This window comes from Choloepus didactylus, chromosome 16 (genome assembly GCF_015220235.1).
Source record: "Choloepus didactylus isolate mChoDid1 chromosome 16, mChoDid1.pri, whole genome shotgun sequence".
NCBI classification, from domain to species: domain Eukaryota; kingdom Metazoa; phylum Chordata; class Mammalia; order Pilosa; family Megalonychidae; genus Choloepus; species Choloepus didactylus.
The window spans coordinates 78995210-79139388 of record NC_051322.1 but is presented as its reverse complement, the minus strand read 5'-3'; the positions used below and the strand labels follow the sequence as shown (position 1 = coordinate 79139388).

Below are 144179 nucleotides of genomic sequence, written 5' to 3'. Positions count from 1 at the left end.
AGTCAAAGCGACCCTCCGGCTCTCCCAGGTTAGTCATCACCCAAAGCCTCTGTCTGTTTTTTGAGGATGCGTACCTGTAGTGAGCAGTTCACACTAGCTACTTAAAACCCCAGTTGGAGCTCAGCTGAGCTATATTCGCTTGCTGGGAGAGAGCTTCTCTCTGGCACCACGTGGCTCAGCAGCTCAGGCTATGGGGGAGGGGGTCTCCCGACCTGGTTCCGCAGGTTTTACTTACAGATTTTATGCTGTGTTCTCGGGCATTCCTCCCAATTCAGGTTGGTGTATGATGAGTGTATGGTCTTGTTTGTCCCCCCGCAGTTATTCTGGATTATTTACTAGTTGTTTCTGGTTTTTTGTAGTTGTTCCAGGGGGACTACTTAGCTTCCACTCCTCTCTATGCCGCCATCATGCCCCTCTAAAAAACTCACTACTATATATTAAAGTGCATTTGGGGTGGGGACAGATGACTTTTATTTTTATTTCATAGGTTGCCAGACCCGAGAACTACATCCAATTTTTTGGAGAAGACTGGGCAGCACTGCCCAGGATCTGGATGGGACTCTGGGCTATCATCCATGTGAGGAAAGTGATTGTTTTCTAAATGTGGAGAGAAGACATATTTGGTGACCAGAAGGGTGGGGTACAGTTGCAGTGACTGCCAAGATGTCAACCTGCTTCCTTGTTTTAACACACAAGAAGACTTGATTATCAGCTACCCTTCCAGTTAATTTGGGACCATATGACTGGTTTCCAGTGAACAGAATGTGGGCATAAATGATACACGACTTTCCAGATATGGTTAGAACACATACTAGTTTATTCACATACTAGTTGATCCTTAGTGTTCTCTCTCTGTCACATTTCCCCATGTTGTCTATTGTTGCAGGGTGCATAAAGCCAAGGTGAACTTAAAGATACATGATGGAAATAGTCTGTGTTTTTCTTTTTTAAATTTATGTAATTTGTACACACTCCATATCCACCAAATACTCTCACTTCCTTCAGTAAAATCTAATCTACTTTCTGTCTCTGTGGATTTGCTTTTTCTAAACATCTCTTAATAAGTGATATCTTGTGATATTTGTCCTTACGCACCTTGCTAATTGCGCTGAGCACAATGTTTTTCAGTTTCTTCCATATTACAGCATGTCTCAAAACTTCATTCTTTCTTATGGCTGAATCATATTCCATTTTGTATATGTATCACATTTTATTTTTCCACTCATTTGTTAGTTGACACTAGCTGTTTCTGTCTTTTGACTATTGTGAGTAATGCAGCTATAAACATTGGTGTACAAGTATTGTATGAGACCCTGTTTCCATTTTCTTTGGGGATATTCTTAGGAGTGGAATTGCTGGGTCACATGATAATTCTACATTTAACTTTTAGAGGAATCATTATATTGTTTTCAACAGTGGCTGTACCATTTTACATTCCTACCAAAAATGCATGTATCCTTTCCAATACTTGTCATTTTCCTTTTTTTTTTTTAAATAATAGCCATCCTTATGGTGTGAAGTGATAACCTCATTCTGGCTTAGATTTGCATTTCTAATGGCTGATGATTTTGAGAATATTTTCATAGGTTTATAGGCCTTCTCTATATCTTCTCTGGAAAAATGTCTTTTCAGGTCCTTTGCCCATTTTTAGTTGGGTTGCCTTTTTATTGTTGTATTATAAAAGTTATTTATATATTCTAGATATTAAACCCTTATAGCCTAAGTTTCTGAGTTACTACTTTGTGGGAGAACATCTCAACCTGCATCCAACTGATGTTTGATATATTTCTCTTGCATTATGCCCCTAAGATTTTGGAGTTTGTTAATGCAGCATAGCTTAGCTATTCAATTTGAAAACTTTCCTTGTGAAAAGAAACATAAAGTTATGGTGCATTATCCCTTTATGATACTATTGTATCCAATGTGAAAAGTAGTTTTTGCTTAAATCAGTGAAATTTTGACAGTTGTTTCACATGACACTTGATTTGCAGATGAGGGCAATTTTAACTGAGGCTCAATCTGGTCAGTCACTGTAATAGCCACTTTAAAACCCCTGTGTTGGTTTGTATATTTATGTCAGGCAGAAAAAGCCATATTCTTTAATGCATTCTTGTGGGGGCAGATGAATTAGTGTGGGTTGGGTTGGAACCTATTAGTTCACTCTCCATGGAGATGTGACCAACACAACTGTAGGTGATAACTCAGATTGGATAATTTCCATAGAGGCTTGACCCCACCCATTCAGCATGGGCCTTGTTTAGTTTACTGGAACACTATATAAGCTCAGACAGAAGGAGCTCATAGCAAGCTGGAGCTGAGAGAGATATTTTGAAGATGGCCATTGAAAGGTTTTGCAGACATTTGGAGAATGCCATTTTGAAATACAACCTGGGAGTGAGCAGATTGCAGCCACATGCCTTCACAGCTAACAGATTTTCCAGATGCAGTGGTCTTTCTCCATTGAAGGCAATATTTGTTGATGGACACTTTATGGCCTTAAGATTGTAACTTTGTAACCAAATAAACACCCTTTTATAAAAGCCAATCCATTTCTGTGTTTTGCATTCTGCCAGCATTAACAAACTAGAACAACCCCTTTGAGTTTCATTATTCAGGTTTTAAGGATGAGAAACATAAAGCACAGAGCAGCTATATAATTTTCTATTTGGCTGGATATTTCTATTTTGCTTCCAACCCCCCTCTTAAGGCTCTAGCCTGAATTTTCCCTTAGGCATATGTCTATCTCACATTCTCAGTCCAGTTGTCTGAGTAGGGCTTTATTTTAAACCTAGACCTAGACCTATAACAATCAATTTCTTCCCACAGGGCCATCAGTGCTAGCTCAAAGGGTAGGCATATGACTTAAGCCAGTCCAATCACAATGAGGCGGTTACAAAAAAGTTCACTCTTTATTCTGAACCTATCCAGGAATGCTGCATTCCCAAGAAACCATCTTTCAACTGCATAGGGAGAGTTCATCTGCATATGAGAAAAGTCAGGACAATAAATGGAATTACACTGGTTAACTATGACAGCATTTGAGCCTTTGTACATTTGGTGGCTTGAAACTAAATATACCCCTACTATCTTCTCCTATTAGGGAGAAACATTTAATCTCCTCTCCACCTTTTCTTAAATCATACTTGAATTGTTTTACACTCACCTCTAATATCATCTATCCTAAAATTTATTTAAACCCAGTTTAGGGAACAGCCAAGCCAACTTGTACACTCTGGAGCACGATTTTTATTTTGTCATTTCATGATGTCTTGTATGTTTCACTTGATAAAAATATGTTTTATATTAAAAAAGCTATCTATGAATATACAGGCATTTTTAGGGCAACAGCTATGTATTCAGTATGAGTCTAGGGAGGAAACATAAAATAAGTAGTAGCAGGACTTTACAATATTGCTGAGATATAAACAATGCCCATGAAATTTTGAGAGAACTGCACAAGGTGAAAGTAATTAAGTGGTAAATTATGAATCTTTTATAGAACCAATTCAAGGGACATTGAAACTTCAGGACTAATTGGCTCAAATGATTTTTATGGAAAATTATTTTAAGGAAACTAATTTGAACTAGACTAGAAAGAATCTAGGAAGATTGAAAACTTGTGCCTTCATTTTATGAAGCTAACAACACAGAAAATATAACATGGCAGAGATAGCAAGTGACATCCAAGACTAGGACAGAACAAACTATATAGCTTCCAGCTCATCTCCCTCTCTCAAACCCTTGCCTTTGGGGCTCTGAGCCACCATGTAGGAAATCCAGATACAGATACTTTGAAAAACTACAATAAGAGAACACATGAGAGACTCTGAGACTACATGAATAGTGGAAGATGCCCAGCCTGCCACAGATGCTACATTCCCTCATGATTTCAGCTCCAGCCACTGTCTGAAGGCAACCAGATAAAGGGAGTCAGGATACAGACAAAAGCTGTACTGAAATTACTAATCCCCAGAAACCAAGAAATGTGATAAATGATTGGTGTTTTTTATGCCAATAAGTATTGGAGCAATTTATTTTGCAGTCAACATTTTTTTAAAAGAGGAAAAGAATAAAGAGAAGCATTTTAAAATTAATTTAGTAAAACTATCTTAAGCTAAAGAAATCTGACAGATAACCCACATATACACACAAACACACAAAATGACAGACCATTCCTAGTTTGAATATGGATGATAAATTCACAAAATTCTAAAAAATGAAACCAAAAGGATATAAAAATAAAAAGTCAATCATTCATATTGAATTCATTTCGAGAATAGGTATGAATCATTCAAGCATGCAAGGATAGCTTGACATTATAACATTACTAATTTATCACACCATGTCAAGGGAAAATGTAATCATCCTGATAACTGCTAGTAAGGCAAATGATAAATTTTAATGCTCATCATAAATTAAAATCAACTCTAAATTAATAAGAATAAAAGGTTCCTTTATTATTGGGGTAAAGAACCATGTGTAACCTAAAGTTCCAAGCAGCTCTGCTCCATGCAATAATTAGGGGACTTGTGCCTTCGTGTAGCACCAATATCCCATAGGGAATGATTATCACTTCATCTTCTAGTGAAAGGAGAAAACCTAATTAAAAGCCTTGGATCAGAAGTGGCTCACATCACTTTAAACACATTCCCTTGGTGAGGCCTAATCATATCACCATACCCAATTACAAGGAAAAGTTACCTTTTTTCTATCATTTTCAAAGATACTCCCCTTCAGTAGTTATATTTATCAAAGTTACTAGGATACATTAAGGAGAGAATAACTTATCTTCCCTCCAGAAATTCAGGAGATGGTGGTCACCCTTACGAAATGAACAGAAAATTCACTGGAATAAATCTATCTAAAAATGATTTGTTTTGTCCAATATGTATTAAAGTATATTAGTTATCCATAAAGTCCTTTGTAAAATGTTAATTTTGAGTAGTTTACTTGTTCAAACATATATAAACAATTTCTGAAATAAGATAGAGATGAATTTTCTCAAAAACTTAAAAATATTACTAATGATTCATTTGTTCTAATTCCTTTCATTTAATGTGGAATAATTCCTAATGGATACTGAATGGTTTCAAGTCACTAGATTTGTTTTCCTTTGAGGAAATGTTAAACCTGAAATTTATTTAATGAAGCCTCATTTTCTGAGTGTTCTTAATGTGTATTGTTTTATTTGTCTAGTTTGGTTTGGCCAGGAAGTCCTATGACAGATTATTGAACCCTTCCTCTAATAATGTTTTAAAATGCATAGAATAAGAAACAGTATTTAAAAGAGATTATATTGTAATGGTATTATAAAATATATTTTTAAATTTCTGATATAGTAGCATATATACTTCTTTGATGATGCAGGAAAAAACAACCTACCTTTGAGTCTAATAGCAATCTGACTTCCAAACTGTGGATATGTAAATGATATTTTGAGATAACTGCAACATCAAGACATTGAAAATACCTGTGATTTTTTTTATCACAATTGAGGGATATTTTTCTATCCAATTCTATCCATAAATTCACAGAATTTAACCTCTAATGATCTTCATATTAAGAGAATAAATGTGATCACAATCAGTATTCAAATTCAACCACAGAATATGTCCAGGACCCTTCAACTCATGTCTACTTGAACCCATTATGATAGTGGACATGTTAAAGTGAATGTCCCCCCAAGTAGAAATGCTGAATTTTCAATAAATTTCCTTGGTATTATTTTGCAAATTTTTTATATTTTAATTATAATAAATTAGTTAAAGATAACATTTCACAAGAATTTAAGTTCATTCATTCAAAGGTTTTTAAACACTAAAGATACATTGGAATTTTGAAACAGTAATTCAGAATAGTGCATAATTCAGAATATTGTCTACCAGGATTTAAACTGAACATGAAGTTATTTTAAACAGGTGAATGCAATATCACAAAGAAACTATTTGTCACTGCAGAAAAGCTATTGGCAAATGGAATATGTGACCCAGGTAAAATCATTGATGCCATAGAATAAGGTGGCTTTAAGCAAAGACTCTAAGCATCAACTAATAAAGTTTCACAAAGCCATCCCAACCACATTCTTGTGTCTTGTCATCACAATGCTCAGCTTCAAGGAAATGAAGTATTTGGAGACACATATTGAAACAAGGGATTTGTGTTAGGTTAATGATGAGATAAAACAAAGGGGTTCATAACAGATCTTAACATAATGTTACATATGAGATTTTACTTGCAAAGTAAATATAATAAAATAATTTCTACATATTTCTAAGAACATCTCCAAAATAGATTTCCAATGAAACTCTTAAGCCAAAAGTTACGGTTGTACAGACAGTATGACTATTTATTGACTATTGATAGGAAGGTAAAATAACAAAAATGTAAACTAAAGCACAGCCAAAAAGACATTATGAAACAATTTCTTCCAAATTAAAATATGGCAAATCAGAAAAATAATAAAGTATGTGTGCTAAATTGAATAATATAAAAGTTGGACATGTTCTTAATCTTAAACTACATCCATGTGGGCGTGAATCCATTGTAAATAGGACCTCTGGAAGTTGTTATTTTTAGTAAAGTTGTTGCCCAAATGAGTGAGAGTGGCTCTAAATCTATTTTGCTGGAGGCCTTATAAAGAGAACAAATCAGAAGCCAGAAATTGGAGAAGGAAACTTAAGAAGCTGGAAGTTAGCAGAAACAAGAAGAGCTGACAAAAGGAGATGGCATTGCCATGTGAGGGGAGGCAAAGATAAATGGTAGTAAAAATATGGAGCAATAAGAATTTTCATACATTATTGGTGGGAGTGCACATTGTCAAATCACTTTAAAAATTGCTTAACAATATCTATTAAAACAATTATGTGGAATGTCCTATGGCCCAACAATTATACTCTTTTGATATATAACAACAGAAATGTTTTCAAAGAGACATATATGAGGTCATTTATAGCAGCTCTTTTCACAATTGCCCAAGCTAGAAGCTGCAACCATACCAATAAATATTAGAACGGATAAATTGTAGAACCCTTACACAATGGAATTCTATAGCAATGAGGGTGAACGAAGTCCCATTACATGTAAATGTGGATGCATTTCACATGAATAATGCTGAGGGAAGTGTGCCAGGTACTAAAGAATGAACACTTTTTGTGTCCACTTACACAAAAACAAAACTAATCTGTGTGGTTAGAAGTCAGGAGAGTGGTACTTTTGGGATGGATATCAGAAGGACTTCTTAAGGATTTTAAACAATCTGGATGTTGTTTATATGGATGCATTCACATTCTGAAACACATCAAGCTCTAATATGTATGATTTATACCCTTTTCTGTGTATATATTTGACTTTAATAATATTATTTTTTAAAAAAAAATGGGGCAAAATAGAAGAAAAAAATTAAATTATCTTTGGTGACAGAAAAAGTTAGGGCCAAAGTAAAAACTCTATCAAATTCTGCTATGTTACATACCTGAAAATAATAGTAATGGAATTCAGATACTTCTTCAGAAACTGTTTTAAAAGTTAAGACTTAACCTTTGTCAATAGAGGAGTATGATGTAGTGAAAAATAGTCTTTCAAACCATACTGACCTGGATTCAGAATCTGTTTCTGATCTTATATCTGTGTGACAAGTCACTTAAATTCTCATAGATTTGGTATCCATACCAAAGTGGAATAAGAATATTTGTCACACAAAATTGATATGGAAATTATTATACAATTTATAGCACAAAATCTGGTGGCCAATAAATATAATTATCATAATCTATATTGCTATAAATATACTAAATAAAGGAGATACAGAGTTAGATAATTTTAGGAAGACATCTTTGTTAAACAAGAGCTCTACTCTAAGCTCCAAGAGAGTGAAATCACTGTATCTTCAGAGGGCAGAACAGTTCCTGGAACATGATGGATGTTCACTATATCACTAAATTATGGTACACATTACTATGCCCTTGCTATGTTCTGTAGTTCATAAATGTTACTTTATAAATTTCATCACTCAAAACTGATTGAAAGAAGATGGCAGCGTAGAGAGGAGTGGAAGCTAGTTTGTCCCCCTGGAACAACTAATAAACAACCAGGAACAACTAGTAAATAATCTGGAATAACTGCAGGGGGGACAAACATGACTGTCCAATCATCATACACCAACCTGAATTGGGATTAATGCTCAAGATTGCAGCATAAAATCTGTAAGTAAAAACTGTGGATGCAAGCTGGGAGTCCCCTCCACCCACGGCCAAAACTGCAAAGCCTCATGATGCTAGAAAGCAGCACTCTCCAAGCAAGTGAATATAGCTCAGCTGAGCTCCAACTGGGGTTTTAATTAATAAATGTGGACTGCTCAATACAAGATATGAATCCCCAACAAGCAGAGGCTTTTGGTGATGACTGACCTTGGAGAGCTGGAGGGTGGCTGTGGACTCACCCTGAAGGGGGGTCTTGTCCATTTTTTGGCTCAGTAGAGACAGCCTCAGACCTTTTCAGTTCCCAGCACTCTGACCCAGACAAGGGTGGACATGGGACAGGCATGGAGACTATTCAAATGTAAATGACCTATCCCTAGGGGATGTATCTTCCCTAAGAGGAAAAAGGTGGTGACAAGCTCTACTACCTGCCTTCCCTTAAGAACAAGAACCCAGAGCCTGGGGGGAAAATAGCCACATGCCACACCTCCTTACACCAGTCTGGAGCTACAGGCTGACAGGGACCACCTGCTGGGCAGAAAAACAGTAACTTGAGGCCTCACAGTGTGTAACTATCTCCTAAGACACATCCTCAGGGAGACATGATACTATTGCCTCCTTCCAAGACCTGAGCCTGTTCTGGTCTCAGAAAACCTGATTGGGGTAACCAAGGAAACAAGATGCCTAGGCAACAGAAAACTACAACCTGCACTAAGAAAAACAAAGTTATGATGGAGTCAAAGGAACAAACTTACACTTAAACTGAGATACAGGAACTTAAACAACTAATGATAAATCAATTAAAAAAGTTTAGGGAAGATATGGCAAAAGAGATGAAGCATATAATGAAAACACTGGACTTACATAAGGTAGAAATTGAAAGTACAAAAAAACAGCTGGCTGAATCTATGGAAATGAAAGGCACAATACAAGAGATGAAAGACACAATGGAAATGAAAAACAGCAGATCTCAAGAGGCAGAAGAATACACTCAGGAACTAGAAAACAGGGCACCTGAAAGCCTACACACAAAGAACAGATAGAGAAAAGAATGGAAAATATGAGCAATGCCTCTGGGAACTTAAGGACAAAATGAAATACAGTAATGTACATGTCATTGGTGTCCCAGAAGGAGAAGAGGAGGGAAAAGGGGCAGAAGCAATAATAGAGGAAATAATCAATGAAAATTTCACATCTTTTGTGAAGGCCAAAAAATTATGGGTCCAAGAAGCACAGCATACCCCAAATGGAATAGATCTGAATAGGTCTATGCCAAGACACTTAATCAGATTATCAAATGTCAAAGATAAAGAGAGAATCCTAAAAGCAGCAAGAGAAAAGTGATCCATCATATACAAAGGAAGCTTGATAGGACTATGTGTGGATTTCTCAATAGAAACCATGGAGACAAGAAGGAAGTGGGGTGATATATTTAAGACACTGAAAGAATCCTTTATCTGGCAAAACTGTCCATCAAATATGAGGGAGAACTTAAAATATTCTCTGACAAACAGTCAATGAGAGAGTTTGTGTACAAGGTTCCTGCTATACAGGAAACACTAAAGGAAGCACTGCAGACAGAAAGGAAAAGACAGGAGTGAGAGGTTTGAAAACAATTTTGGGAGATAGTAGCACAGCAATGTAAGTCCACTGAACAAAGTTGCTGTGAGTATGGTTGAAAGAGGAAGGTTAGGACCACGTGGGTACCAGAATGAAAGATGAAATATAAGGATTGGGATGGTAAAATTCAGTGAAACCTAGGGTGCTCAATGATTGTAATAAAAGTTGCAAATATGATTTTACATGAGGTAGAAAAATGAATATCAACATTGCAATGTGTTAAAAATAGGGTAGGACTGGGGGAGAAATACAATCAATGCAAATTAGAGACTATAATTAACAAAACATTGTATTATGCTTCCCTTAATATAACAAAGACAATATAATTAAGCTAAAAGCATATGTGAGGTCATAGGGGAAGGGTATGGGACTCCTGGCATTGGTGATGCTCTCTGTTTATTCTACTTTAGTTTAATGCTCTCTTTCCCTTTGTTGCTTTCTTGCTGCCATTATTTTCTCTCTATCTCTTTCTTTTTTCTTTTTCTTTTGTCTCTCTGCCTTCTTTGACTCTTCCTCCTTTTTTGTGGAAGAAATGGAGGTATCCTTATATAGATAGTGGCAGTGGTGCTGAATACATAAATATGTGACTATACAGGGAACCATCAATTGTTAGGATGGAATGTATGGTGTGTGAACTAAACCATCTTAAAAATGGGTTGATGAAGAAATCTTGAGGGGACTATTTTGAGTGAAATAAGAGACACATAAGGGTAAATATCACAGGGTCTCACTGATATGAACTAATTATAATATGTAAACTCATAGACATGAAATATAAGTTACCAGTATATAGAATGAGGCTAAATAATGGGGAGCAGTTGCTTATAATGAGCAGAATGTTCAAATAAGATTAACTTAAATGTTTGGAAATGGACAGAGGAGATGATAGCACATTAGAATAAATAACAGTGCTGAAAGGTGTGTGAAGGTGGTGGAAAGGGTAAGCTCAGAGTCATGTATTTCACCTGAAGGAAAGCTGGATGTTAAAATATGGGAATATATAAAACAGTGAATCTTGTGGTGGACAATGTCCATGATTAACTGCACAAATATTAGAAATCTCTCTCATGAACTATAACAAATGTATCAAACTATAACTAGAAGTTAATAATGGAGGGGGCATATAGGGAAACATATATACCTATTGCAAACTAAATACTACAGTTAGTAGTATTTTAACATTCTTTCATCAACAGTGACAAATGTACTATACTAGAACTATGAATCAATAATAAGGGAGGTGCTTAGTGGTATGGGAAGATTTTAGTTTCCTTTTTTTGTCTTTATTTCCTTTCTGGAATAGTTAAAATGTTCTAAAAATTGGAAAAAATAATTGTGATGGATGCACAGTTGTATGATGGTACCATGGGCAATTGATTGTACATTTTGGATTTTTGGATAAAATGATTGAAATATTGCATGGTATCACAATGGTAGAATCTCTTTTCTACTATCTAGAGAAAGGCATGGCCTTGTTTGAAGATTTTTGGTAGTTAAAGTTCTGTATTTCTAAAACTACAACTTTATTTTGTTTCATTACTCTTCTCCCTATTGGTCCAGAAGGCTTTCTGAATCCCATGATGCTGGGTCCAGGTTCACCCCTTTCAGTAATGTCCCATGTTGCCAGGGAGATTTATTTCCCTGGAAGTCATGTCCTACATAGGGGGAAGGGCAGTGCATTTACCTGCAAAATTGGTTTAGAGAGAGAGGCGACATCTGAGCAACCAAAGAGTTTCTTTGGGGGGTGATGTTCAGGTACAATTATAAGTAAGCTTAGCTTCTCCTTTGCATTAACAAGCTTCATAAAGGCAAGCCCCAAGACTGAGGGCTCAGCCTTCTAAATTGGTAGTCACCAATGCTTGTGAGACTATCAGTAATTCCCCCCGGTGGGGAAGTCCAACATTTCTGCATTGTCCTCTATCACCTCAGGGGACTTTGCAAATATATTTTTATTCTCTGCCCAAATTACTTTGAGATGTATTGGAGTTTCACACTAACATGTACAAACCAGCAAGACCCCACTCCCTATTCAAAGTTCCATGTAATCATGGCTGTGAGTACCCTGAACATACAGGTTAAATTATCTGGTGTGCTACAGATGCACCAAGTAAACATATTTTCCTTTGGAATCCCACAGAATTTGAAGTTTTAAAACACAGTTAAGCAGGGCAAGAAGGTGGAGTGGTGAGGTGTAGGTTTCAGTTACTCCTCCAGGGCAGTAGGTAGAAAGCCAGGAATTGTGTGGACAAGACACTGGAGAGCAATTTGACATTGGGCATACCTCATACAACACTCATGAACATGTGGAACAGCTGAGAACAGAAAAATCTGTAAGTTCTCTCAGCCAGGGGACTCATGCCCTCACTGCCAGGGTCAGCCCCACGGAAGAAGGTGCCATCAGTGCTAGGAATAAGGAGAGAAAACTGCAGTTGCAGCTCTTATTGAAAACTCAGACTGCTGATCCAAACTCCAAATACAGACAGACTGAGACCAGACACCAGAGAATCTGGGAGCAGTCAGCCCAGCAGAGAGGAGATAGGGCTAGAAAAAAACAGCAAAAAAAAAAAAAAAAAAAACAAAAACAAAAAAAAAAAAAACCACCACACACACACACACACACACACACACACACACACAAAATAAAAACAGGCTTTTTGGAGTTCTAGTGAATATAGAATTGAGAATGGCAGGGCTCAGAGTCAGGCTCATATGCAGATTCAGAGTGCAAGTATCCTTTTCTGAAGAGCCAGTTTTTCTGCTTTCTTGATTGTTCCTTAATGGCCCTAATCTTGGCTGCTAGCATTTCAATAGAACATTAGATCTGCAAGGACGCCCCCCCCTTTTTATTAAAATCTTTTTCTATTTTTCTAAAGAATTACTTTAAGAAGTCTATTACAGAAATCATCAAAGACTTGCAATTTGGGCCCAGACAAGAGCAGAGCTAAGATAGCTCTGAGACACAAAGCAATAAGTCCAGTGCCTGAAAAAATTCACTAAACACCACAACTTCCCAAGAAAAGGAGGCCATCCCCCTACAGCCATCTTCCCAGTGGGCTGGGATCACTCCTGGCTGGTGCCAGTGCCACAGCCCAGAGCTGCCCAAAACGACCCAGTGTGACTGGAAGTGTTTGCAACAACATGCACAAACACCACAATATTGGGCATGGACAATAGCTTTTCCCACACCCTCAGCTAATTGCCCTGGAGCTGGGAAGGTGGAGCTGTGTTAAAAGGGGAAAATTAATGCCACGTTCAGCAATCCTTTCAGCAGATTGGGAATGCCCCAACAGAACCCTGCAGTCCAGAACCTCCCTTGGGGGATGACACTCACATGTGATGTAACACAGTTGTCCCTCAGCAGAGGCCCTAGGAGTGCATGGCTTAGAAGAGGGAAACACTCACAAGTCCCAAGGACAATATTCCAATACCAAGGACTTGTGGGTCAGCAGCAGAGAAAAACTGTGTCAAGACAGAATGGAAGGATTAGACTATTGCAACAGATTTAAATTTCCAGGAACACCTGGGAGATTTTATTATTAAAGCCACCCCCTCCCTAACCACTCAGACACACACCCCATATGCAGGGAAGGCAACACCAATTACACATGTAAGCTTGGTGCACCAATTGGACCCCACAAGACTCAGAATCCCACTCACCACAAACACAAAGTAGGGGAGAACTGCCTTGAGTGCAATAGGTGGCTTGTGGATGCCATCTGCTGGTTAAAGTATATGTCACTTAGCTGTAGATCTGACAAATTAGAGAGAAGGGTTTGAATCAGTCTACATATCCTAAAAGAATACTATCAAGTTAAGCAAATGCTGAGGCCAAAAACAACAAAAAATTTTAAAGCATATGAAAAAACCTGATGATATGGATAACCCATGCACAAACACCCAAATCAAAAGATCAGATGAGACACAGTACTCAGAGCAATTAATCAAAGAACTAAAGTCAAACAATGAGAACATGGCACAGTATATAAAGGACATGGAGAAGAGCATGGCACAGGATATAAAGGACATGAAGAAGACCCTAGAAAAGCATAAAGAAGAAATTGCAATACTAAATAAAAAAATAGATGATCTTATGGAAATAAAAGAAACTGTTGACCAAAATAAAAAGATTCTGGATACTCATAGTACAAGAATAGAGGAAGCTGAACAGTGAATCAGTGACCTAGAGGATGCCAGATCAGAAAATGAAAGAACAAAAGAAAGAATGGGGAAAAAAATTGGAACAGACCTCAGGGATATGATTGATAATATAAAATGTGCAAATATAAGACTCATTGGTGTTCCAGAAGGGGAAGAGGAGGTTAAAGCTCTAGGAAAAGTATTCAAAGAAACTGTTGAGGAAAAGTTCCCGAATCTTCTAAACACAATAAATACACAAAACCATAAATGCTGAGTGAACTCAAAATTGAATAAACACAAAGAAACACACACAGAGACATATTCTGATCAGACTGCCAAGTACAGAAGAGAAGGAGCAAGTTCTGAAAGCAGCAAGAGGAAAGCACTTCACCACATACAAAGGAAACAGCATAAGTCCAAGTAGTGACTACTCAGCAGCCACCATGGAGTTGAGAAGGCAGTGGCATGACATATTTAAATTTCTGAGAGAGAAAAATTGCCAACCAAGAATACTTTATCCAGCAAAGCTCTCCTTTAAATTTGAGGGAGAGCTTAAATTTTTCACAGATAAACAAATGCTCACAGAATTTGCTAACAAGAGACCTGTCACACTTGAGATACTAAACTGAGCACTACTGACAGAGAAACAAAGAAAGGAGAGAGAGATATGGAGAAAGGTTCAGTACTAAAGAGGTTCAGTATAGGTACAGTAAAGGACATTAAGAGAGAGGGGGAAAAATATATCTGAAAAACATAAACCAAAGGATAAGATGGCTGATTCAAGAAATACCTTCACAGTAATAACATTGAATGTAAATGGATGAATTACATTGAATGTAATTCTATATCTAAGATATAGATTGGGAGAATGGATCAAAAAAATGAACCATCAATATATTGCATACAAGAGACTCATCTTAGACACAGGGACACAAAGAAATAGAAAGTGAAAGGATGGAAAAAATATTTCATTCATCTACAGCCAGAAGAAAGCAGGAGTAGCAATATTAATCTCAGATAAAATAGACTTTACATGCAAGGATTATGACAGACAAAGAAGGCCACTACGTACTAACAAAAAAGGCAATTCAACAAGAATAATAACAATCATAAATGTTTATGCACCTAATCAAGGTGCCACAAAATACATTAGAAAAACACTGGCAAAACTAAAGGAAGCAATTGATGTTTCCACAATAATTGTGAGAGACTTCACATCACTCTCTCCTCTAGATAGATCAACCAGACAGAAGACCAATAAGGAAATTTAAAGCCTAAACAATCTGATAAATAAATTGGATTTAAGAGACATATATGGAACATTACATCCCAAATCACCAGGATACACATTCTTCTCTAGTGCTCATGTAACTTTCTCTAGAATAAATCATATGCTGGGACATAAAACAAGCCTCAATAAATTTAAAGAAATTGAAATTATTCAAAGCACATTCTCTGACCACAATGGAATACAATTAGAAGTCAATAACCAGAGGTGAGGCAAGATGGTGGAGTGGTGAGATGTAGGTTTTAGTTACTCCTCCAGGGCAGTAGGTAGAAAGACAAGAACTGTATGGACCAGAAACTGCAGAGCAATGTGACTTTGGGCATACATCATGCAATACACATGAATGCAGGGAATAACTGAGATCAGTGAAATCTGTAAGTTTTCACAGACAGGGAACCCATGTCCCTCCATGCCAGGCTTAGTCCTGTGGGAGGAGGGGCTGTCAGTGCTGGGAATGAGGAGGGAGAACTGCAGTTGTGGTTCTTATCAGAAACTCATTCTACTGATCCATACTCCAAACAGATAGACTGAGACCAGACATTAGAGAATCCAGGAACAGTCAGCCCAGTGGAGAGGAGATAGAGATAGCAAAAACAGCAAGGAAAACCCAAAAATAAAAGCAGTGAACATAGAACAGGGAAGGGCAGGACTCAGGCAGAGTCAGGCTCATATGCAAAACCAGAAGGTGAATTTCTTTGTCTGAAGAGCTGGTTTCTCTGCTCCGTTGATTTTTCCTTAATGGATTTAATCTCCTTGTCTCTTAGCATTTCAATAGACCATTAGATCTGCAAGGAGGGCCCATCCTTTTTTTTTTTTTATCTTTTTCACTTTTTCTAAAAGAATTACTCTACTAAGCCCATTACAGAAAGTCTCAAAGACTTGCAATTTGGGCCCAGAGAAGAGCAGAACTAAGAGAGTTCTGAGACACAAAGCAATAAGTCCAGTGGCTGAGAAAATTCTGAACACCACAATTTCCCAAGAAAAGGGGGTATCCCCTTACAACCATCTTCCCAGTGGGCTGGGAATGCTCCTGTGCAGTGCCAGCCCCACAGCCCAGAACTGCCCCAAAAAACCCAGTGTGACTGGAAGTGTTTCCAACAACACAGGAGCAAACCACAAAATTGGGTGTGGACATTAGCCTTTCCCACACCCTCAGCTAATTGTCCCAGAGTTGGGAAGGCAGAGCTGTGTGAAAAGGGGGGAATTAATTTGCCCCACTCAGCCATCCTTTCAGCAGACTGGGAATGCCCCTACACAGCACTGCAGCCCAGAACCACCCTGGGGGATGGTGCTCACCTGTGACATAGAAAGTCATTGTTCAACAGAGGATCTAGAAGTGCACAGCTTGGAAGAGGGACCCACTCTCAAGTCCCAGGGATCATACACAAATACCAAGGACCTGTGGGTCAGTGGGAGAGACAAACTGTGGCAAGACTGAACTGAAGGATTAGACTACTATGACAAGTTTAAATCCCCAGGAACACCAGGGAGATTTGATTAATAAAGCTGAACCCCTCCCTAAGCACTCAGACACATGCACTCTATACAGGACAGGCAAAACCAAACATGCAAACTTGGTGCACCAATTGGACACCACAAGACTCACACCCCCACTCACCACAAAGACAAAGTGAGGGAGAACTGGTTTGAAGGGAATAGGTAGCTCAGAGTCACCACCTGCTGGTTAGTTAAAGTGTACTTCATGAAGCCGTAGATTTGACAAATTAGAAATACGGGTTTTCAGAACTTTGGAGCAGATGCCAGCCATGTGCGTTCCCAGCTGACAGAGGTTTTCCGGACACCATTGGCCATCTTCCAGTGAAGGTACCTGATTGCTGATGTGTTACTTTGGACACTTTATGGCCTTAAGACTGCAACTGTGTAACCAAATAAACCCCCTTTTATAAAAAAAAAAAAAAAAAAAAAAGAAATACGGGTTTTAATCAGTCTATAAATCCTAAAAGGACTCTATCAAGTTAAACAAATGCCAAGAGGCCAAAAGCAACAGAAAACTTTAAAGAATATGTAAGAAACAGACTATATGGGTAATCCAGCCCAAGCACACAAATCAGAAGATCAGAGAGACACAGTACTTGGAGCAATTAAACAAAGAACTAAAGATGAACAATGAGACAATGACGCAGTATATAAAGGACATGAAGAAAAGCATGGCACAGGATATAAAGGACACAAAGAAGACCCTATAAGAGCATAAAGAAGAAATTGCAAGAGTAAATAAAAAAAATAGATGATCTTATGGAAATAAAAGAAACTGTTGACCAAATTAAAAAGATTCTGGATAGTCATAGTATAACACTAGAGGAGGCTGAACAGCAAATCAGTGATGTAGAGGACAACAGAATGGAAAAATGAGAGAACAAAAGAAAGAATGGGGAAAATAATTGAAAAAATCAAAATGGATCTCAAGGATATGATAGATAATATAAAATGTCCAAATATAAGACTCATTGGTGTTCCAGATGGGGAAAAGAAGGGTAAAGATCTAGGAAGAGTATTCAAAGAAATTGTTGGGGAAAACTACTCAAATCTTCTAAACACCATAAATACACAAAAAATAAATGCCCAACCAACTCCAAATAGAATAAATCCAAATAAACCCATTCTGAGATATATTCTGATCACACTGTCAAATACATAAGAGAAGGAGAAAGTTCTGAAAGCAAGAAGAGAAAAGCAATTCACCACATACAAAGGAAACAGCATAAGCCAAGGTGGTGACTACTCAGCAGCCACCATGGAGTTGAGAAGGCAGTGGCATGGCATATTTAAAATTCTGAGAGAGAAAAATTGCCAACCAAGAATACTTTATCCAGCAAACCTCTCCTTCAAATTTGAGGGAGAGCTTAAAATTTTCACATACAAACAAATGATGAGAGAATCTGCTAACAAGAGACCTGCCATACTTGAGATACTAAAGGGAAACCTACCAACAGAGAAACAAAGAAAGGAGAGAGAGAGATCAAGAAAGATTCAGCACTAAAGAGATTCAGTATGGGTACATTGAAGGACATTAAAAGAGAGAGGGAAAAATATACATGACAAACATAAACCAAAGAATAAGATGGCTGATTCAAGAAATGCCTATACAGTAATAATACTGAATGTAAATGGATTAAACTTCCCAATTAAAAGATAAAGATTGCCAAGATGGATCAAAAAAAAAAAAAACAAAAAACCGTCAATATGTTGTATACAAGAGACTCATCTTAAACACAGGGACACAAAGAAATTGAAAGCGAAAGGATGGAAAAAAATATTTCATGCAAGCTACAGCCAAAAGAAAGCAGGAGTAGCAATATTAATCTCAGATAAAATAGACTTTACATGCAAGGATGTTATGACAGACAAAGAAGGCCACTATGTACCAATAAAAGGGCCAATTCAACAAGAAGAATAACAATCATAAATGTTTATGCACCTAATCAAGGTGCCACAAAATACATGAGAAAAACACTGGCAGAACCAAAGGAAGCAATTGATGTTTCCACAATAATTGTGGGAGACTTCAACACATCACTCTCTCCTCTAGATAGATCAACCAGACAGAAGACCAGTAAGGAATCTGAAAACTTAAACAGTCTGTTAAATGAATTGGATTTAACAGACATATGTAGAACTTTACATCCCAAATCACCAGGATACACATTCTTCTCTGTTGCTCATGGAACTTTCTCCACAATAGATTATATGCTGGGACATAAAACAAGCCCCAATAAACTTAAAGAAATTGAAATTTTTCCAAGCACATTCTCTGACCAAAATGGAATACAGTTAGAATTCAATAAACATCAGACACTTAGAAAATACACAAGTATCTGGAGGTTAAACAACATGCACCTAAACAATTGGTAGGTTAAAGAATAAATAGCAAGAGAAATTGCTAAATATATAGACAAATGAAAATGAAAACACAACATACCAAAACCTATGGGATTCAGCAAAAGTGGTACTGAGTGGGAAATTTATAGCACTAAATGCATATATGAAAAAGGAAGAAAGAGCCAAAATGAAAGAAATAATGAATCAACTGAAGAAGCTAGAAAATGAACAGCAAAACAATACTAAGCCAAGTAGAAGAAAAGAAATAACAAGGATTAAAGCAGAAACAAAGGACATAGAGAACAACAACAACAACAAAAATAGGTTAAATAACACCAAAAGTTGTTTCTTTGAGAAGATGAACAAGATTGACGATCCCCTAGGTAGTCTGACAAAATCAAAAAGAGAGAAGACCCATATAAACAAAATAATGAATGAGAAAGGTGACATTAATGAGGATCCTAAAGAAATTTAAAAAGTTATAAGAGGATACTATGAACAACTGTATGCCAATAAACTGGATAATGTAGAGGAAATGGATAATTTCCTGGAACAAAATGAACAAACTACACTGACCAGAGAATAAGTAGAAGACCTCAATCAACCAATCACAAGCAAAGAGATCCAATCACTCATTCAAAAGCTTCCCACTAATAAATGCTCAGGGCCAGATGGCTTCACAGGGGTAATTCTACCAAACTTTCCACAAAGAACTGACACCAATCTTACTTAAACTCTTTCAAAACATTGAAGAAAATGGAAAACTACTTAACTCATTTTATGAAGCTAACATAAATCTAATATCAAAACCAGGCAAAAATGCTACTAAAAAGAAAAACTAAAGGCCTATCTCCCTAATGGATATAGATGCAAAAATTCTCAACAAAATACTTGCAAATTGAACCGAAAGACATTAAAAAAATCATACATCATGACCAAGTGGGGTTCATTCCAGTCATGCAAGGATGGTTCAACATAAGAATATCAATCAATATATTACAACACATTAACAAATCAAAAAAGAAAAATCAAATAATCATAATAGATGGTGAAAAAGCTTTCAACAAAATCCAACATCCCTTTTTAATAAAAACACTTCAAAAGGTAGGAATTGAAGGAAAATTCCTCAATATGATAAAGAGCTTATATGAAAAACCCAGAACCAGTATAGTACTCAATGATGAGAGACTAAAAGCCTTCACTGTAACATCAGGAACAAGACAAGGATGCCCACTGTCACCACTGTTACTCAATATTCTGCTGGAAGTGCTAGCCAGGGCAATTCAGCAAGACAAAGAAATAAAAGGCATCTAAATTGGAAAGGAAGAAGTAAAACTGTCATTGTTTGCAGATGATACGATCTTATATCTGGAAAACCTTAAGAAATGGATGATACAGATACTAGAGCTAATGAACAAATTTAGAAAAGTAGTGGGATACATAAGTCAGTAATGTTTCTATATGCTACAAATAAACACATTGAAGAGACACTCAAGAAAATATACCATTTTCAATAGCAACTAAAAAAAAATCAAATATCTAAGAATAAACTTAACCAAAGATGTAAAGGACCTATACAAAGAAAACTATATGACTCTACTAAAAGAAATAGAAGAGGACTTTAAAAGATGGAAATATTCCATGTTCGTGGATAGGAAGGCTAAATGTCATTAACATGTCAATTCTACCCAAACTCATCTACAGATTCAATGCAATCCCAATCAGAATTCCAGCAACCTACATTGCAGACTTAGAAAAGCTCATAGTCAAATTTATTTGGAAGGAGAACATGCCTTGAATTGCTAAAGACTCTCTAAAAAAGAAAAATGAAGTGGGAGGACTTACACTTCCCAAATTTGAAGCTTATTATAAAGCCACAGTTGTCAAAACAGCATGGTACTGGCATAAAGATAGACATATTGATCAATGAAATTGAATTGAGAATGTGGGGATAGACCCCCAGATCTATGGCTGACTGATCTTTGATAAAACTCCCAAAGCCACTGAACTGGAACGTAACTGTCTTTTCAACAAATGGGGCTGGGATTGTTGGATATCCATATCCAAAAGAATGAAAGAGGGCCCCTATCTCATACCCTAAACAAAAATTAACTCAAACTGGATGAAAGATCTCAATACTAAACACAGTACCATAAAACTCCTAGAAGATAATGTAGGAAAACATCTTCAAGACCTTGTATTAGGTGGCCACTTCCTAGACTTTATACCCAAAGCACAAGCAACAAAAGAAAAAATAGATAAATGGGAACCTCTGAGGCTTAGAAGTTTCTTTACCTCAAAGGAATTTGTTAAAAATGTGAAGAGGCAGCCAACTCAATGGGAAAAAAATTTTGGAAACCATGTTTCTGACAAAAAACTGATATATTTCATATATAAAGAAATCCTACAACTCAATGACAATAGTACGGACAGCCCAATTATAAAGTGGGCAAAAGATATGAAAAGACAGTTCTCTGAAGAGGAAATACAAATGGCCAAGAAAAACATGAAAAATTGTTCAGCTTCACTAGCTATTAGGAGATGCAAATTAAGACCACCATGAGATACCATCTCATACCAATTAGAATGGCTGCCATTAAACAAACAGGAAACTACAAATGCTGGAGAGGATGTGGAGATATTGCAACTCTTATTCATTGTTGATGGGACTGTATAATGGTTTGGCCAATCTGGAAGTCAGTCTGGCATTTCTTTAGAAAACTAGATATAGAGTTACTCTTCGATCCAGTGATTGCACTTCTTTGTATATACCTGGAAGATCTGAAAGCAGTGACATGAACAGATATCTGCAAGCCAATGTTCATGACAGCATTATTTGCAATTGCCAAGAGATGGAAACAACACAATTGTCTTTCAACAGATGAGTGGATAAATAAAATGTGGTATATACAGACAATAGAATACTACCCGGCTCTAAGAAGGAATAATGTGGTGAAACATATGGCAACATGGATGAACCTTGAAGACACAACGCTGAGCAAAATAAGCCAGGCACAAAAAGAGAAATATTATATGCTACCACTAATGTAAACATTGAAAAAGGTAAAAGAAATGGTTTGTAATGTAGAATGTAGGGGAACTAGTGAAAGAGAGCATTTAAGGAAAGGGGAGTGATAAGCCAATAAGAACAGATAAGCTATCATGGGGAAATTTAATGTTCTGTGAATGCTCAGGAATGACTATGGTCTCTTAATTTCTGACAGGTTTACTAGGAACAAGTTCACAGAAATTTTGCGATATTAGGTTATTTTCTTGGAGTAGAGTAGGAACATGTTGGAAGTCAAGTAGTTATCTAAGTTTAGTGGTCTTTTTCCTACTCCCTTGCTATGGTTTGTTTGAAATGTTTTTATTGCATGTTTTTTTTAAAATTTTTTTGTGTGAAATAGTTGATTTTTAAAAAAAGTTAATTAGAAAATATAAAAAATAAAAAATATGCATAGCCCCCTTGAGGAGCTTGTGGGGAATGCAGGGGTATTGGGCTTCTCCACGTTGATGGTTGCTGATGTGCTCACAGACATAGGGGACTGGTGGTTTGATGGCCTGAGCCCTCTACCACAGGACTTGCCCTTGGGAAAACTGGTGCTGCAAAGGAGACACTAGGCCTCCTTATAATTTTGCCTAAGAGCTTCCTCCTGAATGCGTCTCTGTTGCTCACATGCAGCTCTCTTTCTCTAGCTAAGCCAATTTGGCAGGTGAAATCACTGCCCTCCCCCGTAAGTGGGATCAGACACCCATGGGAGTGAATCTCTCTGGAAACATGGAATATGACTTCTGGGGAGGAATCTAGACCCAGTACTGTGGGATGGAGAACATCTTCTTGACCAAAAGGGGGATGGGAAAGGAAATGAAATAAGCTTCAGAGGCAGAGAGATTCCAAAAGGAGCCAAGAGGTCACTCTGGTGGGCACTCTTATGCATAATATAGACAAACCCTTTTAGGTTCTAGTGAATTGGAGTATATAGCAGTAAACACCTGAAATTATCAAACTACAACCCAGAATCCATGAATCTTGAAAATGATTGTATAAAAATGTAGCTTATCAGAGGTGACAATGTGATTGGGAAAGCCATATGGATCACATTCCACTTTGTTGTTTATGGATGGATGAGTAGAAAAATGGGGGAAGTGAAACAAACAAACAAAATAAAAAGGGACTCAGTGTTCTTTTTAATTTAATTGCTCTTTTTCACTTTAATTTTTATTCTTATTTTTGTTTGTGTGGTAATGAAGGTGTCAGGGTTTGATTTTGCTGATGAATGCACAAGTATGCTGTGGTACTTTGAACAATTGAATGCATACTTTGTTTTGTATGACTGCATGGTATGTGAATATATCTCAATAAAATGAATAAAAAATTAAAAAAGAATAACCATCAGAGACTTGGAAAATTCACAAACACCTGGAGGTTAAACAACATGCTCTTAAAAAATCAGTGGGTTAAAGAAGAAATAGCAAGAGAAATTTCTAAATATATAGAGAGGAATGAAAATGAGAACACAACATACCAAAACCTATTGGATGCAGCAAAAGTGGTACTGAGTGGGAAATTTATAGCACTAAATGCATACATCAAAAAGGAAGAAAGGGCCAAAATGAAAGAACTAATGGATCAACTGAAGAAACTAGAAAATGAACAGCAAAACAATTCTAAACCAAGTAGAAGAAAAGAAATAATAAGGATTAAAGCATAAATAAATGACATGGAGAACAAAAAAAAATAGAATAAATAACAAAAGTTGGTTCTTTGATAAGATCAACAAGATTGACAAGTCCCTAGCTAGACTGACAAAATAAAAACAGAGAGAAGGCACATAAAAACAAAAATGAATGAGGAAGGTGACACTACTGTGGATCCTGAAGAAATTAAAAAAAATTAAAAGAGGATACTATGAACAACTGTATGCCAACAAACTGGATAATGTAGAGGAAATGGACAATTTCCTGGAAACATATGAACAACCTAAACTGACCAGAGAAGAAACAGAAGACCACAACTCTCCAATCACAAGCAAAGAGATCTAATCAGTCATCAAAAACTTCCCACAAATAAATGCCCAGGGCCAGATGGCTTCACAGAGGAATTCTACCAAACTTTCCCAAAAAAACTGACACCAATCTTATTTAACCTCTTTCAAAACATCGAAGAAAATGGAACACTACCTCATTTTATGAAGCTAACATCAATCTAATACCAAAGGTACCATGGGTAAATTTAACATTATGGGAATGCCCAGGAATGACCATGGTCTGTTAATTTCTGATGGGTATGATAGGAACAAGTTCACAGAAATGTTGCTATATTAGGTTATTTTTTGGGGGTAGAGTAGGAACATGTTGGTAGTATAGTAGCTATCTTAGGTTAGTTGTCTTTTTCTTATTCCCTTGTTATGGTTTGTTTGAAATGTTTTTTTATTGTGTGCATTTTTTTTAATTTCTTATATAGCTGATTTTTAAAAAAAATAGTTAATTAAAAAATGAAAAATATATGCAGAATCCCCTTTAGGAGCTGGTGGAGAATGCAGGGGTTTTGGGTTTCCCCACCTCAATTGTTGCTAATGTGCTCACAGATGTAGTGGACTGGTGGTTTCATGGCCTGAGCCCTCTACCACAGGACTTGCCCTTGGGAAGACTGTTGCTACAAAGGAGAGGTTAAACCTCTCTTTAATTGTGCCTAGGAGCCTCCTCCTGAGTACCTCTTCGTTGCTCAGATGTGGCCCTCTCTCTCTAGCTAAGTCAACTTGGCAGGTGAAATCACTGACCCCCCCCTCCTCCCCGCAAGCGATCTGATGCCCAGGGTGTGTGAATCTCCCTGGCAATGTAGAATGTGGCTCCCTGGGAGGAGTCCGGACCCCATGTAGTGGGATGGAAGGCATCTTCTTGACCAGGAGGGAGATGTGGAAGGAAGTGAAATAAGCTTCAGTGGCAGGGGGATTCTGGGGGGAGTCAAGGGGTCACTCTGGTGGGCACTCTTGCACAAATGTAGACAACACTTTCTAGGTTCTAATGAATTGGAATAGCTAGCAGTAAATGTCTGGAGCTGTCAGGCTACAACCCAGGGCCCATGAATCTTGAAGACAACTGTATAAAAATGTAGCTCATGAGGGGTGGCAATGTGATTGGGAAGGCCATGTTGACCACACTCTCATTTGTCTAGCTTGTGGATGGATGGGTAGAAAAATGGAATTAAAAAAAAAAGCACCCAGTGTTCTTTTGTACTTTAATTGTTCTTTTTCACTTTAATTTTTATTCTTATTTTGTGTGTGTGCCTCACAACTTCATTCCTTCTATCAGCCACTCAATATTCTATTGTATGCATACTCCACTGTTCACCATTCTGTTCATCAGTTGATATACTCTTAGGCCACCTACATCCATTGCAAATCATGTATACACCATAAAAACAAGTGTTCAATTGTCCATTTGTATACCTACTCTCAGTTCTTTCAAGTATATACCCAAAAATGAGGTTGTAAAATCTTATGGCAATCCATATTTAGATTCTTGTGGAACCACTACAGCACCCTCCAGATGGGCTGCACCATTCCACATGGCCAAAAACAGTGAATAGGTGCATCCCTCTTTCCAAGTCTTCTACAGCACCTGTATCTCTCTGTTTTCCCTGCAATTTTATAGAGATATTTTTCACATACCAATCAACAATCAATTGTTCACAGTGTCATCATATGGTTGTGCATTCATAACCACAATCAGCCCTTGAACACATTCATTAATCCAAAAAAGAGAGAATATAAGAACAATAAAAAGGATAAAAGAAAAAAATAAAATAAAATATAAAGGTCAGAAAACACCACCACCTCCAAGAATCACATACCCCTTCCTTATATATGTAACATAACCATTATGTTACATAGCTTCCAATACTGTGTGAAATGCCAGTTCCACTCACTTCTATGGTGTTTTCCTTAGCTGAAAACTCACTTTCAGCAGAACACTCACCTAGAATTTTTGTTAATATTATGCTACCTGCTTTTGAAGACTGGGTGAAATATTACTACCATTCACATCTATTGTGTTTTCCTGGTCTGAACTCAACTTTCATCAAAACACACACATAGAACTCAGTGTAACACTTATGGCACTTAGGTTTTTTTTTTAATTAAATATAGTTTTATTGAGATATATTCACATACCATACAATCATCCATGGTGCACAATCAACTGTTCGTAGTACCATTATATAGTTATGCATTCATTATCGCAGTCTATTTTTTAACATTTTCCTTACAGCAGAAAGAATAAGAAAAAAAATAAAAATAAAAAAATACCCAAACCATCCCACATCCCACCCTATTTTTCATTTAGTTTTTGTCCCCATTTTTCCACTTCTTCCTCCATACAATGGACAAAGGGACTGTGATCCACCAAGTTTTCACAGTCACACTGTCACCCCTTGTAAGAAACAAGGTTTTACAACCACCTTCAAGAGTCAAGGCTACTGAGTTGGAATTTGATAGTTTCAGGTATTTACTTCTAGGTATTCCAATACATTAAAACCTAAAAATATTTATCTATATAGTAAGAATGTCCAGCAGAGTGACTTCTTGACTCCATTTGAGACCTTCATTTCAAATCTCCATTTGAAACTTCATTTTGTTTCATTTCACATCCCCATTTGGGTCAAGAAGATGTCCTCAATCTCACAATTCTGGGCCCAGATTCATCCCTGGGAGTCATATCCTGCCTTGCCAGGGTGATTTACACCCCTGGGAGTCAAACCCCACATAGAGGGTGGAGCAATAAGATCACTTGTCAAGTTGGCTTAACTAGAGTGAGAGAGCCACATCTGAGCAACAAAGAGATACTCAGGGGGAGACCCTTAGGCAAAATTATAAGCAGGTTTAGCCTCTACTTTGTAGTAAGGAGCTTCATAAGGGAAAGCCCCAAGAGAGAGGGCTTGGCATACCAAGCCATCAGTCCTCAATATTTGTGAGCATATCAGCAACAAATCAGGAGAGGAAATCCAACACTTCCACATTTTCCCCCAGCTCCTCAGGGGTCCCTGCATATGTATTTTTATTCTTTGCCCAAATTATTTTGAGATATTTCACTTTTACACTAACCTACACAAATCTACCAGATCTCACTTCCTATTCAAAGTTCCATGTACTTATGGTGTTCAAACTGATAGAAGTTATACTGTTTAGAAAATATAGATCATACACCACATAAATATCTCTTCCCTTGGTCTCACATGGAAGTTGAAGTTTTAAAACACAGTCAGTTTTGACCTTTACCCTTTGGCCTGATTTGCCCTAGTCTTAACCAGATCTGCTCCATTTATCTTTAATTGAAGTCTGGACTCTTTTTCAGTTTTGATTACTGGGTGAAAACAAGTTCTTCTCACTTCCATGGTATTACCCTGAGCTGAAAACTCTTTATTCAGAACACTCACTTCATATCTGGGTAAAAATTGTGTTACTTAGTTTTGAATACTGGTAGGATACCAGTTCCATTAATTTCTATGATGTATTGTTGATCTGAAAACTCACGTTCCAAAGAACGCTCATCTAGAATTCTTTGTAAACATTATGGCAATTTGAAAACTTTGTAGAATACCAGTTCCATTCATTTCTATGGTGTTTTCCTGATCTGAAAAATCACTATCAGAAGAACAACCACCTAGAATTCTGTGTAAAAAATATATTACTTAATTTTGAATACTGAGTGAAATACCATTTCCATTTGCTTCTATGCTTTTTTCCTATGCTGAAAACTCACTTTCAGAACACCCATCTACAATTTTGTGTAAACATTATCTTACCTACTTTTGAATACTGGGTGAAATACTTCTTTCATTCACTTCTATTGTGTTTTCCTAATCTGGAAACTCACTTTCAAAAGAACACACACAGAATTCTGTGTAACCCTTGTGGTACTTAGTTTTGTATACTGTGATAAGTACCAGTTCCTTTCACCTCCATGGTGTTTCCCAGACCTGAAAACTTATTTTATTCAGAACAGTCACTTAAAAATCCTAGTTTTGGATTCTGGTAGAAATGTAAGTTCATTCACTTCTATAGTGTGTTACAGAGCTGGAAACTTACATTCATCTCAACACACATGTAGAATTCTGTGTAAACATTTTGTTACCTAGTTTTTAATACTGTTCCATTCACTCATATTGTATTTTCCTGAATTGAAAACTCACTTTCAGCAGAATACTCACCTAGAATCTCTGTAGCCATTATGTTACATAATTTTGAATACTTGGTGAAATACCTGTTCTATCCTATTATATGGTATTTTCACGAGCTGAAAACTCACTCAGAAAAAAACTCACCTAGAATTCTGTGTAACTGTTATGTTACATTATTTTGAATACTGGGTGAAATACTAGTTCTTTTCTAATCTATGGTGTTTTCCTATGCTGAAAATTTCACTTTAAGAACACCCACTTAGAATTCTGTGTAAACAATGTTACTTAGCTTTGAGTACTGGGTTAAAACAATATGTTATTTAGCTTTGAGTACTGGGTTAAATACCATTTCCATTCACTTCTTTGATGTTTCACTGTGCTGAAAACTCATTTTCAGAGGAACACTCACCTAGCCTTCTTTGTAAATATTGTTACCCAGTTTTGAAAACAGGCTGAAATACCACATCCATTCACTTCTGTTGTATTTTCTTGATCTGAAAACTCACTTTTATCAGAACATGCACATAGAATTGCGTGTAATCATTAGGTTATATAGTTTTGAATATGGGTGAAATACCAGTTTGATTCAATTCTATTGCTTTTTCCTGATCTCACTTTCAGCACTACAGTCACATAGAATTCTGTGTAATTGTGTTATAGTTTTGAATATGGTGAAATAGCAGTTCCATTCTCCTCTATGGTGTTCTCCTGTGCTGAAAACTCAGTTTCAGGACACTCACATAGAATTCCATGTAACAATTAGGATATTTAGTTTTGAATATGGGTGAAATAGCAGTTCAATTCAGTTCTTTGTTGTTTCTCTGAGCTGAAAACACACTCCACAAGAACATGCACCTTGGATTCTGTGTAAGCATTATGAGACTTAGTTTTGAATACTGGTGGAATATGAGTTTCATTCTCTTCTGTGGTGTTTTCCTTAGCGGAAAATTTACTTTCAGATGAACTCTTAGGTGGAATACTGTGCAACCATTATGTTACTTAGTTATGAATAATGGGTGAAATACCAGTTCTATTTTCCTCTAAGCTGTTTCTCTGAAGTGAAAACTCACTTTCAGAAAAACACTCACCTGGAATTCTTCAAAAATATTATGTTTTTAGTTTTGAATCCTCATGGAATTCCAGTTCTATTCTCTTCTATGTTGTTTTCATGAGCTGAAAACTCACTTTAAGTGTAACACTGACTAAGAATTATCTGTAAAAACTTTGTTACTTAGTATTGAATATTGGTGCAATACCAGGTCCATTCACTTCCATGGTATTTTCCTTATCTGAAAACTCACATTCAGAACATTCATGTAGGATCCTCCATAACAATTATGTTACTTAGTTTGAAATCTTTGTGGGATTACCAGTTCTATTCTTATCTAAGGTGTTTTCCTGAGCAGAAAACTCACTTTCAGCAGAACATTCACTGGAATTACGTGCAAAAATTATGTTACTTAATTATGAATACTAGTTGTCATACCAGTTCTATTCCCTTCTATATTGTTTTTCTCAGCTGAAAACTTACTATCAGCAAAAAACTCATCTAGAACTCTGTGTAACCATTATGTAACTTAGTTTTGAGTACTGGGTGAAATACATGTTCCATTCACTTCTCTGCTGTTTTCTTGTTCTCAAAACTCTCTTTCAGAACACTCTCCTAGAACTGTGTAACCACTTGTGTCAGTTTGAATGTATTATGTCCCCCAGAAAAAGCCATGTTATTTGATGCAATCTTGTGGGGCAGATGTATTAGCATGGATTAAGTTGGAACATTGGATTGGGTTGCTTCCATGGAGATGCACCCCACCCAACTGTCAGTGATAACTCTGGATAATTTACATGGAGGTGTGGCCCTGCCCATTCAACATGGGCCTTGATTAGTTTACTGGAGTATTAGAAGCTCAGACAGGAGTGAGTTTGCTACAGCCAAGAGAGATACTTTGAAGAATGCACACAGGAGCTGAGAAGAGAACTGCAGATGAGACAGTTTGAAGTTGGCTGTTGAAAGAAGAGCTTTGCTCTGGAGAAGCTAAGAGAGGAAAAATGCCCCAAAGAGCACCTAAGAGTGACATTTTTGAGGAACTGCAGCCTAGAGAGGAATATCCTGGGAGAAAGCCATTTTGAAACCAGAACTCTGGAGCAGACACCAGCCACATGCCTTCCCAGCTAACAGAGGTTTTCCAGACACCATTGTCCACCCTCCAGTAAAGGTACCTGATTGTTGATGCATTACCTTGGGCACTTTATGGCCTTAAGACTGTAACTGTGTAACCAAATAAACCCCCTTTATAAAAGCCAGTCCATTTCTGGTGTTTTGCATCCCATCAGCATTAGCAAACTAGAATATCAGTTACTTAGTTTTGAATACTGGGTGAAATACCAGTTCTATTCTCTTCTATGGTGTTTTCCTGTTAAAATAACTTTAATCAGAACACTTGCCAAGAATTCTGTAACCATTATTTTACCTAGTTCTCAATACTTGGATAAATACCAGTTCCATTCATAACTACTGTGTTTTTCTGAGTTGAAAAATAACTCAAAGCAGAACACTCACCTAGAATTCTGTGTGTTATGGTACTTAGTTTTCAGTACTGTTTAAAATACGAGTTCTGTTTACTTCTGTGGTGTTATTCTGAGCAAAAAACTCACAGCAGAAAACTCAGTTAGCATTCTGTGTAATTATGTTACTTTGTTTTGAATACTGGGTAAAATACCAGTTATATTCACTTCTGTGATATGTTCCTAAGTTCAAATCTCCCTTTCTGAAGAACACTCACCTAGAATTCTGTGTAAACATTATGTTAAATAGTTTTGAATACTGGGTGAAATACAAGATCGATTCATTTTTGTTGCATTTTCCTGATCTGAAAACTCACTTTCAGCCATATACTGACTTAGAATTCTGTGCAATGTTACTTAGTTATGACTGTGTGAAATAGCAGTTAAGTTCTCTTCTACAGTGTTTTCCTATGCTGAAAACTCATTTTCAGAACACTCACCTAGAATTCTGTATAAAAATTATGCTAGTTTTGAACACTGGGTGAAATACCAGTTCCATTTACTTCTATGTTGTTTCTCTGAGCTGAAAACATACTTTAAGAACATTCACTTTGAATTCTTTGAAAGCATTATGTAATTTAGTTTTGAATACCAGTGGAATACCAGTTTCATTCTCTTCTATCATGCATTCCTTAGTGGAAAACTCAATTTCAGATGGACAGTCACCTAGAATACTGTTACCATTATGTTACTTAGTTGTGAATAATGTGTAAAAATACCAGTTCTTTTCTCTTCTATGGTATTTTCTTGAGCTGAAAACTCAGTTTAAATAGAACACTAAGATTTCTTTGAAATTATTATTTTAGTTTTGAATACTGGTGGAATACTGGTTCCATTCACTTCTACAGTCTTCCCTGATCTGAAGTCTCACATCCAGAAAACTCAGAATTCTGTGTAATGATTACGTTAGTTTGAGAATTGTGTGAATTACCAGGTCCATTCACTTCTATGGTGCTTTCCTGAGCCAAATACTTTCAGCAGAACACTCACCTAAAATTCTGCGCTACCATTATGCTATATAGTTTTGAATACTGGTAGAATTCCACTTCTTTTCAGTTATATGGTGTTTTCCTGATGCAAAAATTCACTTTGAGGAGACCATTCACCTAGAATTCTGTGAAAATATTATGTTGCATGTTTTTGAATATTGGGTGTATGACAAGTGGCATTCACTTCTGTGTTTTGTTTTGTTTTGTTTTTTTTCCATATTTGAAAACTCACTTTCAGTTGTAAAATCCCCTTGAATTCTATGTAACTCTGTTACTTAGTTTTGAATACTTGGTGAAATACCAGCTCTATTCTTTTCTTGGTGTTTTCCTGAACTGAAGTCTCATTAAGAAGAATGCTCACCTAGAATTCTGTGTAACCAATATTTTAATTATTTTGAATACTGCTTGATATACCAGTTCTATTATCTTCGATGGTGTTTTCCCAAGCTGAAAACTCACTTTCAGCAGAACATTCACCTAGAATTCTGGGTAACCAATATGCTACTAAGTTCCAAATAATGGTTGCAAACCAGTTCCATTCACTTCCTTGTGTTTTCCTAAGCAGATGTCTCACTTTCAGAGAAACACTCACCTAGAATTCTGCATAAAAACTGTTACATTGTTTTGAATACTGGGTGAATTACCAGTTCTATTCTCCTTTATGGTGTTTCCTGAGCAGAAAACCCACCTTCAATAAAACAGACACCTAGAATTCTGTGTTCCTGTAATGTTACTTAGTTTTCTGTTCTAAGTGAAATAACAGTTCAAATTCTGTTCCTTTCATTTCTATGGTGCTTTGTCTTGTTTTGTGCAGAAAACTCACTTTCAAAACTACTTACACCTAGAATTCCCTGTAACCACAATGTTACTTAGTTTTGAATACTGGTGGAGTACCAGATCCATTCACTCCCATTGCATTTTCATGAGTGGAACACTTACTTAATTTTCAGTACTTTCTTAATTTTCAATACTGGGTGAAATACAAGATCTATTTTCTTCTATGGTGTTTTCTTGAGTGGGTAACTCATCTTCAGATGATCATTCACCTAGAATGTTAATTTTATTACTGGGTAAAACACCAGTTCCATTCACTTCTTCTGTGTTTACATTAGCTGAATATTCACATGGAGCAGAACCATCAACAAGGATTCTGTGTAGCTATTATTTACTTAGCCTTGAATACTGGAGGAATACTACACAAATTAACTTCTATTGTGTTTTCCTGAGGGTAAATATCACTTTCAGAAAAAAAAAAAAAAATCTCACCTAGTACACTGTTAAACATTATGTTACTTAGTTTTAGATACTAGGTAAAATAACAGATTCATTCTCTTCTATGGTGTTTTCCTGAGGGAAAAACTCACTTTCATAAGAACACTCACCTAGAATTCTGTGTAACCATTGTTATATAGTTTTGAATACTGGGTGAATAACCAATTCCATACAGTTCTATGTTTTTTTCTTGATGTGAAAACTCACTTTCAGAGGTACACTCACCTAGAATTCTATGTAATCCTTATTTAAATTATGGATATGAGGTGAAATACCTGTTCTATTCTCTTCTTGGTTTTTCCTGAACTGAAAAGTCATTTTAAGAACACTCACCTAGAATTCTGTGTAATCATTGTTACATAGTTTTGAATACTGATTGAATATTTCTCCACTCTCTTCTATTGTATTTTCCTGAGCTGAAAACTCTCTTTCTGAAGAACACCCACTTACATTTCTCTTTAAGCATTATGGTCCTTAGTTTTGAATACTGTATGAAATACAGTTCCATTCCTTTTCATGGTGTATTCCTTGAAATACACATTCAAGTGAATTTCAAGACTTTCACTTGAAAGTCACATTCAAGTGAACACTCACCTAGAATTCTGTGTAACCATTTTGTTATATTTTTGAATACTGGGTGAAATACCAGTTCCAATCATTTCAAGGTGTTTTTCTGAGCCAAAAAAAAAAAAAAAAACACTTTAATCAGAACACTCACCCAGAATTTTTAATGTTATGATACCAAGTTTTGAATACTGGTTTTATTGATTAGGTTTTTCTAAAGAAACAGAATAAGAGATGTCTATAAATATAACATTTTATAATAGTCTCATGCAACTGTGTAGAGGCATGAGTTCAAATTATGTAAGGCAGGATGCATGATTCCATATTCCATAGGGCATGCAGTGAACCCTGATGAAGGTGTTCAATGAACTCCTCAGGAAACTGCTGGCTAGCTAAAGAAGTGAAGGTCCTCTTTCTCTCCCTTAAAAGTAATCAACTGATTGGATTAAATCCAGCTGATTGAAATCTCTCAAAGTAGAAGACATGCCCTTTGTTGATACAGTCACAGGTGTAATCAATTGACTAATGATTAAATAAACCAGCCTTCTGATTTATTGCCCAGCAACAAATGCCCTGGCAGTAATGGTTAGAACAGTTCTTCCTTGACCAGATACCTGGACATCATCACCTGATCACGCTGACACATGAACATAACCATCACAGGTGACCCCTTGTCTTCCCTTGATCCTGACTCTCAAGGGGAAATAGCACTGTAACTACACAATGGAGGTGAAAAAGTTTTCCTGGAATACAGGAGATCCCCTAAGGCTTCTCTTAATACTACCATGCCCTGTGATTTTTTACCAACTTGGCCAGGTGATAATTTCCAGGCATTTGCTCAAGAAAGCACTGGCGTGTTAACTTCAAGGACATTTGTGGCTGGTTAATAAACCAGAAAGCTGGTTTATTAAATCATCAATCAACTGCACCTGTGATTACATAACAAAGGGTGTGTCTTCCACAATGAGATAATTCAAGTAGCCAGATTTAATCCAATCAGTTGAAGACTTTTAAGGGAGAAAGAGATCCTCACTTCCTCTTCAGCTAGGCAGGGAAGCATTTCCAGAGGAGTTCATCAGACACCTTCATCAGAGATGCCAGTTTGTTCCCTGCCCTATGGAATCTGGATTCATGTATCCTGTTCTATAGAATTTGGACTCATGCATCCCTACAGTTGAGTGAGACACTTGTATAAAATCTTATAGTTACAGATATCTCCTCTCTGCTTCCCTAGAGAACCCTAATACACTCCCATTGGGTGATACTGGCCTTTCATCCTTCCTGTGTCCTCCAAGCAAATGAGACAATAGAACATTGGAATGAATCACTCAACAGCTATACAAAGGCAGTAAGGAAGAACTTATTGAGAGGTACCCCTGTGTAGCAAAGCTAATGAGACACTGAAAATTGCATTCCAGTAGAAGGGAAACATACCATCAGGTTATATGGAAGGAGAGCCACATGACTTCAGGACATAAACTCCTAGATGAAGCCCAGCACTTATTCTTATGAAAGACAACTTCTGATGTGCTATTGGAGCTTAATGGAATTGGAAAGGATTACCATCAAGAGCACTCCCATTTTCCTAAGGAATCCCCCTCATATTCTGAGTTCAGGGAAATCAGAACCCTTACTCAGGCAGTGTCCAATGACAAAGTATCATCAAATGGAAGTAGTAAACTCAAGATTGTGCTCACTCAGATCCCCAGGAAGAGGCATGCCCATAAAATGCAAGCCTGTTGCAATACAGGGAACTTCCCTCAATGCATTGAAACCCAGAGGACCCTGACATATGGACATCCCACCAGATGCTCAGTGCCGGTTCACTGATGGGTAAGTCAAACTGAAGCCATTGGGCAGCAGTCATTGTTTCACTTGCCTTGGGTAGATGATATACCACCCCTCCTAGCACTGATAAATGGGACCAATGAGCTGAACTCTGACTGGTACTAATAATCCTGGAACACTTGGATATAAGCACCCCATGCATGTTTACTACCTCATGGTGGAAGCCATCATCAAGGCTTAGCATTCTGGTCAGATTCATGGACAGTATGCAGTTAGAGAATCAAATATTCCCTAGTTAGTGAAGGGACCTCTGGAAACAAGTGGTGAGGTGGAAAGGCACCAAATGCATTACTCATATTTATGGATATGGCAAGGGTCCTATTATGATATCTTTGGAATGAAATTGCTGATGAGGAATACACTAAACTGCTTTTTACAACCAATGAGGCTTGAGAACCTGGTGGTAGAGAGGCTGATGATCTCTTCCTGGAAAATAAGCATAATGTACTTAACCTCAGTGACATCAATGAAATAGCTGAATTTCCCATGAGAGCACCTGCTGTAGGTGAATCCACCATGGAACTGGACATGCAACTTCTGATGGCATGAAGTTTGGGGTGTGGGAACAATTAATTTCTCAATAAATTTCTAACATATAGAAATTGAATTTTATTTTTCTTCAGACACTGTGATAGTCCTAAAATTAATAATGGCCTCCAATTTTCTTTTGCAAATTTAATAGCAGAATCTATATATTGAAATGTCACCTCCAGACAGTATATTTTCATTTTTTCCCAAGTTTTCTTTTTCTGTCACTCTGACTTATTACACTACATAAGTCCACCACTATGCCTACACATAATGGAAGTTATGAGAAAAGGCAACCTTTTCTTGGTATCTATTTAGGGTAAAGCAATGAGTCTTTCAACATTGCATAAAATATAAGGTGTACTAATGAGAACAGAAATACTTCCAGTATCCTCAATTTTAGTAGGAGAGAATTCAGCAGTCTTCTAAAATTATGAACTTAACTGAAAAGTTTCATACATGCATGTTCTGGATAATAATTTTTCCAAAATTAATGTCAAGGATTGGATTCCCACATCTGGACCATCATAATAGCATTGCCTATGGGTCCTGTATATTTTGGGATTACATCTTTGATTATAAAGTTTATTTCAGTGGGTTCTGATACTCCCTAATGGGCCATTAGTGAGGGGAAATGGGAATTATCTGGACATCTACTTCACTCAGTGTACTGTGGGTAAGACCATACCCTACTCATATAAATCTTGTTACAGAGATTAAGTAATGTTCCCTCTAATAGCAAAACCAAGGTAAACATATCTGTTCCTACCCTTCAGATACTTAATCATTGGCCTGAAAAATGTTTATCATTGATCAATTAGAGGCAATCACAGCAGTCACTTACCCTAGAATACAAAATAAGAGTTCACATTCTATCCCCATGCCAATAGCATTTCCACAACTGATCTCCCTAACTCAGTCACCAAATATCCAATAAGTTGCCCAATCCCCTCAAATGCTATCCATCACAAAGACACAATAATTCATGATCACAGCCTCCCAAATTTCTGAATAAATGATTTCCTGAGTTTATATTAAATATAGTCTCCATCATGAAGTTTCTGGATCTCCTCCAATAGGTATCATCCTCCTAATAAAGTCTTTTCCCTCTTTCTTCATGTTTTTATGACTTTACCATCTTATTTCATGTTTTCATGGTTATTCCTAAATTTAGCTTTTAGTACACTAAGGCTTCATTTTCACTGAATGATATGGCAAAGTAATCACAGACCCAGTGTTTAATTCCTACTGATTCCACTTATTTTACTTAAAGGTTAAATTACAAATTAAGGCACTCTTACATTGAGAACATAGCATTCCTCATGTAATTTCTCTGGCTTGCTTATTGGAGCAGTAGATGACATTCCACTACCATTAGATTTATATTATGTATTGTACCATATATCAGACCATTCTCTAAGAGCTTTGCTACATAGATGACATTTGTACAGATTCTCTCTCATATGAATTTCCTTAAATTAACTGAAATAGCACAGATGGCAAATGACATATGTATATTACAAAGTGTATTTCTTAAGTGTGTGACTTCTCTAGTTTGTTTAAAGATTAAAGCTATGTCTGAATTCTCTTCCATACTCAAAATATGTGTAGTGTGATTTCTCTCATTTGATCTAAGGTCAGAATATTGACTGAAAACTTTCCCACATTGATGACACTCAAGTTTGAATAATTCCATGTTGTCTTAAGTTAGAAAAATTAAGGCTTTCCCATATAGATTACATTCTTATGGCTTCTGTACACTGTGTTCTGTCATGTTGTCTGAGAACTGAGTGAAAACTTTCCCAAATAGATGACATTCATAGGGTTTCTCTGCAGTGTGAGTTCTCTCATGTTGTCTCAGACCAGAATATTCATTGACTGAAGGCTCTCTCACATGACATTTATAGGGTTTCTCTCCAGAGTGAGTTCTCTCATGCCGTCTTAAGGTATAACGATGAAGGATTTACCACAGGTATGGCATTCATAGGGTTTCTCCCCAGTGTGTATTCTCTTATGTACTCTAAGGTAATACTGACTGAAGGTATTTACACATACTATGACATTTATGGGGTTTTTCTCCACTGTGAGTTCTCTCATGTTCTTTTAGGGTATTACAATGAATGAGGCTTTACCACACATATGGCATTCATATAGTTTCTCTCCAGTGTGTATTCTCATGTTGTCTTAACAGAAGAATTCTGACTGAAGGCTTTCTCACATACATGACACTGATGGGGTTTCTGTCCAGTGTGAACTCTCTCATGTGTTCTTAGGTTAGAACAACGAATGAAGGCTTTCCCATGGTTATAGCATTTATAGGGTTACTCTCCAGTATGTTTTCTTTCATGTACTCTAAGATAACAATACTGACTGAAGGTTTTCCCACAGGTATGGCATTCATAGGGTTTCTCTCCAGGGTGTGTTCTCACATGTTGTCTAAGGTGAGAATTTTGACTGAAGGTTTTCCCACAGATATGGCATTCATACATTTTCTCTTCCGTGTGGGTTCTCTCATGTCGTATGAGATGGCAACATTGACTGAAGGTTTTTTCCCACAGGTATGGCATTGATAGGGTTTTGCTCCAGTGTGTGTTCTCTCATGTCATTTAAGATCAAAATATCTACTGAAGGCTTTCTCACATACATGGCATTTATGGGGTTTCTGTCCAGTGTGAACTCTCTCATGTGTTCTTAGGTTAGAACAACGAATGAAAGCTTTCCCACAGGTGGCATTCATAGGGTTTTGCTCCAGTGTGAGTTCTCTCATGTGCTCTAAGATAACAATATTGACTGAAGGTTTTCCCACAGGTATGACATTCATAGGTTTTCTCTTCAGTGTGGGTTCTCTCATGTCTGATGAGATGACAATATTGACTGAAGGTTTTCCCACAGGTATGGCATTGATAGGGTTTCTCCCCAGTGTGTGTTCTCTCATGTACTCTAAGGTAATAATATTTACTGAAGGTTTTCCCACAGGTAGGGCACTCATAGGGTTTCCCTTCTGTGTGGGTTCTCTCATGTTGTATGAGATGATAATTTTTATGAAAGGCTTTCTCACATAAATGGCATTTATGGGGTTTCTCTCCAGTGTGAGTCTCCTCATGTTGTCCAAGTTGGAAAAAACTAATGAAAGTTTTCCCACATAGAAGGCATTCATATGGTTGATTTCCAGTTTGACTTCTCTTGTGTTGTCAGTGGTCAGTGCTTTTAATAAAGGCTTTAGCACTCTGACATTCATATGATTTACTTCTAATGTGACTCTTTTTATGTTGATTAAAATACAACTGGTCACTGAGGTCTTTTCCAAGTGGTTTGCTTAAATATTGTTTCTTTCTCTTGGGAATTAATCCATGTAGAGTCACTGTGGATCTGAAAGTGGAATCCTTTTGCAAGTAATTACATTGAAAGGAATTATTTTGAGTATGAGATATCTGCTGTGGGAAATTAAATGAGAGACTGTAAAACATTTGTTCACATACATACATTTCTCCATTTCCCAACATATGATCTCTCAACTAATCCTTCAGTGATTAAAATCTTTCCCATGTCAATTTAATATACACATCATTCAATCAGGTTTTTATATGTACTAAGTTCAGTGGTTTGTGTTCAGTTTAATTTTTCCCTAAACTCAAACTATAATAGATTTTTGTTGGATTAGTGTTCAACCACATGAATTACAGTGAAACTCCTAATTTATTCAATCCCTAGGTATCTGTTTGAAAAACTAGGGTTCACACCAAAGAAGCTTACCAATGGCATGATGTTAGAATTTTCTTTTCTGCAGGTGAGTTGCATGAATGCAATTTCTGGCTGTTTACAGTCACTTTTCCTGCCTATAATTATTGGGGAATAAAACACAATAATTTGTAGGGTAGCATTATGGGAATGAAAACATTGTAATGTCCCAAATATCCCTGTATGTTCAAACACTGACACTTGGCTGGGAAAGAATATCAAATTAAGGAATACTCTAGGCAGAAGAAAACATATGACATTGAAAATAAGAGAAGATTTTCAGTATTGAAATAAGAGAAAAATAAAAAGAAGTTTTTATTTCAAAGAAGTAAAAAGGGAGAAAATCTTCCAAGAGTAAGACCAGAACAAGGCTCATTATATGTTATTAATTCCAATAGTACATGAATATCTCTTTCCCAAAGTCAGACATTTGGATAGAGCTTGACAAAATGTATAGAATGACCACATATGAATAAAATTCCCCACTTATGCCTGCCTGTGTTTCAGAAATCATCTCACTTAAAGAAACCTGAAGTTGATATTTCCAAGGACATACTAACTGATGAGGCCTGTCCACTATTGATGCACACATTCCTAGAGCTCACCTAGACTCTGGTTTTGGAGAAATCCCATTCCTTCTGTCCACATGTCCTCTTCTTGTGCCAACTGGGAAAGCACATCTGATGTGCAGACCTGATACCCTGTAGTAGGAAAAAAAAAACTGGATTTTGAGTTAAGTGTTAATAGTGCATTATCAAGTCCATGGCAGGCCAGAAGAGAAAAAGGTAAGCATTGAAAGTCAGTAAGGTGAAAGTACTTTGAACACAGAACACTGATGATATTTCATCATCAAAAGGGTAATACTTGACCTTGTTCCCATTACAGTGGGGAACTCTGGGTGTTGCTGCCCATGCACAAGTTCAAAGAGAGACTGCAGAATCACCACAAATGGAGAGACATTTTGTTTCTGCAACTGTTGAATATTTTCAAAAATAATCCAATAGGCATAAACTCCACCAAAACAATCTAAATTCTACATGGTAAATGATAAGTGTCATGTTTTTACTACTGTGCTCTGAAGCCTCAGCATATCCCTTAGAGTAGAATAATTATTTCAAAATGTCTAGTCACCTATTTATCCATTCAAAAATTATTTATTCACTTATCAGCACTGTACTGAATGTTGGAGATTCAGATTTAAGAATGACATTAAGTTTTGGTCAAGAAGATAAATACCATGGAGGTGAAGTAGATGTAAGTAAAAAACTAGAAAACATTTCATTTAAGTTGTATGTGTTTAAATGTATACACAATATAAAATGTTTGAATAATATAAAAGTTATACAACAATATAGAGAAGCTGATCTACAAACTTGAAACAAATAAATAGGATATATGAGATACAAATATATAGGTAGATAGTAGATTAGATAGATTGATAGATACATATCAATGATAGATAAATTTTGAGAGACTCACCTACTGAGATGAGATGATTGATATTCTCCAGCACCACTTCTCTGAACAGCTTTCTTTGGGATGTGTCTAGCAATGCCCACTCTTCCTGGGTGAAGTTAACAGCTACATCTTTGAATGTCATTAACTACTTAAAATATCATAGAAATTTGGGTGCCCACAAAGCCATTCTTACCAAAGTCCTGATGCTAAAAATGACAGCACAAATGAAACAAAGACTGTGTTTGCTTCTTCTTGGAGTTCAAGTAAGAGCATGCTCAATGTTGAACTGTCATATGCTTTTCAGAAACACTCATGGTCACACAGACATTCTGAATATATACAAATCCATTGTAAAGACTACCATATATGTGGTGTGATATACACCCGGAAATTTCCCTATGGATTTCCAATTATGAATTCTGATGCTGATTTTAATAGTTGTTCTACAGCATCCATAATTAAAATATTCTTTTTCACCAATTTAAAATAATTCTGCAGACATCATAAGGTAAGAAATATTCATGATTTATCACTTTAAGAAATGACTATGGTAAGATTATTCCTGGGTCAGGATGATCTCATTTTCCTCTCATTTCCAGAATTGTTCAATATTGTTATGCATTTAAACAGACCCAACACACTAATGACTGAAGCACTTTCAATCTAAATTCAATTCACTTTTCTATTATTCATTAGAATGGCAGGGGACTTTGAAGCAATATCCACAATTTTGGAGAAATGAACAGGTTTCATAAAGAACTCCAGGTCAGTAAGCACTGCCTCCCTCAATTTCACATAACTCAGGTGTTTGTGATACAGCTGGTTCAGGAAAACAAGTCAAGGGTCCTTGAGATGGTTGTACCAAAAGACAGCCCTAGTCTGACCACTCCTGTGGTAGAAGACTACCCATTCTCAATATTTTCTGGGGCTCATATCAGTTCTCACTGTCCCTCTTATATCTTCATTTCATCTATGTGTTTAAGATCTTAAAGTCTCACTGCTCCTGGTGTCTTGAAATCTTGAAAAATTTTCACAGTCGGTACCATAAATTTTATTCTACCTAATGGAACAATACTGCTAAATATTGCAACCATTGATAAAATCTGCATAAAGTTGATTTACAAAAAATTGAAGTTGGGTAATTGGGAACAGTAAATGTAAGGGAAATCATAGTTTTCCATATTTGGAATATTTCAAAATGTGCAAACATCCTCATCTAGTGGCAAAAGTGGTATAATTTCAGTTAAAGAATAATTCCCTACTCACCTGTGGCTGCATTGTCAATACCTCAGCTGATAACTGTCTTTTTCTGGATTTTTCACTCAAAATGAGACAACCAGTAGGTGAGCAAAGCTGAGAAAGGAGAGAGAATCCTTCAGACTGAAGTTTTGACCACAATTTCCAGACTCATATGTCATGAATCCCAAGCATTTCACAAGGGAGTAAACTCAGTCTAATCAACCAGAACATGAAGTGTGCTCCAGGAGAAATAGGGGAAGGTCTGCCCCAGGGTCAAGACATAGAAGTTCCTGGCTTCTCTAGCATATAATTAAGATATGAATACCTTAATTTTATAGATAAGAACATGAAAGTCACTGAATTGTGTTAATTATCTCATGGTGTTCAGAGACTTTTCATTTCCTCCCTGATTCCAAAACACAGGAACTTCTGACCCATGTCTCATTTGGAATTAGATCTCCACCATCAGAGAATGCAGTTATGCTTGGCTGATGCATTCACATTGATTCTCCAACATCCACCCCTGTTCTGTGGACTCTCCCTCCCTGCTCTAACCTGCACCTACCCTTCTGGTACACTTGTCCTAAATTATTTTGGTTCCTTCACATGTGATGTATAACTATGTAACACCATCAATACTGAGTTCTAAATCTCAGCCCTATGGATTTGGATATTGTTCCAGTTTGCTAATGCTGTCATGCAAAATAACATAAGTGGATTGGCTTTTATAAAGAGGGTTTATTTGATTACAAATTCACAGTCCTAAGGCCATAAAGGTGTCCAAACTAAGGAATGAACAAGAGGATACTTTCACTGAAGAAATACCAATGGCATCCAGAACACCTCTGTCAGTGGGGGAAGCATATGGCTTATCACTTTAAGAAATGACTATGGTAAGATTATTCCTGGGTGCTGGTCCTTTAGACTCTGCAGGGCAAACTCTGCTGTTCAACTCTTAGCTGAGCATCCCCAAGCATCCTTTTGTCTGCATCTCTGATCATCTCAGCAACAGCAAGCATCTGAGTCTGTTCCTAGCCTGTCAGCTCTCAAGTGTGTCTTAAAGTTCTCCAGTGATCTTCAACCTGGATGGGCATGGCTAGACCTTCATGGAAGTATCTAATCAAAATGTTTCACCTACTAGTTTGGTGAGACACATCTTCATGGAAACAACCAACCCAAATATCCCACAAGATTGGATTAAAAATAGCTTTAGGGGGACATAATATATCCAAACCAGCACAGATATGAACCAAGAAATGGAATATGGGATTGAACTATTCAATGTCTTCATCAATTTGGATGCCATCATGCAAATCTAATCATGAAAATCTCCTGCATCAGAAAAAGCAGAATTATATGTCATTGTCATGTCCCACAATCCTCATAGGATGAGGAGGCATAGAATGTATAGAATGAAGAGATTTGGGAGAAAATCTGTTTGTTTTGTCTATTTTTGGGAAGTGGTAGCTGAAATGTTTTCCTATATTAATCATCAGCTACAACATCCCATAGTTCATTATATATGTGAATGGAGGTGTAAAATGTAAATTCTCCTCTAAAATATCATTAATAATTACATGCATTTCATGTACAAAAACTGACAAGGTGTCACAGAGGTAGGATTAACTTACCCATTTCTGCCTGAAGTAAAGAGAAAAAATGGTTGTATTAAATATACTTGAAGAATTACGTATTTTGAAAGTTTAATACTCATGCTAATTCTGATGATAAAGGTTAATTTACATATTTCCTGAGAACAATATTTCTGATGTCCCCTGTATATACCCAATCAGTCAATAAACATCAGAGCCCTTACTTAACAGATCTGCCATGCTGGGAGGTGACTCTAATTATTGGACTTGCGCATTACTGCATCTGACACAGCACATTACTACACTATTGCTTTAGGTTGAAATGCACTCACAATTCCTAGTGCTTTCACATATACTTTGATAACTGAATCATTGTTCTACAGTCTATAATCACTTCAAGTCCTATAGGTTATTTTTGCATTTTTTTTTTGCTTCAACCCTAGTTTATTCTCCATTGCATTTTTAAAATTAAGTTTAGTATTATTAAGATATATTCATGTACTATACAATGAACTATGATGTACAATCAACTGTTAATAGTACTATCATATAGTTATGCATTCATTGCCCCAATCTATTTTTGAACATTTTCCTTACAGCAGAAAAAATCAGAATAAGAATAAAAAATAAAAGTAAAAAAGAACATCCAAATCATTCCCCCTATCCCACCCTAGTTTTCACTTAGATTTTGTGCCCATTTTTTCTACTCAACCATTCATACACTGGATAAAGGGAGTGTGATCCATAAGGTTTTCACAATTACATTTTCACCCCTTGTAAGCTACAATTGCCTTCAAGAGTCAAGGCTACTGGATTGGAGTTTGATAGTTTCAGGTATTTACTTCTACCTATTCCAATGCATTAAAACCTAAAAAGTGTTACACACACACACACACACACACACACACACACATATATAGTGTAACAATGTCCACCAGAGTGACATCTCGACTCCACTTGAAATCTCTCAGACACTGAAGCTTCAGTTTTCATTTTACATCCACCTTTTGGTCAAGATGTTCTCAATTCCATGCTGCCAGGTCCAGTTTCATCCTGGGAGTAACATCCTCTGTTTGTAGGAAGATTTACACCCCTGGGAGTCAGGTCCCATGATGGGGTGGGCAGTGAGATCACCTGCAGAGGTGGCTTAGAGAGGGCCACATCTGAGCAACAAAGAGGCTCTCAGGGGGTGACAGGCACAATTATAAGCAGGTTTAGCCTCTCCTTTGCAGCAACAAGCTTCATAAGGCAAGCCCCAAGATAGAGGGCTTGGCATACTAAGCCATCAGTCCTCAATGTGAGAATATCAGCAACAATCCAGGTGAGGAAGTCCATTTCTGCATTTTCCCCCAACTCCTCAGGGTGACCCTGCATGTAGTTTTATTTTCTGCCCAAATTACTTTGGAATGTTTTGCTATTTCCCTCTTACCTATACAAAGCTACCATATCTCACTTCCTATTCAAGGTTCCACATAATTGTGGTGTTTGAACAAATTGTGCAAGTTACATTGTTTAGAAAATATAGATCCTACACCAAATGAACAACTCTTCCCTTGGCTTCATATGGAAGTTGAAGTTTTAACACAGTTTCAACCTTTCTCTTTTGGCCTGATTTGCCCTAGTCTTAACCAGATCTGCTTCATTCATATCTCTAATTGAAGTCAGGACTCTTCAAGCTTTTTTTTTTTTTTTTAACAGTTTATGTGTTAATACTGACATTCATATCTGCTGAGCTCTAGCTCTGAGTTTCAGGTGTTGCAGATACCTAATGTTTCAGAGACCAATCAGGTCATATACAAAGGGATCAGCATAATCAGAGTTTGGAGATAGCCATTACAATTCAGGAATAGATTTGACTGCTGTAAGAGATTACAATCTAGTAACCATTACAATAACCATTTCCCTGTTAGGCTGTGCTCTAAGATTCAGTTCTGAGTTTACACATTGTAGTTAGTCCATGTTGGTGAGGCAATATAGTGTTTGCCTTTGTTTCTGGCATACTTCAATCAAAATGCTGTCTACAGGATCCATTCACCTTGCTGCGGTTCTCTCAGCTTCATTCCTTCTTGTAGTTACTCCATATTCCACTGTATGCATACACCACAGTTCATTATTCTGTTCCTCAGTTGGTATACCCTTAGGGCACCTCCACCCATTGCAAATCATGAATACTTCCTCCATAAACACCAGTATGCAAATGTTCATTCGTGTCTCTGCTCTCAGATCTTCCCAGTACATACCCCAGAATAAGGTTTCAGGACTTATGGCCCCACATACTAAACTTGTGGAACCACCACAGTGACCTCCAGGAAGGCTACAGCATTCCGCCTCATCAACAGGAAATAGGTACATCTCTCTCTCCATGTTTTCTCCAGCACTTTGACCCCCATTTATATTTTTGCCTACAATTTTATAGATATGTTCACATACCATACAATTATCCAGTGATAGTCAGTTATTCATGGTATCATCATATAGTTGTACTTTTATCACCAGAGTCAGCACTTGAATATATTGATTACTATGAAAAAGTTTTTTGGCAAATAAAAAAGATAATAAAAAGAAAAATTAAATGTTGTACAATACAATAGTAAGGACAGAAAACAACACTACCACAAATCCCATATCCCTCCCTTATATCTCCCTATCATCCATATTTAACTTTGGTATATTGCCTTTCTTACATTTAATGGAAACATATTACAATGTTACTTTTGACCACAAACTCGTTTGCTTTATGTTTTTCCAAAACAGAAGCCCTTTTCAACACTTTGCAAAGCTGAAATTCATTTGTTCCCCCACATGTAAAAACACCTTTATATTTGTACATTTAGGAGAACTCATTGGCCACTCCAGTTTTTGCCAAGTTATACAGTTCCAGTCTTTATCATCTATCTTTACCTCTGGTTTCATACTTTCCCCTTTCCCACCTGTTTCAGGTTTACTCACAGACATCTTTGTTCAGTGTACTTACAACATTGTGCTACCATCACACAGTACTATACTATCTATTTCTGGATCAATACAATCAACCCTGCCTAACATTCTGTAGTCTTTCAGCATTGAATACCCAATTGCTACCCTCTTTCTATCTCCTGATAGCCTGTGTTACCAGCTTTTAACTCTCAAAGTTTGCTTATTAATGTTAGTTCATATTGGTGAGACCATACAGTATTTGTCCTTTTGTTTTGGCTAACTTCACTCAACATAAAGTCCTCACGGTTAATCCACATTATATGTTCCATGTCTTTGTTCTGTCTTACAGCTGCATAATATTCCATTGTGTGTATGAACCACAGTTTGTTTATCCAGTCATCCATTGATGGACATTAAAGCTATTTCTATCTCTTGGCAATCATGAATAATGATACAATAAACATTGGTTTACAAATGTCCATTTGTGTCTTAACTTTCAATTCCTTTGAGTATATACCTAGCAATGAAGGTCACATGGCAAGTCTATACTTAGCTTCCTTAGGAAAACCCAGACTGTCTTCCAGAGTGGTTGCACCATTCTACTTTCCCAACAAGTGTGCTTCTTTCTCCACATCCTCTCCAGCACTTGTAATTTTCTGTTTTGTTTGTTTTTTTTTGCTAAGGGCCATTCTGGTATGTATGAGATGATATCTCATTGTGGTTATTTTTTAAAATTCAGATTGTTGACATACCACACAATTATCCAAAGATCCAAAGTGTACAATCAATTGCTCATGGTACCATCATACAGCTGTGCATCCATCACAATTAATTTTTTTCAATTTTTAGAATTTTCCTTACTCCAGAAAAGAAATAAAAGACAAAAGAAGGAAACTCAAATCCTCCAATACCCCAAACCACCTCCTCCATTATTGATTCATAATATTGGTATAGTACATTTGTTACTGTTGACAAAAGAACATTAAAATACTATTAGCTTTAGTATATAGTTTGAAATAGGTATATTTTTTCCTATATACCCCTCTATTAACTTCTAGTTATAGTGTCATACATTTGTTCTAGTTCATGAAGAGATTTCTAATATGTGTAGTTAATCATGGACACTGCCCACCACAAGATTCACTGTTTTATACATTCCCATCTTTTCACCTCCAACATTCCTTCTGGTGACACACATGACTCTGAGCTTACCCTTTCCACCACATTCACATGTCATTCACCATTGGTATTTATTCTTGCAATTTGCTACCATAACCTCTGTCCATTTCCAAATGTTTTAAGTTCACCCTAGTTGAACATTCTGCTCATAATAAGCAACCACTCCCCATTCTTTAGTATTGTTCTATAACCTGGTAACTTATATCTCTTGTCTATGAGTTTACATGTTATAATCAGTTCATGTCAGTGAGACCCTGCATTATTTGTCCTTATGTATCTGTCTTATTTCACTCAATATAGTGCCCTCAAGGTTTCTTCATGAACCCATTTTTTAAGTGAATTTTGTTCACACACTATATATTCCATCCTATGTAAACAACTTATGGTTCCCTGTATAGTCATGTATTTATGTATTCACCATCATCACCACTATCTCTATAAGGACATATCCATTTCTTCCATAAAGAAGACAGAGAGTCAAGGATGATAGAGAGACAAAAGAGAAAGAAGAGAAAAGAAAACACAACTAGGAAGCACCAAAAGGAAAGAGGGCATTAAACTAAAGTAGGATAAAGAGTCTGACAACATCACTAATGCCAAGAGCCCATAACCACCCCCATGTCCCCCCCCCATATGCATTTAATTTTGGTATACTGCCTTTGTTATATTAAAGGAAGCATAGTATGTTTCTTTTAATAATAGTCTCCCATTTGCATTGATTTTTTCCCCCAATCCCACCCTATTTTTAACACCTTGCAATGTTGGCATTCATTTGTTCTACCTCATGTAAAAACATATTTGTACCTTTTATCACAATCATTGAGCATGCTAGGTTTCACTGAGTTATACAGTCCCAGTCTCTGTATTTCTTCTTTCCTTGTGGTGTCCCACATGCTCTTAACCTTACTCCTTCATCCATAATCACAGTCATCTTTGTTCAGTGTACCCACATTGCTGTGCTACTATCTCCCAACACTGTGTTCCAAACCTCTTACTCCTGCCTTTTCTTTTTGGTCTGTAGTGCTCCATTTAGTTTTTCCTGTAGAGCAGGTATCTTGTTCACAAATTCTGTCATTGTTTGTTTGTCAGAGAATATGTTAAGCTTTCCCTCATATTTGAAGGACAGTTTTGCCAGATATAGGATTCTTGGTGATTTTTCTTTCAGTATCTTAAATACATCACACCACTTCCTTCTTGCCTGCATGGTTTATATTGGGAACTCCACACATAGCCTTATCAAGCTTCCTTTGTATGTGATGGATCACTTTTCTCTTGCTTTCAGGATTCTCTCTTTATCTTTGACATTTGATAATCTGATTATTAAGTATCTTGGCATAGGCCTATTCAGAGCTATTCTGTTTGGGGTATGCTGTGCTTCTTGGATCTTCATGTCTTTCATAAGAGATGGAAAATTTCATTAATTATTGCCACTATTATTGCTTCTGTCCCTTTTCCTTTCTCTTCTCCTTCTGGGAGACCCATGACATGTACATTCCTGCATTTCATGTAGTCATTCAGTTCCAGAAGAATTGCTCATATTTTTCCATTCTTTTCTCCTCTGTTCTTTTCTGTGTAGGCTTTCAGGTGTTTTGTTCTCCAGTTCCTGAGTGTATTCTTCTGCATCTTGAGATCTGCTGTTGTGTCTCCATTGTGTCTTTCATCTCTTGTGTTGTGCATTTCATTTACATAGATTCTGCCAGTTGCTTTTTCAAACTTTTGATTTCTACCTTGTTTACACACAGTGTTTTCATTATATGCTTCATCTCTTTTGCCATATCATCCGTAAACTTTTTAAATTGATTTAGCATTAGTTGTTTAAATTCCTATCTCAGTTGAAGTGTAAGTTTTTCCTTTGACTGGGCCATAACTTTGTTTTTCTTAGTGTACGCTGTAGTTTTCTGTTGTCTAGGCACAGCTGGTTTCCTTTGCTAACCCAAACAGGTTTTTCCAGACCAGAATGGGCTCAGGTCTACAAGAAGGCAACTGTATATGGTTTCCCTGAGGGTGTGTCTTAGAGGATTGATGTGCCTGTAAGGCCTCAAGCTGCTGTACTTTTCCTAACCTGCCCAGCATGTAGCATCTCTCAGCCTGTCACTTGCAACTGGGAGAAAGAGGTGTGGCCTGTGGCTGTTTTCCCCCAAGCTCTGGGGTCTGGTTCTGAATGGGAGGTTGGCAGTAGAGCTCAGCACCAATTCTTTCCTCTTAGGGAAGATACACCCCCTAGGGAGAGGTCATTAGCATTTGAAGAGTCTCTCTACCTGTGCTATCTCCACCCTTGTCTGGGTCAGAGTGCTGGGAACTGAAAATGGCTGAGACTTTCTCCACTAAGCCAAAAAATGTACAGAAATCCCCCTTCCAGGGCCAGTTAATGGCCACCCTCAGTTCCACCCATCAGCCAGAGATAGCACCCAGTCCTCTGGGATCCCCATCCCTTCCAGAGAGGGCCTCTGAATCTCCAAGGTCAGTTGTCACCAAAAGCCTCTGCTTTTTGGGTATTTGTAGCTTCTATCAATCAGTCCACATTTGTTAATTAAAACCCCAGGTAGAGCTCAGTTGAGCTATATTTGTTTGCTGGGAGAGTGCTGCTCTTTAGCACAGCGAGACATTGCAGTTTGGGAGTGTGCTCTTCTCTAGCACCATGAGGCTTTGTAGTTTTGGCCATGGGGGGAAAGGGTTCCCAGCATGGATCTGCAGTTTTAACTTACAGATGTTTTGCTGCAATCTCAGGCATTCCTACTGTTCTAGTTTGCTAATGCTGCAGAATGCAAAACACCAGAGATGGATAGGCTTTTATAAAACAGGGGTTTATTTCGCTACACAGTTACAGTCTTAAGGCCACAAAGCGTCCAAGGTAACACCTCAGCAATTGGGTACCTTCACTGGAGGATGGCCAATGGCGTCTGGAAAACCTCTGCTAGCTAGGAAGGCAGCTGGCATCTGCTCCAAAGCTCTGGCCTCAAAATGGCTTTCTCCCAGGACATTCCTCTCTAGCGAGCTTGCTCCTCTTCAAAACATCACTCACAGCTGCACTCAGTTCCCTCTCTTTGAGTCAGCTCATTTATATAGCTCCACTGGTCAAGGCCCACCCTGAATGGGCGGGGCCATGCCTCCATGGGAACATCTCATCAGAATCATTACCCACACCTGGGTGGGGCACATTCTAAGCAAATCTAACCAGCACCAAAACGTCTGCCCCACAAGACCACAAAGATAATGGCATTTGGGGGACACAATACATTCAAACCGGAACACCTTCCAATTCAGGTTGGTGTATGAGTGGACAGTTACATTTGTCACTGTGTGGTTATTCCAGATTATTCACTAGTTGTTCCTGGTTGTTTATTAGTTGTTTCAGGGGGACTAACTAGCTTCCACTCCTCTCTATGCCACAACCTTCTGGCCTTCATTGTGATTTTTATTTGCATTTCCCTAAAAGCCAAAGAAGTTGAGCATTATCACGTTTTTGAGACATTTGTATTTCCTCTACAGAAAAATGTCTGGCCATGTCTTTTGCCCTTTTTTAATTGGGTTGTTTGCCTTTCTGTTGTTGATTTGTAGGATCACTTTATATATTCAGGATATTAAACCCTGATCTGATATGCAGTTTCCAAATATTGTGTCCATTGTATAGGCTGCCTTTTTACTTTTCTAACAAAATCCTTTGATGAACAAAACATTGATTTTGAGGAGATCCCATTTGTCTATTTGCTCTATGGTTGCTCAAGCTTTGGGTGTAAGGTCTAGGAAACCACCTCCTATCACAAGATCTTTAAGATTATTGCCCAACATTTTCTTCTAAGAGTCTTAAGGCCATAGTGCTAATGTTTCAGCCTTGACCCATTTGGAGTTAATTTTTGTATTAGGTATGAGATAAGGATCTTCTTTCATTCTTTTGGAAATGGATATCCAGTTCTCCAAACACCATTTTTTGAAGAAGCTGCTCTGTCCAAGTTGGTTTGGCTCAACTGCCTCATCAAAGATCAATTGTGCATAGATGTGAGAGTCTATTTCTGAATGCTCAATTTGATTCCATTGGTCAGTATCTCTGTCCTTATGCCAGTACCATGCTGTTTTGAGCACTGTAGCTTTGTAACATGCTTCAAAGTCAGGTAGTGTGAGACATCCCACTTTGTTCATCTTAAGATATTTTTGTCTATTCAGGGCACATTGCCCTCCCAAATAAATTTGGTTATCATTTTTTCTATTTCTGCAAAGTAAGTTTTTGGGATTTTAATTGGGATTGCATTGAATCTATAAATCAGTTTAGGTAGAGATGCCATCTTTATTTTGTTGTTTTTAGTTATAGCACTTTATTTGTCATAACTATGAAATGAATTTTTCTTACATTTAGTTAATAGCACTTTACTATTAACTAAACTCAACATTTTTTCAGTTCCCACCAGTTTTTCCCTAATGTCCTTTTTCTATTGTAGGATCTCATCCAGGATAACACATTACATTTAATAGTCATGTCTCTCTGTGACAGTTTCTCATAGTTTCCTGTCCTTAGGATTTTGACAATTTTGAGAAACAGTGGTCAACTACTTTGAAGAATGCCCTTCAATTTGAGTTTGTTCAATGTTTTTCTCAAGGTTAGACTGCTGGAATCATGGGTTTCAGGGAGGAAGACCTCAGAGGTGAAGTGCCTTCATTTTTTTTTTTTAAGTTTCAATTATTTATTTCTAGCTATTCCAATACACTAAAACCCAAAAAGTGTTATCTATATGGTGCATAAGAATGCCCACCAGAGTGACTTCTCAACTCTATTTGAATTCTCTCAGCCACTGAAGCTTTATTTAATTTTGGATCTCCTTTTTGGTCAACATGTTCTCAATCCCATGATGCCAGGTCCAGATTCATCCTTTGGACTCATATCCTGCTTTGCCAGGGAGATTTACATCCCTGGGAGTTAGGTCACATGTAGGGGTGAGGGCAGTGAGATCATCTGCCAAGGTGGCATAGAGAGAGAGGGCCACATCTGAGCAAAAAAGAGGGATTCATGGGGAGACTCAGGCACAATTATAAGCAGGTCTACCTTCTCTACAGTAACAGGCTTCTTAAAGGCAAGTCCTGTGATAGATGATCTGGCACATCAACCTGCCAGTCTTCAATGTTTGTTAGAACATCAGCAACCATCAAGGTGAGGAAGCCCAACATCTCTGCATTTTCCCCCAGTCCTCAGGACGGCTTTGCATATTTTTTTCATTTTTCACTGCAACTGGCCATCTTAATTATATTTACTCTTCCAATCCATGAACACAGTATGTTCTTCCACTTTTTAAGCTTTACTTTACTCACTGATTTTCTAAGAAAGTGTTATTTAGTCTCCATATATTTGTGAATTTTACAATCTTCTCCTTGTTATTTTGAACTTCATTCTGTTGTGATCTGAGAAAGCGTTTTTTATAACACCAGTATTTTTAAATTTGTTAAGGCTTGCTTTGTCACCCAACATGTGGTCTATCCTAGAGAATGTTCCATGAACACTTGAGAAAAATGTGTATCTGATCAGTGTAAGGAGGAGTGTTGGCTTTGTTCTCTAACCTCTGGTGTTTTGTTCACCTTATTCTAGGCTTCTAGTGTAGTGTTCTATAAATGTCTGTCAAGCCTAGTTCATTAATCATACAATTCAACATCTCCATTTCCTTATTAATCCTCTTTCTAGATATTCTATCCATTGATGAGAGCACTGTATTGAAGCATTCAACTATTATTGTGGAGTTATCTACTTCTTCTTTCAGTGTTCTCAGGGTTTGCCTCATGAATTCTGGAGCACTCTGGATTGGTGCATAAATATTTATGATTTTTATGTTTTCTTGAACTGACCCTTTTACTAATAAAGTGTCCTTTGTCTCTTTTAATTGTTTTACTTTTGAAATCTATTTACTCTGATACTAACATAGCTACTCCCACTTTTTTTCTGGTTGCTGATCGCATGAAATGTTTTTCCAACTTTTCACTTTCAGCTGATTTTTGTCCTTATGTCTAAAGTAAGTTTCTTGTAGGCAGCATATAGATGGGTCCTGTTTTTAATCCATTCTGCTAGTCTGTGCCATTTTATTGGGGAGTTTAGTCCATAAACATTTTGGGTTATTACTTTAAGGGCAATACTTTCTTCTACCACTTTGTATTTTGGATTTTATATGTCATGTCTTATTTTTTCCTTTTTACCCTTCCTGATAATCTTCATTTCTGCACTCTTCTCCAAATCTTTCTCCTGTCTTTTCCTTTCAGATTGTAGCCCTCCCTTTAGTATTTCTTGTACTGCCCATCTCTTATTCACAACCTCTCCCGGTGTCTGGTCATCTGAAAATATTTTAATCTCTGCCTCATTTTCTGAAGGACAGTTTTGCCAGATATAGAATTCTTGGTTGGCAGTTCTTCTCTTTCAGTATCTTAAATATATCATTCCACTGTCTTCTAGCCTCCATGGTTTCTGTGGAGAAATCTGTACAGTCTTGTTGAGCTTCCCTTGTATGTGATGGATTGCTTTTCTCTTGCTGCTTTCAGAATTCTTTGTCTTTGACATTGAATATGATCAGTAAGTGTCTTGGAGTAGGTCTACTGGCTTCTATTCTGTTTGGGGTGTGCTGTACTTCTTCAATCTGTAATTTTCTGTCTTTCATAAGAGTTGGGAAATTTTCAGTGATTATTTCTTCTATTATAATTTCTACTCCCTCTCCCCTCTCTTCTCCTTCTGGGATACCCATAACATGTATATTTATGCATTTCATGTTGTCACTCAGCTCCCTAAGGCCCTGCTCATATTTTTCCACTCTTCACCATCTGTTCTTTTGTGTGTATGAATTCAAATGTCTGGTCTTCCAATTCACTGATTCTTTCTTCTGCCTGTTCATATCTACTGTTGTATCTCTCCATTGTCTTTTTCATCTCCTCCATTATGCCTTTCATTCCCATAAGTTCTGCGATTTGTTCTTTCAAGGTTATGATTTCTTCTTTATGGTCATCCAGTGTCTTCCTTACATCCTTCATCTCTTTTGTCATATCTTCCTTCAGTTCACTGCCTTGATTTTTAAGTTTATTTAGATGATTTGTTTGAACATCTTTAATTAGTTCTTCCTTCAGTTCATTGAAGTGATTTAGCATTAGTTGTCTCAAATCCTGTATCTTGGTTAAAGCTATGTTTGTTCCTTTGGTCCATATTTTCCTATTCCATAGTATGGTTTATCTTGAGCTGTGTGGGCATCTGACTTTCTTGATTGGTTTATTTTGGAGCTCATTTTCTCTCCTTTACCTAGGGTTTTCTTGTTGGTTGGCTTTGTTCTCTAACCTCTGGTGTTGAGTTCAACTTATTCTAGCCCTCTTATATTCTATTTAGTTCATCAGAGTTTTTCACCTCTTGTTTTTCTATTTCTTGCCCTGCCTCTATGTAGCCTTTATGTGTGAGGGTCTCCTCAGATATGATCAACCCATCAGGTTTTCCTGGTCCAGAGAGGCCCCAGTCTCAGGAGGAGCATATGAAGTTTCCTTGAGAAGAGACCCTCCTGTGAGGCCTTTAGACTCAGTGTTTTTCCTATGCTGTCCATCAGATGGCACTTGCCAGCCCACAGCTCCCGAACCAGTGTAAGGATGTGTGTGCATTTAGTTCTCCTGGTGACTCTGACCCTGTTGGGGTCATGGTTAACTGAAGCTGGCTTCTGCATTCCAGCCCCTGGAATCTGAATTCACCAGAGGAGGGCTGCCACTGGAGCTGGGCCACCTCCCCCTTTTCTTAGGAAGTTATGGTATTTACTGACTTTTCTCTGCCACCAGACTTATTGATTTGTCTCTCAAAGCTATCTTAGCTCTGCTATTGCCTGGGTCTAATTGAGGCCAGCATGAACTATTCGCAGTCCTTGCAGTTCTAATGAGCTACTGAAATGCTAAAAGACAAGGAGTTGATGGCAATTAAACTACAATAAAGAAGGCAGAGAAACAACTTTTCAGAGAAGGGATTTGGATTTGCATATGTGCCTGATTCTTTGAGAACAGCCCTTCTCCATATTATGTTCACCACCACTCCAAAAGTCTGTTTTTATTTCTGGGTTTACTCTGCTGTTTTTGCTAGCCCTACCTCTTTTCTGCCAGGTTGACTACTCCAAGATTCTCTGGTGTCTGATCTCATTATCTATGGTTGGAGTTTTTGTTCAGCAGTCTGAGTTTGTTAATCTGTGCTGCAACTGCAATTCTCCCTCATGGTTCACAGCATTGATGGCCCTTCCTCCCCCAGGATTGTGCCTGGCAGGGAGAGGTGCTGGCCTCCTGGCAATGAGAACTTACAGATTTCACTGATCTCATCTTTTCCATTTGTTCATGAGTACTGTATGAAGTATATCGAAACTCAAATTTCTCTGCAGTGTCTGGACCACACAGTTCCTGGCTTTCTACTAACCACCCCAGAGCAGTAGCTAAAGCCCACACCTCACCCCTCCACCATCTTGCCCCACCTCTTCCAAGTCCTACAGGTTTTGAATCTCACATATTTTCACAACTCACAATTGTTTCAGTGGATAGATTAAACTCAATAATCAAATGAATGATGTAACTTGACAAGTTTAGCACCAAAACCTCTACAATTATTCCTACATTTATATCCATTGGTCATTCTTCCTCTCTCATTGAAGGGGCAAGATACCCCTGATTAACTTGACTGTCTCCAATTGAATTCCTGTCTTTCCTATTTCTTCAGAAACCATATTAATGATTAAAATTGAAATCTTTACCAGCTTCCTCTGCTCATATATTCAATCTCCTCATGACTTCAACTCATTTCCTATTTTGAAACAAAATGTTCCTGTATGAATTTCCTCTCTTATGCCTGATACACTTTTCCTTTCAGAATCAAATCCCATGAGCACTTTTTACCCTTTTCTCACACTGCTTTGAACAATGACTTACTAGCATCACAGAAGATTCCTCTTAAATACATCATGCTATCAGCTCTTATGAGCTCCCCATGAATAAATCCAGTCTGTGGGTCTCAGTATATAACTTGCAAAGACAAGTTGGAACATAATGTCCTTTTGGTAACTTTCTTTTGTCTAGACTTCCCTTATATCTCAGTCCCTTGTGTGTATTCAAGCTATTCTAATCATACCTTCCTCTTTTATTCTACAAGATACTCTTCAAACAATATCAAAACATTTGAAGACTCAATGCTGTTCTCTCCTCTCCCATTTCTAGTTTTTAAGAAACTAAGGAAGTAAAAAAATCATGTACAGTAAGATTTAAATATTTAAAATACTATTTTGATAGAATAATATATGGAAATTGACAATGTTTATAAAATGGAAATATCATTGTTTAGAAAACTCCTCAGCATCCAAAAATAAGAGAGGACATTGAAGTCAACTCAAATCTGAGGCAAGTTCCACAGAACAGTACAACTTTGCTCTCCTCCCAAAGTTCTGAACTCTTCAGATTATTCATCTATGGAAGAATTGAACACATATTTGTATTCCTTTTATACAGGAAAAAACATTTAATAAATCTGAGTGATACATTCCAGTGAATGAATCTTGATTTCAGGTACTGAACCTAATTAGACATTCATATCATGGGATACTTCCTGTTCACCTTGATTGGATTTACAAGATAAATAAAAATTAAATCCTTAAACTATGCTGAAACACAAAGGATGATTTTAAAAACTAATTAATGACTTTGCAGCTCATTCTTTATAATAGGAAATATACAAGTCCTGGAGGTAAAACAGGGAACTAAAGATGCTTGGTCTATATGGAAAAAGAATTAGAATTCCCTGAAGGAAGGCTGGGACTAAAATTAAATGGAAGATGAAGACATATGAAAATTTGTGATGGACATAAATGTGACAAATATGAAGCAGATTACTGATCTGGAAGATGGGGTAGGGAAGTGGTGGGGCAGAGGCCATATAGTACTCACCAGGACTTGTTAAAGATGTTTACTAACTCCCTCAAGATAAAGTGGGAAGTTCATTTCATAAGACTTTTTTTTTGCAGAGGCAAAAATTAAAATTTAACTACCTAACTCACTGTACTATATACTTTGTTTTCTTACTAAGGACTTGAATTTATATTTGAGTGGAATTCAAGGGTTCATTTTTATTAATTTCCTATATTGAATAACTTTAAAAATCTGAACATGGTAGCAAATATCACTAGAAAAACACTGAGATATATAAGCCTATGCTAATGTATATAGGAAAGTACTTTTCCATTTATCAAAAAGGCAATTGCTTTCCTATGACAATTTGCATATTTAATGTAGAAGTTTCCCATACTATATTGCATATTCTAAGTAAATAGACTTCAAAAGGCGCCTGCACAATGAAAACTCCTGGGAGCTTTAACATTTTCCAATGCCTGGGTCGTATAATCAGGAATTCTGATTTAATTATTCCTGGGTGTGGCCTGAGTGTTCAGAGGTTGAAAAGTCCAGGCATGACTAAGGAACTTGAGACCCCAAACAGTGCTTTGGTAGTCATAATGTATGGTAAGTGGATCAACAGCATTAGCATGTCAGTGAGCTTGGTAGAAAAGCAGAATCAAAGGCCTAATCCCAGATCCAGGGAGTTGGGAGCTGCATTTTTACAAGAGTCCAGGAGACTCATACAAACAATGAAGAATGGCCAGCAGTGGTTCACAATTCATTTCTGTCCTAGAAATGTACAGGAATCCTGTATTTTATGAATGAATGTTCATCAAACTTATAAAACAAAATGAAATGAATTTAAAAAATTAACATGGACAAAAAATGAAGGGCAATCAAGAAATTCCTACATAAATATAAGCTCAGAGAGTTTGTCAGCAGCATATCAGCCCCACAAGAAATGCAAAGGGAAGTTTTTCAGGTCAAAAACGATAGAATATAGACAACAGATTGAACTTGCATAAAGAAATAAAGATTTCAAGTAAAAGAAATGTCATGGGAAATATAATGCCATTACTATGGTTTGGGGGGGTTATAATTCCACTTTTTACATATTACAGGAACTAAAATACAAACACATGAAAAGTAATGATTAATCAATGGTTTGGGAATTATATAAATAGGCAATTTGTAACAATAACTTCATAATGGTGAGTGGATGGTGGTAGAGGAATATATTATATGTATGAAAAGGAAGTAAAGTAGATATAAAAACAAATGAAATTGTTATAAAATGTGTTAAATTTAAGTCCATGATAACCCAAAAGAAAATATTTCAAAAATATGCACAGGAAAAAAGAAGAAGTGTTTCTAAAGTGGTCAATATATAAATGGGGAATGAATTTGAATGGATGTTTATCCAAGGAAGATGTATATATGGCTAATGAGAATACAAAATGATGTTCAAATATCATTGGCTTCTAGGCAGATGCAAATCAAAGCCACAGTGAGATATCAACTCATATCCAATAGGAAACAATTATTTAAAAAATGGAAAGTAACAGAGGTGCTGGTGAGGATACAGAGAAATGGGAATGTTACATTCACCGTGGAACTCTGAGATGATGTAGCTGCTATATGGGAATATTTTCATGGTTCCAATGGAAATTGAGTATAGAAATACTATTTGACACAGCATTCCCAACCTGAGATATATACCAAAAGAATTGAAAGCAGGGACCAACACAGGTATTTGTATTTCAAAGTTGTAAGTATTGCTTAAGTAGCCAGAGGGTGGAGGGAACCCAAAGGTTCACAGCATATGAATGTATAAACAGAATGTTGTGTATACATTCACTGGAATATTGTTCAGCCTAGAGAGGAGATTATGATGCATACTGCCATAAGGATGAAGCTCAAAGACCAGAGGGACAGATATTGTATGAATCCATTTGTATGGCACTGCTAGAATGAGCAAATTCATAGAAACAGAAGGTACAGGTTGCAGGGGTCAAGAAGGGAGAGGGGAATAAATTCATGATGGGTGTAGAGTTTTGTTTGAGGTAATGTGAAGTTTCAAGTAATGCCTGGTGGTAAGGGAAGCAAATCATTTTGGTTTTGGTACCCAGAGTGTGGTGCTGTACTGTAAATACCAAAACAGCAGAAATAATTTTGGAGTTGGGTAATATGTAGAGTCTGCAATTGTGTCTTGTTCACTAATAAAGGCTTAGATTGTTTTGAAGAGAATGTTCATAGAAATATGGACACTAAAGTTATTTCTGATGAGTCTTTAGACAGAAATGATGCATGTGTTATTGGAAACTGGAGGAAAAGTGATACTTAGTTTAAAATAGAGACCTTGGCAAAATTGAGTTCTGATGTTGGATGGTAGGCTGAACTTAAAAGTGATGAGCTGGATATTTAGCTGAGATTTCCAAGCTATGTGTGGAAAGTGCAGCCTGATTTATCCTTGCAACTTACAGTAAACTGTGACAGGAAAGGGATGAGTTGAGAACTGAAGTACTGGGAACAAAGAAATGAGAAATTGATGGTTTGAAAAATGAGTTTTTGCAATTTGAGTCCCCAGAGAATAGTGCTCAATTTGAGGATTTCACTGAATATGGATCTAGTCAGCAATTTCAGTGTAAATCAGGATTGGAAGTGCAGTTATCCAGAAAGTATCTGTGGAAAATCCTACTGTCTGATGGAGTGGACCCCTGTTTACAACACACAAAATCAACAAGTTTAAGGTGAGACCTGCATGAATGGAACCACTGGCAACCTGGAGCTGCCAGCCTGCACTAGGACAGAAAAAGATACATTGAAGGAAGAGAATTACTTCAAGGGCAGAACCATGGAAGCTGAGGCCTGCACCAAAGATATCTTTTCAAGCCAAGAGAGCCAAGACTAAAAGATGTTAATCCTGTTACTGGAGTCCTTTATAAATGGAATGAATACAGAGAGAAAGATAAAGCCCTAGAAGAAGCTGAAAGCAACGAATCCTTGAAAATAAGGCAGAGCCCAACAGACATTGCTACCTGCCTTGTCATGTGACCAAGGAGACAAGGGTCATAGGCAAGTGGTCTCCAGGTAGAAAGCACTGCCTTGATGACTTGATTTGGATATTTATAGGGCCTCAATAATGTAAGCACATAAAACAATGAATTCCCACTGTTTAGGCTGAAGTGTTTCATAGTATCTGCTTTAAAAAGCTTAGGAAGCTTAGGAAACAAAAGTAGACATCAAACATATGAATATATGCAAAGTCACAGGAGAAGAAACAGCAGAGAGAATATTCAGAAAAATATGGCTGAAAACTTCCCAAATTTAATGAAAGATTTATATATACACATAGAGATGCTCAAGGAATGCCAAATAAGATGATACCAAATAGAATCACACTGTGACATGTTACAGTCAAACTGTTGGATGCAGATAAAAAGAAAGTGTTATCAGATAAAGTTATAAAAAGGAAAAGACATAAAACTGTACAACACAGTGAGCCATAATGTAACTATTGACTACAGATATTATAATTATATATACACACACACACACACACACACACACACATCTTAGCATCTCTCCTATTGTACTGTGAGTATGGGAGAAAAGGTTTGGTAATGGATGATGCTGGGGTGGAAAGCACTTTTTTAAAGAGTCAGGTACAAACACCCATAGGGAGTTCTTAAAAAGGTGGTCTACCCATCTAAGACCCTTACAAGATGTCATGGCATACAAGTTATAGGGAGAGAAGTAAAAAAAAGAAGACGGTAATCAAGCATCCCATGCTGCCTCTTTTGGTGGTAGGGGAATGGAGATGGACTGAGAAATGATAAATGCCAAAATAAAACCAAATGACTTTACACTTCCAAACAGAATTGAATAGAGGCAGAACTGATGTGAATCTGCAAAAAACTGTGGGGACTGGACGCAAATTAAGACTCTTAACATTCATATAGGCTGCAACTGCTTTGGCTGTCAATTGTCACCTATTATTAACAATGAAGAAAACCACAAACTGACTTATAAGCAGGTCAAAATTAAACAAAGAAATAGTTATTACTGAAGCTTGTTCATCCATCACAGAATAGAAAGGTTTTTAAATGGTTAGCAGGTTGACTCAAAAGAGGTATAACTGCAAGCAGATATTTGTCCTCATGAAATTTCAAAACTTCGCATTGCAAGACGAGATTCTTGATTTTGCTCAAGTACCCAGAAAACATTCATCTTCCAAGTTGAAGTGACAAATTACCAACATTTATATTGACGAGTGGAAAACAAAAGCAGCAAAACAGAAACAGATAATGACCATATATATATACACACACATGCACACACAAACAGACATATACATAAGATTAGTCTAGAAGACCATGAACAATGGTCTAGGTCAAAAATGAGTAGGATATTTCTATTTTCTTTACAATTTAAAATATTTCCCAAATTTTCTTCAATGTTCACATATAATTTTTTTGTATAACTTAATTATATCACAATATTTTAATTTGCTTTAAAACAAAACCATTCAAGTTCTCCTTTTCCTTTTTAGCTGTTTACATATGAAGAGTAAAAAAAAAATTATAAACACCAGTGAATATTTTTCTAACAAAAGCTATTGTGTATTTAAAATTTTACAAGAAGGTAAGCATTGTGATGATCACCATCAAACTTTATTAGTACTGACTTATAATCTCCAGTTAAAGGTGCCATCTAATGATCTCCCCAACCCCAAAATAATACTGTAGATATGGCTGCAATGTTTTCAGATGTCCCAAGCCTACATGCAGTAGAATTGGCAATTTAAAATAGAAAAGTCACTGGAAAGTGATATAACAATATCACTTCATCAGTTTTAATAGGAAAACATCTGTATTAATGGGGTAACCTGCATGTGTGTGGGGGGGTGTATCAAAACTACTTTTGCATGATTTTCCTCTAAACATACAACTTCTGTATTTAAAAATGTCAACTAAATATTCTACATCTGGCAAAACTGTCTTACATTCACAGATAAATGCCGAGGGAACTGTAACACCAGACTGGTCCTATAAGAGATGCTAAAGAATAGACAATAGATACTATCTACATGAAGAAATAAAGATCTTCAGTCAGGATAACATGGATAAATACAAATGACAGTATATTGTATTTTTGGTTTGTAGATCCACTTATTCCTACCAGATCAAAAAGATAAATGCAAAAATACAATGATAAATCAGCAGTATTGGGCACATAATGTACATACACACAATTTGTGACAATAACTACACAAAAGTAGAGGGATTCAGGGGTGTAGGGAGCAGTTTGTGCATAATACTGAAGTTAGTTTAGCATAACAGAAAATTGAGATTTAGAATGTTAAATTTCAGCCTCATGGGAACTACAAAGAAAATATGAGAATGCACAAGCTCATAAAAAGAGGAAGAAGAGTATTTGCGGTCAGGGGTGGGAAGACCAGGAAGATGAGAAAGTTTTAGTAATGGAAGGTAGCAAGGGCACCACAATACTGAGAATGTGATTCATCCCATCCAATGTTAGTTATGCTTTGGGAGAGCTTGACATAGGAAAGTTTATCTTGTATATATGTTCCTATAATTAAAAAATAAAAAAAGAACACTCAAATAGATGATAATTAAATGCACTTAGATGTGATCTAGCAATAGAGGAGAAAAGGATAAAAGGGAAATTACTAGGCCATAAAAATGGACTATAGACTGTATCCTTTACTACCAAAGTTAAATTACTTGAATTTGACAACTACATTTAAGGTTATGCAAGTGAATATCTATTTCTTAGGAAATGTAAACGGCATAATTAAGTCTTCAAGGAGCATGATGTATGTAACTGTGCTAGTTTGAATATATTATGTCCCCTCAAAAGCCATATTCTTCAATGCAATCTTGTGGGGCAGATGTATTAGTGCTGACTAGGGTGGACTCTTTTGATTGTTTCCATGGAGATGTACTGCATTAAATTCTATTCATCATTTGATTTAATCTGTAAAGTAACTCTATACATTTAGAATTATTATTCTTATACAGTTGAGACTAGATTTAAACTTTCACTGACTTACTAAATGTTATATAAATAAAAAGCTGGCAGATCTAGAATCTAAACTCTGGATTTTTCAGTCCAAAGCAGCACCCCATAAGATGGTACTATATTTTTTCTCTGCAGAGTGACTTCTGAATGTGCTCTAAATAATAACATTCTCTAAAATTGAAATATGCATGGGGATTTTACGATACAATTTGAAGCATAATACCACATTTTTCCACATTGGTTGCTCTTAAAAACACATATATGTAAACCAAATGATGAACACATATTTCATGGCTTCCAATTACAATATAGATTTCCAAAACCTTATTTTTGGAAACATTAAAGATCATGGATGATCTAATTGATAATTCCTTGACAGAAATTCAAACTAATGAAAGGATGCAACTGTACTTAAGAAGAGACAGAGTAAATACCATTTAGAAAAGAAAACTGCAATTAAATATTCAGTATACTGTCATTTCATTTTCTGGAGCCCTATCTCTTCTTAAGGACTCTAAGGAAAGCATTTTTAACCTCTTTGTTCCTATAAATGAGTGGATTCAGCATAAGGATCACCATAGTACAAAAGACAGAGGCCACTTGATCCCTTCCCAAGGAATAGGACTGTTTTGGTTTTAAAGAAGTAAAAATCATGGTGACATAAAAGATGCACCCAGGAGGTGGGAGGCACAAGTAGAGAAGGCATTGCACTTTCCTGAAGTGGAATTAATTTTCAGGATAGTAGACAGTATGGACCCATAGGACACAGAGATTGTGATAAAAGACATTATGTTGAAACTAGCTAAAATCATTATCATGATTTCAGTGTTAAGAGTTTCACTGCAAGACAGGGATAAAGCTGGGGTTATAGCACAGAAAAAGTGAGAAATTACATTGGAGTTGCAGAAATGCAAACTGCTTATGTACAGAAAAATGGCTCAGGATTCAGTGCTGCCAGTCAAGTAGGACACTGTGATGAGGGTGTAGCAGAGTCTCCTGGACATAACAACTGGGTAATAAAGAGGATTGCAGATGGCTACATAGTGGTCATAGGCCACTGAAGAGAGAAAGTAAAATTCAGTGGCACAGAAGAAAAAAATACACCAGGGTGAAGCAGCACTTGAATGAAATATAACTGTTGGAAGTCAGTAAGTTATCTAAGGTTTTAGGGATGATGACCACTGAGTAACTGATGTCAAGGAATGACAAATGACTAAGGAAAAAATACAAGGGGGTGCGAAGCTGGAGATCCAGGTGACTTATCAGTATTATCCCTGCATTCCCCAGCACAGTAATCAGGTGTATCCGAAGAAACAGTATGAAGAGGACCTGCTGGAACTCTTCAGAGTCTTTCAATCTCAGAATGATGAAATCAGGCACATTTGTGTTATTCCTACTTTCCATAGCATTCAATCTTTGTAAACTGTTGAGAAATCAAACGTGATACTTAACATGAATGACTCCAAAACTGATTTATTTAAAGTAATGATCTGGCATTTAAAAATAAACATTAGTTTAGCAATTCCAGAAATTCGTAATAGTAGTTTGCAAAATATGACTGAAAAAGATCTTAGTTGGACTGCCAAATATAAATGAGGTATAAATCATCATTGGGATATTATATAGTAGAAACCCATATGTAGTGCATTATTAGAATGAACATAACACTGATATAAATACTTCCCTTCAATTACTGAAATTACAGTATTTCATCTATATTTCCAGATGAAAATATAACATATTTATTAGCATTACACATTTGTTAGATGATAAAAAGGGCACAAAAAGTTAAGTATTTATACAGAATCACAACCATTAAATATTGGTGGCTCTGTGATTCTACCAAGATTGGTTGGCTGCATAGATCATCCTAATAATGCTAAATTCCTACTTACATTTAATTTCAGAAAAAATCTAGTTATATAATAAATGATGATAGAGCATGTTAATGCATCATTCACTATTCTTTTACACCCTATATTATTTAATACAAATGACAGATCAGAAATTAAACCTTAAGTGTATTAACATTTTAGGGCAGAGATTTCTATTAATTTTCAGAGGATATATTTTTAAACAGATTTGATAATCACAATTCTTCCAAAAATTATATTTTCAATATATGTTCCTTATTTGATGATCTGATTACATCAGTTCCATATTTCCATTTCTACAAATGCTCTCAGTACCTAGGGAAGGCCCACATGATATATGTATATATATGCACTCTTCTAATAATATTCTCATTTTTTTGAGATAAACTAAAACACTTTCACTTTGAGATTAATACTTAGCAGTAGTCAAAATAGGTTGAAAACTTCTTCCAGCATTAGCTGTCAAGAGATTTGTCAAACTCAAATTTTTCTAACAAACAAAATATATAAACCATGTAAGAAGCCTGAAATTTCTTCAATATAATGTTTCCTTTCAGATGAATTATGCATATTTTTTTGTACATGTATTTTTGGGGACAAAATAAACCAACCTAAATTTTTTTCAGGTCCTGGTCAAATAGAAAGTTTACCTGGAAATTTTGTGTCACAAGTATATCAGGGAAATATTGTGAACATATAGCAGAATATCCCTTGCCTTTCTCCCTAATAATGCCATGACAGCTCTTATATTGAATATGGCTCATAATTTCACATTTGCTCATCTAAGGGACCAATTTCCAAAGCAGATTTCTTGGCATCATTCCAAGGATAAAAGTTGAAGGATTAGTGCATAACTGTTAGGTTTGTAAAGGAGAGTTGCCTTCTTCATGGAAGCCACATAATTTTGAGCATTATATTTTGGCATTCTTTCTGCTGCTCTAATTTATGACTGAAGAGAAGTTATTTTTAGAGATATTCTTAATTAACCTGTAGCTGAAAAGCTAGACCATTGTCACCAGGGATAGGATAGCATATTTTTCTCAATGAAATATTTCTTTAAAGGTGTGACCCAAACATAGAATTGAACATAGTTCTATACACAAAATTATACCACAAAATTCAAAGAAAATGAAACTCCCTTATAAACGTTATTCTTCAGATGTATTTTCTTCCAAGCTTTTCATTTGTGCATATAAAGCTTATATATATGTGTGTATATATACATATATATATGTGTATTACATGTTAATATAATTTCATCACACTGGATTTTCAGAATATCATTTATTAAATATTTATAATAAACCTTATTAAAATAGACTTTTGTAAAATCCACAGTTTCATGTATTTTGCACTGAATGGTGAAGGACACCTAACTTCTTTCTAGGAGTGTTCTCCAGTGGGTGAATGGGCTTTTTGAGGTATCACAAGGAAAACATGGTGGTGTTTCTCTATTCAGGTTTGAGAGTGTAAACTAATTCATCAACACAGCAGATATAACATTGTATTTAGCCAACATAAAGTTTGTGCAATTTGTTTTATTATTTTAATGTATTGTCTTTTATTATATTAAAATGAGAGAAGAAACTAAACATCGTTTCTGAGATGAGTAAAGCTTTTATAATAATTTTACTTCCTCTATATACAACAGGTTAAATACATTCCTGTAACTCTATCATTAAGTAATGATAGTGAAAACAATTTTCACATAGATTTTGAAGAAACTCACGCAAGAATTGCTGTTTATACTGCAGAATTTCAGGAGAAAATTTAATGGTATGGATCATGGAATTACAAAATAATACATATTTGATGAAGTCTTTAATATACATTTCTCAACTCATCAAAAATTCAGTGCTACTGAGGAAAGCTTACTTGGAGATTAAAATCCAGCATTAATTTATTTCACAGGTAACCTTGGCAGTTAAGATGTTCTATGTCAATGCCACTTCAACAGAGTCTGCTTGCTCCTTTCAAAATCACTATCTGGGAGTTTTCTTCAAGCATTAAAACCAAATTTTATAGTCATCAAATGTACTTTCATATAATACAAGTAATAGTCAAAGAAAGAATAACTCACAAAACTTCTATGACTAAACATTTTGATAAACTGTTATTGTTTGGATTACAATATAAAATCTCTAATAGCAAAATAATTCTCATAGAAGATCAGGAGTAAGAATCAGAAAGGAAACAAGACTTACTTATCCTACATTTCAAAAATTAGAACCCTATCCCTGATATTTGTTCAGTGTTTTCTTTTTAATTCCATTCCTCCTTTGAACTCCCTCAATTTTTCATGTATTTTGAAGCTTTGTTTAGGAATTTTAAACTTTCCTGAAAAACTGGCTCTATTATTATTTTATACTGTCCTCCATATCTTTGAAACATAGCTGTCTACTCTTCAGGAACATTGGGGAAGTAGACATTTGACAAAATCCAGTTTCCAGAGAATTAAGGATTCCATTAAACCTTGATTACTTGGTTACACAATATTAGTGCAAATCTTTCTATAATGCTTTCAAAATTTCCCTGCATTCTTCAACTTATCTGCACAGTTCATGCTGCTTTGGCTTCTCAAGATAGGCATAAAATATTTGCTACTTTCCTGGACTACCAGGGCCTATTGCCACATGTAGACATAGGATACAGTTTACCTTTATACTGATTCTCCATTGACCACTTCATTTTCTTCTATTTCTCACCTCTCCTTAATCCCCCTCAATTAATTTTCAAAGTATCAGCCCTTGGAAATATTTTCCGGCTATTTAATTTTTAAATTTTCTTGTACTTGTCTGTTGCCATTTCTTATTACAATGGAGAAAATCACAGTTTAAAAAGCAATCAACTTATTTTACCTGCATTTTAAATGTGACCCCATTTCTCTGATAAGAACAAATGGCAAAAATTCCCTCATCTCTTTTCCTTTTACTTGATCTAGGACATAAAAAGTTTTCTGAAGTTTACATATTCTACCTATATGGAAACTAAATATGTGGGCAGCCTATAGAATAATTAATAGACTCACTGTTGGCTGAATGTTTTGGCTGTCAAGGAATACTGACTCGCAAAGGTGTATATATATGCCATTTTATGTGTTTGGAAACCTTATAAGTATAATTAGTTAAATGAAAGCAATTAGAAATGTAAGTCCACAAATGCATTGGCACACATACATATTATCTAGCTAGCTATCATCTGCTTGCATACAAAAAAGTAAATTTATATACATAAATATGTAAATTTTTGTGTATGAGGCTTATTATGACAGAGTTCAACATTCCTCCCCCATTGAGCTTTCATCATCACCTTTCCACAGGCTTTAATTTTTTCTCATGTATAATTTTTATTGTTTTTGATTCCTTACTGTCAGTCTATATGATAACCTTTCATTCTTATTCCAACTTTATTATTCTATTTCCTCATATGTACTCCATATCAATTACTGAACATCTTAATAAAATAAGCTTTACTTTCAACATTTTTTGACAGATTAAGCAACATTTTATTAACATAAGAAGCCTTTATAGCACATTACTATCCCAAGTAAATGTATATGTATATATTAGATATAGATATATTAATAGATACTTTTATAAAAGGAAGGAATAAAGAAAAGATTGTCTATTACTATGCACTACATATCTTTTTCAAATAAGAACCTATAGTATAAATCCAGATTCAAACTGAAGATATGTAATTTCTTTCCTCTACTGAAATTTGTAATCTTCTAAAGATGCCACAAAGACTTCAGAATTCTCCCTATGTCCCCTATCAATTGATTTCAGTCCAGTATACTCTCAGTGAGTTTGAGAATATTTTGATTCAAAATAATTGGGAACAAAAGACTATCTTGATAAAGACATTTATAATTTTCAAAGTGCTTATATTAGGTGCATACATTCATATTTTACAAGTCATCATGTAAATGAAGTTTTTTCTTGCATTTTCATCACTGACAATGAAGATTGCTTTAGATTGTTCATGTTGCCTAATATAATGACAAAAGAGCTTTTGAGTATCTGCATATTGATTTTTTGAAGGGTGGGGGACCTTACTATCTCTCAAAATAATCATATACTTCAAGAACACAGCTCTCATTTGCCATCCCTTGCAAAAAAAGCTAAACTAATTCCCAACAGTTAGAGTGATTAATATTATAAAAATACTATTTTGCCCCTCATTATTATTTCTTTTCTAACAACCAATTTTTTTCCATATGAGACAGCTGGGACATTGAGAATGAGAGGACTTCTTCATTTTTCTCTCACATCATTCAACATTTAATAGCTTCAAGAGTGACCCAATTTCTTCCTGGAATATTTCCAGGAATTACTTTTCCTTAATATGTTTGTAATTAAAAGCAATTCCCAGTCTCTAAACATTTCCATTAACCCTTTTTTCAGTTTTGTAAAAGTGCATTGTCTGAGATTCTTAATGATTTTTTCCTGGATTTCTTTGCAATTGGGCAGGGTAGATAATTTCTTCTGAATTTGCCATCAGGAGGGTGAATATGTATTCTGGCTGTATTGTTCTAAGTAGAAAGTAGTAATACAATTCCCTTGCACTTGTAGTTAGGTATACCCATGTAAACGTGAGCAACTTGGACTTGCTTCATTTCTGGGAAAAAGCCTTAAAAGCAGGTACATGCTTCACCATGTTTTCTCATTACAATATTTCTTGTTCTGATTCTGATTCTTTCTGGTGATAGGAAAATGTTCAAAAATAGCTTGAGGTGATGAAAGCACAACTATAAGATGGTACTGTTAACAGTTGATTGTACACCATGGATGATTGTATTGTATGTGAATATGTCACAATAAAACTGAATTAAAAAAAGCAATACAACAAACAAACCCAAAACACCCTATTTATCCCATTTAAAAAGAATAGGACTTTAGAACCCACCTGACAGCACTATGAGAATAGAGTGAAAATGACTGACTTCCCAAAAGCTTCTACACAAAGAAGCAATGAGTACAGAAGTTTCTGGGGAAAAAAATGTCACATGGTAGAAGGGGATCTATTGATATAGGTTATCGGACAAAAAACAATGCTGTTGTATGGGGACAATTTCAGAAGTATTAAAGGAGGAGAGAATTTTAAAAAAAGGATCCGCCCTCATCCATTTGGCCCACATCTTAAATGAAAATAATGTATTTGAGTTATTTTGAGTTATTTTACAAAAGGTTTTATACCTACTGGAATGCAAATTAAGATTAAGCACATGTCTAAATTGGGTACATAATTCAACCTACTACAATTCTTCCTTGGGAACAAGAGAGGCTAGTTCTTCCCACATGTAAAACACATTTATTCCTCCCCATATCCCAAATCCTCAAGTCATTTCAGTAACAACTCTTAGTCCAAATCTCATCAAAAGCAGTTTTTGGTGAGGTCTGTCCCCAGGCAAACTTCCTTTCTTGTATGTGGATCTGTGAAACCAAGAAAACAAGTAATTTGATTCCAAAATATAATAGTGGGACAGATACAGAATAGATATACCCATTCCAGAGAAGAGAAATTGGAAGGAAAAAGAGATCAACGTTCCCAAAAAAGTTTGAAATCTAGCAGGCAAACTACATTAGATTCAATTTCTAAGAGTTATCTGTGGATCAGTGCTTTGTCCTCAGACTTGCTTGACTAGCAGACCACTCTTTGCAAGCAATTGGACAGTGGTCATGCTCTCTGAAAACATTAAGGCCTAGGCCCCATCCTCAACTTCTTGTGTCTGGGTCTTTCTGAAGGTTGGAGTATAAAACACCTTCTTGCTTTTGAGTGGAAGCTGAACAGTGCCTGAATATTCTGACAGTAGGTCCACCCCCTGCAAATCTTGGAAGACAAATCCTGCCATACTCAAATGTTTGGCAAGAAACCCTTCTCCCTTGTCCCAAGGTGATATCCCCTCTTCAGTGGAGACCCCGATGCTGTAGTTTTGCCCAGGATGTCATTTTTTTCTTCATTTTGTCCTATCTTTGTTCCATTCCTTCCAGCCTGGCAGTGTGTCTGCTCAAACAAAATTCTCAAAAACCATGTCATTTTTGCATGAAGTGAACAGGGGCCCAAGCAATCAGACAAAAAATATTTTCCAAAGATCCTTCCTTAGCAAAATACATTTTCAATCTCAACTAGAACACAGCATAATGGAACCTTCCAGAGTGATAGCAATATTCAGCTTCCTAAACTTGTCCCTGCTTACAGGATCATTTTCAGATCTGGAGAATTCATTTACATGTACAATACATGTCCCTACTTATTCACCTTGGGCAAATAACCAGGAATGAGGTGAAGGTCTCCTCACAAGTTTTTGAAGTGCAGCATATGCCTTTATAGACATAAAAAGATTATTTACTAGTTGTTTCTGGTTGTTTATTAGTTGCTCCAGGGAACTAATTTCCACTCCTCTCTTTGCTGCTATCTAACCTCCCTCCCTATATTTCCTTTATATGCTCTAAATTTTTAGAACAGTATTTCATTCCATTTATCTTTTTGCCCTTGTAATACCATGATATGGAGTTTAAATGTAGTTCTTTTATTTCCCCATGCTTAAATATGATGGGTTATTCTGACTTTAAAAATAGGTACAGATACCTGTTAGATATGGGTCAGGGTAGGCTTTTGAGTTTCTTGCTCAATGAATCACTCTTGACTTTTTAGGAAGGTCCTATTTCCATGTGTAGAGATACTTTAACCCTTATAGATAAACCTGTTCAAAGTAAGATATTCCCCATTAAAATAAGAGTTAAAGAAGTAGTTAGAGTTAGAGTTCAGCAGCTATGAATGTCAGTATTATCCCATACAGCAACTGTTAAAAAAGCTGAAAAAGACTTCAGACTTCAATTACAGATATGAATGAAGTAGACCTGGTTAGGAATAAGGTAAACCCAACTAAAGGGTAAAGGACAATACTGACTGAGTTTGTTTGTTTTGTTTTGTTTTTTGACTCTTTTAAAATACAAACTTTTTTGTGAGACCAAAGGAAGACATGTTATTTGGTGCAAAAATCTGTATTTTCTGTACCACACTAAATGAAACTCAAATGGTCAGTTTATTCAAACACCATAATTACATGGAACTTTGAATAGGGACGGACATCTGGTTTCCTTACACAAGACAGTGTGAAACCCCAATACATCCAAAAGTACTCTGGTCAGAGAATAAAAATGTATTTACTAAGTCCCACTGAGAGATTGGGGAAAAATGCACAAATATCAAACTTCACCACCTGGGGAATTACTGATATTCTCAGAAGCTTTGGGGACTACTAATTTAGAAGGCCAAACCCTTGATATTGGAGCTTGCTCTTAGAAAGCCTGTTATTGCAAAGGAGAGGCTAAGCCTACTTAGAATTGTGGTTAAGAGTCTCCCCCAGAGAACCTCTTTTGTTTTTCAGAAGGGCCCTTCCTTGCTCTAAGCCCACTCAGTAGGAAAACTCACTGTCCTCCCCCTATATGGGACATGACTACCAGTGGTATAAATCTCCCTGGCAATGTGGGACATAACTCCCAGGAATGAGCCTGAACCCAACATCTTGGGACTGAGAAGGTATTCTTGACAAAAGGAGGAAGAGAAGTGAAGCAAAATAAAGTAACAGTTGCTGAGAGATTTCAAATGGAGTTGAGAAGTCATTCTGCAGGTAATTCTTACATGTTATATAGCTATCCCTTTTTAGTTTTTAGTGTATTGGAGTAGCTAGAAGGAAACTGTTGAACTGAAACCCAGTAGTCTCGATTCTTGAAGATGACTGTATAACTATGTAGCTTATACAATGTGATTGTGTGATTGTTAAAACCTTGTGGCTCATACTCCCTTTATCCACTGTATGAAAACAGGTAAGTAGAAAAATGGGAACAAGAATGAAATGAATAGGGGGTTGGGGGATGGGATATTTTGGGTGTTCTTTACTTTTATTTTTATCCTTATTTTTAATTTTTTGTGATAATGAAAATGTTCAAAAATTTATTTTAGTGACTGCATAATTTTATGATGGTACTGTGAACAATTTATTGCATAATGCAGATGACTGTAGGCATGTGTATTTATCTCAACAACACTGAATTGAAAGAAACATCAATAGATTACCAATTCCTAGCAATAATAAAACAAAATAAAAAGCACACAAATGCATCTATAATAATAAACACACAGAATGAACTTTGGTTAAACCAAAGAATAGATATAAATTCTTCACCATATAAACGAAGAAAAATGTGAAAAAGTAATAGAACATCTAAATAAGTGGAGTAATATTCCCTTTACATGGTCAGTAGATCATTATTAAGAGGTCATTTGCTCCCAATTAGACTGCTGGAGTCAATGCAATCTCACTCAAATTCCCAGCAAGGTATTTTGTAGATATTCACTTTTTCTTATCCTAGAAGAACATACATATTATTTAAGAAGAAAGTTGAAGAACTCAAATTGCCTAATAACTATTTATTATGAAGGTACATTTAAAATGTGTGATGCTGGCACACAGAAAAAATGGAAAGCAATAGAGTTCACATGCAGATCCTTGCAAAATAGTCAACTGAGTACAATCCTTTCAATAAATAGTGATGGAACAACTGAACAGCCATATAAAAAAATATTTAAAAGACAGAAATTGTACATCTTTTGCAAAAAATCACTTAGAATAATTTAAAAGCTTTTGTGTAAGATGAAAAAATTATAAAAATTTAGAAGACAATAGAAGATAAAATCTACATGACAATAGATTTGCTAATAAGTTTTTATATGGATCATCTAAAGATAGTGTCATGAAAGGAAAAAAGATGTTAACAGGACTTTAATTTTTTTAAACTCTCTAATGTGGAAGACACTGCTAACAGAACGAAAAGATCAGCTCTGCACTGGAAGAAAGCTTTGCAAAACATATTTATCTAAAAATGAACTGTACCAAACTGTACAAAACACACACAGCTGGACAATAAGTAAACAAACCACCAAATTAAAAGATGGGTAAAGGACTGAATAGATACCTCACCAAATTAGGTATCCTGTTGAAAATAAGCAAAGATAAAGATATTCAACATCAATTGTCATTATGGAAAAACATACAACCACAATGAGAGACACTACACACCCACTGGAATGGTTAATGTCCAAAGAACAGATGGTACTGATTCCTAATGACACTGTGGAACAGGAACACTCATTCATTGCTGGGGGAAAAGGGATGCATAATAGCACAGCCACATAGGAAGACATTTTGGCATTTTGTACAAAGTAACATGTATCTTACCATGTGACTTATCAATTTCACTCCTGGGTATTTTTCCAACTATGTTTGATAGTGAATGTCCACATTAAAGAAAAGCATGCATATACTTACAGCAAGTTTTAGTTATAATGACTAGAAACTAGAAGAAACCAAGATGTCCTCCACTAGTTGAATGGATAGCCAAACTGTGGTTAATCCATGCCCTGTGATTCAAGACAGGAATAAAAACAAAAGAACTAACTTGCCACATATACATGGATGCATCTCAAATTCATATTACTAACAGAAAGAAACCAGTTGGACAGGCTACATAGTACATGATTAGATAACATCTATTACATTATGAAGCAGGAAAAAAAATTACAGAGATGGTAAACAAAATGGATTTTGCCAAGGATTCATGGTGGTAGGGTAGTGGACTGAAAAGGTGAAGCATTCTGTAGGATATTTAATGGGAGATTCCTGTCACTATGAATTTCACAAATCCATAGAATTTTACAGAACAAATTCTTAATGTGTGCAAATTTTAAAAATTCAGTTTAGAAGATGAAATTCACATGTGAGTTAAGAATCAAACTGAATTATAAATTTATGAAGCAAATTCACTGTAAGTGGGGAAAAATGTGCTAACCAACGTAACTTTGAAATAAGTGAAATCTGTAAGACTCTGGATAAAAGGAACTGCATATAAGCATTGGACTCTGATACAAAGTCATTGCCACTAGGGTACTTGTTAACAAAAACAAAACTACTGTACATGTATATCAAAAATGAAAATCAATTCAATAGATGGCAGATGGTGGGAGACCATCTTACTGTTGGAGTGGGAGGTTACTGAAGAGTCATGGGGGAAAGCTAGAACGACCCACTTAGTGATGGATTAGAGTTTGAAACATGGATATGAGCTCATTATTAACTTAATACAGATTGTTCCATGTAGAAATATTTATAGTAGTTAGGTGTATATATACAGCTTAGTACAGCCAGTAAGTTTCCTGACACTGTCAGCTGAGAGGGTGATCAATGATAGACACATTAAGCTCCTAGACCTAGGTTTCTAAATGCTATTCTCCAATAAAAGGAGCCTGTTCTCCCTTGAGAAAAGGCTGATTCTAATTCTGGGGAGTCCTGGAGAAACCTCTAGTGCCCAAAAGTAAGGAATTAAGAAGCAATAATGACAAAACACAAACACACACACTTACAAATATGTGTGAACAGGAGCCAACTGAAGGAGCTCCCAGTGGCCAAAACAGAAATAATTTGAGCAACAAAATAAATCACTTGGAAGTGCATTATAACCTGAAGTACAAGATGAATATGCAAAGGCCAGGATGATATAAATGACTAAATTGATGAATAAATGGGGAATACCAGAATTATCCCAACCAAAAAATTCCAATTTATTGATATAGACACTTATCCATCAAGGACTTTGAACTAAATTCCTCTCTCCTTAAGGGTGGACTGTGTATGGTGACTTCATTCCAAAAACTACATTGTTTGGGCAGGGGGAAAAGAGTAACTTTACAGAAAAGAATTCTGAAAAAAACCCACCTCAAATGAGTGTTGAAGGTGGCAAACATCAACAATAAAATATCAGTACAAGAGTTTGTACCTGTGATATACAGTAATGAGGATGGCACTTTACAACTGTGGTTTTTCCAAGAAAACACTGCAGCTTAATCATGAGGAAAAACATCAGGTAAATCTCAATTGGAGCACATTCCACAAAATTGCTCACATGTACTTCTGAATATTTTCAAAGACATTATAAAGAAAGAAAGTCTGACAAAATCTCACAGCCAAGGGGAACCTAAGTAGACATGGGGACTAAATGCAATGTGGTATCCTGGAATGGGATGTGGAAAAGAAAAAGATAAAACTAAGGAAATCTGGAAGAACAATGGACTGTGGTTAATAATAATGTATGCATACTGACTTACTAATTATCATAAATGTACCATGCTGATAAAGAGTGAAAAGAGAGTAAATGAACTTGTTTACATAAGTCTCTGCACTATTTTTTACTGTAACTGAAAATATTCTATGATAAAAATATATTATAAAACAGTTATATTTGTCCTAATATGTACCTTTTTTAATCATTCCTACTTTAAATTATTATTCTTTCTGTTAACTAGTCCTATTTTCACTAGTATTTATGACAAAAAATAATCTGATAATATATAATATCAAATAAAATCTATACTACATTTTTTACATTTGAGTATCAATGCATATGCATATAATTATTTTATATTACACTATGATTGGGGCTTGTTGGTGTTGTTCAGGTTTACCTGGGTTCTGTGGTGATTCTCGAAACATAAGGGCAAGGAGAGATGAGGGCAATAAGGAGCTATGCATTCAGGAGCCTGTCATGTGCCTGGGTAGCCAAGGTGAAAGAAGGGAGAGGTAGGATGTAGTGTGGGGGAGAGTTTGATATTTAGAATACTTAGTATCTGAAGTGTCTTTTTTCCTTTTTCTTTCTTTCTCAGCTGTCTGGGTTGCTTTTCACTTCAGTCCCACATAGGCAAAACTGACTAATTTCAAGGTAGTCAGGAATGGGGATGGAGCAGGTAGTGGCAGGAAAGGAGTAAGGCTGGCAGCTTAGGCAAGAGAAAGAAAAAGTCTTTGTCAAGATCATTACTTCTTTGCTAATCAATATATACCCAACATTAGGCACAATGCCTACACTATGGCACATACTCAATAATTTGTGCTGAATGAATGGATAAATGAAATGCATGTAACAGACTGTGGAACTCATTGGGGAAACAAAACTATATAGTGGGAATATTTTGAAACTACATTGAGAAGAAATAAGGAGACGAGTTACTAGAAACAATTGTGAACTTGGTGACTGTGCTGGTTATGTACCATAAGAGACTATGTTCTTTTAAAACACTCCTGGGGGGCAGACCTATTGTGGGTGGCATCCTTTGATCAGGTTTTTTTGATGGAGAAGTGGCCCCAACCATTCAGTGTGCATCTTGATTAGTCTACTGCAGTACTCAAGAGAGCTCAGAGCTGACACAGACCAGGAACTTGCAAATGCAAACAAGGGTGTTTGGAGATGCTAAGCTAAGAGACAAAGCCCAGCATTTGCCCCAGATAAGCTAAGATAGGAACTCCAGATGCATAGAGAGAAACACCCTAGGAGAAACAAGCAAGGACTCATAGTTGCTGCAAGAGATGAGCTAAGACAGAAGCTGAGAAATATTTTGGGGAAAGCCACTGGAATCAGAAGCTGAATGCAATGCAATCCAGGAGCAAAGGACCCAGCAGATGCCAGCCACATGCCTTCCCAGCTGACAGAAGAGTTCTGGATGTCATCAGCCTTTCTTCAGTGTAGGTATCCTCTTGTTGATGCCTTAGTTTGGACAGTTTTATGGACTTAGAACTGTAAATTTTACACCACTCAAACTGCCTTTATGAAGGCCAATTCATTTCTGGTATATTGCATTTCCAGCGGTGTTAGCAAACTGAAACAGTCATGGAGGATATTCTGGGAAATAAGCTCAGCCTTTTAACTCTCTGAAAAATAGAACTAAAATCAAAAGTCAAACTGGTAACATTACTGATATTACCGAAATATAGAGAACTATAAAATAATACTATGAAGAACTATACACAAATTAGATAATCTAAACTAAATTTCTAGAAATACAGAAATACCCCTAAGGGTCTCAAGAAAAATAGGAAATCTCAAGTGACCTATATGAAGCATAGGGATCAAATCAGTAAACAAAAACAAATGTCAAACACTGTATGGCTTCAATGGTGATTTCTACTAAACATACAAAGAATTACCAACAACCTTTCTCAAATTCTTCCACAAATTTGAAGAGGAGAGAATATTCCATAATTTATTCCATGAGGTTAGCTTTACCTCTAATACCAAGTCAGATAGAGACAGCATAGGAAAAGAAGCTTTGAGACCAATTTTGCTTGTGAATACAAATGCAAAAATCTTCAACAAAAATACTGGAAATCCAAATTTGGCAGCATATTAAAAGGATTATCCACCATGACAAAAGAGGACTTATCCTAGGAATGCACTGGTGGCACAACATAAGAAAATCAATCAATGTAATACACTACATTAATGGAATAATGAAGAAGAAAAACAAGATCAGCTCAACCGACACAGAAAATGATTTGGGAAAAAATTTGAGACTCTTTCATAATGAAGACACACAAAAAATAGGATTAGAAGGTAACTTGCTCAACATGCTTAAGGGCAGCTCTGAAAAACCAACAGATAACATCATACTCAATGATGTAAGACAAACTTTTCCTATGAATATTGGGTACAACACAAGAAAGCCTTTTGCTTTTATTATTCAAATTTGTACTAGAAATTCAAGCTGAAGAAATTAGAAAAAAAGAGATAAAAGGCATCCAAATGTAAAATGAATAATTAAAACTATCTCTATTCAAAAATGCCATTATCCTATAGACAGATAATCCCAAATAATCCAAGGGATGACTATTAGTCCTAATAAAATCAATGAGAAAATTTGGGTGGTACATTATAAATATACAAATATCAGTTGAGTATTATCAGCTTTTTTTTTTTGCAAGTGCTTTTCTAAGAAACAAGTCATCATTTCATTGAATTAGCAACAGCATTTTTATAAATTGGAGAAGATGATTGGTAGATTACAAAATCTATCCTCTGAGGCCAGCCAAATAGAATTTGAAGCTTTTCTTTTAAAACTTATTTTAAAAATCTAGACTACAAATGCCAATATGCAAGACAGAAAAATGTCCAAAGACTTTTTGAACACAGACTGGTGGAATCCTTTCTGGGCAAGATGATTCCTTGATTTAGGCCCAAGGTCCCAGGGCAGCCCTGGTGCCAGCAGCACTTCACTTCTGTGGAGCCCAATATCTCAACCTGAACTCCCTATTGTGGGTAAGGCAATTCTGGATGTCTATCTGCCATCTTCAACTAAACAGTCCTGACTAGCATGCTCTCCAGCACCTACTCGAAGACACTGAATAATCAGATTACCAAAAGACAAAGACAAAGAAATTTCTGAAAGCAGCAAGAGAAAAGTGTTCCATCACATACAAGGAAAGCCCAATAAAACTAAGTGTGGATCTCTCAGAAGAAACCACAGAGGCAAGAAGCAATGACAAGATATATTTAGGATACTGAAAAACTGCCAAAGAATTCTATATCCAGCAAAACCATTATTCAAAAATGAGAAAGAGTTTAACATACTTTCAGATAAACAAACACTGAGAGAGTTTGTGAACAAGAGACCAGTTGTACAAGAAATACTAAAGGGAGTGCGACAGATAGGCAGGGAAAACCAGGAGACAGAGGTTTGGAAAAGACTGTACAAATGAAGAGTAATAGGGTAAAAAAGAAAAAAAGAAAGAAATGACATAAAATCCCAAGGACATCAAGAAGACATCAGAAGAGCATGAGGAAGAATTCAAAAGAGTAAACAGAAAAATAACAGATCTAATGGAAATGAAAGCTACTCTAGATGAAATTAAAAATAAACTATAGACACACAACAGCTGATTTGAAGCAGAAGAATAAGTAAATTAGATGACAAAGCAATAGAATTCACAAAAGAACAAATGGTGAAAAAAACAATAAAAAAATTTGAAAAGGATCAAAGGGAAATGAACCACATGCAGTGCAAAAATATAAGAATCACTGGTGTCCCAGAATGAGAATAGTAAAGGGCTAGGAATAGTATTTGAGGAGAGAGTCAGGGAAAGCTTCCCAGCCCTTTTAAAAGACATAAGTATGCAAATCAAAGAAGTGTAACAAACTCCAAATAGAATAAAACCAAATAAACACATCACAAGACACATACTAACCAAATTGTAAAATACCGAAGAGGAGAAAATTCTGAAAGCAGCAACAGAGATGTGCTTCACCGCATACAAGGGAAACCACATGAAACTAAGTACTTACTACTCAACAGGCACCACAGAGGCAGGAATGCAATGTTATGATATATTTAAGATACTGAAAGAGAAAAATTGCCAATGAAGAATTCTTTAACCAGCAAAACAATCCTTCAAAAGTGAGGGATAGTTTAAAATTTTCACATAAAAACAAATGCTAAGAGAATTTACTAATGAGACCTACCCTGAAAGAAACACTAAAGGGAGTTCTATTGGCAGAGGAAAAAGGAGAGACATCTGAAGAAGGACACAGTACTATTATTAAATATTGTGATAGAAATTCTAGTCAGAGCAATTAGGCAAGAAAAAGAAAAAACACATACAAATTGGAAAGGAAGAAGTACAACATCCATTATTTGCAGATGATATGATCCTATATTTGGAAAATCCTAAGAAACAGATGACAAAACTACTTGAGCTAACAAACATATTCAGCAAAGTGGCAGGATACAAGATTAATGCACAAATATCAGTAATGTTCCTATATACTAGTAATATCTACCTGAAGAGGAAATCAAGAAAAATATTCCATTCACTATGGCAACAAAAAGAATCAATTACCCAGGAATAAACTTAATGAATTATGTAAAAGACCTCTACAGAGAAAATTATAAAACTCACTAAAGGAAATCAAAGAGGACTTAACCAGGTGGTAACAAAATCTCTGTTCACGGATAGGACAATAAATGTTGTTAAGATGTGAGTTCTACCCAAACTGATCTACAGACTCAGTGCAATACAAATCAAAATTCCAACATCCTATTTTAGAGACATTGAAAAGCTATTTATCAAATTTATTCAGAAGGGAAAAGGGCCTCAAATTACCAAAAATATTCTACAAAAGAACAAAGTGGGAGGACTTACACTTTCTGTCTATAAAGCGTATTATAAACCTACTGTGGTCAAAACAGCATGGTACCAGGACAATGATAGAGATACTGCTGAATGGAATCAAATCAAGAGTTCAGAAATAGACCCCCAAATTTATGGACAGCTGATTTTTGACAAGGGTCACAACTCAACTGGGAAAGAATCATTTTTTCAACAAATGGGGCAGGGAGAATGGATATCCATACCCAAAGAATGAAAGGTGACTCCTACCTCACATCCTAACTCAAAGTGGAACAAAGACCTAAATATAAGACCCAGTACCATAAAACTCCTGGAAGATAATATAGAGAAACATCTTCAAATTCTAGTAATAGAGAGGAGGGAAGATGGTGGATTAGGAGAAATGTCTCCATGAAAAACACTAGATAAAAGACATAAAGTGTTTCAAAACACCAGTTCCAGCAGTGCACCAACTAGACAAGTTCTGCTCAATCCACAGGGACCGTGCACTTGATGAAACTGAAAGTCTGCATTCAGAAATGAGTGAGTGAGCATGCTAGGGAGCCAGCAGCCACGCTGCAGTTGAGAGAAACCAGGGGCTGGCATTTGGAGAGGGATTAGTTTTAAAACCCCAAAAGCAGCTGTGAATCTGGCAGTGAGAGCCACAAAGTCAAGTATGGGGGGAGTGCCTTTCCCACCCTGGGCACCCAACTCAGTATCTGGCATGGACCATAGCCTTCTGCACACCTGCAGCTAATTGTTCCAGAGGTAGGAAGGTGGAGGTCTGTGAAAAGGAGGAAATTACCATGCCCCATACAGCCATCTTTTCAGGAGGCTAGGAACACCCATGTGGCACCACAGCCCAGAGGTACACCATGCAGTCAAGTGCAGCAGGAAGTGCATTCCAAACCCCAGGTACTCACTTTATTATCTGAAACGATAATAGCCTTTTGCATACCCACAGCCAATTGTCCCAGAGCTAGGAAGGTGGAGGTCCACTGAAGAGGGAATTTACCATGCCCCATACAACCAACCTCTCAGCGGGCTGGGAATGCCCCTGTGAGGCACAGCTGACCAGAGCTTCCCTTGGAGACTATGCTCACCTGTGATGTGCTGTCTTCCCCCAATGGAGGCCCTTAGGACCATATATCAATCCAGGGACTTGCAGGTCTGCAGCAGAGACAGACTGTGGGGAGACTGAGAAGAAGGTTTGGACACCTGCATGGCTTCAAGTCTCCAGGAAGACCTGGGAGACTTGATTCTTAAAGCCACCTGCCATCCCTAGCTGTTATGCACCTCCCACATTCAGGGCTGGCAGAACCAACTACACATGGAAATTTGATGCACTTATTGGACCCCCAAAAGATTTGGACCCCCACTCACCACATAGACAAAGTTGGGAAGAACTGGACTGAGGGCAGTAGGTGGCTTGTGGGTGCCATCTGCTGGTAACTCCAACGAAGGGCACATCAGCAAGCTGTAGCTCTGAAAAATTAGAGATAATTGTTCAAATAAGGCTGCATATCCTAAAATAACCCTATCAAGATAAGCAAATGCCAAGAGACCAAAAACAACAGAAAAATTTAAAGTACGTGAAGAAACTGGAAGATATGGATAACCCAAACTCAAACACCCAAATCTAAAGATCAGAGGACACACAGTACTAGGAGCAAATAATCAAAGAACTAATGACAAACAATGAGATCAAGGTATGGGATACAAAGCACATGAAGAAGACCCTAGAGGAGCATAAAGAAGAATTTGAAGTGTAAATACAAAATAGACAACCTTATGGAAATAAAAGAAACTGTTGATCAAAATTAAAAGATTCTGGATACACACAGTACTAGATTAGAGGAAGCTGAGAAGAGAATCAGCTAGCTGCAAGAGGCCAGAATGGACAGTGAATTTACAAAAGACAGAATGGGGAATAAAAAATCAAAAAAATCAAAATGGACCTCAGGGATATGATAGACAACATGAAGTGCATAAATAATAAGAATCATTGTTGTTCCAGAAGAGGAAGAGAAGGGTAAAGGTCTGGGAAGCACATTCAAAGAAACTGTAGGGGAAAACTTCCCATATCTTGTAAACAATATAAATACACAAATTGTAGATGCACAACAAATACAAACAGAATAAAATGAAACAACTTTCTCTGAGATATATACTGTTCAGCTTGTGAAAAGCTGAAGAGAAGGAGCAAGTTCTGAAAGAAGCAGAGAGAAGCAATTCACCACATACAAGGGAAATAGCATAAGATTAAGCAGTGACTACCTAGCAGCCACCATCAAGGGAAGATGGCAGTGGTATGACACAGTTAAAATTCTGAAAGAGAAAAATTGCCAAGAATTCTTTATCCAGCAAAGCTGTCCTTCAAATTTGAGAGAGAGCTCAAATTTTTCACAAACAAATGCTGACAGAGTTTGCTAACAAGAGATCTGCCCTACTTGAGATACTAAAGGAAGCACTCCTGCCAGAGAAACAAAGAAAGGAGAGAGATGCATGGAGAAAGGTTCAGAACTAAAGAGATTTAGTAAGGGTATGTTAAAGGAAATTAAGAGAGAGAGGGAAAAATACATATGACAAACATAAATCAAAGGATAGGATGACTGATTCAAGAAATGCCTTCACAGTAATAATATTGAATGTGAATGGATTCAAGTCCCTGATTAAAAGATACAGAATGGCAGACTGGTTTAAAAAATATGAACCATCAACATGTTGCTTACAGATGACTCATCTTTGACATAGGGACACAAAGAAATTGAAAGTGAAAGGATGGAGAAAAATATTTCATGCAAGCTACAGCCCAAAGAAAGCAGGAGTAGCAATATTAATCTCAGATAAAATAGACTTTGAATGCAAGGATGTTATGAGAGACAAAGAAGATCACTACATACTAATAAAAGGGATGATTAAACAGGAAGAAAAAAAAAATCATAAATCTTTATGCACCCAATCAAGGTGCCCCAAAATACATGAGAAAAACATTGGCAAAATTAAAGGAAGCAATAGATGTTTGCACAATAATTGTGCGAGACATCAAAACATCACTCACTCCTATTGATAGATCAGCCAGACAGAAGACCAATAAGGAAACTGAAAATCTAAACAATCTGATAAATGAATTTGAATTAACAGACATATATAGTACGTTACATACCAAATCACCAGGATATACATTCTTCTCTAGTGCTCACAGAACTCTCTCCAGAATAGATCATATGCTGGGCCATAAAACAAGCCTCAATGAATTTAAAAAGATTGAAATTATTCAAAGCACTTTCTTTGATCACAATGGAATACAAACAGAAGTCAATAACCATCAGAGATTTAGAAATTCACAAATATCTGGAGATTATACAACACACTCCAAAACAATCACTCAGTTAAAGAAGAAATAGCAAGAGAAATTGTTATATATATAGAAATGAATGAAAATGAGAGCACAACATTCAAAACCTATGGGATGCAGCAAAGGTGGTATTGAGAGGGAAATTTATAGTTCTAAATGCATACTTTAAAAAGGAGGGAAGAGCTGAAACCAAAGAACTAATGGAGAAACTGAAGAAGTGAGAAATTGAACAGCAAACCAATTCTAAACCAAGTAGAAGAAAATAAATAACAAGGATTAAGGCAGAAATAAATGACATAGAGAACAACAACAACAAAAAGAAACTGAAAATAAATAACACCAAAGGTTGGTTCTTTGAGAAGATCAACAAGATTGACAAGCCCCCAGCTAGACTGAAAATACCAAAAAGAGAAAACATAAATAAACAAAAAAATGAATGAGAGAGGAGATATTACTGCAGATCTGGAAGAAATTAAAAAAATATATGAGGATACTATGAACAAATGTATGCGATCAAACTAGATAATTTTGAGGAAATGCGTAATTTACTGGACACATGTAAACAAGCTAGGCTGACAAGAAAAGAAATAGAAGACCTCAACCAATGAATCACAAGCAAAGAAATCCATTCAGTCATCAAAAAGCTCCCCACAAATAAATGCCCAGGGCCAGATGGCTTCAGATGGGAATTCTGCCAAACATTCCAAAAAGAACTGACACCAAACTTGCTTAAACTCTTTCAAAACACTAAAGAAAGTAGAACACTACCTAACACATTTTATGAAGCTAACATCACTCTAATACCAAAAACAGGTAAAGATGCTACAACAAAGGAAAACTACGGGCCAATCTCTCTAATGAATACAGATGCAAAAATTCTCAACAAAATACCTGCAAATTGAATCCAAAGACACATTAAAAAAATCATATACCATGACCACGTGGGGTTCATTCCAGGCATGCAAGGATGGTTCAACATAAGAAAATCAATCAACGTATTACAACATATTAACAAATCAAAAGGGAAAAATCAAATGATCATCTCAATAGATGCTGAAAAAGCATTCAACAAAATCCAGCATCCTTTTTTGATGAAAACACTTCAAAAGGTAGGAATTGAAGGAAACTTCCTCAATATGACAGAGGGCATATATGAAAAGATAGACGTACTGATCAATGGAATCAAAATGAGAATTCAGAGACTGAAAGCCTTCCCCCTAAGATCTGGAATGAGACAAGAATGCCCGCTGTCACCACTGTCATTTAACATTGTGCTGGGAGTGCTACCCAGAGCAATCTGGTAAGCATACAAATTGGAAAGAAAGAAATAAAACTGTCGTTATTTGCATATGATATGATCTTATATCTGGAAAACCCTAAGAAACTGACAAGCCATACAAATTGGAAAGGAAGAAATAAAACTGTCGTTATTTGCATATGATATGATCTTATATCTGGAAAACCCTAAGAAATTGACAACACAGCTATTTGAGCTAATAAATTTAGCAAAGTAGCAGGATACAAGATTAATGCATGCCAGTAATGTTCCCATACACTAGAAATCACCAAACTGAAGAGATACTCAAGAAAAAGAAACCATTTTCAACAGCAAATAAAAAAAAAATCAAGTACCTAGGAATAAACTTAACCAAATATGTAAAAGACCTATACATAGAAAACTACATAACTTTACTAAAACAAATAGAAAGGAACCTAAGAAGATGGAAAAATATTGCTTGTTCATGGATAGGAAGGCTAAATGTCATTAAGATGTCAATTCTACCCAAACTCATCTACAGATTCAATGCAATGCCTATCAAAATTCCAACGACCTACTCTGCAGACTTGGGAAAGCTAGTTATCAAATTTACCTGGAAGCAGAATGTTTTAGTTTGCTAATGCTGCTGTGGAATGCAAAACACCAGAGATGGATTGGCTTTTATAAAAAGGGGGTTTATTTGGCTAAACAGTTACAGTCTTAAGGCCATAAAGTGTCCAAGATAACACATCAGTAATCGGGTACCTTCACTGGAGGATGGCCAATGGCATCCGGAAAACCTCTGTTAGCTGGGAAGGCACGTGGCTGGCATCTGCTCCAAAGTTCTGGTTTCAAAATGGCTTTCTCCCAGGACATTCCTCTCTAGCAAGCTTGCTCCTCTTCAAAACGTCACTCACAGTTGCACTCTGTTTTTTCTCCTTGAGCCAGCTCATTTATATGGCTCCACTGATCAAGGCCCACCCTGAATGGGTGGGGCCATGCCTCCATGGAAATATCCCATCAGTTGTCATCTACAGTTGGGTGGGGCGCATCTCCGTGCAAACAACCTAATTCAAATGTTCCAACTTAATCCCCACTATTCTGTCTGCCCCACAATATTGCATCAAAGAATATAGCTTTTTCTGGAGGACATAATACATTCAAACCGGCGCACGGAAGATGCCTCAAATTGCTAAAAACATTCTAAAAGAGAAAAACAAAGTGGGAGGACTTACATCCCCTGACTGTGAAGCTTATTATAAAGCCACAGTAGTCAAAACAGCATGGTACTGGCAAAAAGATAGACATACTGATCAACGGAATCAAATTGAGAATTCAGAGATTAACCCCAATATCTATGGTTGACTGATCTTTGATAAGGTTCCCAAAACCACTGAACTGGGACATAACAGTGTTTTCAACAAATGGGGCTGGGAGAGCTGGATATCTATACCCCCAAAAAATGAAAGAGGACTCCTCCCTTACACCCTATACAAAAATTAACTCAAAATGGATTAAAGACCTCAACATAAGAGACAGTACCATAAAAATGCTAGAAGATAATATAAGGAAACATCTTCAGGACCTTGTATTATGAGGTCACTTCCTAGATCTTACACTCAAAGCACAAGCAACAAAAGAAAAAATAGATAAATGGGGACTCCTCAAACTAGAAAGCTTCCATTCCTCAAAGGAATTTGTCAAAAAGGTGAAGAGGCAGCCAACTCAATGGCAAAAATATATGGAAACCAAATATCTCACAAAAGACTGATATCTTGCATAAATAAAGAAATTCTACAACTCAGCAATAGTACAGACAGCCTAATTATGAAGAGGAAATACAAATGGCTGAAAACCACAAGAAAAAATGTTCAGCTTCACTAGCTATTAGGGATATGCAAATTAAGAACACAAAGAGATATCATCTCATACCAATTAGATTGGCTGCTATTAAACAAACAGGAAACTACAAATGCTGGAGAGGATGTGGAGAAATTGGAACTCTTATTCATTGTTGGTAGGACTGGATAATGGTATAGCCACTCTGGAAGACAGTCTGGCAGTTCTTTAGAAAACTAGATACGGAGTTACCCTTTGATACAGCAATTGCACTTCTTGGTATATACCCAGATGATATGAAAGCAGTGATACAAACAGATATCTGCATGCCAATGTTCACAGCAGCAATATTCACTACTGCAAAGAGGTAGAAACAACCCAAATGTCTTTCAACAGATGAGTGGATTATCAAAATGTGCTATATACACAGGATGGAATATTAAATGGCAGTAAGAAGGAATGACATCATTAAACATATGACAACATGGATGAACCCTGAAGACATAATGTTGAGCAAAATAAGGCAGGCACAAAAACAGAAATATTGTATGTCATCACATAACATATAAAATAAATCATTTATAATGTAGAATGCAGGGGATCTAGTGATAGAGAGCAAAGAGTGAAGAGGGGGCAATAATCTAATAAGAAAAGATAAGTGATTGTGGGTAAACTTAATGTTCTGGGAATACTCAGGAAAGACTATGGTTTGTTAATTTCTGGGGGAATGGTAGGAACCAGTTCACAGAAATGTAGTTATTTTAGGTTACTTGTTTCTCTTATTCCTTTGCTGGGTTATAGTCTAAATATTCTCTTGGGGTAGAGTAGGAACATGTTGGAAGTATCATAGTTATTATAGGTTATTAGCTTTTTCTTCTCTCTTTTTTTTTTTTTTTGCTTTATTTGAAATGTTTCTTATTGTTTGTTTTTCTTTTAATTTTCTGATAAAGTTAATTGAAAAAAATACAATGAAAAAAATATAAGCAGAGCCCCCCCCCCTCCTCCCTGAGGAGCTGGGGTGAAATGCAGAGATGTTCGGCTTCCTCACCTGGATGGCTGTTGATGTTCTCACAAAATTGAGGACTGGCAGGATAATGGGCTGAGCCCCCTATCATAGGACTTGCCCTTATGAAGCTTGTTACTGCAAAGTAGAGGCTAAACCTGGTTATAATTTTGCCTACAAGTCTCCCCCTGAATGCCTCTTTGTTGCTCAGAATTGGCCCTCTTTCTCTAGCTAAGCCAACTTGGCAAGTGAACTCACTGCCCTAACCCCCTACATGGGATCTGACACCCAGGGGTGTAAATCTCCTTGACAATGCAGGTTATGACTCCCGGGGATGAATCTGGACCTGGCATCATGGGAGTGAGAACATCTTGACCAAAAGGGGGATGCAAAATGAAATGAAATAAAGTTTTAGTGGCTGAGAGATTCCAAAAGGAGTCAAGAGGTCACTCTGTTGGCCACTCTTATGCACTAACAGATAACCCTTTTTAGGTTTTAATGTACTGGAATAACTGGAAGTAAATGCCTGAAATAACAAACTGCAACCCAATAGTCTTGACTCTTGAAGACATACGTATAAGAATGTAGCTTACAAGGGGTGACAATATGATTGTGAAAGCCTTGTGGATCACACTCCGCTTTATCCAGTGTATGGATGGATGGGTAGAAAAATGGGGACAAAAAACTATAGGAAAAATAGGGCGGGAAGGGGGAAAAATGTGGGTGTTCTTTTTTTACTTTCTTTTTATTCTTATCTTCACTTTTTCAGGTACAAAGAAGATGATCAAAAAAATAGATTGGGGTGATGAATGAGCAACTATATGATGGTAATGTGAATTATTGATTGTACACTTCAGATGACTGTATGGTATGCAAATATATCTCAATAAAATTGAACATAAAGAAAGGACCTAGTAATAGGAGGCAGCTTCTTACACCTTACACCCAAAGCACAAGCAATGAAAGAAGAAATAAATGGGAACTTCTCAAGATCAAAACCTTCCTTTCCTCAAAGTACTTTGTCAAAAGGGTGAAGAGGCAGCCTACTTAATGACAGAACATACTTGGAAACCATGTATCTGAAAAGAGACTGATATCCAGCACATATAAAGAAATTCTACAATTCAATGAAAAAAGCACAAACAGCCTAATTATACAAGGGGCAAAATATATGAAAAAAACATTTATCAAAATAGAAAATACAAATGGCAAAAAAACACATGAAAAAATGTTCATCTTCACTAGCTATTAGGGAAATGCAAACCAAAACCACAAAGAGATATCATTTCACACCAATAAGAATGGGTGTATTTAAACAGGAAACCACAAATGCTAGAGAATATGTGGAGAAATTAAAACACTTAACCACTGGTGATGGGAATGTATAATGGTACAGCCACTAGGAAAGACAGTTTGATATTTCCTCAGAAAAATACATATTGACTTGCCCTATGACACGGCAATTTCATTACTCAGTGAAAGTAGCGAAGGTCTGAAAGTAGTGACAAGAACAGGCATTTGCACAGTGATTTCATAGCAGCATTACCCACATTTGTCAAAAGGAAACAATCCACGAGTTCCTTGAACAGGTGAGTGGATAAACAAAATATATGTATACATATGATGGAACACTATGCAGCACTAAGAATGAATGAGGTCCTGAAATCCATGACAACATGGATGAACTTTGAGGACATAAAGCTGAGTGAAATAAGTCAGTCACATAAGTGTTACCGCTAATGTGTACTCCCCAGATAATATAAAATCAGTGCATTAAAATGTAGAATATAGGGATCCAAGAGATAAACAGAAGCTCAGAAGAGCAAATGATTATCTAATCTGTACAGACCTGTTAATAAGGTTTAATGTAAAGGTATGGGAATGAACAGGAGTGAAGATAGTTTGTTAATAGGATTAAAAGTGTCAGTGCTGCTTTGAAGGCAAGCATGATTGAAAAGTCTTGTTTAATGGCACATATCTCACAGATTAGCACTACAAAAGTAAGTTCATTCTTGCATGATCTACTTCTAAGGTATGACACTGGTACAAAGAGTTAACAACAGAGTGGTATATGGGAAAACTATCTTTACCACACTATGGACTATATTTAATAGCAATACCTTACTAGAACCACACTAATATGAGGAATAAATAATTTGTGGGTGATATGAGGTTTGGGGCATTTTGGGTTGTGATAATTGTTTAATATTGAGAGCAATTGTACAAAAAAGTAAAGATAATGTAAGACATTGTTTATGTTGGACAGAATATGCTATGTGAAATTAGGGACCCTGTAATTAATAAGTCAAGCTCTTGATCTTGAGGCTTGCTCTTGTGACACTTACTGCTGTACAAGGGAGGTTAAGCGTAACTTACAATTATGCCTAAGAGTAACTTTCAGAGAACCTCTTTTTTGCTCAGGTGTGAACTTTCTCTCTCTAAGCCCAACTCTGTAAATTCATTACCCTCCCTCCTTCATGGGAAATGACTCCCAGGGGAGTGTGTCTCACAGGAAATGTGGGACATAACTCCCAGGAATGAGCATGGTCCTGGCATTATGCGACTGAGAGTGCCTTCTCTCTTTTCTTTTTTTAAACTTTTTATTCAATTTTATTGCAATATAGTCACATACCATACAATAATCTGGTGTAAATTCAATTGTTCTCAATGCCATTTTATAGTTGTGCATTCATCAACAATTAATTTTTGAACATTTTCATTACCACAAAAATTAAGAATAAGAGGAAAAATTAAAATAAAAAAGAACACTAAAAACTTCCTGTCCCCCATACCTCCCTATTATTCATTTACTTTTTGGCCCCATTTTTCTACTCATTTTTCCATAAACTGGATAAAGAGAGTATGAGCCACAGGTTTTCACAATCATTTGGTCACACAGTGCAAGCTATATAGTTATGCAATCACCTTCAAGAATCAAGGTTGCAGTTCAACAGTTTCAGGTGTTTCCTTCTAGCTATTTCAATACACTAAAAACTAAAAAGTGATATCTTTATAATGTATAAGAATAACACATTAACCAAATGTGGGAAAAGAAATTTAAGAAAATAAGTGGCCAAGAGAGTTCAAATAATATCAAGAGGCTATCCTGGAGGTGATTCCTATGCAAGGATCAGCTAGATTTTCCAAATTGCCACAGGATCTAGGTCCAAATCAACAGTAGTCCCCAAAATCCTAAAGAATTCCCAGGTCCCTATGTGAGGCTCTATAAAAGTTTCACTCACTAAGTTTATTTTTCAGAAACCTAAATAGTCCAGAGTGTTCCTATGCTAGAGAAGTCCCAAAAGCCAGAGGCAACAGCCTATTCAAGAACATCAACCAGGTGCATCCCTCTTCCCCATTATGTTGACACCCCTTTTCAATATGAACAGGTTAGTATGATCACTGCCCAAATATCCCTGCAGATTGAGACAGCGATCAAAAGAGAGGGAGGTGGTCAGTGTCCCATTGTATGCACACACCACAGTTCACCCCTCTTTTCATCAGTTGATGTACCTTCAGACCACCTCCATCCATTGTAAATCATGAATAATGTCACCATAAACACTACACTAGTAGTGCAAATCTCCATTTATGCCCCTGCTTTCAGTTCTTCCAAGTATATGCCTAATAATAGGGTTTCAGGATCATAATGACCTCCTGTGGACCCACCACACTGCCCTCCAGATGGGCTGCCTCATTCTACTTCCCTACCAACAGTGAATAGGTACATCCCTGTCTCAACCTTTTCTTCAGCACTTGTATATGTTTATTTTTTAAACAATTTTATTCACACATCATATAATCCATACTAAGCAGATAATCCATGGTTCTGGCATAATAACATAGTTAGGCACTCACAACCACAATCCTTATGAGAACATTCCCATTTCGTCTGCAAAGAAAGAGGTAAAACATGAAGAATAAAAAACAAAATAAAATAAAAAGGAGAAACAATGATAGTAACACTAAGAATCCCATACCCTTCCCTTATATCCCTCTTATTAATATTTAGCTTTTGTATATTACCTGGTTTATTTCATTGAAGTGCATTAATGTAATCAATGTTACTGTCAACTATAGACCCTAGTTTGCATTGGTTGCATTTTTTCATATATCATCCCATTCTCAACACCTTGCAATGTTGACAATCATTTTTTCACCTTCATGTAGAAACATTCTTATATTTGTATATTTAATCACCATCATTGTCTGCTCTAGGTTTCACTAAGTTATACCATCCCAGTTCTTATCTTCTCTTTCCTTCTGGTGTTATATAGGCCCCTAGCCATCCTCTTCCAATCCTATTCACACTCAGTTGTGTTCAGTGGAGTTACAATATTGTGCTACTGTCTATGATTTGGTCTCTTGAATTTTTTATGTTCAATCTTATTTTATTTCTCTCTTTTTCTTTACCCTTACTGGTGGTCTTCATTTCTATACTCTTCTCCAAACCTCTCTCTCCTGTCTTTTACTATCTGCCTATAGTCCTCCTTTTAGTATTTCCTTTAGAGCAGGTCACTTGTTCACAAACTCTCTGTGTTTGTCTGAAAATATTTTAAACACCCCATTTTTGACTGGTATAGAATTCTTGGTTGGCAGTTTTCATTATCTTAATATATATCATACCACTGTCTTCTCACTTCCACAGTTTCTGCTGAGAAACCTGCACATAATTTTTATGAGCTTTTCTTGTATCTGATGGATCACATTTCTCTTGCTGCTTTCAGAATTCTTCATCATTGACATTTGACAAGCTGATTAGTAAGTGTCTTAAGAGTATGTCTGTTAGGATCTATTCTGTTTGGGGTACATTTAGAGTAGATCTATTTGGATCTATTGTCTTTGGGGTACACTGCACTTCTTGGATATGTAATTTTCTGTCTTTCATAAGAGATGGGAAATTTTCAGTAGTTACTTCATCCATCATTCTTTCTCTTTTCCCTTCTCTTCTTTTTTGGGACACCCATGACATATTCATATGCTTCATGTTGTCATTAAATTCTGAGATGCTGCTTATATTTTTTTCATTCTTTTCCCTATCTGTTCTTCAGATATCCTGTCCTCTAGTACACTAATCCTTTCTTCAACCTTTCTAAATCTGTTGTCAAGTCTCCATCATATTTTTTATCTTTTATTGTGTCTTTCATTCCCATAAATTCTGCCACTTATTTTTCAAACTTTCAAGTTCTTCCTTATGTTCACCCAATATCTTATTTATATCCTTCATCACTTTGGCCACAACTTCCCTAAAATTGATTTTATTTTTGAATTGACTTAGCATGATTGGTTGAATATCTTTATTTAGTTGTTTCAACTCCTGTACCTCATTTGAAGTGTTAGTTTGTTCCTTTGACTGGGCCATATCTTCATTTATCCCAGAATGACTTACAATTTTTGTTGGGGTGTAGGCATCTGGTTGCCTTAATTAGTTTATTTTAGAGATCATTTTCACTCTTGCCTACAGGTTTCTTGTTGGTTAGCTTTGTTCTCTATCTCCTTTCGTGTTCAGTTCCATTTATTCTAGACCTTTAGCAAAACTTTTGTTTAACTTCTCAGAATTTTTAAGCTCCTCTGATTTTGTTTCTTGCCCTGCCTGTATGGAACATTTTTCTTGAGGACTGTCTACCAAGATACGATCTACCACAACAGATTTTCCCAGACCAGACAGGACAGGTCTCAGGAAGAGGTTGTAATCAGTATTAAGTTTCCCTGAGGATAAGATACAGCAGGTTGTCACACTTTCCAAGGACTTTCAACTCTGTGCTTTTCCTGTACAGCCCAGCAGGTGGCAGTGTTCAGCTCCCCACCAATGTAAAGAGATGCAGTGCCTTTAACTCTTAGGAGACCCTGTCACTTCCAGGGGCATGCTTGAGACAGAGGTTGAGTAGACAGTGGGTTTAAACTGTCTCTGCCCTCCAGCCCCTGGGGTCTGAATTCTCTGAAGGAGTGCTGCCACATGAGCTGGGTCCCATCACCTCTTTTCTTGGGCAAGATATGCCCTTCAGAGAATTAGCGCCTTCACTTGACTCCTCAGTCTCAGACCTATCTAAACTCCACCCATGCCTGGGTCAGTGCTGAAAATTGAAAATGCTTGAGGATTTTCTAATGAAGTACTTAGAATAGTTTAAAAAAAAGAAAAAAATCCCATTTTCAGAGCCATTACCCAGCCCCCAAATTTCACCAATAAAGAGCTGGAGTTGGTACCCAGATTTACGTGCCCCTTTCCTTGGGGCACAGACCTTTTCCAGTATTCTGAACTCAACCAATTCCAAAAGACTCTGCTTTTACTTATTTATTTTATTATTACATTTTTCCATCATCTCCACTGCCTCTCTGCCAGGAAAGACCTCAGGGTTCCTTTGCTGCTTGCTCTGGGTTTATGTGTGCTGGCAGGTTGTATTTAGTAATCAAAATTTGTTAGCTAAAACCACAATTGGAACTTGTTTGAGCTCCCTTCCCTTGCTCCTAGTAGAGACTGCTCCTTTTTTACCATAGAGAAGTGTTCCAATTTAGCATGCTGTGCCAGTAGTGGAGGGGCACCAGCCTCTGCAGGGGCTTTACTTACAGTTCTATGTTAACATCTCAGACATTCTACCCATTCCAGAATGGTGTATGATGTGTATTCAGTCACTGATGTTCCCCCATCCAGACAGTGCTAAATTCTAGACTTCCCTGCACTGCCATCTTTCTCCACATCCTCTACATATTGCTGATCTCCAATCCTTTAGGAGCCCCAACCACAACAGCTGGGCCCAAATTAAACATTTGTCCAAACCCTTTATAAAGCCCCTTCACAAAAACATAAGTAAGAACCATAATCACTGATGCCATAGATCCACCAAAATATCAATTCTTCAAATCCCAGATCTTTTCTCCCACTGTTCTGGATTCATGCCCATCCCATCTCCCTAGCACTAGTAGATACTGCAGGCCTAAATCAATTGTTCATTCTTCCTTTCCCTAGGCCAGTCAATATCCTTTCTGGACTCCATTTTTCTTAGAGGTGATGAGTGCTGGGCAGTCAACAGGGTAACCAATGTTCCTGCCCACTCCAAAATCTACAAAGACACTTGATTGACATGAATTTTCCACAATGACACACACTTCCTGCACATGTGATATTCTGACAACTAACATTAATACCAACAGTTTCTAGATGACTATGAACATGCTGACAATACACTGTATCTGATAACACACACTAATATTCTGACAACAGTGACACACATACACAATCTTACCAACCACACTGACCACAGATTCTTTCCAGTCCCATGTCTGCATGGCACACATTCTGAGATGTTTGTATGAAGTTAATGACACAAAAACACCAAAAAATACTCTTATACAGAGCTCATGCAATAATCATGCACCCTGTGGCCATACATAATTGCTGGCCACAAATATAACCATTCAAACAAGAGTGGTATGTGTCTGTTTACATGTGGGCTTTGATCATGGAAAATTCAATCATTATCATTGTGAAAACCAGTGTTGTGTATGTCAAGGTGTGGAGATATGTGCATAAAGTACATCAGAGTCCTGCAATGCTGATGCTTCAGTGGCATATGAAACAAGAGACAGGAAAGACAAGAGGATCTGAAATGGTACAAAATATGAATCAGATAAAATCCATCAACAAAAATGAAAATGGAAAGAAATCAGTGATATTTTAATGAACTTTGAGGTGCATGCAGTAAGTACTTAATGTGGTTCCAAACTAATATAGATAATTCTCACTGGAAGTATAGTCATAACTGCTGTTGAAATTCCTATTTAAATGATTCTTAAATAAATTATAGTCAAACACTTCATTGCTTTAAAAAATTTCAGGGTAAAATAATTTCAGGTTCTGCTTTCATTTAGTAGCTTGTATTCAATAACTATAAATGTTGGACAAAATATACAAATCAACTGTTAGGACTAAGGAAAATCAGACTAAAGGGTAAACAATGATAATCATGGTGGTATAAAACTTCAACTTCTGTGTGAAACCAAAGGAATAGATATTTATTTGGTGTAAAATCTGTACTTTCTGTAGCACACTAATTTAACTTGAATGGTCAGTTTACTTGAACACCAGAATTACATGGAAACTTGAATTGGGAGTGAGATCTTGTTGGTTTGCATGGGGTTAGTGAGATGCCCTAATACATCCCAGGGTAATTTGGGCAGAGAATAAAAAAGTATTTGCAAAGCCTCATGAGGAACTGGGGAAAATGTGGAAATATTAAACTTCTCCACCTGGGGAATTACTGATATTCTCACAAGAATTGGGGACTACCAACTTAGAAGGCTGAGCCATACATCTTGGGGCTTGCCCTTATGAAATGTTTTCCTGCAAAGGAGAAGTTATGCCTACTTATCATTATGCATGAGTCACGCCCAGAGAACCTCTGTTGTTCCTCAGATGTGGCCTCTCTAAGCCAACTTGGCAGGTAAATTCACCAACCCCCCATGTGGGACATGACTCCCAGGGGTGTAAGGCTCTCTAGCAATGTAGGACATGACTTCCAGGGATGAGGCTGGCCCTGGCATTGGTTATCAAGAAAGACTTCCTGGACCAAAAGAGGGAAGAGAAATGAAACAAAATGGCTTCACTGGCTGAGAGATTTCAAATAAGAGTTGAGAGATCATTCTGGAGGTTATTCTTAAACATTATCTAGTTATCCCTTTGGGGTTTTTGGTGCGTTGGAAAAACTAGCAGGGAATACCTGAAACTGTTGAACTATAATCCAGTAGCCTTGATTCTTGAAGACTGTGTAACTATATAGCTCTTAAGGTGTAACTGTGTAATTGTGAAAACCTTACTACTGACACTCCCTTTATCCAGTGTTTGGACAGAAGAGGAAGAAAACAAAGACAAATAAATAAATAAATAAATATTGGGGGGATAGGGAATATGGGATGTTTTTGGTGTTCTTTTTTTGTTTTCATTATTATTCTTATTTTTTTGAATAATGAAAATGTTTAAAAGTTGACTGTGGTGATGCATACACAACTATATGATGATACTGTGAACCATTTTTGTACACTTTGGATGATTACCTGGTATGTGAATATATCTCAATAAAATTGCATTAAAAATGACAGGGAGGAAGAGGAACAGACAAAATAGGATTTAACAAAGGATTATGAACACTGAATCAATATATAAATTTTTTAAGCCTCTAGTGTATTAGAACAACTAGAAGGAAAAAGCTGAAATTGTGGTACAGTAACCATATCATTCTTGGAAACTTGTTCTATAATGGCTTTTTAAATTGTACTTTGAAAGTTCTCATTGTTTTTATATATATATATATATATATATATATATATATATATATATATATATATATATTTCACAATAAAAATTGTTAAAAAATTCAAAGGGAAGATATTCCTCAATAAAGAGAAAATAAAAAGAATCACAGTGAGCAGTTGACAAAGCCTGTACAGATATGTTTGTAAACTGACATAAAACTAATGATCTTCCAGGAAAATATCAATTAACTAAACTTACTGCAGAAAAAATAAAAATCTTTAGTATCCATGGAAGAATTTGAGAATGTTACCCAAGGAACAATTCCCTCTGATTGCCTACACTTACCGCCAATCATGTACAAATTCAGATGGTTTCACAGGTGAATGTTTCAAACATTCAAGGAACAGATAATTCCAATTTTATCCAAACTTTTCCAGGGTATGTGACATCAGCATGATATCGATATTAAAACCTGACAAAGATAACACACATGAAAAACAAAATATATTCCAATCTCATTTATAAATATTGACACAAAAAATCTTAAATAAAATATTAAAAGATAAAATTTGTAATTACATTAAAAGAATATAACATGAACAATCGGAATTCATCCCAGCAATATGAGGGTGATTTTTATGGGAAATATTTTAATATAATTAACCATTTTAATAGTTCAGAGGAGAAAAACTATAATCTTCTCCATACAAAAATAAAAGGCATTTGACAATATTAACTATCCCTTTATAACTTAAAATAACCCTTAATAAAATAGAAGTCTGTGTCAAAATTGCATTTATTTAAAAACAAAATAAATAAGTAAATAAAAATTTTAAAAAAGATAGTAAAAAGACAGTCTATTCAATGGGAGAAAATATTCAGAAACCACATGTCTGATAAGAATTTAAATGCAGAACATATAAAGAAAACCTACAACTCAACAACAAAAGGACAAAAATGGGCAAAAGACATGAATAAACAATTTTCCAAGGAGGAAATACAAATGGCTAAAAAGCATAGGAAAAGATGCTGAACTTCACTAGCTGTCAGGGGCTGTCCAGGAAACCCAAATCAAAACCACAGTGAAATAGAATTTCACACCTAATACAATGGCCTTTGTCAAAAAACAGAAAACTGCAAGTATTGGAAAGGATGTAGAAATAGGTGACCTACCTATTACTTAAGTTTATAACCACTGATCCTCTGAGACTCCCTGAGGATGACTGTGAGTGGCAACTTTTATTGTCAGAACTCGTCATGGTGCTTATCCTCTCGTCTAAAATTTCTCATCGACCATCATTAATAATTATGACTACCTCCTATGTAATATTTTGTGAGAAATAACGAGCTAGGACATTCAAAGTACATAGAATTTTGTCTGATGTACATTAAGATTTCAAGTAAAATTTATTATGATCTGATAATCCTCCCATTTAAAATAAAGGCTAACTCCCCTTTGGGAAATTTTTAGCAAAGAAAAATGTATGCAAATCGATATGAAAGATAAGGAAGAATTGAATCCAACAGACCAATACAAGTACCTTCAATCACCTGAAAGATGCGAGAGATTGCTCACAATTTTCTTAATACATACCATCTCTGAAACCTTAATGCATGATTTATTAGAATGGCAACATCTCCACAAGTTGGCTTTCATTGATTGAAAATCAAATAATGTAATTGGAAACTTTACCTGGGATCCGCGGGGGGGTGCTGCAAAAGCATTCCCGCCCGGCTCCTGCCCCCGCGAGGAAGGGCCACAGGGAGCTGATCCGCGCAGGGGCCGCTGCGCCCCTGGGAGACCGTCTGAACCGCTAGTGGAGCCAGTGACCCGCTCCCTCCAGCTGAGGGGAGGCCCGCGGAACGCAAGACTCACGTTTGAGAGCTTTGAGAGTTATACTTGCCATCCACCATCTTGCGGCTATAGCGACCGCCTTGCGCACCCCAGGTTGCTACACTGATGTTGCCTCAACGCCATCCAGAGACTAGCAGAAGCTTGCGGAGTACCAAATTCTCGCGATAATATGCCTTTCTTCCAGCGACGTGAGAGGAAGGAAACCGCTTCCGGTGTCGTAACTTACTCTCACCCTTGAGAAGAACGGGAGAAGAAAGGCCGACATAGTTTGGGACTGAAAGAGCCTATTCAGCGGCAGAAGGTCATCTCCTTAAGCTTTCAAGATTAGGAAAATGGAAAAAGAACGGTTTTAATATTCATATTGTTTGCTTTTTAACATCCCTAAAGAATCAGGCTGAGTCGCACAATGAATGGTGTGTTCTTGTTGAATTGTCAGCATTTTCTCTTTCCTAGTGATTCAGGAAAAGGAAACAATTAGTGCATTTTAAAACTAGTGGCATCATTTATTTGATGAAACACATTAGGTAGAACTTCAGCCTAATTGATGGGGTTTGTGAAAGCAGTCAGTCTTGAAGGATGTTCAGGCAGAGTCCCCTTAGTTTCTGAACTGTTTCTAAAAGGTTCAGCGTGGTCATATGTGGTTTTGGAAAATTTGTTCTGGGTGTTGGTCATGTGGTGACGCATTCCCCAGAGTGGAATTCAGTTTTCTGACCCAGGAGAAACCAAATCTGTAAGCTCAGCTTCCTAAATTGTTGTCTAGTAAACCTCGACAAAGTGGCTTCCCTAGTTGGGCAAGTCTCTTTTCAACCCTGGCAAAGTTTAGAATTCAATATAGATGGCAGATTTACCTCCTCTTCCTCCTGAGACCCTTCTAATATGATAGGAAAGGGTTTTTATAAAGGCAAAACCCATGAGGGCAAAAAGGTGGGAATCCTGTGGTGCTGGAGCTAGGTGGACAGCAGTAGCTGCTTTAGATGACTGGGGTGTGGAGGCCAGTGCCTGAGGCATCCTGCATGAGAATGCAGCTGGAAAAGGGGACCCCAGACCTTTCCTCCTACCCATGCCACTGGAAGGTATGGCCTCCTGTTCCATCAGTGACTATGTCTCCTCTTGGCACCAGTTCCCAGTTCAAAAGAAAAGACTGGTAGTTTGAGGTCCCCTAGAAGAATGGACCAGCTCTATCCTGGCCACAAAGGTCTGCAGCCCCAGGCACTAGGAGCATCTCACTTGTCACGTCACTGAAAATCCCACGGTTCAGAGACACCAGAGTGAGGGGGGAAATAAAGGAAGAAGGACTCAGAAGGAACAGAGATGATTCTTACACATCTCTTCTGGGATTATACATTAAGGGTTTTTTTGGGGTATTTCCCTGCTAGGTAATGAATTCTTCATTGTTCAGCATCATAATTTAATATCAGATTGTTTTTGCAAAATGATAGAACCACTTCAAACAGCAATATGTAATACTTCATGCTACTGTATATCGTTTTTCATTTTATCAATGTAGTAAGTGTAAAATGTTATCTGGTGACCTTAATTTGCATTTCTCTTTTTTTTTTTTTTTTGTAAATCTGAGCATATTTTGGAATATTCATGGATCTTTCGTATTTCCTTTTTTGTGACATGCTTTTTCAGATCTTTTTCCTATTTTTCTTCTGAGTTGTCTTTTTTAAAAATGAGTTGTAACTCTTCATATAGTCTTGGTAGTGATGCCTCATCTGTTAGTATCATAAAATGTCTTATCCCAGTTTATGACTTGGTTTTCACTTTCTTTACAGTGTCCTTTGATGAAAAGATATTACTGATAATAATATTCTAAACTTTATGAAATTTCTCCTGTTTGTATACTTGTCTAATTTTAAAAAATAATAAGCTCACTTATTCTAAAAAATTATCTGTAGGTTCTCTGGGGTTTTTAGGTATTAATTTAATCTCTGAATAATTGTAATCTCTAGTCAAGTTAATGTCTTGGCTAGGACCTCTAGAAAGAATTGTTTATATTAGTGAAACTGAGCATTGCAATTTTAAAGAGAATCCTTCTAGTGTTGCTGTGAATATTTTTTGCATGTCTTTGTTGAAGAAGATTCCCTTTTTTATTCCTAGTTTGTGAGGATATTTTTTATTTTTCTTTTTTATTCTTTTGAAAAATTATCTTACATTTATAACAAATTTGCAAGTATAGTACAAAGAGTTTTTTCTTCCCCTGAAGCATTTTAGAGTAAGCTGCTCAACTATTGTCTCCTCACTCCTAGTTTATATTTCCTATAAGCAAAGATATTCACCTATAATAACTGCAATACAGCCATCAAAATCAGGAAATTTAAGTCAATATAATATTACTATCTAGTCTTCAAACCTTCAAATTTCACTTATTAGCTCAAAAATGCCTTTTACAGCAAAAGGAATCAGCTCAGAATCAGATTGCATTGCTTGTCAACATTCTTTTGTCTCCTTCTATCTGGAAGCACTTAGTCTTTACTTGACTTTCAAAACCTTGACATTTTTGAAGATCACAGGCCATTTATTTTGTAGAATGTCCCTTAGTTTGTGTTTGTGACACTTTTACATGATCAAATTCAAATGCACATCTTTGACAGAAGTATCACCACCCTTTTTTGATTGTGTGACTTGGATACATTTAGACACAGAAATTAACAGTATCTGGTGATACTGTGTTTTCAACCAGAAAGTAATGATTAGCTGACTTATGTTCTTTTGTATTAATAAGTACAGTTCTTGAAATCAGTGAACACTGACCTGAACTGGGAAATATGACAGTGTACTTGGTCTGTATTTTATATGCCTGCATGGTAAAGCACTGCTGTTACCCAGGAGAAAGTATGTGGTTTTTAGTAGCTTTATATGGGGGAGCCACTGAATTGAATGTTTCATATGAATAATATGTACTCTAAATATGTTTTGTAGGAAATTTGCTTTCAGTTCAATTGAGCGTACATAGTATGTCTGGTCACTGCTACTCCTAGACACTAGCTTGCCACCTAGGTGTGTCTTAAATATGAATTAAGAATGTTTATGTATGTTTCATTTATTTTGGTGTATAAAAATAAGTGATGTCAACAGTTATAGAATGTTTATGCACATTTAAGTATAAAGATACATTTGCACATATTTATTTATCGTTACTACTTTGAAACCTGGTTTGTGTCACATCTTGTGTTTTCAGATGTTCAGAAACATCTGAAAATATTTAATTTGGATCCAGGTATTTACCTTTTTATCACTTTATCATATTTTTGACAAGTTTGAAGTAGCTTTTGATCCATATAGTACATATACTTTGGGAATATATGTACCTGGAAAGAATTAAGATTTGACAGAGAAGAATTTTGTTACTCTATTAAAATCTCTTGTGGTTTTATTATAAGAGTTAATAATTAATAGCCTAAGGTAAATCTTATACCTAGATGATGGCTAAAATTCTGAAGTTCCCATGTAACTCCTAATTCTTAGGTAAATCAGAAGTTTATTTAGTCATAGAAATTTATGTATGGTGATTCTGTTTTCAACATTTCAAAAATCACTAACTGACATAATCTACCTTGGGTATAATAGGGCTATTTCTCAAAATCAGTGAACATGGAAATTATCACATGGTGATGCCACATGTGTTAAGTTTTTCTTTAAAATATACTAGTGGTTTTATGCTTTACTTTTAAAGAAATTATCTATGTAATGCAGTGGGTTGAACAGCTTTCTGACATATTAAGTCTCAATTTTAATGTGTTAAATTGCCCTTTACATGAAGCCAAGGAAGATTAATATTGGGTAAGTAGTTAAAAAATTCAGGTTTGTTTATTTTATCCATGTTTTGGAGGCTGTGCATGCATGTGTAAGAAACTATTAGTGAAAGGGGAATTTAACAACAATTGCTTTATAAATCTCCTATAAAATCTATTAGTGTGGCATTAATATCAGGTGAGTATACTTTTAGTTACTACCTCTTAATTCTGGAGCAATACACTTTGTATTAATTTAAGGTACATTTTTCCATTTTCTCTTGCTATAGAGGTTTTTTCATGCTTGATTAAAATATTTTTTTTTTCTTTCTAGGCTATGTCTACAGAATGGTTATAGGAAATATCAAATTATTTCTGTTTTGTTTCATTTTTCTTTCATAGGTTATCCAGGAATGTTTTGGTTATTTGGAACTGTTGTACTCAAATATTTGACATCTAAAATCTTTGACATTGCAGATGATGTGAGTGCATTTTTGCTTATACTTCAATGACTTGATAAAAAATCAAACAAGCTAATAATGACCTATTAGAGTTATTAAAATGTAAACGTTTAAAACAAATTCCAGGATGAAGTCTGCCCACTTATTATTTTATCTATTTACTATAAAATAAAGTAAATGTGACTGTAAGTATGTATTTTCCAAATTGAATTTATTGATGTAATTCTCTTATTTTATTGATTTTTCTATATCACAAAGATTTTAAAATTTTAAAGCAAGAAAACATTAGACATTTGAGCACACACTTTAAGTCTATACAGCCATTTTTCTTTGGCTTCTTTATAATCCATATTTGTAATAGATAAAGTCACCATATTCAGAGCCAGTTAAAGTGTAAATCATAGTATGGTTCTGCTCTCTCATTTTTCTTTTTTCCAGATTTCTGGTCAGTTCTTGTAAAAGTTTTATTTAAAAGGCTTTGTGAACAATAGAATTTCAAAAGGACTTCAGTATTTTCCAATTTAATCCAAGTTGGTCTTTTCTGGAGAAGACTTTTTTCCCTCCTTGGAAGGTGAATAGAATAAATAAAAAATGAGAATTTCAGTTTGTAATTTTAAGGATTCTTCCTACCCATGATGGTTTGCCTATTTTTTTAGCTTTTTAATCAACATGTGCTAAGTTAAGAAGCTCTCAAAGAATTAATTAAAAGAAAAAGCAACAAAGCACCCAATATGGAAAGTGTAAAATACACATCTTTCCTGTATTCATTTTTATTGACTTTCTTCCTTCTGTAGTAGATTAAAACTGTGGTTTTGAAACTGGGTTTTGTGAAGTCCTAGGATTTCCAACGGCTTTTCCTGGAGCCCATCTACTCTTCTCAAGGCCCCACTAGCCTTTCTTTCCTCCAGAGCACCTTCACATCTGTCTCTAACTTATTGGACATTTGCATAGGTTTTCTTATCAACAAGGAATTGATTTGCTTAATAAAGATTGAAAACACTTGGACTATTATATGGGTCATCTAAACCCTGAGGAGACATTTTTAAGAGTATATGATAGTCCAAAATGCATTCATTTGTTCATCAATTTACTATGTACTGTCTGCTCTGTGCTTGGCAGTGGAATGCATGCTGGAGATACAAAGCTAATCAAGGTGTGGTCTAGAGGGGGATGGGAAAAATTCTAGCAATTATAGTACAATATAACAAATTCTATGATAAAACTAAAGTACAAGTGATGCAGGAATCCACAGGGAAGGATTCTGGAGATAACTGTTAAGATGAGAACTTAAAGGAGGATTGAGTCAGCCAGGATGTAAGTGAAGAGGAAAAAAGTGAAAGAGCCCAAGTCACAGGTTTATAGAATCTGCCTCCTCACTGGAGGAAGACAAGCTAGTTAAAGACTGAATTCAGATTAAAGTGACCATTGTCATTTCTGTCACAGCCTTATGTCATACTAGGGCCATGAAAAGTACTGCAGACACAGTTACTTCCAAATTAGAAATATTTTGGTTATAAGTTTAATACTTTTAGATTCTGTAATATTATTCAAGGATGTATGTTAAGGCTGGCCAGTTTTTGAGAAGTATTTTCCATGTACACTTTTCTATTAGAATTTCTCAGTATATTCCTATTTTCCCATCCCTGTTCCTTTCAACACTCTTTTTGTAGAAGCCTAATGAGCTGGAAACTATGTATAAAGTCTTTCCAATTTACAAATTTTATCTTACTCTATTAGCAGTGAATTCTGGGGGCTTTAACAATTCTTCAGTCTGAATACCTTGCTGTTTCAGCAGAAAGTAATGTCTAATATCATGGACTCAACTTGACAGGTAACTCACTGCCCTCCCCCCTACATAGGACCTGACTTGCAGGGGTGTAAATCTCCCTGGCAACGCAGGATATGACTCCCAGTGATGAGCCTGGCCCCAGCATCATGGGATTGAGAACATCTTCTTAATCAAAAGGGGAGGCAAAATAAAAAAAAAAAAAACTTTAGTGGCTGAGAGATTTCAAATGGAGTTGAGAGGTCATTCTGGTGGGCATTCTTATGCACTATATAGATATCCGTTTTTAGGTTTCAGTGTATTGGAATACTGGGAAGTGAATACCTGAAACTATCATACTGCAACCCATTAGCCTAGACTCTTGAAGATAATTTTATAACTATGTAGTTTACAAGGAGTGACAGTGTGATTGTGAAAACGTTATGGATCACACTCCCTTTATCCAGTGTATGGATGGATGAGTAGAAAAATGGTGACAAAAGCTAAATGAATAATAGGGTGGGATGGTGGAGATGATTTGGGTGTTCTTACTTTTATTTATTTTTTTTTTTGCTGTTTTTATTGTTTCTGGTGTAAGGAAAATGTTCAAAAATAGATTGGTGTGATGAATGCACAACTATATTATGGTACTGTGAACAGTTAATTGTACACCATGGATGATTGTTATGGTATGTGAATATATCTCAATAAAACTGAATTAAAAAAAATCATGGGCTCTAGTGTCAGGTCAAGGTTCAAGTCATAATTGCCATTTTTACCTGTGATATTTTTAGGCAATTTACCTAAATAAAAAGCACTTGCTCAGAGTGGCATGGGTACTCAATAAATCTTGTCTCCTGTGTCATCATTGTTTATTACCATGAGAAGATGTTGAATTTGTCACCATTTCTGCATCTCTTAAGGTGATCATACAGTTTTTCTTCTTTAGTTTGTTAATTTGGGGTATTACATTAATTTATTTTCAGATATTAAATGAACTTTTCATTCCTGGGATAATTTCCAGTCATGTTTTGTCATCCTTTTTATATGTTGCTGAATTTGGTCTCTGAATTCTTTCATAAAGACTTTTTTGTACCTTTGTTCATGAGGGATATTGGTTTGTAATATTTTTTCTTGTGATGTCTTTTCCTGGCTTTTTTGTCAGAATAATACTGGCTTCAAAGAATGAATTAGGAAGTATTCCCTCCAAAATTGTTTGGGTAGGATTGGTATTATTTCTTCTTTAAAGAGTTGATATAATTCACCAATAAATCTATCTGGCCTTAGATTTTGTTTGTGGGAATATTTTCGGTTGCCAATTTAATACCTTTACTTGTTTGTCTTTCTTCTTGAGATATTTTTGGCAATATATGCCTTTCTAGGAATTTGTCTATTTCATCTAAGTTGTCTAGTTTGTTGACATAAAGTTATCTGTAATATTACCTTATCATCTGTGATGGTTAGGTTCATGTGTCAACTTAGCCAGGTGATAGTACCCAGCTGTCTGGTCAAGCAAACACTGGCCTAACAATTGCTGTGAGGATGTTTGTGGCTGGTTAATAAGCCAACAGGCTGGTTTATTAAATCATCAGTCAATTGATTGTAGCTGTGACTGATGACTCACCAAAGGGCATGTCTTCTACAATGAGAGAATGCAGTTGGCTGGATTTAATCAAATTAATCAGTTGAAGACTTATAAGCAAGACAGAGGACCTTCACTTCTTCAGCTGGCCAGTGAAGCGTTTCCTGAGGAGTTCACTGAAGTTGTCGGTTCGTTTCCTGAGGAGTTTGTTGAACACGTTTGTTGACGATCCCAGTTCATTTCCTGAGGAATTTGTTGAAGTTGCCTGTTCATTTCCTGAGGAGTTCATCGGACATCTTCCTTGAAGTTGACAGTTTGCTGACTGCTCTACAGAATTTGGACTCGTGCATACCCACAGTTGTGTTAGTCACTTTTATAAGCTTTATAGTCATGGATACCTCTTGTTGATTCTGTTTCCCTAGAGAACCCTAACTAATACATCATCCTTTTAATTTCTTGTGGTTTATTAATAAGATTCCCCATCTTATTCCTGATTTTTGTAAATTTTGTCTTCTCTTTTTTCTCTTGTACCATCTAGCCTAACATTTAATCTATCTAATCTTTTCAAATGCAATTTCATTGATGTTCTCCAGTATCTTTCAGTGTTTAATGTTATTGATTCACCCATACTCATTATGAATTCCTTTCACTTTTTTGGGTATAATTTGTTATTATTTTTCTAGTTCTTAAGTGAAATCTTAGATTACTCTCATGAGACTTTTCTAATACTGGTGTTTCAATCTATACATTTCCCTTTCAAAACTGCTTTAGCTGCATTTCATCAGTTTTTGTTTTGTTTTCTTTTGTTCTCAGCTCAAAATGATTTCTGATTTCCCCCGAGATTTTTTTTGACTTGTAGTTTATAGAGATGCAAGAAGTTTAATTTCCAAATATTTGGAGATTTCCCTAATACCTGTTTTTTTTTTATCCTTCTCTCCATGTTTTCTCCAGCCCTTTTACCCCAATTTATATTTTTTCCTACAATTTTATAGAGATATATTCACATACCATACAATTATCCACAGTGTACGGTCAGTTGTTCATGGTATCATCATACATTTATCACCACAGCACTAGAAAATACTGATTACTATGAAAAAGTTTCCTTTTTTGGCTAATAATAAAAAAATAATAAAAAGAAAAAGTCATACAATACAATATAATAGTAAGGACAGAAAACAACACCACTACCAAGAATCCCATATCCCTCCCATATATCCCCCTCTCATACACATTTAACTTTGGTATATTGCCTTCCTTACATTTAATGGAAGCATATTAAAATGTTACTGTTCACCATAGACTCCAGTTTGCTTTGATTGTTTTTCCCAAATACCATCCCTTTTTCAACACTCTTCATGGTTGGCATTCATTTGTTCTCCCACATGTAAAAACACTTTTATATTTGTACATTTAGCAACAGTCATTGGCCACTCCAGTTTTTGCCAAGTTATACAGTCCCAGTCTTTATCATCTATCTTTACCTCTGGTGTAATATATTCCCCTATCCCACCTGTTTCAGCTTTACTCACAGACATCTTTGTTCACTGTACTTACAATATTGTGCTACCATCACACAGTATTATGCTATCTTTTTCTGGATCTATACAATCAATCCTGCTGAACATTCTGTAGTCCTTCAGCATCAAATTCCCATTCTCTACCCTCTTTCTATCTCCTGGTAGCCTGTGTTAGCCGCTTTTAACCTCAAAGTTTGCACATTTATGTTAGTTCATATTAGTGAGACCATACAGCCTAATACCTGTTTTTTTATTTTTAGTTTGATTCCATTACATTTGGTGAAAACACTCAAGTATTTTAAAATTTATTGAGGACATTTCATGGCTTAGCGTATTGTCTGTCTTGAATAGTGTTCCATGTGTGTTTAAAAAAAGTGCCTTCCACTGAGAGGAGTGTTCTATAAATGCCAGTTAATCAAGTTTGTAGCTAGTGTTTTTGTGCCTTCTATATCCTTGCTGGGACTGTATAACTTGGCAAGTCCTGAGGTCCCTAACTGAATTTTGGTCTAGTATTGTTATCACTTACTGAGTGAGATATTAAACCCTCTGCAATCATTGAATTGTTTATTTCTCTTTCTCATTCTTTCAATTTTTTGTTTCATGGTTTAGGGGCTCCATCATTAGGTGCATACATTTATAGTTGTTACATCTTCCTGATGAATCATGCATTTTATCGTGTTTTATGCTTTGTCTCTAGTAATATTTCTTGTCTTAAAGTCTTTGTCCCATATTTATTACAGCTACACCAGCTCTAATAGTTACTGTTTGCATGGCTTATCTTTTTCTCTCCTTTTACTTTCAACTTATTTATATTATTGAATCTAAGGGGTCTCTTGTATACAATATACAGTTAAAGCTTATTTATATATTCTGACAATATCTACCTTTTGAATGGAGTGGTGGTCCATTCATATTTAATGGACCCCATGTGGGATATATGGGAGATACAGGGAACTCATTGCCACATTTTCCCTCAAGTCCTGAGGTCCCTAACTGAGTCACTGTTTTCTTTCCACCATTCAGAGTCTTTCCTTTGTCTGTTGTATAATGTCCAAGGATTTTTGTTCAAAGAGGGAGGACTAACAAAGAATGGGGCTACCCCATCTTGACTGGAGTCAGAAGCCTGATAGTTGGATTTATTGGACAAACTTGATCCCTTTTGAGAGTAAAAGAGTGCGATGTCTGGATGTCTAAGCAGCAGGTACAAAACAGAACATAAGGTCTCCACATCTATAGTCCTTTTTCCTGATTAGTCAGAAACAGAAATTACTTTATCACTTTCACTCAAGTTCTACCTAACTTTTCAAGGGCCCGACACTACCAGATAGTGTTGATGGTCTTGCTTTGTTCCCTTGGGAACTAACTGTGGGATTACCATTCAGCACTTGTCCTTTACCTCTATGGTTAAAGCACCCAAGACAGGACAGGGGTTAGAACACTGGATGTAAGGAGGGAGGCTGCCACCAGCCTAAACATTTTCCTTCACTGATAAGATTTTGTGCAGCAGTGTCTCCAAGATTCTTCGCCCTTGATGCTCACTTTTTGAGGCAAGGCATGGTTCTAACCACAGATCTCTTGCTTTCCAGGGCTCCAAAATTTCTCTTAATTTTTAAACGTTACTACCCCATTCCCTCTTCCAACTCTGGCCCCTGTTAATCTATATTCTGTATTCCTATTTTCTGCCTGGCTTATTTCACTCAACAAGATGTCCTCAAGGTTCATCCATATTGTCAGAATTATCAGAATGCCATTCCTTTTTATGTCTGCATAATATTCCATTGGGTGGGTGTATTAACCACATTTTTAATTAATTGAGGTTTAATTTACGTAAGTAAAATTCACCTTTTTTGGTGTACAATGTGATTTTAACAAAAGCCAATAGTCATGAAACCACTACTACAAAGAAAATATAAAAATTTCATCATTTCCAAAATTTCCATTGTTCCTCAATATCGTTGCCTGTTTTTCATTATTAGCATAGGATGTCTCATAAAATTAGTTCTGAAGTATTCCCTCCTATTTTATTTCTCTGAAATGGTTTGCTGTATTTGCCATTATTTTTCTCTTAAATGTTTCATGAATTTCAGCAGAGAAATAATTTGGGCCTGGTGTATTCCATATGAAAAATTTTTATTTACAAATTTATTTTCTTGAGCAATTCTGATTATTGGTTTCTTCTGTCAGTTTTGGTAATTTGTAGATTTTAAGAAAATTTTCCTTTTTGTCTACATGGTTTCATTTAGTTGCATGAAATTGTTCAAAATAATCCTTTACTTTCCTTTTAATGACTTTAGGTCTAGTTATGTTCCCTTCTTACATCATCAATATTGTTACTGTGTTTCCTGTCTTCTTAATCTGTCTAGCTAGAAGTTTATTAATTTTATTCATTTTTCCAAGAACCAACTTTTTATTTTGTTTTTTTCTACTTTTATTTCAATGATTTCCACAGAGAGCTATATTATGTCTTTTATTTATTAAGATTAACTTAGCTTTGCTTTTCTAGCTTCTTAATGGAAGCCCCAGGCACACCCACCCTCCCCACACCACCTCTCCAGATCTCTGCTTTGGGATTTTCTCATCAGCTGGGGCCTCCTTGCTGGATAGAGGTGCCCAGGAACTGCAGGAGGGTTTGTCTCAGCTCTGGTTCTGCATCCAGCTTGGTGTCCAGTTCCCATGAGCCTTCAGCCGCAGTGTCCATGGGTGCATCCATGGATGCCTCCACAAGCCTGGGACACTGCAGCATGGACTATGCCAGCCCAGCTGTCCCTAACAAGGTCAGTGCCCACTGGGGCAGAGGCTGTTCACAATTCCTGCCTACTGAGGACAGAAGTAGAGTCTGGGTGGGTCATGTCTCCTGCAGGTACCTGAAGAGATGAGCCTTTCTTTTCTTTGTTTTGTTTTGTTTTTTAAAATAATAAAAAAAAGATAATAAAAATAAAATCAAATATCATACAATACAATATAATAGTAGGGCCAGACAACACCACTAGCAAGAATCCCATATCCCTCCCTTATATCATCCTCTCCTACCTCTCATATACATTTAGCTTTGTTATATTTAATGGAAGCAAATTACAGTGTTACTGTGGACCATAGACTCCAGATTGCTTTGATTATATTTTCCCCCAATACCATCCCCTTTCTTACACTCTGCATGGTTGACATTCATTTGTTCTCCCCCATGCAAGAACAGACTTATATTTGTACATTTAGTCACAATCCTTGAACACTCCAGTTTTTGCCTAGTTAAATATTCCCAGTCTTTATTTTCTATCTTTACCTCAGGTGTCATTCATGCTCCTAGCCCACATCTTTCAGCTTTACTCATGGACATCTTTGTTCATTGTAGTTAAAATATTGTGCCACCATCACACAGTATTATGCTGTCTATTTCTGGATCTATACAATCAGTCCTGCTGAACATTCTGCAGTCCTTCAGCATCAAATGCACAATCTCTACTCTGTTTCCTGGTAGCCTGTATTATCAACTTTTAACTCCCAAACATTGCTTATTAATGTTAGTTCATATTAGTGAGACCATACAGTATTTGTCTTTTTGTTTCTGGCTAACTTTCTTCAACATGATGTCCTCAAGTTTCATCCACATTATTACATGTTCCATGTCTTGATTCTGTGTTACAGCTGTATAATATTCAATCATGTGTATGTACCACAGTTTGTTTATCCACTTGTACATTGATGGACATTTGGGCTCTTTCCTTCTCTTGGCTATTGTGAATAATGCCATGATAAACATCACTTTACAAATGTCTGTTCATGTCTTAACTTTCAGTTCCCCTGAGTATATACCTAGCAATGGAATAGCTGGCTGATACGGCAAATCTATACTTACCTTCCTGAAGAACTGCCACACTGTCTTCCAGAGTGATTGCACAATTCTACATTCCCACCAACAGTGAATAAGTGTCCCTCTTTTTCCACACCCTCTCCAGCACTTGTAATTTTCTGTTTTTTGGATACTGGCCATTCTGGTAGATATGAGATGATATCTCATTGTCATTTGGACTTGCATTTCCCTAATAGCCAGTGAAGGTGAGCATTTTTTCATAGGTTTTTGAGTCATTTGTATTTCCTCTTCAGAAAAGTGTCTGTCCATGTCTTTTGCTCATTTTTTAATCGGGATGCTTGTCTTTCTGTTGTTTAGTTTTAGGATCACTTTATATATTCAGGATATTAAACACTTATCTGATATGTGGTTTCCAAATATTGTCCCCCATTGTGTAGGCTGCCTTTTTACCTTTATGACAAAGTCCTTGGATGTACAAAAGTGTTTAATTTTGAGGAGATCCCATTTGTCTATTTGTTCTTTGATTGCTCACACTTTGGTTATAAGGTCTAGGAAACCACCTCCTATCACAAGATATTTAAGAAATTGCCCTACATTTTCTTCTAAGAGTCTTATGGTATTAGCACTAATGTTTACGTTTTTGATCCATTTTGAGTTAATTTTTGTATAAGGTGTGAGATAGGGGTCCTCTTTCATTTTCTTTGGAAATGGATATCCAGTTCTCCAAACACCATTTATTGAAGAGGGTGTTCTTTCCCAGTGGCTTTGGCTTGACTCTCTTATCAAAGATCAGTTGTCCATAGATATGAGAGTCTATTTGTGAACATTTAATTAAATTCTGTTGGTCAGTACATCTATCCATATGCCAGTACCATGCTGTTTTGAGCACTGTAACTTTGCAATATGCTTCACAGTAAGGTAGTGTGAGACGTCCCACTTCATTCCTCTTTCTCAAGATATTTTTGGCTATTCAGGGCACATTGCCTTCCCAAATGAATTTGATTATTGGTTTTTCTATTTATTCAAAGTAAGTTGCAGGGATTTTAATTGGTATTGCATTGTATCTATAAATCAGTTTAGGTAGAATTGACATCTTACTTATAGTTAGTCTTCCAATCCATGAACATGGCATGTTCCATTTTTTTTAGGTACTGTTTAATTTATTTAGCAATTTCTTGTAGTTTTTTGTATAGGTCTTTTATGGCCTTTGTAAAGTTTATTCCTAGGTATTTGATTCTTTTGGTTGCTATTATAAATGGAATTTTTTCTTGATTTCTTCTTGTTGCATGTTACTTGAGTTTAAGAACACTACAGATTTCTGTGTGTTTATCTTGTAGCCTGCCACTTTGCTGTTTTCATTGATTAGTTCTATTAGCTTTGCTGTAGATTTTTCTGGATTCATGTCATATACAATCATGTCATCTGCAACACAGTGAAACTTGCAGTTCTTCCTCTCCAATTTGGATGCATTTTAGTTCTTTTTCTTGCCTAATTCCTCTAGCTAGCACTTCCAGCACAATGTTGAATAACAGTGCTGACAGTGGGCATTCCTGTCTTGTTCCTGATCTTAGAGGGAAAGCTTTCAGTTTCTCCCCATTGAGTATGAAGTTAGCTGTGGGTTTTTCATATATCGCCTTTATCATATTGAAAAAGTTCCCTTCTATTCCTATCCTTTGAAGTGTTTTCATCAGGAAAAGATGTTGAATTTTGTCTGATGCCTTTTCTGCATCAATCAAGATGATCATGTATGTCTTCTGCTTTGATTTATTGATGTGATGTATTACATTAATTGATTTTCTTGTGTTGAACCAGCCTTGCATCCCTGGAATGAATCCCACATGCTCATGGTGTATAATTCTTTTAATGTGCTGCTGAATTTGATTTCTGGGTACTTTATTGAGGATTTTTGCATCTGTACTCATGAAAGAGATTGGTCGATAATATTCTTTCTTTGTAGTGTCTTTGTTTGACTTTTGTATTAGGGTGATGTTGGCTTTATGGAATGGGTAGCTTTCCCTCCTCTTCAAGTTTTTTGGACATTTTGAGCAGGATTAGTACAAATTTTTTCTTGCATGCTTGGTAGAATTCACATGAGAAGCCATCTGGCCTTGGAGTTTTCTCTGGGAGATTTTTGTTGATTGACTCAATCTCTTTACATGTGATTGATTTTTTGAGGTCATCTATTTCTTCTTGAGTCCATGTTGGTTGTTCTTGCTTTTCTAGGAAGTTGTCCATTGTGTGTAAATTGTCTAGTTTATTAGCATATACTTGCTCATAGTATCTTCTCATTGTCTCCTTTATTTCTGCAGGGTCAGTAATTATGTTTCCTTTCCCATTTCTGATTGCATTTATATGCATCCACTCTTTTTGTTGTTGTTGTTGTTGTTGTTGTTGTTGTTGTTGTTGTTAGCCTAGCTAGGGGTCCATCAATTTTGTTGATTTTCTCAAGAAACCAACTTCGGGTTTTGTTGATTCTCTCTGTTGTTTTCCTATTCTCAATTTCATTTATTTCTGCTCTAATCTTTTTTATTTATTTCCTTCTGTTTCCTTTGGGGTTAATTTGCTGCTCTTTCTCTAGTTCCAATGGGGGGAACAGTTAATTCCTTAATTTTTGCTTTCTCTTCTCTTTTATTGTAGGCATTTATGGCAATAAATTTCCCTCTCAGCACCACCTTTGCTGCATCCCGTAATTTTTAATATGTTGTGTTTTCATTGTCATTTGCCTCAAGGTATTTACTAATATCTCTTGTAATTTCTTCCTTTACCCACTGGCTTTCTAAGAGTGTGTTGTTTAGTCTCCATGTATTTGTGAATTTTACAGTCTTCTGCCTGTTATTTATTTCCAACTGCATTCCATTATGATCTCAGAAAGTTGTTTATAATATCAATATTTTCAAATTTGTTGAGACTTGCTTTGTGACCCAACATGTGGTGTATCCTAGAGAATGTTCCATGAGCACTTGGGAAAAATCTGTAACTTGCCGTTGCGGAGTGTAGTGTTCTAGAAATGTCTGTCAAGTCTAGTTCATTTATTGTACAATTTAACATCTCAATTTCCTTATTCCTCCTCTGCCTAGACGTTTTATCCATTGATGGGAGTGGTGTATTGAAGTCTCCAACTATTATTGTGGCATTATCTACTTCGTTCAATATTTTCAGTGTTTGCCTCATGAATTTTGGGGCACTCTGGCTTGTTGCAAAAATATGGTTGTTTTGTTTTCTTGATGAATGGACACTTTTATTAATATAGGGTCCTTCTTTGTCTCTTTTAATTGTTTTACTTTTGGAGTCTAATTTGTCTGATGTTAATATAGCTACTCCTGCATTTTTCTGGTTGCTGTTTCCATGAAATATCATTTTCCAGCCTTTCAATTTGAGCATATTTTTGTTCTTTGTGTCTAAAGTGAGTTTCTTGAAGACAGCATATAGAAGGATCCTGTTTTTTAATCCATTCTGCCAGTTTGTGTCTCTTTATTGGGGAGCTTAATCCATTAACATTTAGTGTCATTACTGTAAGGGCAGTACTTTCTTCTACCTGTTTGTCTTTTGGATTTCATATGCCATGTCTTATTTTTTCCTCTCTCTCCTTTTACCCTTCCTGATAATCTTTATTTCTACACTCTTGTCCAAACCTCTCTCTCCTGTCTTTTCCTATCAGCCTTTAGCTGTCCCTTTAGTATTTCTTGTAGCACCAGTCTTTTTCACAAATTCTCTCAGTGTCTGTTGGTCTGAAAATATTTTAATCTCCCCTTCATTTTTGAAGGGCAGTTTTTCTGCATATAGAATTCTTGGTTGGCAGTTCTTCTCTTTCAGTATCTTAAATATATCATACCACTGTCTTCTTGCCTCCATGGTTTCTCTGGAGAAATCTGTACATAGTCTTATCGAACTTCCCTTGTATGTGAAGGATTGCTTTTCTCTTGCTGCTTTCAGAATTCTCTCTTTGTCTTTGACATTGGATAATCTGATCAGTAAGTGTCTTGGAGGAGGTCTATTGGGATCTTTTCTGTTTGGGGTATGCTGTACTGCTTGAATCTGTATTTTTTTTTTTTTTTCTGTCATAGGAGTTGGGAAATTTTCAGTATTTCTTCCATTATTCTTTCTGTTCCTTTTCCCCTCTCTTCTACCTCTGGGACACCCATAACACATATGTTTGTAGGCTTCATTTTGTCACTCAGCTCCCTAAGACCCTGCTTGTATTTTTCCATTCTTTTCACCATCTGTTCTTTTGTGTATGTGAATTCAGATGTCTGGTCTTCCAATTCACTGATCCTTTCTTCTGCCTGTTCAAATGTACTGTTGTGTCCCTCCATTGTGTTTTTCATCTCCTCCATTATGCCCTTCATTCTCATAAGTTCTGCATTTGTTTTTTCAAGTTTATGAATTCTTCCTTATGGTCATCCTGTGTCCTTCTTATATCCTTCATGTCTTTTGTTGCTATGTCTTCCCTCTTTTCATTAACTTGATTTTTGAATTGTTTAGATTTGGTTGAATATCTGCAATTAGTCCTCCCTTTGGTTCATTAAATTGATTTAGCAATAATTGCTTCAAGTCCTGCATCTCAGTCAAACTGTTCCTTTGGCTGGTCCATATTTTCACGTTTCCTAGTATGGTTCATTATCTTAAGCTGTCTAGGCATCTGACTTTCTCGATTAGTTTATTCTGGAGCTCATTTTCACTCTTTTACCTAGAGGTTTTCTTGTTGGTTGGCTTTGTTCTCTAACCTTTGGTGTTCAGTTCAGCTTATTCTAGACCTCTAACTTAGATTCTGTTTAGTTGATCAGAGTTTTTCATCTCTTGTTTTTCTGTTTCTTGCCCTTCCTCTACATAGCCTTTTTGTGTGAGTGTCTCCTTAGATATGGGCATCCTCAGTCAGGTTTTCCCAGTCCAGAGAGGGCCAGGTCTCAGTAGGATGGTATGGAATTTCCTTGAGAATGAGACCCTCCTGTGAGGCCTTTAGATTCTGTGCTTTCCCTATGCTGTTCAGCAGGTGGCACTTTCCAGCCTGCAGCTCCCCCACCAGTGTAAGAATGTGCAGTGCCTTTATTTCTCCTAGTGACCCTGACCCTGTCATGGTCCTGGCTGATTGAAGCTTTTTTCTGAATTCTAGCCCCTGGGTTCTCAGTACCCCAAAGGAGGGCTGACACTGGAGCTGGGCCACACACCCCCTTTTCTTGGAAAGTTATATTCCTTAGTGAATTTTCTCCCCCACTATACTTACTGCTTTGTCTCTGAGCTATCTTAGCTCTACTCTTGCCTGGGCCCAAATTGCAAGTCTTTGAGGCTTTCTGTAATGGGCTACTTAGAATAGTTATTTAAAAAGAAAGAGAAAATAATAAAAAATGACAATAGAAAAAGAAAGGCCCTTATGGACTATTTAAAGAGAAGCACTTAATTCCATCCTTGCAGTTCTGATGGGCTATTTAAATGCAAAAATACAAGGCAATTGAATAGCAAACATGAAACCAGAAAAACTGTCTTTTCAGTGAAAGGCCCTGGTTTCCCTGGTTTGCAAATGTGCCAGGTTCTGTTTGAGCCCAGCCCTTCTCTGTATTATGTTCACCCCCAACTCCAAAAGTCTCTGTTTTTGTTTTTGTTTTTTTCTGCTGTTTTTGCTAGCCCTATCTCCTCTCTACTGGGCTACTGCTCCCAGATTCTCCAGTGGCTGGTCTCAGATTATCTATGGTTGGAGTTTTTGTTCAGCAGTCTGAGTTTGATAATCAGTGCTGCAACTGCAGTTCTCTTTCCTGGTTCCCAGCACTGAGGGCCCCTCCTCTCTTGGGAGACTATCCAAAAAACCATCTGTTTTGCCTGGCAGGGAGGGGTGTGGGCCTCCTGGCCATGTGAACTTACAGATTTCACTGATCTCAGCTGGTCCATGCACTGGAGACTATTGTGTCATGTGTCAAAACTCATATTCCTCTGTGGCATGTTTTCCACACAGTTCATGGCTATCTGGCTGTAGCTGATTGTAGAGGTCATCTTTTACATTGTCATCATCCCAATTATCCTCCCAGACATAGACATCTTCATCTTCATCCAAACCAGCCCAGTAGTTTTGAGGCTAGGAGTAGTCAGAAATCAACAGGTCAGCAAGGTGATGCTTTCTCCCCTAAAGTCTGTAACATTCTGGTGTTGGCTGTCAGTGATCCTTGAAGTACCTCTGCTTGTATCCCTGCCAGCATCATGCCAAGCCTTTCTTTTTTTAATGTTAGCATTTAGAGCTACAAAATTTCCTCTCTTCACTGCTTTTGATGTAACCCAGAAGTGTTGGTATGTGGTTTTCATTTTCATTGCCTGAAGATGCTTCCTAATTTTCTGTTATTTTTTCTTTGACCCATTGTTTGTTTTATTTCCACATATTTGTGAGTTTTCCATTTTCACCTCCATGATTGATTTCTAGCTTCATGTCATTGTAGTTGGAGAGGGTGCATTGTATGATTTCTGTATTTTTGAGTTTATTGACACTGGATTTTCAATCAAACATATGGATTATTTTAGAGGATGATCCATGTGTACTAGAGAAGAATGTGTATTATTGTGTTGTTGGGTAAATTGTTCTCTCTCTCTCTCTCTCTCTCTCTCTCTCTCTCTCTCTCTCTCTCTCAGTATATATATCTGTTAGGGTTAGTTGGCTTATGGTATCTTTTCAGTTTTCTGTTTCCTTATTGCTCTTTTGTCTCAATGTTTATTGCTTTTGAAAATGCTATATTGAGATCTCCTTTTAATTTTTAATTATTTTTCTCTTCAAATCTCTCAAGATTTGTGTCATATATTTTGGGGCTCTGTCCTTAATGCATACACACACACACACACACACACACACACACACACACACACACACACACATATATATACATATACATGTGTATATATATTTGATTAAGTTTTCTTGTTGAGTTAATGCCTTTATCATACATATAGTAGCATTCTTTTTTGTCATAACAGTTTTAATCTGATAATAGTATAGCTACTCCCTATCTCTTTTGTTTTATGTTTGTGTTACATTTTTATTCTATCCTTTCACCTTCAACCTGTTTGTGTCTTTCAATTTAAGGTGATTGTGTTGTAAACAGCATTTAGTTAGGTCATGCTTTCTCATCCATTCTGCCAATCTGTGCCTTTTGGTTGGTGAGTTGAATCCATTAACACTGAAAGTAAATACTGATAGTGGGGAAATTTAAATGACCATTTTGCTGTTTGCTGTTTGTAAGTCGTATTTTTCCTTTTAAATCTTTCCTTAATGTCTTCTTTCATGTATATTTGATTTTTTTGTTTTGTGTCATTTGGAGTTCCTTCTCATTTCTTTCTGTAAACATTTATAAATCAGTGGGCTAAATTTAATATCATAAATCTGTAACAATAATATTTGGTATGACATGAACTTAATTTTAGTTGCCTATGCATAAACTGTACCTATATTCTCTCTTCCCTAACCTTTCTGTTTTACTTTTTACAAATTACATCTTTACACATTGTATGTCCAAAACCAAAAATTTAACATTGCTTTTTACATGTTTGAATTATAGGACCTTTAAAAAGTAAGAAATAAGAGTTATATTACAAAAAGAACTATTCAGAAGTATCGGCATTTTAGTTACCCATATAGTTAGATATTTTTATGTCATATGTGCTGTTTTGACCCATTGTTTAGTGTCCTTTCTTTTCAGTCTGAAGAACATCCTTTAGCACTGCTTGTAGGGAAGGCCTTATGGTGATGAATGCCCCTTAGCTTTTACTTTCATTTTGATCTGGGAATGTCTTAATCTATCCCTCATTTTCTTTTTACAAAAGCCATTTTATTGAGAAATATTCACCTATCATACTGTCCATCCAAGAGGTGTAATCAATAGTTATTATTATAATTACAGAGCTGTGCATTCATCACCACCATCATTGGATCATATGATAATTCTATATTTAGCTTCCTGAGAACCTGTCAAACTGTCTTCTGCAGAGGCTGTACCATTTTGCAATCCAATCAGCAATGAAAGAATTTTCCTATTTCTCCACATCTTTCCCAACACTTGTAATCTTTTGTTTTTTAATCATGTGGTTTTGATTTGCATTTCCCTAATACCTATTGATGTTGAGCATATTTTCATGTGTTTTTTAGCCATTTATATTTCATCTTTGGAGAAATATCTATTGAAGTCTGTTGCCCATTTTTAAATTGTGTTGTTTGTCCTTTTAAATGTTGAGTTGTAAGATTTCTTTATATTTTCTGGATATTAAGCCCCTATTGGATATGTGGTTTGTGAATATTTTCTTCCATTGATTAGTCTGTCCACTTCTGAGTCAAAGTCCTTTGATTCACAAAAGTTTTTAATTTTGAGGAGGTACAATTTATATATCTTTTCTTTTGTTCCTTGTGCTTTATTTACCACTTTCATCAGTGACTTAAGTGTTTGTTTTTTTTAATAGAAATATTTTGGCCAATAATTCTTTAATTGTTTGTATTAACTCAGGAAATATCCTGTGGAGTGTGTGTGTGTGTATCAAGAGAGAGAGAGAGGGAGAGAAAGAGATGGAGAGAGAGAGAGAATAAAAATTGTCTTTAATAACCTTTTATCTTCTCTGGATGGTCAACTTGCTGAAGGCTAAAGAACCAGGTCTCTGGCAAGAAGTATCCATAGAACCAAGCACAGTGCCAGGCACAGAGATGGTTTTCAAACATTTGTCAGCTGAATGAAGACGTGAATTTTCATCATTCAGTTGTCCACCATACAGAGTTACTTATGCCACTATTGCTCCACCCTTTGATTGCTAATTTGGTCTTGTCTAAAAGGATTTTTATGGGAGAATATCCTAAATGCATGAGTGCTATTTTCCACAAGCTGCATATTAAAATTAACAAACATGTAAACAGGTGATTTAGCAATGAGCTGAAGGAAATTGTTCACTCTTTGGGTATATGTGTATCTCTGTATTGAGGATATCAGACACCTTTTTTGAAGTTTGGAGGTGGAATCAATGACCTGCTCCTTTTGGGCCCCTTTCTGACTCTGTTGTTAGCTTTGGTCTTGGCTTTGCATATGCCTTGTGGCAGCAGGGGGACCTGTTCTATAGCCAGTCAGGCCTTTTCACTTTTTGAAAGTCTGTCCTGGCCTCCAGCCTGTGGAGACCTCTTTCTGTTTCCCAGGCCACTCTCTTGACAGGTCTGTACCCAAGCCACTTGTGAGGAACTGATCCAGAAAGATTCTGGTGTTCGTTGGCTGACATGTGGAACAGAATGGATGTGAGGACATTAGGATATTATGGAGGGACAGGTATGGTTCAAAGGGGCTAGATTTCCTGTAGTCATAGTAGGCGGTTAGTGGCAGATAATGAACTCAGTTCAGGTGGAGATTGTGGCTGAAAGCTATTGAGGTGCAGTAATTACAGAGTATAAGAGATGCTTCTGGAAAAGTCAAGCTGTGCTGTGGGTTGGGGGGCATGGGGGCACCCTGGGCCTTGGGCCTTCCTCTCCAGGGGCCCCCACCCACCTGCCACAGGCCCTCCCACTCTGGTCTCTCAGCTCCTGACATCATGGCCCAGGAGACATGATCCAGGAAGGAGGGGGCCACAGGGAGGAGGCGGGAGAACTTCACAACAGCCCAGCAGCCTCGCCTCGTGCCCCAGCTGGTCCGTCAGTCCAGCTGCTAGTGCCCTCTCCATTGGAACATCTCTCTCTGGGCTCTATGAGTGACCCCTCACCCCACCCTGCTCTGTGAAAATGTTGGTGCTTCTTGTATTCATCATTGTCTTCCACATTACCTCCATGGCATTGCTTTTCATCACCATCTTCAACAATGCCTGGTGCATAGGAGAAGAGTTTTGTGTGGCTATCTGGAGAGTATGCATCAACAGCATGAATTGTACCAAAATCAATGATGCCACCTATCAAGATTACTCCATGCTGCAGGCTGTCTAGGCCTCCCTGATCCTCGCCACCACTCTCTGCTTCATCACCTTCCTGATCTTCATACTCCAGCTGTTCCATCTCAAGCAAGGGGAGAGGTTTGTGCTGACCTCCATCATACAGCTCCTGTTGTGCCTGTGTGTCATGACTGTGGCCTCCATTTACCTTTGACCTTTGCCAAAGACCTTTGACACAGGAACTGGGAGTTGTACACCTGGGAAGACAGCTATGGCTATACTTTCATCCTGGCTAGGGTTGCCTTTGTCTTCACCCTCATCAGTGGCCTCATGTACCTAATACTGAGGAAGTGCAAATAAAACCCCATGAGCCAGGTCACTTTCACTGCAGTCCAGAATCCACATTCAAATAACCATTTTGTATATAATTTTTGTGTGTTTTTTCTAGCAAACATATTGTTTCCTTTAAAAGCCAAAAAAGAATAAAAAAGAGTTTTTGCATTCTCAGATCAGAGAATAGACTCTGGAGGCTGGTTCCAAACTCCTTTCCTGCTGAAAGTTTCATCCAGACAAAGCCACAGAAATCCAGTTGATCAGCAGGAGGTTTCTTAGCCATGGGGATGTGACAATAGACTAAGAATGCCAAATCAGGGACACACATCCCCCCAGGTCTTGGCCAGGCCATGCCCCTCCTCACTTCAGCTTTCCTCTCCTGAGCTCTCTGTCAGTGGTGGAAAGTGGGGTGAGGAGGGGTCTGGGTGATGGGTGAAAGCCTGCTCAGATGTTAACCCAAGTTCCCTGTGAGAACCGGTTGAAGCCACTGGTGTTCTGCCATCTCCTAACCACAGCCCCAGCCCGCACATGATGCCCCAGACATGGGTAGAAAAAGTGCCACCCAAATTTGCTGACTTTGTTGCCTGCTTGCAAGCTGGGGGTCATATTTAAGCTTATCCTAAGGCAAAGATTCTCAAAATGTGATCCCCAGAGCAGCTTTTAGACTGCAGGTGCTTGGGTGCCTCTGAATCAGAGTCTTTGGGCAGGGCCTGGGAATCTGCCTTTCTAACGGACACCTTGGGTGATGCTTAGGGATGTGAAATTGGGGGACCACAGTCCCAGGGCCAGGGGGGCAGAGCTGCCTCACAAACCTCACAGGTCAAATTATATGAAGATGAGAAGTGGGCCCAGACCCTACCACAGGTCAACACGGTGGCCTCCATCAGCTCTTGTTTATTCAGTCCCTTCCACAGCTGCTGATATCTGGGCCACCTCAACTTCAGTCCCTGCCATGTGCCCTGATGGCCAGGCACCCTGAGAGGGGCAGCCCCTTCCCACCCTAACTCAGAAGACTTCTGCCCTCTCTTACTGCCCTGCACAGTAAGGCTGGCTGGCCTCCAGTAACCCCTCTTTCTAGAGTCTCAGAGGACCTGTCCACCATTTGCTCATTCATTTTTCAACATAAATTATTGAGTGCTTGCTGTGTGTCTCTCTCCTCATGGGAGGTCATAGCCCTAGTGGATGAGAAAAACTACAAACTGCAAATAATTTACAGGCTGCAAAGAACACAACCAAAGATTCAAAATAGAGGCCTGTGGGGTGGGAGGGAACCTGCTATATGTGTGCCTATTTTTAAATGTTCCTGGAGGCATTTAGATCAGTTAAATACAGCTCTGTTCAGCTCTTGCAGGTGGCATTTATTGGGCAGTGGCCATCTGCTTTACACCCAAAGAACACTTATTTCCAGGAGGGTTCCACAGTCTTGACAGCAAACAAAGCCATGAGAAAATCCCATTGAGCTGTGGTTCTGAAACTTCAGTGGGCACAAGTGCCCTTTGGAATAATCTGACTCAGCAGGGCCTGGGCAAAGTCTGGGAACATTGTTAACAGGCACCCCAGCTGCTTCTGAGACTATACTGAGAAATACGGCTTTGGGGAGTTTGTCTTTATGTATAAAAGCCCTGTTAGGTGTGTGGCAAGGCAGGTGACCCTGGAAAATTCCCTATGGAAACATCTCTTGGCACTCACCACCTTTTCCCACTTGTATTGTGCATGCGGCTGGGGAGGTGTGCATGTGTCCACATGTGCTCTGTCTCTCTCTCAGCCCTGGTGCTCTTTAAATGCTGGTGCACTTGACCTTCTGCTAAGTGGATCGATGATTCACCATCAGCCCAGTTCCAGAAGAACAAGGGAGATGTCTGATTTGAGCAGTTTTAGGACAACCAAGGACACATTTTTTATGCAGAATTGGGTTTTCTCTTCTTCTTTCTTGATCTCCTCATTCATTTATTCATTTTTGACAAATACTCCTGAAAGCTTACTCTGTTCCAGGCACAGTGTACTCTGCTCCAGATATGGCATGAGGCTCTGAAAATATGGGGGTGGGCAGTCCAAAGAGCACCCTGCCCTGGGGTATGGGCAGCCTCTGAGGCGGGACCCCTCTGTGGACAGGCAGCCAGCACAGTGCAGGGTGATGGAGGCTGGGGGTGGGGATGCAAAGGCAGTGTCGGAAATAAAGCGGTACCTGAAAGGGAATAAACGCTCTCTCGGTTCTGGAGGAGAAAAGAATTTATTTACAATCTTGCAAGATAGGGCGTCCAGCCAAACACATGGAAGACTGGCGTGCCAGAGGAAGAGAATGGCGATCTTTAAATTTCCTACTTCTAATTCGCAAGTCCCTCCCCTGTTTCCCCATTGACTGGGTACTACAGAGGTTACAGCCTATCCGAGAACACTAACTAATTCATCTTTTGAGATTTTAATTTGTACAGCCAATCCCAGAGAGTTCATTTAGTTTAAAAAAAAGTTTTTCTTTTTGCTGTGAGTTTCTGCCTCTGATTTTACTTCATATTTCTTTACATTCCAGTAACCATGGTTACTTTTTCATATAAGGGGCTGGCAAATTCTTCTCTTTATCACGGGGCTTGTTTAAACTGGTTTTGCCTCCATTTCCCTTATTCCATGCTGTCTCTATGTGAAAACTAAACTTATCCCTTTCTTACAGGCAGGACAAACACACTGCCTGGATGGCTGGACAGAATGCTGTCACTTGTCATGTGGCTGGCAGCAGGGGGTCTCTTCCTGGGGTTGGCAGGATGCTGCCTGAGCCTCATGGGGGAAGTTGAGTCCCAAGAGCCCCCAAACTTTCTACCCAGGTGGCTTTTCTATACTTTTCCAGGAGTCACAATGGAAACAAAGACAAACAAAAAAGTCCCTTAGAACCAGAGGTCTGGAAAGCCTAACCCCCAAGCGATTCATGACTTCCCTTCACAAATACTTTAGGGCTACTCAAATATTTTCTGTTTCAGTTTGCAATTACCTGGTAGATTTTCCTGGCTGCTTGCCACATGCATTTGGGCAGTGGAGTAAAAGGCAACAGTGTTGAGAAGAGCTAAGACAGTGGCATAGAGAGGAGTGGAAGACTGTTAGTCCCCCTGGAACAATTCATAAATGACAAAAAGCTAGTAAATAAGCTGGAATAACTGCAGGGAGACAAACATGACTGTCCACTCATCACACACCAATCTGAATTGGGAGGAATGCCTGAGATCACAGCATAAAATCTGTAAGTAAAAACTGTGGACCCGCACTGAGAGCCAAGTGCTCCTCCCTCGCAGAAGCCTCGTGGTGCTAGAGAACAGAACTCTGAACAAGGGAGTGTACCTAAGCCCAGATCCAGCTGGGGTTTTAATGTGAACTGCTGAATACAGAAGCAAATCCCAAAAAAGCAGACAGAGGCTTTTGGTGACAACTGACTTTGGAAGAGTCAGGGGACATATCTGTCTCAGGATGGGGAGCTCAGAGGATTGGGTGCAATCTCTGTCTGAAGGGTGAATCTGGGAGCTTTCTGTCCTTTTCTCTCTCTGTCAACCTGGGTGGCTCAGTTGAGAAAGCCGCAGCCATTTTCAGCCTGCAGCACTTTGCAGTAGAGAAAGCCTCAGCCATTTTAAAATCACAGCGCTCTTGAGGAGCAGGGTCAAAGAAAGAATCTATTTATATGCAAATGACCTCTCTGGAGGGGGCATTTCTTCTCAAGATCAAAGGGAAGGGCCCAGCTCTTCAACTACCTGCCAAATCTCAGAGCCTGGAGGAGGAGAGCCATGGGCCACTCCCACTTTCACCAGCCCATGACAGGCTGACAGGAGCACCTGCTGGGCAGAAAAGCACAGGGTATATCAGTCCTCTAAGATAAACCATCAGGGAAACTGGACACTGAATATTTCTTCCTTCTGTGACCTGAGCCTGCTCTCATCTGGGAAAACCTGATTGGGGTGGCCTAGGAGGTCAGATGCCTAGACAACAGAAAACTATAACATACACTAAGAAAAATGAAGTTATGGCCCAGTCAAAAGAACAAACTTACACTTCAACTGAGATACAGTAATTTAAACAACAAATGCTAAAGCAATTAAAAAAGTTTAGAGAAGATATGGCAAAAGAGATAAAGGCAGTGTTTATGAAAACACTGGGCATACATAAGACAGAAATTGAAAGTTCAGAAAAACAACTAGTGGAATCTATGGAAATGAAAGGCACAACACAAGAGACAAAAGACACAATGGAAACATACAGCAGCAGATCTCAAGATGCAGAAGAAAACACTCAGGAACTGGAGAGCGAAACACCCAAAAGCCTACACGCAAAGGAGCAGACGAAAAGAATGAAAAAATATGAGCAACATCTCTGGGAACTTAAGGATGAAACAAAATACAAGAATATATGTATCATTGGTGTCCCAGAAGGAGAAGAGAAGGGAAAAGGGGCAAAAGCAATAAGAGAGGAAATAATGAAAATTTCCCATCTCTTATGAAAGACATAAAATTACATATCCAAGAAGTGCTACATACTCCAAACAGAACAGATCTGAATAGGCCTATGCCAAGACACTTAATAATCAGATTATCAAACATCAGAGATAAAGAGAGCATCCTGAAAGGAGCAAGAGAAAAGCAATCCATCGCATACAAAGGAAGCTTAATAAGACTGTTTGCGAATCTCTCAGCAGAAACCATGGAGGCAAGAAGAAAGTGGTGTGATATATTTAAGATACTGAAAGAGAAAAACCACCAAGAATCCTATATCCAGCAAAACTGTCCTTCAAATATGAGGGAGAGCTCAAAATATTTTCCAACAAACAGACAATGAGAGACTTTGTGAACAAGACACCTGCCCTACAGGAAATACTAAAGGGAGCACTACAGAGTGGTAGGAGAAGACAGGAGTAAGAAGTTTGGAACACAATTTTGGGAGATGGTAGCACAGCAATGTAATACACTAAACAAAGGTAACTATGAATATGGTTGAGAGAGGAAGGTTCGGAGCATGTAAGACACCAGGAGAAAGAAGGAAAGTTAAAGACTGGGACTGCGTAACTCAGTGAAATCCAGAGTGTTCAGCAATTGTGATAAAATGTATAAATACATTCTTTCACAAGAGAGAACAAGCAAATATCAACTTTGCAAGGTGTTACAAATGGGGAGACATTGGAGGAGGGATGCAATCAACATAAACTAGAGACTGTTACTAACAGAATCATTGTATTAAGCTTCCTTTAATCTAACAAAGGTGATACACCAAGGTAAATGCAGATAAGAGGTGGGGAAAGGGGAGGCGTGTGAGACATTTGACATCTTTGTTGTCTGTGTTGTCTGACTCTTTATTCTACTTTGATTTAAGGTTATCTTGCCTTTTTCTGCTTCCTAGCTGTTATTTTTTTCCCCTTTTTTTTTCTCTTTTGCCTCTTGATCTTCTTTGACTCTCCCTCCTGCCTCATGGAAGAAATGTAGATGCCCTTATATAGATAGTCGTGAAGGTGGCGAACACATAAATATGTGACTATATAGGGAATCATCAATTGTTTTCTTAGGTTGGAATATATGGCATGTAAACAAAACCATCTTAAAAAAATGGGTTGATGACAAAACCTTGAGGGCAGTGTACTGAGTGAAATAAGCCAGACACATGAGGACAAATATTGCAGGATCTCACTGATAGGAACTAATTATAATATGTAAACTCACAGATATGAAATAGAAGGTACCAAGGTATAGGATGAGGCTAAACAATGGGGAGCAGTTGCTTAGTATGAGCAGAATGTTCAACTAGGATGAACTTAAATGTTTGGAAATGAACAGAGGTGTCAGTAGCAACATGTGAGAATAATTAACAGTGCTGAATGGTGCATGAATGAGGTGGAAAGGGGAAGCTCAGTGTCATGTATGTCACCAGAAGGAAAGTTGGAGGTCAAAAGATGGGAATGTATAAAACTGAATCCTATGGTGGGCAATGTCCATGATTAACTACAAATATTAGAAATTTCTTCCATGAACCAGAACAAATGTATGAGAATACAACTGGAAGTTAATAATAGGCATATAGGGAAAAAATCTATACCTTTTGCAAACTATATACTACAGTTAGTAGTATTTCAATGTTCTTTCATAAACAGTAACAAATGTACTGTACCAATACTATGAGTCAACAATGGAGGGGGTTGGTTAGGGATATGGGAGGATTCGAGTTTCCTTTTCTATCTTTTTCATCTTTTGCTTTATTTCTTGTCTGGAGTAATGAAAACATTCTAAACATTGAGCAAAAATTAAGTGTGAGATGGACGTGCAGCTGTATGAGGGTACTGGGGGCAACTGATTGAACACTTTAGATCTTTGGATAATTGTATGGTATGTGAACAATCTCAATAAAAATTAAAAAAATAAAAACTGGGTACTTGCAGCCAACAAATAGAAAAATAGGCAGAGAACACAAAATGAAGCTTTCCAGAGGAAGCAATACAAATGGCCTTTACAGTAACATGTTTGAGGATTGATTTGACCTCACTCATAATGAGAGAAATGGAATGAAAACTACACTGAAACCATGGACTATACATAGTTAATAATACAATTATAGTGATATTCTTTCACCATTGTAACAAAGGTACCAAACTAATGCAAAGTGGGGTAATGGGAACTCTGTATTTTCTGCATGATTTTTCTGTAAACCTACAACTTCTCTAATTAAAAAAAAATAATAAAATATAAAGTGATCTAATAATTAAAAGAAAAAGGCAACAGTGTCAGGGAGGAAATATCTAATCCTTCTCACTTGTAGGGAGGATCCTCTCTTACTTGATGCTTATTATCAGATATTCAAGAACAACAACAGCAATTAGATAAGATACCCAAGAAGCAAATATTAGGACCAACCATATTACTTTTCTCTGGTACCAACTGTATTTGAAAGAACTGTAGTTTGCACATTTTAGGACATTTTTCATACAGTACTGTAATTCTTTTGTGGAGGGGCCACATGATGGAGACAGGCCAGACTGACTCATTTTGTTATTGGCATTAAAATGGCATTGGGTCTCTTCAAATGGGTTTGGAGAATGCTCTGTGTGAATTTATACATGCATACCTGAATACAGGAGAAATGGCAGACCTCCCCAATTCCTACACTCTGTGCCACAGTTCACTTACCTGTCTACACTTCCCTAGGTCTTAGGATGCTCTCTATTAACTGATCATGAAGAAACCCAGAACCCCCACCCCATCATAAACACATTAAACCCTGGATCCTATATGGACACTGTATCATAGTTTAAAACCCACCTGGGTGGGGAATTACTAAATTCACTAATATTTTAAAGGTTACTTGCAATATAGAAATTGTACAACTTTGTATACTGGGAGGCAGTGATGATGGGGAAAGACTTGGGAAAGGCCTAGAGGTTAAATCTGAATCTTGGTTTGGGGACAAATGTGATTTCAGGGTAGTTAGATTCTTTCACTTAATGTGCCTTTAAAATAGTCCAGTTTTTATGTTTTGTATAATCAGAAACTACATGAAAAATAAAGTTTAAAACCGAATTGCCCAGAAAAGAAAAAAGAGATGCTTCTGCAAAGCAGAGGAATCAGACAGCAAGTAGGGGTGCCACAGGGGTAGCTGGATGCTTTAGAAGCGTGATGATTCCCCATGTTCATCTCCAATCTGGACATGTCCTGTGGTGCACCCTTTACTGTTATTGTCTCCTCCAAACTAATGAAGTGACCCTTGAAAAGGCAGCTAAAACTGAGAAATGAGCATCCTGTAAACAGGGCCTGGTTTGGGGATGGTCTGCAACTTGGAGGGCAGCCAAAGCCTCCAGATAGATATGTTGCTCACCTCTTATTCATTTGCCTGATTTATCTTTACTGATGCTGCCCCTTCTGCTTGGACCACCCTCTCCTGTCCTCTTCCCTTCTCCAAACCCCACCTTTCTTTATTCCAGCCCTATGTCCCAGGTATACCACTGAAGCTGCAGCCCACCCTGAAGCTCCTTACCCACACCTGGGTTGGTAAATTTCAACCTGGATGGTAAATGTCATGAGTGTGATCTGTTTCCATTGTTGGCCTTCTTACTCACATCTAGTAAGACATTAGTTTTCAAGGTCAGTTTCCATTGTTGTGCTTGCCTATGACTCCACATCACCCCAGACCTAGAACTGGTTGGTATTTAAGGGACTCATGGGTGCTTTGCCCACTCCCTAAGAGTATACACAGGGAGGACACCTTGAGGGAGGCATTTGGACTACTTCTATGACTGGACAAATTTAACAGCTCTTAGAGAAGACCTACATCATGACTAGTCTCTGTAGGCTGTAATCTGCTTCATAATAGAGTCCAGAAGATCTTTGATTACCCTTAAGATTCTTGGAGCACGTTATGTTGGGTATTCATTTACTGATAATAGTTTGTCCATAAGGTCTTTAACACCTAATGAGAGTCTCCTCAGGGCCAAGCTCTGGACTGCTTCCCAAGAGTAAAACAGCAATTGAGACACATCTATGCTCTGCCCTAAGAGAAAGCCAAGTTAATGGATGAAGTGGACTGTTAAAGAAGCAAATTAAGCACCTGGGGGTTGCTATGATGGGGCAGTCCCAGAGGAGGGGCATTCAACTGCGCTTGGGGACAGGGAGATTCCCTGAGGAAGGGACCAGTGGGTTGAGACCTTGGAGTCAAGAAGTTGTTAGCCAGGTGCTGACAGGAAGTGGGAAAAGCATATGCAAAGGCCCAGAGGCAAAAGCAATCATGACCTCCTTAGAGAAAGAGTGAGATTCACTGTGCCTCCTGAGGAAAATGAGTGGAGGGAGTTCTGAAATGAGGCAGCTAATGTGAGCAAGGATGATGACAGACTGCATGGTAGGACATGTGGATGCTCAACATGGCTACTCAGTATGACTGGAATTAGAAATCAGAAGAATATGGCCAAGCAGAAGTTACGCTTTTTCCCTGATGTAACAGGGTGTCTCAATTTCTTTCTTTATTCACCCTGGAGTTCAGAATTGTTCTCATCTTTCCTTCAGTTTCTAAGATAGCTTTCTAAGGGTCTTTTAGGCTGAAACATGAAAATTTTGTAAATATATTCATTTTTAGTTACCTTTGTATTCCTGTGCACAATTTATTTGATCAAGATTGTAGGCTTTCATAGAGGTCATGCAAAAAAGAAAAGTTCTCAATGAATTTTGACATCTTTAGTATTTCTTTCATCTTGACCTGCTTTTTATTGTTTGTATTATTTTTCCCTTTTTTCTGAACAGTTTCTGTTTATGTATCTCGAAGTCCGTTACCACTTACTGCATCTATAATAGGAAGAGAAATGTAAGAATAAGACACAGGTAGTTTAGTATCTTGCTGGTTTCCTAATGGTAGGTGGTTAGGTAAGGAGTTGTGGTTGCAATTCTGCATCTGAAGGACATGAGTCATCCAACAGAGCAATACTCTTGGATTTTCTCAGAACAGTGGTTGTGCATCCAAGATTAGAGCTATGGAACTAAGGTTTGATTGTTTATGGTCATGCTATTATAAGCATTCATCTAAGTCCAAAACAGACCACCCAAATCAGAAACTACCAGTAAGAACAGTAATCTCCACCCTTGGCAGGACACTGTGGATTTTGGTTTAAGGTACCAGCTTGTGCACAGGAACACAGGTGACTGTCACATAAGTTCCCACACTATAAATTCCACAAACTATGCCCTCAAACAGGATCTCAGCCTTGCTCTGAGAAGATTCAGACTTTTGAATTACAAAATGCAAAATTTATTTTCCTACATTCAATTCAGTCTATCAGGATACAACTTTTCCTTATGGTAAAGTCATTCTTTACTCTTCAGTATGAATCCCAGCCCATTTATGTTGTGATCTCTTCATCTTTGCAAGGTCTTTATCCTAATGTCTGATTACCTTTGGTCACATCAGACCTTTTGGACAGGAAAGAGGGTTACTCTTTTAAAATGAAAGATCTTAAGTGGTCTACTATCCTCAGCTTTGTCTGTCATTTCCGGTTCTTCTCATTTCAGAAAAGGCTCCAGTGATATTTATTCTGTACCAAACCATTCCTTCTACTGATATAGGAATCTACTTTCAACTCTGTAGTGTAAGCAGCCAAAAGTGGCTGACAAGACAGGATGGGCTGTAACTTTTCTCCAACCACCCAACTTCTGACCTTGTGCCACTATTCGGTCTTTCAGCCCTTATTTCATGAGCCATCTCATCCACCCTTCCGTAATGGATTTGCTCATTGTTAACTAAAATGCCTACCACCCAGAACTTAAGGCTACCATCAAATGAGAAGATCAGGAAATCTCTCAAAAATAAGAGCATGAACTGGACGAAATTGACCAAAGCAACAAATTCAGCACTCTGAGAAGAGATCAAAGGCCTGTTAACAGTCTTTTATAGCATTTATGCTTCTCAGAAGAGTGGGAGTCTGTGGCCTCTGATCTGGGGTTGCTCCCATTTCCCACCACCCCAGTTTCATTGATGTGGAGGTTTTTACAGGGCAGGGCAGCTCATGGTTGGTAACCAGGAGCACCTTTCCCACAGTTGAAGAGGATACATTAGATATGAGGTGGATTGCACATCCATTCCTAGCAGCATAATCAGTGGAAGTGACAGTCTCAGAGATAGGAAGTTGGGGAGGGCCAGGGACTCTACTAGCCTGGGGATGTGTTGTAGGGCAAGCACAACTGAGGCTGCATGTAGCAGCAGTGGAGATCAAAGAGGGCCCAAGTCAGCCATAGGCTCCTAGAGGATTTTGAGACTGCTAACATGCATGTAGGAGACCTACAAGGGCCCAGCAGAAAGCAAAAGCCATCTCCTGTTGTTTCCACCACAACTGCCCTCTCCATCTAGGGTTATCTGCTTCTCTTCCTGTCTCCCACCCCATCACAGGCCTCTGGGCCTTTGCATATGTTTTTCCCACTTCCTGTCAGCACCTGGCTGACAAATTCTTGACTCTTTCCATAAAGAGATTCTGCAAATAAAATCCAAACTTATCGTTTCCTTCTAAAGCCTCATATGCCTAACTCTACAATTGCATCTCCAACCTCTTCCCCACTTTATTCTGTTCCTTGAACTGGCAAACTGTTTTCTTTCTCCTGGATATTTGTCCTTCCTGTGGCTGCTGCCAGGAATGCTCTTTCCTTAGCACTTTTCATGACTACCTTTTCATTCATCAGATCTCAGTCTGGACATCACTTCTTCTTCTCACTTGAAAGGTAATCTATGTAAAGTAAACACACCATCCTTTATTAGCGATTATAATACTCTTTAATTCTTTCAAATCCCTGAGTGAAACCATAGCTATGTTTTCTTGCTCTATATTATGCCTGCTGGGGATAGAGTACCTTAAATGTGGCCATGATTTACCATAATCCCAGTTTTTCAGTGTTCCTAAGTGTACAGTATTACAGATTTTGAGGCACATAAGAGGAAATAAGACAAGATTTCTTGATGTGATCTTTCAGGGCTAGTCTTGGATAGAATATGGACATATTTGCACAAGGTTAAATTCAGACATATTTCATCTCCAAGTGAGACTATATAGTCCTAAATTATATGTGAAAAAATCATTTAAAAAGTGTAACAAACCCTTAAAATATGTCATAATTTTATACTGCTTTTGTTGGTTTTCACTTGGTTGTTGAATAAACAGGTCCATTCCCTTCCCCAGTGGCATTCCACCACCAGCAAGGAGTTACTTGGAGGTATTACTTGGAGGTAGGGGCTTGTGAAGCAGGAATTTCAGAGCCTGCTTAAGCTCTTGTCTGCACTCTGGGAGAGATCCCACAGGTGTCTGAGTTCAACAGTCACTGCACAGACCTTCTGACACCAGGTTGGCAAGATTAGACAGAACCACAGGTGGGTTGGAGTACAGCTTGGAAGGGGTGTGGGTCCCAGGAAGGAAAATCTGAAAAACAAGGGCTTATTATGAGGGGTGGGGTATTGGACCCAGAAGGAGCTCAGAGCTGGAAAGGTGACCATGGGCAACCACACCTGTGCAGGGCAGTATGGACTCAGGTTTTCCAGGCTGGCTGCCTTGGCCTTCCAGCACATGGAGTGCTCTGTGAGAAGGGCTGTGTGTGCACCCAGTTATCATTTCCTTTGTCCTTTTGTGAGTCTTATCCTGAAAAACAGAAGGTGCAGGGGCAGAGCAACCTAAAGGGCACCCACTGCCATCAAGTGTATGGCCACCAGGGTGCCCATTATACTACAGACCTCCCATTAAAGTAATCACAGGGTATACACATATGGACATATCTCCCATTAGTGTTCACTATTTCAATGTTTGTACATTTGAGGAAAAAGAAATGCTGCACTGGGGCATAAGAAATTGCAGTGAGACATAGTGATTATTTTAGGATTTCCTCTTTTCCTCAATTTCCTAGTCTGGAATTTGACTCTTGGATGCCTGCATGGAACAGCCTCTGTCCCTCAAGTTAAATGCCCTCCATCCTGATTTCTGGGTGTCACTTCCACATACCTGAGTGATGCTGGGTCTTTCAGGGTTGGCTGCCAGCCATCTGATGCAGTCTGGACCCAGCCAGTGCGAAGAAAGTGACCTATTCCCTTTCAGTGGATTTAGGCCTTGTGTTTCTAGCCTTTGCATACCCTACTTCAGATATCTGGAATGAAGGAGTCATGGCAGATGCCAGGTAGTGGATACCTTTGCTACCTCTGTACCTACCTCTCTCCCCAAGGCTGCAGAGCTCTGGGATTTAGGGGCTTTCAGGAGAGCCTGCCCTACTGCAGGCTTTGAAAATACCTGGCCATATTTTGGAAAATAGAGACTTGTGGGAGTACCCTCTGTGAAGAAAGAAAGCTTTTACCTGAATTTGAGGTATTTCACATTAAACAATGATTGCTTGTTTTGGGGGCCTGCTGTTGGTGACAGATCACTGGACCAGCATCCCTCAGCCTGTCTGGGTTTCCTACCTGCCACTGACTTGACCTGGACATGTGACTCATTTTCTGCAAAGCTTAGATTTCTTCATTTTGAAATTGGTGATTAACAATGCTTGAGTTTCTTGTGGACTTTTGTTTTGAATTAATCAGAATCAAAATAATATTAACTCCCTTAGAGGAAGGTCATCACCTGCCTCACCCATTGATGTAATCCCACTTCTTAGCAGAGTGCCTGACATAAAGGAGACCCTCAAGTTATAATGATTGAAGGAACAAAACATTATAAAGGTAAATTCAAATAAGTTAATTAGAATAATGATTTCTAAAGGTTCATTCTTTGTACCTAAATAATAATAAAATACAGTTTATAGGTATATTTAATTAATTCACCTTGTTGTGGGTGGATATTCATGCAGATATTGTGTCTAAGTGAGAAGTTTTGTTAAACTAACATATTTTGAATGAAGCTTTTCAGTCAAAGGCCTTCTGAATATCAAACTGTAAGGCAGTAGTAGTCAAGAATCTCAAGTAGCAACAGCTTGACAGCAACAAGATTTTCAGCTCTTTACAATTATATACAGAGATTTGCTTGGATGACATTATTCTAAAGCCTTGTGTACAGATGTCTCATCATGCTCTTATTTCCTCATTATTGTTAGAAGTGGTCTGGATTTTTCCTAGGCATGTAGTCAACTTTCCCCACAGTAGTCTGTTTTCTACAATAATCTGGTATTCTGCCTACCTTTTCTACTCTGGATAAAATTAATTCACACAAATTCCAGCCCCCCCACCCCCGCAAAGATCCACTGAAGTTGCTCAGTGCAGTGTCAGTGACATAATAGGGTTGTGTTGAGAGAGCTTAACTTTCCTATAGGAGCAGGGCCTCATGATGTATTGGGAAAGAAGGCAAGGAAAACTTGTATTGGTGATCCTTCTCATATCTCTGGTGGTAAATTTTCAGGTCTGTTTTTTTAAAACAATGATACCTTATAGCTGTAGCAGACATTGACCATATAGTCACAAGTAATCTGTAAACCATTCTTTATATTTTGAGGTGTGGGAAATGTCATCATTCATTTTCTTTTTTTTCTTTTGTGCTTGTGTTTATTCAAATTTTGTTTTTGATTTTTGTTTGTTGCCCAAAAAAAGTATTAACATTTAGACACAAAGTCTATCATAAACAAAACTGCTAGACATTTTTTCAATTAAAACACAACAGTTACAGTATCTGATTCTAGAGGGTCCAATGAAAAGGAATCTTTCAGCACAAATATATTAAGGACATAGACATTTGTAAAATACTATCCTGGAACTTATGGTAATGTTGAAGTTCTAAGGAACATCAATTGTAGCATTAATTAAATGACAGCAGCTAAATGAAAATTAGATTAATCAATATTACTTTTTATTTAAACATTTTTTACTGTAAAATTAACATATATATATAGAAAAGTGATAACTTTCAAAGTATGTTTTAACAAGTAGTTATAGAGCAAGTTTCAAAGTTTGGTATGGTTTACAGTCCCACAATTTCACTTATTTTCTTCTAGCTGTTGTAATATACTAGAGCCTAAACAAAATATATCCATATAATGATTCGGTAGTCACATTCCTTTATTAAATCCTATCTTATCTGTTGCCTCTCCCATTTGATCACTTTCAATATATCTAGGCAATGATCACTCTGATTTATTCATATTGAAAAAGGATGTCAACAGTATGGGGAAGGGGGATGCAGCTGTGATATTCTTGAAGAAACTGATGCCTCTGTGTTTGGGGACTTACCTTGTATAGGACATATCTGGAAGTTTTCAGTTTCTGAAAAATATACTAAGTGAATGAAAATTTATAGAATCTCTGATAGGGATCTGGGTATTCTTTAGGATTTTTGAGACTCCTTTTGATTTGGGGTTTGCATTCTGTGGCCATTTGTAATATGTAACTTACATAAGAGTAACCTCCAGGATAGTCTCTCGACTATATTTGAAATCTCTTAGTCACTGAAACCTTATTTTGTTACATTTATTTTCCCCCTTTAGATCAAGAAGGCATTCTCAGTCCCAAGATGCCAGGGCCAGGCTAATTCCTGAGAGTACTATCCCACATTGCCAAGGAGACTCACTTTCCTGGGAGTCATGTTCCATGTGTGTGGGGGGGGGAGTGAATTTATTTGCAGAGTTGGGCTTAGAGAGAAGACACATTTGAGCAACAAAAGAGGTTCTCTGGAAGTGACTCTTAGGCATAATTAAAGGTAGGCTTAGCCTTCCCTTTACAGAAATAAATTTCATAAGAGCAAGCCTCAAGATCAAGGGCTTGCCATAATAAGTAGGGGGTCCCTAATATCACATAGCATATATTCTGTCCAAAATAAATAAACTGTCTCACATTATCCTCACTTAGTTGTACAATCATCACTCTCAATTTTAGACAATTATCATAACCCAAAACATCCCATACCTTTTATCCCAATTATTTACTCCTAAGTATTTGTATGATATAGTAAAGTATCCCTATTAAATATAGCCCATAGTATGCAATAGGTAGTTTTTCCCATATACCTCTCTGTTGTTAATTTTTTGTACACATGTCATACAGTTGAAATAGATCATGCAAGAATTTATTTGTAGTGATAATTTGTATTTATACTGCAAATCTCTGAGATACATAATTTTAACCCCTTTCAATCATGTTTGCCTTCAGTGTGGCAGTGATACTCATAATCCCATTAATGAACTATCATCACCACTGTCCATTCCCGTACCTTTATGTTTAATTTCATTAACAAGTCTGAACATATTAAGTAATCACTCCCCCTTCTTTAGCTTCTGTCTATCTGTAGGTTCCCTAGATTCTACATTTTAAGATTTATATTATCTAGGGGTTCATACTAGTGATATCATACTATATCTCTCCTTTAGTGTTGGACTTATTTCACTCAGCATTTTATCCCCTAGGATCATCCATTTTGTCACATATTTTAGGACCTCAGTCCTTCTTCCTGCTGTGTAATATTCCGTCATATGTATATACATCTTTTATCCATTCTCACTGTTGAAGGACATTTGGATTGTTTCCATCTTTTGGCATTTGTGAATAATGTTGCTGTGAACATCAGTGTGCAAATGTCTGTTCACATCACAGCTTTCAGATCTTCTGGGTATATACCAAGAAATGAAATTTCCCTACCATAGGGTAACAGTATTTAATTTTGAGTGACCACAATACTGTCTTCCACAGTGGCTGTACCATTATACAGTCCCACCAACAATGCATGAGTTCCATTTTCTCCACATCTTCTCCAGCATTTGCAATTTACTGTATATTTAATGGCATCCATTCTTATTGGTGTGAGATATCTCATTGTTGTTTTGATTTGCATTTCCCTAATAGCTAGAGAAGATGAACATTCCTTCCTATATTTTTTAGCTATTTGTATTTCCTCTTCAGAAAAATGTCTTTTTCATATCTTTGGCCCATTTTATAATTGGGCCAATTGTACTTTTTTCATTGGATTGTAGATTTCTTTAAAAATGCTGGGTATCAGTCTCTTATCATATATATAGTTTCCAAATATTTCCTCCCATTCAGTTGGCTGCTTCTTCACCTTTTTGACAAAGTACTTTCAGGCACAGAAGCATTTGATTTTGAGGAATCTCCATTTATCTACTTTTTCTTTAGTTGCTCGTGCTTTGGGTGTAAGATCTAAGAAGCTACCTTCCATACTAGGTCTTGAATATGTTTCCCTATAGTATCTTCTAGGAATTTTATGGCACTGGATCTTATATTTAGGTCTTTGATCCACTCTGAGTTAATTTTTGTATAGAGTTTGATGTTGGGGTCCTCTTTCATTCTTTTTGATATGGATATCCAGTTCTCCCAGCCCCATTTCTTGAAGAGACTGTTCTGTTCCAGTTCAGTGGATTTGGGGGCCTTGTCAAAAATCAGTTGACCTTAGATATGGGGGTCTCTTTCTGAAGTCTCAATTTAATTATATTAATCAATGTATCTGTCTTTGTGCCAGTACCATGCTGCTTTGGCCACTGTGGCTTTATAGTAATCTTTAATGTCAGGAAGTTTAAGTCCACCCACTTAGTTTTTCATTTTTAGAATGGTTTTGGCAATTCAAGTCCCCTTTCCCTTCCAAATAAGTTTGATAACTAGCTTTTTCAAGTCTGCAAAGTAGGATGTTGGAATTTTGATTGGCATTACATTGAGTCTGCACATCAATTTGGGTAGAATTGATTTCGTAATGACATTTAACCTTCCTATACATGAACAGGAAATATGTTTCTGCCTATTTAGGTCCTCTTTGATTTATTTTAGCAAAGTTTTGTAGTTTTCTGTGTGGAGGTCTTTTACATCCTTGGTTAAGTTTATTCCTAAATACTTGTTTCTTTTAGTTGCTGCTGTGAAACGGAATTTTATTCTTGATTGCTTCTTCAGTTAGGTCATTGCTATTATATAGATACATTACTAAGTTTTGCTCATTAGTCTTATATCCTGCCACTTTGTTGAATTTCTTTATTAGCTCAAGTAGCTTTGTCATAGATATCTCAGGATTTTCCAAATATAGGTTCATATCATCTGCAAATAATGAAAGTTTTACTATACCCTTTCCTATTTGTATGCTTTTTATTTCATTTTCTTTCTTAATTGCTCTGGCTAGAATTTCTAGCACAATGTTGAATAATAGTGGTGACAACAGACATCCTTGTCTCTTTCCCAATCTAGGGGGAAGGATTTCAGTCTCTCACCATTGAGCATTATGCTGGTTGTTGGTTTTTTCATATATGCCTTTTATCATATTGAGGAAACTTCCTTGGTCTCCTACCTTATGGAGTGTTTTATAAAAAGAAGATGCTGACTTTTTTCAAATGCTTTTTCAGTGTCTATCAAGATTATTGAGATGACCATATGATTTTTCACTATCAATCATTAATGTGTTGTTTTACATTGATTTTCATATGTTGAACCACCCTGGCATACCTGGAATGAACCCCACTTGGTTATGGTGTGTAATTCTTTTAATATGCTTTTGGATACAATTTGCAAATATTTTGTTAAGAATTTTTGCATATATATTCATTAGGGAGATTGGCCTGTAGTTTTCCTTTCTTGTAGTATCTTTATCTGGTTTTGGTAGTAGAGTGATGTTAACTTCATGCAATGAGTTAGGTAGTGTTTGTTTTTCTTCCATTTTTTGAAAAAGTTTGAGCAGGAGTGGTGTCAGTTCTTTATGCAAAGTTTGGTAGAATTCCCCTGTGAAGACATCTGGCCCTGGACTTTACTTTGTAGGATTTTTGATGACTGATTGGATCTCTTTACTTGTGATTGGTTTGTCGAGGTCTTCTGTTTCTTCTTGGGTCAGTCTAGATTGTTCAAGAATTTCCAGGAGATTGTTCAGTTCATCTAAGTTGTCTAGTTTGTTGGCATACCATTGTTCATAGTATCCTCATGATTTTTAAGAAATTTCTTCAGTATCTGTAGTAATGAGCCCCTATCTTTTCTGATTTTGTTTATTTGGATCTTCTCACTTTTTTATTTTGTCAGTTTAGCTAAGGGTTTATTAGCTTGTTGATCTTCTCAAAGAACCAACTTTTGGTTTCATTTATTCTCTCTATTTTTTTTAATTAGAAAGAGTATTTTAATTGAAACAAAAGATAGTAGGTTCTAGTAGATTCCCACTTGTAAGGAAATTAAAGAAAACTTTCTCATAAGTGACAAGCAGTGATATGACAGCAAAGTAAATGTGGAAGAGAAAATAGGAACAAGGGAAAATAATTAAGAGGAAATAATGACAATGAAAAATGAAAATTGTAGTAGAAGCATAAAATGCAATACTTGACCCGAGGGGGAGTTGGGGGAAAGCACTGGCCCAGAGTCCAGGTTCAAGAAAATCGCACGGGCTGCAGGGGAAAGAACCAAAGGATGAAAATGATGAGTGGGAAAGGGATAGCTCTGGGGGAACCAAGTTTTTTGGGGAACACTTTATTCAACCCCTTGATAATAACTAGAAAAGTTGGGATAAATTGATGATTTTCCAGGAAAATGTAAATTACACACAAAAAACATAAATTATACACAAGAAGAGGCAGACATGTTAAATAGATTGGTAACTATAAAATTGATTAAATCGTATTAAATTCTTTCAGACTATCAAGGAACAGACAATTATGATTCAATGGAAACTAGAAAAACCTCCCAATTATTTGTACAGAGTCCAGCATCACATGGTATAAAAACTTAATAAGGTAACATAAAATGAGAAAACTACAGACAAACCTCCCTGATGAAAACTGATGGAAAAAATCCCAATTAGAATATTAGCAATAGAAACCTTGGTACATTAAAAGAATATGCCATGTTCAAATGGATACTATCTATGAATGCAGATATGATTGAATATTTAAAAATCTATTAAAATAAATCTTCATATAGCTAGATCAAAGGAGACTACACATGACACATTGTTAGATGCTGAAAGTGTTAAATTTCAGGTATCTTTCCCAATGAAAATCCCCTTGTATCAGATTACTTACTTAATCTAGGATTCTATTTACCTACCTGTCTTTCCATCCACATGAAGCCAGAAACAAGTTAAATGCTTACATGTAACACACTAGATCAGCCTGCCCCAAGACTGCCCTTGCATGGGTTCAGTTCACCATCTTTACTCATTTCCAAAGCAATCTTGTCCAGTCCAAAGGCTATAAACCAGCATATATTGATAATTCCCAAATGTACATCTTCATTCTATGTTTTTCCCTGGAGCTCCAGACCCATAAATCTAATCATCTGCTTGGATAGTTAACAATCACTTTAAACTCATCATATCCAAACCTTAGTCCTCTCCAAGCCTGCTCGTCCCAGTCTTCCCCATCTCATAAAGGTTAGCTCCATTTTTTCCAGTTGGCTCAGGCCAAAGATCAAGTGATCATCCTTGTCTCCCCTCTTTCTCTTTTTTGTTTTTTATTTTTTTTATTTTTTTTTAATCTTCATTTTATTGAGATATATTCACATACCACGCAGTCATACAAAACAAACCATACTTTCGATTGTTTACAGTACCATTACATGTGGTACTTCATCACCCAAATCAATCCCTGACACCTTCATTAGCACACACACAAAAATAACAAGAATAATAATTAGAGTGAAAAAGAGCAATTGAAGTAAAAAAGAACACTGGGTACCTTTGTCTGTTTGTTTCCTTCCCCTATTTTTCTACTCATCCATCCATAAACTAGAAGAAGTGGAGTGTGGTCCTTATGGCTTTCCCAATCCCATTGTCACCCCTCATAAGCTACATTTTTATACAACTGTCTTCGAGATTCATGGGTTCTGGGTTGTAGTTTGATAGTTTCAGGTATCCACCACCAGCTACCCCAATTCTTTAGAACCTAAAAAGGGTTGTCTAAAGTGTGCATAAGAGTGCCCACCAGAGGGACCTCTCGGCTCCTTTTGGAATCTCTCTGCCACTGAAGCTTATTTCATTTCCTTTCACATCCCCCTTTTGGTCAAGAAGATGTTCTCCGTCCCACGATGCCAGGTCTACATTCCTCCCCGGGAGTCATATTCCACGTTGCCAGGGAGATTCACTCCCCTGGGTGTCTGGTCCCACGTAGGGGGGAGGGCAGTGATTTCACCTTTCAAGTTGGCTTAGCTAGAGAGACAGGGCCACATCTGAGCAACAAAGAGGCATTCAGGAGGAGGCTCTTAGGCACAAACATAGGGAGGCCTAGCCTCTCCTTTGCAGCAA

General features: G+C 37.0%; 1 protein-coding gene and 1 pseudogene across 7 annotated transcripts; one reads left to right on the top strand and one right to left on the bottom strand.

The window, feature by feature from the left end:
- Positions 1-36412: 36412 nt before the first annotated feature.
- Positions 36413-100625, bottom strand: LOC119511718 (putative zinc finger protein 705G). 7 transcript variants are annotated; one of them, XR_005212236.1, is made up of 9 exons: positions 100307-100597; positions 98959-99085; positions 83292-83393; positions 75252-75343; positions 42487-42573; positions 41242-41426; positions 40368-40463; positions 39778-39860; positions 36413-39458 (listed from the first exon to the last, which is right to left on the bottom strand). XR_005212236.1 is itself a non-coding variant. In XM_037806226.1 (8 exons), exons 3-8 carry the CDS (start codon positions 83376-83378, stop codon positions 39216-39218), a joined length of 720 nt encoding a protein of 239 aa, XP_037662154.1. In that variant the 5' UTR covers positions 83379-83393; positions 98959-99085; positions 100490-100625; the 3' UTR covers positions 36413-39215. The 7 variants fall into 7 exon arrangements, 3 of the variants coding, with proteins under 3 accessions (XP_037662154.1, XP_037662153.1, XP_037662155.1); XM_037806226.1 differs by lacking the exon at positions 75252-75343 and having other exon boundaries at positions 41242-41365; positions 100490-100625; XM_037806225.1 differs by lacking the exon at positions 75252-75343 and having other exon boundaries at positions 41242-41365.
- A 22431-nt stretch (positions 100626-123056) lies between these two features.
- LOC119511831 lies at positions 123057-123559 on the top strand (annotated as a pseudogene).
- The last annotated feature ends 20620 nt before the right edge of the window (positions 123560-144179 follow it).

What these genes read in the sequence shown, in the direction of transcription:
- LOC119511718 (XM_037806226.1), bottom strand. Translation starts at nt 83,378, where the DNA reads ATGTGCCCTTCGTTGGAGTTACCAGCAGATGGCACCCACAAGCCACCT. An exon ending in TTCCCAACTTTGTCTATGTG is followed by an intron (nt 42,574 to 83,291) that starts GTGAGTGGGGGT and finishes CTCCTTTCTCAG; the next exon opens with CTTTGCTCACCTACTGGTTG. An exon ending in CAATCATCTCATCTCAGTAG is followed by an intron (nt 40,464 to 41,241) that starts GTGAGTCTCTCA and finishes TTCCTACTACAG; the next exon opens with GGTATCAGGTCTGCACATCA.